The sequence below is a fragment of the Camellia sinensis genome, chromosome 8, assembly GCF_055761805.1.
Source record: "Camellia sinensis isolate YWXY chromosome 8, ASM5576180v1, whole genome shotgun sequence".
In the NCBI taxonomy this organism is placed as follows: Eukaryota; Viridiplantae; Streptophyta; class Magnoliopsida; order Ericales; family Theaceae; genus Camellia; species Camellia sinensis.
Genome location: NC_138968.1, coordinates 78,880,730 through 79,024,908, shown reverse-complemented (window position 1 = coordinate 79,024,908; position 144,179 = coordinate 78,880,730). Strand labels below are relative to the sequence as shown.

The 144,179-nt window shown below is 37.1% G+C and overlaps 5 protein-coding genes, 2 long non-coding RNA genes and 1 pseudogene across 14 annotated transcripts; 4 read left to right on the top strand and 4 right to left on the bottom strand.

Moving 5' to 3' along the window:
* The first annotated feature begins 21,463 nt into the window (after window positions 1-21,463).
* On the top strand, window positions 21,464-33,271 carry LOC114303565 (uncharacterized). The gene is made up of 3 exons (XR_014337882.1): window positions 21,464-21,611; window positions 22,425-22,484; window positions 33,045-33,271. It is a non-coding gene; the product is annotated as an uncharacterized LOC114303565 (long non-coding RNA).
* Window positions 33,272-57,792: 24,521 nt separating this feature from the next.
* On the top strand, window positions 57,793-73,445 carry LOC114303563 (double-stranded RNA-binding protein 2). Of its 3 annotated transcripts, none has more exons than XR_014337875.1 (4): window positions 57,793-59,074; window positions 64,978-65,197; window positions 71,787-72,514; window positions 73,035-73,445. XR_014337875.1 is itself a non-coding variant. In XM_082882880.1 (3 exons), the coding sequence occupies exons 1-3, from the start codon at window positions 58,829-58,831 to the stop codon at window positions 72,422-72,424; spliced, it is 1,104 nt and encodes a 367-aa protein (XP_082739006.1). In that variant the 5' UTR covers window positions 57,793-58,828; the 3' UTR covers window positions 72,425-72,990. The 3 variants fall into 3 exon arrangements, 1 of the variants encoding a protein (XP_082739006.1); XR_014337876.1 differs by lacking the exon at window positions 73,035-73,445 and adding an exon at window positions 72,800-72,990; XM_082882880.1 differs by lacking the exon at window positions 73,035-73,445 and having other exon boundaries at window positions 71,787-72,990.
* LOC145796998 (uncharacterized) lies at window positions 60,276-60,617 on the top strand. The gene is made up of 2 exons (XR_014337878.1): window positions 60,276-60,383; window positions 60,414-60,617. It is a non-coding gene; the product is annotated as an uncharacterized LOC145796998 (long non-coding RNA).
* LOC114319781 (uncharacterized) lies at window positions 67,989-69,690 on the top strand. Its single transcript, XM_082882881.1, has one exon. The coding sequence runs from the start codon at window positions 68,638-68,640 to the stop codon at window positions 69,607-69,609; it is 972 nt and encodes a 323-aa protein (XP_082739007.1). The 5' UTR covers window positions 67,989-68,637; the 3' UTR covers window positions 69,610-69,690.
* Window positions 73,446-90,056: 16,611 nt separating the features above from the next.
* LOC114303560 (T-complex protein 1 subunit theta) lies at window positions 90,057-100,774 on the bottom strand. The gene is made up of 14 exons (XM_082882879.1): window positions 100,451-100,774; window positions 99,487-99,644; window positions 98,200-98,462; window positions 97,955-98,101; window positions 97,704-97,865; window positions 96,027-96,104; window positions 94,897-95,030; window positions 94,082-94,154; window positions 93,918-93,995; window positions 93,697-93,819; window positions 93,410-93,504; window positions 92,228-92,437; window positions 91,671-91,728; window positions 90,057-90,425 (listed from the first exon to the last, which is right to left on the bottom strand). Exons 2-14 carry the CDS (start codon window positions 99,632-99,634, stop codon window positions 90,357-90,359), a joined length of 1,638 nt encoding a protein of 545 aa, XP_082739005.1. The 5' UTR covers window positions 99,635-99,644; window positions 100,451-100,774; the 3' UTR covers window positions 90,057-90,356.
* A 5,171-nt stretch (window positions 100,775-105,945) lies between these two features.
* LOC145797854 (protein FAR-RED IMPAIRED RESPONSE 1 pseudogene) lies at window positions 105,946-107,415 on the bottom strand (annotated as a pseudogene).
* A 4,353-nt stretch (window positions 107,416-111,768) lies between these two features.
* Window positions 111,769-115,853, bottom strand: LOC114308768 (T-complex protein 1 subunit theta-like; the record flags this gene model as incomplete). The annotated part of the gene is made up of 7 exons (XM_082885283.1): window positions 111,769-112,100; window positions 113,362-113,419; window positions 113,922-114,131; window positions 115,116-115,210; window positions 115,402-115,524; window positions 115,623-115,700; window positions 115,785-115,853. Coding segments are annotated over 7 exons (702 nt in total), but the record flags the coding sequence as incomplete, so codon positions are not given.
* LOC114299335 (mRNA-decapping enzyme subunit 2-like) lies at window positions 115,791-123,158 on the bottom strand. 6 transcript variants are annotated; one of them, XR_014337877.1, is made up of 7 exons: window positions 122,909-123,158; window positions 121,753-121,904; window positions 120,955-121,082; window positions 117,706-117,783; window positions 116,578-116,711; window positions 116,109-116,221; window positions 115,791-115,982 (listed from the first exon to the last, which is right to left on the bottom strand). XR_014337877.1 is itself a non-coding variant. In XM_082882885.1 (7 exons), exons 1-7 carry the CDS (start codon window positions 122,986-122,988, stop codon window positions 115,923-115,925), a joined length of 693 nt encoding a protein of 230 aa, XP_082739011.1. In that variant the 5' UTR covers window positions 122,989-123,158; the 3' UTR covers window positions 115,791-115,922. The 6 variants fall into 6 exon arrangements, 5 of the variants coding, with proteins under 5 accessions (XP_082739011.1, XP_082739012.1, XP_082739010.1 ...); XM_082882885.1 differs by having other exon boundaries at window positions 116,109-116,169; XM_082882886.1 differs by lacking the exon at window positions 116,109-116,221 and having other exon boundaries at window positions 115,794-115,982.
* Window positions 123,159-144,179: the final 21,021 nt, after the last annotated feature.

Sequence of the window (144,179 nt, the reverse complement as noted above, 5' to 3'; positions counted from 1 at the left end):
ACAGCATAGTGCATGCTAGGTTGTATCTTAGATCACATTCTGTCATTTTCTCGATTTGCGTGCCCGTGTGCACGCATTTCGAGGCATCTTATTCTTATAGCATTGTGTATGTTAGGATTGTATCTTAGTTGCATTTCATGCATGTCGTGCATATTGCATCGTGTCCGGGATAGGAGTTAGCCCGAGCACGGGAAACGTGATACATTCCGTACTCCGAGTGACGGGATGTGTCTCAATTTCCCAGTCACCGACATACCGGATCATCCATGATGGAGTTAGGTTTTATTGTGTTTCATGTGCATTCATCCTATATTGAATTGTGCATTTCGATTCCTCGGCCATCATGCCTCGGTATGCGTGATTGGTGGCACGAGGATCGAGGCATGCATATATTTGTGAAAATACACTGCTATGCCCCTTTCCTGCTCTCTGTTGCAGCAAAATCAGGAATCAGTAATTTTTCGGGACTTGGCACGCATTTCAAGAATAACTGCTAAACAGAGGCTAATTGGGGCATCCCGGTGGATTTCCGCGCGAGACAACCAGGACATGCATCATCCATCAGAAGCGAGGCAGTCCCTGGCTTGCACGCCAGTTTTATTTACTTTCTTAGTTAATTTGTTAATTAATTAGGAATTTGTATATTATTCGGACTGTAATATTTGGACTGTAATATTCTTTTATTTGGGACTGCATATTTATTTGGACCCTCTGCGCGAGGGCACAACTGTAATAAGTGTGCGTGTGTGTGTTGTATGTCTTCCAACCCCACGTCTTTCTCCCTTTTATTTATCCGCTTATGATGGTTAGATTAGGGCATATTTCAATTAGCATACAGTATGATGGCATGTTTGCATTCATTCATCTGTTTTGCATGCACCGGGCTCGGCGCATCATACTAACTGCATTGTACTTTCAATTCCCAAGTTGAATACATGTTAGCTGTCTCATCTCATATGCCATGCTTAGAATAGCCGAGCCTGCTATAGTTGCATTTTGCATGTGTTGCATAGGCATTTCTGTATACTTAGGATTCATGCATGATTTCTAATGAGTTCCTATTTTGGCTTGGAGTACTCGGTAAGTTTTATGCTTTAGCATCCTTGCATGCGTGTGAGTGAATGCCATGAATAGCATGCTTACTATGAGGCTAATTGCTTATATGATATAACTGCCTGAATGCTTGTGGGTGAAGGTTGGGTTACTTGGATTGGAATAAATCATCAAATGTTTTAAGCCTACCTGCGGGTAGCAAACCATTTTCAAAAAAGCGAACATGAAATATTTTTGTTCCAATTCAGGCGATCCAGTCTATACTTGTATGCTGTGCGCATCACATAGTAACCTAGGCTAATAACCGGAATAAGAACATATAATGTTTTCAAAAATAGATATTATGGTTAGTAGAGGCCGGTCTATGACCGGGCGAGCGGGGGTGCTCACGAAGTGACCTTCCCCAATCGTACCCAAGTTCCCAAGCCGAGGCAACTTTGGTGATGGCGGACACGTGGCCTTTGGCAACGAGTCAGGGTTACCTAAATTTTCCAAAATAAAATATTTAGGTGGTGACTCTGTATCTGGCAAAGCAGTCCATGTTTGGCACTTCTTTCAAAAAAATCTGCTTTCTCAAAAACGATTTGCCGGATTTGGACTCTTTGGTTCAGACTTAGAACTGTGACTACAAAATCGAGTCCGAGCTGTAGCGAGGTCCCTCGCGGGCTTGTTACACCTGCCATCTTTATACATTGTGATAACATAACTATAATTGATTTAGTGAGACAAACTCATACTAAGAAAAAGATAAACAGGCATATTTATGTAAGGTACAAATCTGTGAGGAGCATGCTTAATAAATATATAATCCGATTAGAGTTTGTGAAATCAGAACTCAATATTGCAGATTAGCTGACCAAAGGTCTATCTAGGAGCAGAGTCCTAGATCTGTCAAGGGGGATGGGCTAAAGTCCACCAGGAAGTCATCTAGGGAGGTAACCCATCTTCTGTGATTGGAGATCACATAAAGGAAGTTCAATGGATAAAAACAATCCATATTGTGTAACTTGTATGCAACCCTTTTTAAAGAAAAGAGACGCTTTAAGACTTTTCTACTCATCCCTATGGTAGTAGTGCTATGAATTGTGACAAGTTAGGAAGGTTTAACCCTAAATGAATTATGCAAGGTATATTCCATCACTATACCCTTGAAGGATTCACCTAAGTGGGAATTGTCGTGCGGCCGCGACTTGGAGACTTGGGCTAGTCTCTAGTAACTCCTATAAAAATCAAGATGTAGTGCATGGCCTTTAATAACACTAACTTGTGAACCATAGTCCTATACCAGTACTATGTGTGTGACATGTTGAACTTTGGCTCAAGGGTCTAGTTCAAGATATATTTCGTTATGATCCTTCGGAGGAAAACAGTCAACACAAAGTGTAGTTCAAGTCCGGAGGACTCCTACACCTATTGCCCATATATTTTTGTATTTGTATTTATTTTACTTTGTCTATTTATTTGTTTAGTTGTTTTTTATTTTATTTTATTATTTTAAAGTTTTAAAACTTGAGGAGGGGGTGAATGTTGGAAAATCTGGTTTTAAGTTTCAAAACTTGTAATTGATTAAGAATTTAAAGCCAATTCAATTTCTTACCATTACAAACTTTTTCATATAAAACTCTTTCAATGTATTTTATTATAAATTCTATTATTATCTTTAAAGGCAATAAACGTTTGAAACTTTGAGACCAAATAAAACCTGATTTATTTTCATTAAATATCATTATAATTATTATTCAATTTGAGTGTTAGAGATTCAAGACCTTCACTCGTATTTATACCCAACAATTTTCCACAGCTTAATACAGGAAAAAAATACTCTCACATTTCCCGAAAAATTATGTTCTCATTCAAAAGCCCCCTTCTCTGTTATTTTCTATTTGTGGGCAATTCTGGTTCGAGACGTGGTTCTTATCCTCCTAGTGTATGTGATGATCAGACAAGGAAGGCTGTAAGCATTTACCGAGTTGAATCTTGGAGTTGTTGTCTTCCATTAACACCTTCACATAGGGAGGATCAGTTGCTTTAGGACAGTGATCACACGTCTCTCGGTTTCTCACATACCAGATTTACTATTAAATTTTTTTTTTCTGTTATACTTTATATTTACATGCTTTAGGATTTTTTATTCTATTTTGCAATCTTGCATATTATAGTCTTATATAATTTGTGTACCTTTGGTATTCATTATTTAGTTATTGTGTTAGTTTATAATTATTTAATTGTTGAATATGTTTCTTTATGCTAGGTTTCTATCATCTACAATACTCTAGGAAACTCTAGAAAGTTCCACGAACCTCTAGAGCCTTCAAGTGTCTTCTATGGTATTCTAGTGAGCAATGTCATCAAAGTTTGCAAGGTTGTCACATTCTCCCCTACATAATGCAGCCTTCGTCACATCTTCTTCATGGAAACTGTGGGGACATAATTTTTGAGTGACAACACGTGGCCAAGGTGGCACCGAAGTGTCAGCCGAGGTGCCACATGTCCTGGATATGACGCCGAGGTGATCTCGGCTAGGCCGAGGTTATTTACGAGAATACTGGAATCCGAGATAAGCGGATAAAGGACAAGAGTCCTAAAATGAGAGAAGACTTCAGTTTGGGTAAAGATAAGACTCTTAGAGAGTTTATCCCAATCTTATTGGGAGTCCAAGATTAGCAGTAATCCTAAGTCCACTAGAGCGAGGCTTCTATTGGGACTAGGATTGTATTGGCTATAAAAGGGAGGCGCCCTCATGGGTCTAAGGTACGCAATTTATATTCTGAATAGTGAGTTAAGCATTTTTGCTATCATTGAGAGATAACTGACTTGATCGTCGGAGTGCCCCCGGGTGGACGAACCACGGCCGGAATCTCTTATTTCTGTTGCAGGTCGTTTAGGCTTAATCTATTCTTCCGGTGCTCTCCAGCTAAGTACTAATTTGGTAGTGTGGTCGGAAATTGACACACACAATTTGGTGCTGTCTGTGGAAAAGAAAGGAGAATAGATGGCCAACGACGGACAGAAAGAGAAGATGGGGAACGACACCCCTACTGGGAATGGGAAACCTGTAGACGTTGACATCGAATGAGACAACTGCAGCGAAGAGACTCGTGATCAGAATCACAGAGGAAAGGACGTCGGCCAAGAAGGCGATGTACCAAAGAAAACGGACCAAAGCGGGTATTACAACGAGGACGACCATCAGGTATGGAAGGATAGATGCCTACGGAGGGATGATGAGGTAAAGGAAATGGCAAACAAATTGGCGGACCTACAAACGGTCGTCAATTTCATGATGCAGAACAACATCATGCAGCCACCGTTCCCGTTACAAGATACACCGATTCTAGCAGCCAAGAAAGATGCCCGACAAGATGGGCAGAAAACAGTCCTTACAGTCCCCTAGCACACCAGGAGCGAAAAATACTCTCACCGGCCTTCAAAGGAGGTCAGGCGAGGAGAGTCGAGAAGGGAAGAATCTTAAAGGACACATCGCACCAAGGAAGCAGACCTCAAAGAACATCGGCATGTTCAAAGGCAAAAGTTGTGCTTCGACGCAACTAATGGAGAAAGGTCGAAAAAGGCTCACAACGAAGCTGAGAGTAGTGCACATAAAAGGTTGAAGTCAGGAGATAGCTGAGCTCATGGTTGGACCAAGGAGGACCTAAGGGATTACCTATAGAGGAGACAACAAAATGCTGAGGTAACCTCCCCGGTCAAGCCGAGAACGTCATTCTCGGTAGAATTGGACAAATTCGAAGCCTCAAAGAGGTTTAGCATGCCGAGATTCCAGATCAACGACGGGAAGTCAGACCCCAACTTTCACATCGATTTGTACCTGAACTCGATGGCGTTATACACCGGGAACGAGTCGTTGCTTTGCAAGGTGTTCCCCTCATCCTTTGGAGAAATTGCATCAGACTGGTTTCACAAGTTGCCGAAAGGAACTGTGAAAACCTGGGAAGGCCTGGTCGAGATGTTTGTGGCTAGATTTGTGACAAACAAACTACAGCCGTTAAGGGTAGATGCCCTGATGGCTCTGAAAATTGGCAAGGTCGAAAGCTTGAGAGCCTATGCCAAAAGGTATTATGAGGTTTTCAACCGAATACCCGAATGTAACCAAGAGGTGGCGGTCGTGTCTTTCAAGAACGGCCTAAAAGATGATTGTCCACTACGAAAGTCATTGGCAAAGACATTGCCAAAAAGCATGAAAAAGCTCATGGCCAGAATTGAGAAATATGCCAAAGCCGAGGAAGACACGCCAGGGACTAAGGAGACAAAGCAAGAGGAAGGAAACGGCTCGCCGAATCTCGCCAAAGCGAGGCCGAGGTAATAATGGATCCAACAAGCAAGAGATAGGACTGAGGGCTGTACAGGCAGTCACAATTGTATTCTGAATTCCAATTCACAAAGTCCTGGATAAAATCCGAACCCAGCCCTATTTCAGAGCACCAGCAAGGGTACCAGTAGAGTTTATGGAAAGAAGCTTTGGTAAGCATTGTGCTTTCCACAATGAAGATGGGCATCTGACTCAGGGTTGCAGAGCCCCGAAAGCACACCTGGAAGACCTGGTAAGGCAAGGCCTTTTAAGGGACCTTGTAGGTGAAGCCAGGACAAGGAAAGAGCAGGCAAGACTGCCTTAGGCACCAGCAGCTCCACCTCCCCCAGAACAACAACCGAAGGCAGGCGGACCTCAGGTAATTAATGTAATTCACTCGAAGGTCAACGAAAACGAAATACGGGGGAAGACCTAGAAGGTAAAGCACTTGCAGCATGTGTACCAGGTCTGGGAGAAAAGGCCTTGGGCCGAGGAGTGCCAGGGACCAGTAGTGTCCTTTACTGAAGCCGACCTTGAGATGGTGCAGCATCCACATAACGATGCCTTGGTAGTATCCCTCCAAGTTGAGGAGTGCCAAGTGAAGTGCATCCTAATTGACCAAGGCAACTCTTGTGACATTATGTATGTCAGGTGTTACAAGGAGCTTGGCCTTCACCCGGACGATATGGAGCAGTCCAACAGCCCAATGGTCAGGTTCAATGGAACGCCGACGTGGCCACTAGGGGTAGCAAGCTTGGAGGTGCAGGCTGGCACCACAAAGATAAAAACAGAATTCACCATAATCGATACACTCTCCCCCTACAATGCTATCTTGGGAAAGCCATAGCTACATACAATGGGGGTTGTTCCCTCAACGTTGCATCAGCTATTGTGGTTCCCAACAGAGCACGGGATAGAGGAGGTTAGAGGGGATCAGCTGCAGGCAAAGAATTGCTCCATGGCAGCAATGAAATCCACCTGCAGCTTACGAAAACCAGAAAGGGCAGAGATCGAACACGAGGACGTGGAAGTCCTAGATGACATTGGCAAAGAGCCAGCCGAGAAGAGTGAAGAAGCCCTGAAGAAAATCCTTGTCCAGCAAGGGGATGAGGAACGCTTCTTCCTTCTCTGCTCGGGCTTAGCCGAGGAAGAGGAAAAAGAACTGGAGGCTTTCTTGAGAGCAAACATTAAGGTATTTTCCTGGACGCCTTACGAGATGCCTGGCATTGACCCTGAGGTCACTTGCCATAAACTGAACATAGACAGGTCGGCCAAACTTGTAATCCAACGAGCAAGAAGACCGACGTTGATGCATATTGAGGCAGTGGAAGAAGAAGTAGACAGACTTCTAGAGGCCAAAGCCATTCAAGAGGTAAATTACCCGACATGGCCATCAAATACTGTGGTGGTGAAGAAAAAGAATGGTAAATGGAGGGTCTGCGTGGACTTTACCAGCCTAAACAAGGCTTCTCCCAAAGACAGTTTCCCATTACCCAAGATTGACCAATTGGTGGATGCCACTTCAGGACATGGAAGGATAAGCTTCCTGGATGCCTACAGGGGGTACCATTAGATAGCTATGTACCCTCCAGATGAGGAGAAGACTGCGTTTATCACCCTAAAAGGGCTGTATTGTTACAGAATGATGCCTTTTGGGTTGAAAAATGAAGGAGCAACTTACCAAAGATTGGTAACCAAGATGTTCAGACACCTAATTGGGGAAACTGTGGAGGTATACATCGATGACATGGTCGTGAAGACCAGGGAACCTAAGGACCATCTGGAAGACTTAAAGGCAGTCTCTGACATCCTAAAAACTTATCGGCTCTGACTCAATCCATCAAAGTGTGCATTTGGAGTTGGATTTGGTAAATTCTTGGGATACTTGGTAACCAGAAGGGGCATTGAGGCCAGCCCATATCAAATCAAGGCCATCCTAGAACTAAAAAGCCCAACATCGGCGAAGCAAGTACAGATGTTGACAGGAAGGGCTACATCCCTGAATAGGTTCATAAGCAGAAGTTCTGACAAATGCAAACCCCTCTTCAGCTTAGTAAAGAAGGCCACAGACTTCTTATGGACAGAAGAATGTGAAGTCGCCTTGGCCGACTTAAAGAAGTATTTGACCACGGCTCCAATTCTCTCAAATCCAGAACTTGGGGAGGAGCTATTCATGTACTTAGTAGTTTCAGAACATGCGGTAAACGTAGTGGTAATTTGAGAAGAAAAAGGGGAACATAGGGCTGTTTACTACGTAAGCAAAACCCTGGCTGATGCAGAAACCAGGTATTTACCCTTGGAGAAGTTAACACTGGCTTTAGTAATGGCTTTAAATAAGCTGAACCATTACTTTCAAGCCCACAAAATTGTGGTGCTAACTGGACATCCTTTGAAGTCCCTGTTGCAGCAGGGAGATCTGATAGGCAGAATAGCCAAATGAGCAGTGGCCTTAGGCCAGCATGACCTGGAATACAAACCCAGAACAGCAATCAAAGGCCAAGTTTTGGCCGACTTCGTGGCCGAGTTCACACCAGGAGCCATCGTACATCGAGCTCCGTTGAGCTAAGGTAAATGATGTCCAAGCAAACAATGAGGAGCCCAGCCGAGGGCAACGAAACAAAGGAAGGAAGAAAAATTTAGGCCTTGCAACATTTACGTCGGCGACTCCTTTCGACTGTTTGTAGATGGGAGTTCAAACCGACAAAGAGCAGGGGCAAGAGTAGTATTGTATCTCCAGATGGATAGATACTAGAACAATCCATTCGTTTAGGGTTCAAGGCCTCAAACAATGAAGCAGAGTATGAAGCATTGATTGCAGGGCTAAAACTGGCAGTAGTAGTAGAAGCAGATGAAGTGATAGTCTTCTGCGACTCTCAGCTTATAGTTAACCAGAAAACAGGCGAGTTCGCAGTCCGAGACGAAAGGATGTCGGCCTATGTAAAGGAGGTCGGTAGATTGGTGGCCTTGTTTCAGAATTGCCGACTACAGCAGGTTAGCCGAGATGATAACAGTCAAGCTAATGCCTTGGCCAACCTGGCTAGTGCAATACAACCTGGAAAGGTAAAGACGATAATGGTTAACTACTTGCCCGGTCCAAGCATAGAACCACTGAATACAGAGCGCGAAGCAATGTGTGTGGAGATGGGACCAAGTTAGATAGATGCAATAATAGCATTCCTTAAAGACGGAAAGTTGCTCGATGACCGAAAAGAAGCGCACAAGATCAGACTGAAGTCGGCAAGATTCAATTAGACCCCAGAAGTACACCTCTACAGAATATCATTTACTGGACCCCTTCTGAGGTGTGTGCATCCTGCATAGGTTAAAGATTTTCTGTACTAGATACATGAAGGAATATGTGGAAGCCACGCTGGGGCAGGTCACTTGCCCACAAGACCATTACTCAGGGGTATTGGTGGCCCTATATGCAGAAAGATGCCGAAGCTTATGTGAAGAAGTGCGAGAAGTGCCAAAGGTTTGCACCTTTGATACATCAACCAGCAGCTGACTTGAACCCAGTATCCAGTCCTTGGCCATTTGCCCAACGGGGCATGGATCTTGTCGGAAAACTACCTCAAGCAACTGGACAAAGGAAGTACTTACTAGTGGCAACAGATTATTTCACCAAGTGGGTAGAAGCTGAACCCCTTGCCAAGATTCAAGACATTGATGTGAAAAACTTCATCTGGAAGAACATCATTACCAAGTTTGGGATTCCAAGAGCAATAGTTGCAGACAATGGAACACAATTTGATAGTAAGCTAATCAAAAGCTTCTGTGCAAAGTTCAAAATCAAGAATTACTTTTCGACCCCAAGTTTTCCTCAAAGCAATGGACAAGCAGAAGCGTCCAACAAAGTTATCTTGGATGGGATAAAAAAGAGGCTGCAAGCAACAAAGGGAAAGTGGGTAGATGAATTGCCCAGTGTACTCTGGGCATATTGGACTACGCCGAGAAGATCAACGGGGGAATCCCCGTTTTCCATGGCTTATGGCATAGAAGCAGTCATTCCGCTGGAGGTCGGCATCCCAGGGACCAGAACCCAGGCAGTGGAGAATGGAACTAATGATGTATTTTTAACCCGAGATCTGGATCTTCTAGAAGAAAGAAGGGAGAAAGCAGCAATTCAGCTGGGGGCATACTAGCAGCAACTTGCCAAGGCTTATAATAAGAAGGTGAACCCGTGAGAGTTCCAAGTCGGTGACCACGTCCTGAGAAAGGTCATTGGCAACAAGAAGGATCTTAGAGAAGGCAAGCTTGGCCCAAATTGGAAAGGACCCTATAGAATCATCTCGGTCTTGGGCAACGGGGCATATCGGCTTGAGGATTGCGAAGGCAAAGAGCTACCAAGACCCTGGAATACATGCAATCTGAAATTTTTTTATCATTAGACTTTCTGGTTCTTTGTTATTAGCCGAAGTAATAATAAAGTTTTAGTTTGATTTTTTACACTTGTGACTGATAAGATACTTGACGATGTCTCTAGAACACATGCATAATAAGAACCCAAGTGGAACTTAAGTTCACATTAGGGGGCAGAGAGTTGGGAAACGATTCCTGGAAAGGTAGAATTTACAAACTAAAATTAGTTTAACGCTTGTTGAAATTTAAGTTTACAAGTTGAAGTTAAACCAAGGTCATGTTTAACACTTGTTGAAACTTAAGTTTACAAGTTAAAGTTAAACTGAGGTTATGTTTAACGCTTGTTGAAATTTTAAGTTTACAAGTTGAAGTTAAACTGAGGTCATGTTTAACGCTTGTTAAAACTTAAGTTTACAAGTTGAAGTTAAACCGAGGTTATGTTTAACGCTTGTTGAAATTTTAAGTTTACAAGTTGAAGTTAAACTGAGGTCATGTTTAACGCTTGTTAAAACTTAAGTTTACAAGTTGAAGTTAAACCGAGGTTATGTTTAATGATTGTTAAAATTTTAAGTTTACAAGTTGAAGTTAAACTGAGGTCACGTTTAACGCTTGTTAAAACTTAAGTTTACAAGTTGAAGTTAAATCGAGGTTACGTTTAACGCTTGTTGAAATTTTAAGTTTACAAGTTGAAGTTAAACTGAGGTTATGTTTAACGCTTGTTGAAACTTAAGTTTACAAGTTGAAATTAAACCGAGGTTATGACTAAAAGAAATTTGGTCTAAACACTTGTTGAGATTTTTTAGAAAAATTTACAAGTTAAGACCAAGGTTGAATTAAGAGAAGTACTTATGTACTTGCCAAGGTAAACCATTAGTTTGTATAACTGAGGTATATGACCCCAAGGAAATTGCATAGATAAGGTGTATGCTTGAAAGCATGCAAAATTATTCTAAGTACAGAATCATACAAGAGTCATACAAAGGAAATTGTACTGGCATTCAGAAGAATCAGTTCAAAATGAAGAGGGCACTTTGGCCTACCAAAAGAGTAGTTGTTCAGAAATTACAAAAGTGGCGCTTCGGCCAGATCCAAGCTTACATTGATTCAAAAAGCAAGACAAAGTACTAAGTACAAAGCAAAAAGCCAAGACTATTGGGCATCAGCAGTAAGATGGGGCTCTGAAGATATTTGAGAATTATTCTCGGCGTCCTTTTCAACAGCGAGCTCGGCATCGATCTCTTTGAGAGTCTGGTCGATGCTCTTGTTGGCAATGGGCACGTCCAATGTTGTCTTCTCAAGAGTGTCATTTTTGGGGACCCCACCCTTCTTGTCTTGAGTCAAGTCTAGGACTTGCTCATTTGGAGTAGGGGACTTGGCCCCAGCAGCTTCCTTCGATTTCCTTACCAAAGCTTCCTCCTCAGACTCAGAATCGTCTTCAGATTGGCTTGGAGTAGGGGGGAATGGCAGGGCGAGGACGTCGGCATTCTTGAGGGGGGAGTCCTCGGGGACGTCAAGTTTTTTTAGAGCAGCCATCCAACCAAGGGTGAAACCCTTATTGCATGCCTGCTTCACCTGACTCTTGTAGTCCGCCGTGACATCGGCCACGCCCTCATTGTATGCCTTTTCATCTGCAGCCTTGATCTCGGCCTCTTTTGTGGCCAAGGCATCTTGAAGTTCTTTTTGGGCCTCGGCTATCTTTTCTTCGGCCTCTTTCTTTTGGGCCTCAAGAACCTCGGCAGTGGCCTCGGCAGCATCAGTTTTCTCTTCGGCCTTATCTTTAGCCTTGATGGCTGCCTCGGCCTGATCTGACAAGGTCTTCATCTTTCCCTTGGTCTTTTTGAGGGTCTTCTGCAAACCAGAGACCCCCCTTTATCTTGTCGGCCAACTCCTTCCTCATTTCAAAAGATTGCATTGAGAAGGAGTGGGCGTGCTGGATCGCCTGAAGGAAAATGGACATAGCAGAAGTTATTAGAAAATTCTCTAAGTATAGAAAGAAAAAAAAAAGAAAAATACCAAGTGAAAAGAACTTACTTGAACGGAATGCTGCAGCATCAGAGCAAAATTTTTGTATTCACTCATCTTAGCGTTACGATTAAGATCTTCGGGCAGAAGCAAGGCGGTAGAAAGGGCAACACCGACCTCAATGCCATTGGCGTTATCACCAGCCTTAACTGGCTTGACGTCGATTGTGATTGGCGGGGCCCAGGGAGAATCATGTTTTGATGGCCCCGAGGTGGTTGCAGAGGACGACTTCAGCCTCTTTGATCTAGTAGATTCGGATGGTTGGGCCTCGGCGGGCCTCTTCTCGACAGCAGAAGGGGTCTTCTCACTCTCAGCCAATTTTGAAATTGGCAAGGTGTCCTCAGTATCAACTTGAGTCACCGTTGCCTAGGCTGAGCCTTCTTGAGTCTTTTTGGCTTTTGCTTTGATTGCGGCTGGGTTTGTGCTGGTTGAGCGTTAACTGAGTTAGGGATGTCGGCTAGAAGATCTTCATTGACAGCTTTCTTGCGACCCATCTCGTCGACAATTGCAGTCCTACGGCGGTGTTGGCGTTGAGATGGTGGAATCAGATATGGAGCCGAAGTTGATGGTAGCTCAGCTGGATCAGAGGTTGATCCCTGATCTGGCTGAGATAATGAAGCTGTTGGAAGAGTTGTGGCGGAAGGAGGAGAATTGTTTTTCTTCCTCTTGGGACGTCGAGAAGCACCGACTTATAGGTCGGGATGAAGTTCAGAAGCAAGGGAGCTCTCCGCCTATGAACTAGCAGGTCCAATAGCTCTTTGAGGTCTTTACTGGGACAGAAGGACTTACGAAAGCCCTTGGGTGGTTGTGGAAGAACTGCAAGAAAAACAGACGTCAGAATATATAGAAGGAACAAAGTACTAAAAACTTGAAAAACAGAAATAAATGCAACACTTGGCTCTTACCATTACCCTCTATGAATACTGTTCGGCTAAGAGGGTAGCGATGAAGGTCTTCATCTGGAGCAAACTCCCAGTTGCCCGAGACAATGAAGTAATCGTCTCCGGCTCCCTTGTTGGAGTTTGGGAGGTCGGCAACAAGTTTGTATACAGTGGACCTCGGTTTGAGGTAGTAGACATAGCCTTTTTCTAACTTAAGGCCGCACATAGTATAGTAGTATTGAATATCGGCTAAGGTTACCCTAGCTTTTTCTCAACGTGCTAAGGCAATTATACCATTTATAACTCCGTAAGAGTTGATGGCAAGTTGCATCGGGTTTAATTTGTAATAGTGGAGGACTTCTCAGAAAGGATGTTTAATGGAAGCCTAAGTCCACATTCAATAAAAGCGACGACTGGGAAGGGCATGGAGTCAACAGTGGGCATAATGGAGTCGTCCTCCCCAGCCAACCTCAAATGGATGTCGGTCGGAATGGAAAACTTCTGCCTAAAATACTCTAATTTAGTTGGGGTGTCTACCTTATGCCTCCACATACCCATAAATATTGGCTTGGGGGGAAGGTGGGATTTCAGAAAAGGTGTGTTTTATGAAAGGCTGAAGTGACCTCGGCAAAACTTAGAAGAAGGATGGGGCGAGAAATTCTAAGGATCTAAATGAAGTGTGTTTTAGTTTTTCCTAAAGACAGTAAGTTCTACGACGAATCCCAAACCTAAGTCTAGGCAAACAAAGATTAAAGGCAGGGATCTGGAGAAAACACAAAAAACAGAAACAAGGACAATGATTCAGAGTCAAGAATAGTGATAAACTACCAAAAATAGTGGCAAAAGTGAACAAATGGGTGAATAGTGTGGATTCAAGAAACGAACTGGGCAAAAGCGAAATCATAAAAGAAACGTGCTCAGATACGTGATTCATAATCAAGAACTTGAACAAAATAGCAATGGCGACGAGTAATGAAAGCTTTTTGAAAGAGAAACACAGACTGATAAAGAAGGAATAAGTAACTCACCGAAGAAAAATGAAGCCGGCGGTGAGTTCGCCGAAGTTAGACGACAACAGCAAAACGACAGAGCGGTGAAAGCTTCGCCGGAGGGGAAGACTGGAAGCGATCACAGAGCTTGCGAGCTTGAGACAATGGCGGATTTGAGAAAGTAAAAGAGGGAGAGGGTTTTTTTGTAAAAGTAACGATGAAGAGGTGAGAAGATGAGAAGAGAGGGAAGAAGTTTTGTCAAAAACGCGAAGAGGCGACAAAATGCAATTGATGTGTATCAAACAATGTGTTTGTCAGACGGCGCACGCAAGCGCAAGGCGACTTAATGGCGCGTATCGGACACGGTCCAGTGGGGGAGGAACGCGTAGCAAGAACGGTTGAGTAGTCATGCGTGACAGCTCATACGCGTGTTGAAGCTCTTAGAATTCTCGATTTAACGAAATAGAACCTCGGCTTGGAGGATGATCTCAGCTAAGAAACTTGAACAAACTTGGTTAATGATTTTTAGGCATTGGTGAAAGAAGACTGCAAGTTTTTGGACATGTTGAGCTGACAAGTTATGACTTTGGCAATAAATGTTGAAACGAGCTTAACCGACGTGCAAGATAGAAGAAATGATATAGGTTCCATCACCTCAGTATGCCGAGGTAATAGAACCTAGGGGGCAGTTGTGGGGACATAATTTTTGAGTGACAACACGTGGCTAAGGTGGCACCGAAGTGTCAGCTGAGGTGCCACGTGTCCTGGACGTGACCCCGAGGTGATCTTGGCTAGGCCGAGGTTATTTGCGAGAATACTAGAATTCGGGATAAGCGGATAAGGAACAAGAGTCCTAAAATGAGAGAAGACTTTAGTTTGGGTAAAGATAAGACTCTTAGAGAGTTTATCCCAATCCTATTGGAAGTCCAAGAATAGCAGTAATCCTAAGTCCACTAGAGCGAGGCTTCTATTGGGACTAGGATTGTATTGGCTATAAAAGGGAGGCGCCCCCATGGGTCTAAGGTACGCAATTTATATTCTGAATAGTGAATTAAGCATTTTTGCTATCATTGAGAGATAACTGACTTGATTGTCGGAGTGCCCCCGCGTGGACGAACCACCGTCGAAATCTCTTCTTTCTGTTGTAGGTCGTTCGGGCTTAATCTATTCTGCCGATGCTCTCCAGCTAAGTACTAATTTGGCAGTGTGGTCTGAAATTGACACACACACAAACTATGGATCTTGTCTTCAAATTGCCATAATGCTTCTGTTTGTTCCCAACTAGCCTTGCAATTGGTAGTCACTTCTATCTCACCGTACTCATGATATAGAGAGTAACACTTTCTTCTTATCTCCATATCTGCCATAGTCTACTTTGCCTCCTTGCCAAGTTTTTGTGATACACAGTGGTGCCCTCTTCAACTTGCCTTTACTCATGCCTTCCTCGTGCACTTTCTTGTTCATTAGCAAACTTGTAAGCCGATGGACCACTCCTCGTAAACCCATCACCAAAGTGTGTGAAGTGAGTGATTTTTCAACTTCTCTCCAATCCAATTTGTCTCACCATGGGCGTACCTTGAGCCTACCTCGACAATTCCAACCGTTCATCATGTAGGGCCCACCAAGAAAATTATTCATGTAAAAAATCAAGTTGATTAGACATCAGTCACCACCTGATTGTATCACATTTGTTTGAAAAATAATTAATGACAAGTATGATTTCAAAAATAAAACATGAATATTTTACTTGATGGACCTTATAAGATGGACAATTCGAATCATTGATGTAAGCCCATAGTATATTGGATCGGACCCTTCTACTTCGATAACAAATTGAAAAGAAACTAAAATAACAACAGAAGAAAAATCACCATGATTTTTCTTATTGTAAAATGAATTGGTAGAGTTTAACTATTTTGTGAAATCACCATCATTGTCTACGTGTCTCTCTTGTGGGGTGAAACTACTAATGTTTAATCTTATTTTATTTGTTATGAGACATGTAACAGATCTGAACTCAACCACTTTTCATTGACAATTGTCTCATCCAAATACCCATATTCCATCCCACTGGATCCATCTTGTTCATGCTTACGCATCCTTCAAAGATTGTCACAATAAATTCTTTTAAATCCCTATCATTTGTTCCATTAGATCCATCTCTTTTCTAATATTTTATTTTTAGAGTGTAAATATGTGCATATGTATATGTTTTGAACTAATCTTAATAAGAAATATGAAATTATAGTGCAGATGTTACGGAATTACAACACTACATCACAAGATGAAGGAGTTTCGAGGAAGTATGTGGTGAAACTAGGTCCAATTGGCTTTGCCATTTTTACGTATGTGAAGATGTTGCAAAGCCATTTCATAGATAGCTCTTCAAAAATGAGCTACTATAGAGCATAGTGTTTATTCCTTTGGCCACAACCCACATAGCAATGGAAATTATTTAGCCCTTTACAGTGATATCTGAATGATGACCACTGTTTCCCATTGTGGTTTTGATGATCAGAAATTATAAAGAAGACAAACAATTTAAGACTGAGAAAGAGAAACCAGAAGAAAGGATACGGGTAGCTTCAGTTTTTCAAAAAATAAATTCTTTTGATTGCTTGAAAGCAACCATTGTCAGCGTGGCATTATGGCCATCCAAAAAAAAAAATCATTTTCTCTTAAAATTATTAATAATAATAATAGTTAAAGAATTCAATGCTACTCTATTTGAGACTTTTGAATAAGTACCATAAATATGGTTAAGTCGTAACACTTCGTATTCCTTGGGCTAGTGGGATTGCTCTTGACACTCTTATTGTACTTGGAGCCTCTTTGATTTATTTTAGAATATTGATTGAGGTGATATCATAATTGTGAAGTAGGATTGAACCAAAAACATTAATTCGGATAATTGTCCTATGAGTAGTCTTCACTCTTTTACCTTTTTCTCTTTCCACACTTTGAATCTGGATGTAAGGATAGAGCCATTGAAAAGCTTGTTTCTAGGGATTCGATTTAGACACAAGAACGACCCAAAATGGAATCCGGATGGAGTTATGCCCGTTTGAAATTTAAGTACCTATGTTGGAAGCAAGTCTGCTCAAGCGAACTTTTGACCGCTCCAGCAGTCTGCACGAATTTCAGAGATTTTGAGAGCTTTCTTTCACCACTCAAGCTAAACTTTGATCGCTCGAGTGGTCTATTTGAAATCTGGCACTTTAAAGTCACTTTTTGGCCTACACTCTTCAATTTTTCTTCCCCTCTTCTCTCCCTCTCCTCCATACCTCAAATCCTAGACCTCCAAACCTTGATTTCGTCTATTTTTCACCAAGAATCCGCCATAGATCTTGTATTAAAGATGAAGAACGAGAAAAGATCAACATTTTAACTGATTGGATTTTGATTTCGTGAAGAGTTCTTCTTGAGTCGTGCTCCTTCTCCTCTTCTTGCTTTGAGGGATGAATTTTCTTTGAGTTATATATATATATATATATTTGCAAGTCTATGATTATTTTGATATTGTTTGGAGTGTGTTGAATTAGGATTTGATTTTTATGAGATTAAGTTTTGCTCAAAGAGAAATTTTCTCAAATCTTTTAATTTATGAACCATGAGAATGTTTTGGGGGTTTCATGAGCAAAAAATTTTGTTTAAATGAGGAAGCCCTAATTTTTTGAAAACCCTAGGCTTGAGGAAATTTTGAGGAAAAGTTGTATCGATGAAAAATATGAGTTGCATGATAGTTGGAGTTTCTAATTGCATAAATTTTTTCTTTTGTAAAACCAAAAAAAAAAAACAAAAAAAAAACAAAAACAAAAACAAACAAACAAACAAACAAACATAGATTTTGTGAAATCATGAATTGTTGAGATCTATTTTTGAGAAATGATGAGGAAATTGTTATATTTATTCCTATTGTTGAAATCCCTTGTAAGAGAGAAGTTGATATTGAGAAAATAGTGAATAATATGTTATTGTACTTATCTTGAAAAGATAAAGATTGGAAATGATGATTTTCATGTTCAAATTTATTTGGTTTAAAGAGGAAAGAAATGTATTCGATGATGTGTATTTTTTTTATATCTCTTGGAATATATATATTGTGTAGAAATGTAGAACTTGATCACAATGGAAGAAATGAGAAAGTATTGAGAAATTTTGAGAAAATTCAAGGCATTAATATAGACATATATTGCATTGGTATTTCATTTCATGTTGATTGTTTTTCTTTTGAACTGGCATTGTTGAGATCACTTTTGAAATGAAAATGGTTTTGTGGAACAAATGTTGTAAATAAAAATGGTTTTTGTGGAACAAATGTTGTTGATGAACGATTTTGAGGTAAATATGGTGAGAAGTCCTGTTAGGATGTGTAGTTTGAGAATTAAGTTGGCCTGAGTGTCCTTGATGCAAGGCCAGAAACATGCGCGTGTGGGTGCCTAAGCCCTTCGGTTAGAAGCCGGTTAGGTAGGATTTGGTAGTACTTGATAAGCCTATTTGCAGACACTAGCCCTGGCGATTTGCTTGAGTCGTATTTACCACTCTTTGTTGTTACATGGATATCATTGGATTAATTATATTTTGACGGCCATTGTACACAAGAGTTTCAAAAGAGAAAAATTATCTTTTTGAGCATGGCATGGCATGTGCATCTGTCTCAGGAGACTGTATAAAATATATATATATATACTTTGTTAAGAATTCTCTACTGCGCTTTGTGTTTACTCTTAGTGGATTTTGTTACAGGAAAAACTGTTGTGACCCTGGCAAAGTAGAGTCGTGGAGAATAGTTTTGGGAGCACGAGGCTCTTATCTTTTGTTGTTTTATTTTTGATAAGCCAAGGACTATATGTGTGTGGGTTAGAAAATCACTTACTTGTAATCCAGGAAAGGCCTTAGAAATTTGTAGCCTCTAAGGCAATATCATGGATATAATTGAAGGATGATTTGACTCGATTATGTCAATTGGTTTCATGTTGTAAAATGAAGAAATGTAATGAAACAAGTAGTTAAATTCTATTTAAGTAAAAAATAATCGCATGTGTGCATGTCAGATAACTACACGAGAAGTTATGATTCTGCATGTTTAAAGGATATTGTGATGGAGTAGTATGTCTATTTTTTTTGGGGGGGGGTTACATAAGTACTAAGGGTGTCCGCGGTTCAGTTTGGAACGGTTTGCGGTTCGGTTTGGACCCGCCCACATGTATGCGGTTTGAGGAAAAGTCAACCCGCAACTGCCCGCAATGCGGTTTGCGGTTTGTGCGGATAGGGTTTGCGGTTGTGCGGGCGGTTGCGGGCGGTTTGCGGATTAAACTTTTTTTCAAATTTTTTTTGTTAAACCCTTTTTTTCCCCCTTTTTTTTTTATCAATATTTCTTTTAGACATTTTTCATCCCATTTTCTAAAATGCTTTAACATTAATAACTAATGAATTAAAACTTATAAAAAACTTATAAAATAAAAAACACAACAAAATCAATTCGTAACCCAAACAAATCATTCAAAATCTACCTTCGTCATTAACTTGCATTCAACTCAATTCATAACCTAAACAAATCATTCAAAATCTACATTCAGCATTAACTTGCATTCATCCTACATTTATCATTCCTAACCCAAATTAAAAAATCCTGCATTCATCATTCCTAACCTAAATACAAAAAAAAATAAAAATAAAAAATTCTTCATTAACTTACATTCATCCAAAATGCAAAAAATAAAAAATAAAAAATCATTAACTTACATTTATCCAAAACCAAAATGCAATTAAAAAAAAATTTGTTGCCAAACTTCATTCAATTCAAGGCCATGAAATAAAATAAAAACATTTCTAAAATATCAAACTTCATCACGAATCATCCAATCCAACTTTCAGAGAAGATAGAGTGAGTGAGTTTGATTAGGGTTTTTTTTTTTTTTTTTTTGAACGATCATATTTGAAGAAAAAAAAAAGGGGTTTTTTTGAACGGTCAGATTAAAAAAAAAAAAAAAAAAAAAAAAAAGAGTTTTATGCAGGCGAGTTAGGCGGGTGCGGGTCAAACCCGCAACCCGAAAATTAGATAAAACCCAAACCGCACCCTACCCTAATGTGTTTGCGAAACCGCCCATACATGTGCGATTCGGATCAGGTATGGCGGTTTGGACGGGTCGGATGACCCTATGCCCAGCCCTAATAAGTACTAACATTTAAATTCATCAAAATGAAATTAGTCTCTCAATTACTCCTATAAACATTTCAAATTTTGAAAAAGCTCAAGAGTGAGGAAGGCTTCAATGCCACAAGTGATTTAACTTTCGTTGAAAACACTATTGGGCGAAGATTTTTCGATCTGATCTCTTATTTGAAGAAAGTGAGGAGCATTTTTTTTATATATATATTTGTTGAATTTTATGATGGGCATGAATCTAAAATTCTAATCTCCAAAGTAAATTAATTTATTCGAAGTCAGCTTGTTTGGAATCAACTGTTTTTACATAAATTAACTATAATTTTATTTTGAAATTTATTAATTTTCTGAGCTCGACGCAATAAAATTATATATATAAATAAATTATTCCAGTTCAACTTTATTAATATTCATTTCAGATTGGTATGAAAGATAAACCAATCAAATTTGACTATATTTTTAGAACTTCTTAAATTTTCATATCATGTTTGAAACCAACTACTCACTTGATCCAACTTGAATGCAATCCTAATGCTAGTACCTCATGTAATTTTATTTACACATCATCATTTCTCTTAGTTCACACCATTATCTATATTTTTTTTTAACTTCCATTGTATCCCTCAAGCAAATTACCATTATGAACAAAATCCTAAAATGTAATCTCTCAGTTCACAGCATTACACATCACTAGTCACTGCCAAAACCCCCTCCCTCCTCTGCCACCCCCAACTTAGTTGTTACTTTATCACCCTGCAACCACCAACATTGCAACTTCATCGCTAGCGAGCCACCACCCTCACAGCTCCTGCATTCCTGAGATATATAACCCCTCATAGTTCCATACTTGTTCGACACACAACATGTGACGACCTCGCCATGTATAATATTTGGCATTTAATTAATTCAGGAGATTCAGATTTTACTTAGTCATTATTCTGATTTAATTTGGAAGTTACGAGAATTATTCAGTCTGATTCGTATATGATTTGATCAAGGAATTATTTTGAAATTAGAAATTGAAAGCCTAAATGGCTAAAGAATGTGAAATTGACGACTTGAATTGGTTCAGTTTTGAGTATTAGACCATATGTGAGTTTAATTAAATATTTGATTCAATTTGGTAAAATTAAGATTTGATCAATTGGGTCTGAATTGAAGTTAATTAAGTTATGAGGATTGGGAATTAAGATTATTATGAATTAAATTTATTTATGAAGTGTTCAATTTGAGTATGTAAGTTATTGACGGAGATTTTGAGTTTGATCTGAAATTGAGGGTCTTAAAGATTTGGAAAATCAAAATTGATGATGATAATAAGTTAATTTGATATTTTGAGGCTCTTTGAGAGTTCGATTTAAGATCTGATTCAAATTGATAAATGTAAAAATAATCAGTTAGGCTCTAATGGAAGTCAATTTGACTAATTAAATTATGTGAGATTTGTGATTAGTTATGATTAATTTAATTATGTGCTAATCAAGATTTATTAAGATTAATTGTTGCTTAATTAAATTAATCTTAAACATAAATTGAACTATGGAAAAATCTAGAATTGAGGATGTATGGGGGTGTAGGTGTATCGAGCAATTTTGTGGATGTGCTAAGAATTATATGTGTGTGTATATGTTAAGAGTTAAAGAGTTGAAGTCATTGTTGCTTTGGGGAAAACAACACACACACACACGCACACACACATACACACAGAGCTGCTGGAACAAAAAGAGAAGAAGAGAATTGAGCTCAAAGAAGAACCCAAGAAGGAAAGTATAGAAATGAAGGGAAAATTGAGGAAATCATCAAGGAACTCATCAATTGAATAACTTTAGGTAAGATTTCTCCATCTTTTTCATGTTTTGATCTTGTTTTGCATGGATTCACATGCTAGGACTTTTATTTTGGGTTTTTGTAGAGAAGTTCATGGAATTTTGCAATCTAGGGTTTGAGATTGATGAGCTTATGCATCTATCTTGTGTTTCATCCTTGTATTCATGCCTTTTTCATGATTTTATGAGAGAAATCATGTATCAATCTTGTCTTGTAAGATCAATTGCATGTGTATTTGAAGATTCAAGAAAGTTTCATCATATTTAAAATAGCAAATAAGAAATTTTGAAAATTTGTTTTTCTTTTGAATCTTGAATAAAACTTTCAATTGATGTTATCTAGCATGTTCTTAGAACCTTATGACTCATTTTATAAAAGGAATTTGAAGTTTGTTGATGATTTTTAAAGATGAGTTTTCATGTTAAATTTACGAATCAGAAAACTTGGAGATTGTTTTGAATCTTGAATTATTCTCTCAAATGAATCTATTTTACTTATTTTTGGAGCTTTGGAACTTTATTGAGGTTGGTTAATTTGAGTTTGAGAAGATTATTTTGCAGATGAGTTTTATATTCAAATTTACGAAGCAAAATCATTCAATTAGGCTTGATTCATGGATTAAGTTTTCAATTGATCATGTTTTTCATGTTTTCTTACATATGGGACCCCTCAGGACATCTAGAACTTGCATTTTAGCACTCTAAGAGCATGTTAGCAATGTTTTGAGCTAGGTGTAAGGTTGAAGTTAGGTTTAAGCCATTTGTTGCATCGTTTATGTTCTAAGTCTTAAAGTACATGTTATGTGTGATATGTAGGTCTTGCAACGAGCGTTGAGCCGACTGTTTAGAGGTTTTCACATCTTTTTTTCTTTTAAGGTAGGGATTTCTAGTTCTCTTTCAATACTTTTATTTATGGATAGATTTGTGGTATTTTCCTTATACCAAATTTATCTTTTATGCATTTTATGATAAGTCATGAGATTAGGGGTTTGGGTTTGATGTTCTGGGGTTTACCTTTTTGGGTTGGGTTATGATTTTGGGTGAATGATGAATAGAAAAGTTGGAATAAAAAAAATATTTTAGTGAAAAGCTTCAATTTTTCCAAAACCCTAGTTTGGCTCATAAAGATGGTTAATGATTTTGCATAAATTTAAAGTGGCTTCATAAAGTTGAGGTATTAAATTGCACATATCCATGTTTAATTGAATTTCAAAAATGTTTGAAAAAATCCATGTAACAAAATAGCGAGTGAACTCCTGTTGTTGATATTGGAAGTTGTGCTATGAAATAAGATTGAGTTTGGGGATTTTAAATTTGTGAATTGTATTAATGATATGAGATTTGTGATAAAATGATAAAATGGAGATTTAAGAAATGCATTGAGTTATGCTGAGTTGTGTTGTATTGAGTTGAGTTGTGTTGTAAATGGTACCCACGCGGGGACTCAAGGTGCCTAATTGCCCTGTTTGAGTTTATTGCCAGACGAATGTGGAAAAATATTTTTGGGCTTCCACTGGTCCTGTCGTATAATAGTCGGCAAAAGTGAAAAAATGGATAATTTTGGGTTCTCATGTCCTGCTGTATAATAGTCGGTAAATGTGGGGGATTGTATTAAATGTTTTCGGGTGCCCACGTCCTGTTGTATAATAGTCAGTAAATGTGGGGATTGTATTAAATGTTTTTAGATGCTCACGTCCTGTCGTGTAATAGTCGGTAAATGTTAGGATTGTATAAAATATTTTTGGGTGCCCATTATCTCACGCCATATCAAGCTAGCAAAAGGTGGAAGATGTTGTGAGTTAGGTGCCCACTATCCCACCATATCAAGCCGGCAAAATTTGGAACGTATTGAGAAATGTGTTGAGTCGGAGATAATGTGTATGACTCATAATGAACTTATGAAATTACAATGTGTTGTGTGATTTTGTATAGAGGAGAAATGAATATAGAAATTATTTGAAAAAAATGAAAAATGCAATGGTAATAGGGTAAGGGGTTGATGATGACGAACTAATCGGGTTGTTTTGTGACCATAAGTGAAGATTGTGAGTTTTATTTTGTGAATAATACTAATATCAATTTAAGTTAAGGATTTTGGATTTATGGTAACTGTGGTATAATTGGGTTGGAAGTTTAAGTAAAAAGGAAGAATCTTTTGTGAATTTGTGAAGAATGATTTTATGAGGAGTGGATCCTCTAATCTTATAAATGATGAGTCTTCTTAAAAATCCTAAATTCAAAATTTTGGTCTAAAGTGGGTTTTCAAATAGGTTGAGGATTTATTTCATAAATTGAAAACAAATATTTATTTGGAAAAGGGATTTGAAATCAATTGTAAATATTTGAGAAATTAAATTGGAAGGGGTTTATATCCTTGGTTTAAGTTGAATTACTAGTGATGATAGAAATGTTGATGTCATGTAACAGATAGATAAGTGAAAATCGAGTGTACGACGGTTGTCTTTGAATATAAGGGGAACTTGGACTTTAAGGTTATAGGGTTATAATATTTTTGAATTGTAAAATGGAAATGAAATGTAGAATGTTTTGGAATTGGATTAATAAATTTAAAAGGATGTTGTTTCTTAAGTATACTTGTTTTCAAAGAAGACTTATGATTTTTCTAATCATGAAAGATAATATTTATGGCAGAAAGTTTCCTTAAATGTTCAAATAAATTTTGAGAAAATGATACTTTACTTATAATATTTTGGGCATTGTAGACACGCCCGAACGTCCCGAAAAAAATCCCGTTTTGTTCATTGGGCTCACTACAGCTTGGACTCAATGTCACGGTTCTTAATCTGATCTCGCAAAGTGCAATACGAGATTGATAAATCACCAAAGAGTCCAAATCCGGCAAATCGTTTTGAAAAACTAATTTTTAGAAAGAAGTGCCAAACATGGACTGCTTTGCCAGATACAGAGTTGCCACCTAAATATTTTATTTTTGGGGAATTTAGGAAACCCTGACTCGTGCCTAAGGCCACGTGTCTGTCATCACCAAAGTTGCCTCGGCTCGAAAACTTGGGTACAATTGGGGAAGGTCATGCAATGAGCACCCTCGCTCGCCCGATCAAATATCGGCCTTTACTAAACATGATATCTTGTTTTTGAAAACACATGCGTTCTTATTCCGGTTTATTAGCCTAGAATTACTACGTGATGCACACAGCATACAAATATAGACTGGATCGTCTAAGTTAGAACAAAACATCTCATGTTTGTTTTTTTGAAAGCGGTTTGCTACTCGCAAGTAGGCTAAAATACGGATTTTGCCACCGTCAAGTGAGCTTAGAAAACATGGTGATTTGCCACTCTCAAGTGGGCTTAAAACTCGCAATCGATGAATTGTTCCAATTTAAATAATCCAACCTTCACCCACAGGCATTCAGGCAGGTATATCACATAAGCGGTTAGCCTCATGGCAAGCATGCTATCATGGCAGTCACTCACACACATGCAAGGATGCTAAAGTATAAACACTCATCGAGTACTCCAAGCCAAAACAAAAACTAGTTAGTAATCAATGCATGATCCTAGTTCATGTTAAGATGGCTAATGCAACACATGCAAAATGCAACTAAGATAGGCTCGGCTATTCTAACATGGCATATGAGATGCTACAGATAACATGTATTCAACTTGGAATTGAAATACAATGCAGTTAGTATGATGCGCTGAGCCCGGTGCATGCAAGACAGATGAATGGATGCAAACATGCGAGCATAAGGATGCTAATTGAAACATGCCCTAAGACTAACCATCATAAGCTGGTAAATAAAAGGGAGAAAGACGTGGGGTTGGAAGACATGCATCACACACACGCACACTTATTACAAAATTCGCCCTATCGACGGAGGGTCCGAATAAATAGTACAGAACCAACTAGCTAATCTAAGCTACTCTAATTAAACTAGTTATTGCACAACAAAATGAATAACAACTTACAGCTAAATATTACACAACATAACTAGTTAACAAATCAACTAAATTAGCAATTAAATAAGCATGCAAACTATGTGAAGTAGGCTGCCTCAGCTCTGCCTCAGATGATGAAGGATGCATACATGCTCGAATTGCCTTGCTCGGAAATCCCTCGCGACACCCCGACTTGCCTTTGTTTGCAATTGATCTCAGAAACTTGCACAAAGCTCCAGAGAGATGAGACTCCACCCTGGGAATCTGTGGGAAGGCTGCCGACCAGCTTATAGGCATAGGAGACCAACTACCGACCACCTTTTGTGGTGGAAACCAAAAAAAGTGGTCGGCCTGCCAGTAAATCTGGTCGGCCGACCAGTTTCCTCTCCTGGTTTCTGGTTTTCTGCAACAAAGGGAAAGAGAGGGGCACAGCAAAGTATTTGCAACACATGTGTGCACGACCACTCTCCTCATCATTGCATAAGCTCAAGGGAGTGTAGTCCTCGACCCTCAGGCCACCAGTCAGGCATTTCGATGCATGATGGCCGAGGAGCCGAATTGCACGACTCAATGTGAAATGAATGCACATACAAGCACCTAAAGCCAACAACTCCATCATGGGTAATCAAGAATGTCGGCAACCGGGAATCGAGGCACGTTTCGTCACTTTGAGTACGAGACGTCCTTCGTTTCCCGTGTTTGGACTAACTCCTATCCCAAACACAATGCAACAAGCATGGCATGCACAAATACAACTCTAGCATGTAATCCTAATGCAATGCAACTAAGTGATGCAAACATGTAAAGGATAACATGCAAACATGCAACTAGCATACACAATGCTATGAACTAACAATGGCATACTCAATGCACATGACACTTAGCATACACAATGCACGTAGAAACTAGCATACACAATAAGATAAACTAGGCATGCACAATGCAATGATCAATCATGAGACAACATGGCATACTCAATGCTATGAACTACAATGGCATACTCAATGCTATGAACTACAATGGCATACTCAATGCAAAATGGACTTAAACAAAATGGATGGGCCTCAGCCACACCCAAATCAGTGGCCAATGGGATGAAATGAAGGCACAAAATACAAAGCATGCATGCACAATGCATTGGCCAATATAAGAGGCCCAAGAGTACAACTCTCAAAAGTGCTCAAAGAGTGACAAATGTGCAAGTGTAAAGACACAAAGTGCACTGAAATTAAGTAAGAAATGATGCCAAATCATTCAAACAAAGCAAGTAGAGCATGCACGGGTCCTAAGGCATGAGAGCTATCAAAGAGGACTACACATGAGGCATGCAATACATGGCAAATATGCATGAACTAAGCATGGACAGAGTTGCAATAGGTCATAACAAAGACCAAAATGTGCTAAGATGAGGGCCCAAAGTCCTAGGCATGCAAGCATACACACTAAGGCATGAACTAGGCAACAATGCATAACCATCAAAGACATTCAAAACATGATGAAGTGAGAACATGGCAAGTCTATATGTTCTGAAATGTGATGTTAAGTGATGTCAAATCAAGTACACAACACAAATAAAGCATGCAATGGTGCTCAAAGCTTGAGGCAAACAAGAGCATTTACACTACAGGTATACAAAACATGAAGCATGTGATTAAGGAAACCAAAAATAGTCCTAGTACATGTTAATATGAGACTAAAACATGTATGGATGGAAGCCAAAATGTGCTAGCATGAGGGGCATGAGGCATAATGCATACAAGGCAAATAAGGTGGATTACACTACACCTATTAGGACCAAGCATGGGATGACTCCACCAACAAAAATCAAAGTTATATAATGGCAAAATAACCCCAAATAAGCACTAAAATGATGGCTCGCAAGCAAAGGCATAAATGCATACACAATGGCTCATGTTAAGGCATAAAGGGGGAATCCTCCAACGCATTGATTGAGTGACAAATGCAAGTGTACGGCCATGAAACATGGACTAAAATAATATAACTAATGATGTCAAATCATTGAAATGAGCCAAGTAATGCATGCTAGTGGACCCGATGCACAAAACAAACAAGTTAGGTTGAACCAAAGCTATACAAAGAAAGTCATGGATGACCAAGACAACCAAAATCAGACCTTAAACATGAAAAAAACATGAACAAAGTCTTCTTGAAGTCAAGCCAAAAGCATGCTAAAAAGACATGTGCCAACATGATGCATGTTAGGCTATTTCATGGGATTGCATGGCAAGTGCATGGAGCATGCAAAGGCCAACCAAACCAAACCAAAACAGAATCATGACATAGTAAAACATCACCAAAAACATGCTGAAATGGGAAGAAAATAAGCTAGAATGACATGTCAAGGCATGAAGCATATAAAGCTAGTTTAAGGGATTTACACTACAAGTGTACATGGAAAGCATCTTTCAACCAAGAGGCCTCAAAACAGAGCTAAGGCAGCCCAAAATATGAACAAAATCAATTTGGATCATGGCCAAAATATGCTAGAATAGAGGGCCAAAACAACATGCATTCTAAGCTAGTAAACATGATTTACACTACAAGCATATGAAGCATGTGAGAGGCTACCAAACCAGCCAAAAATAGAGTCATGGCATGCCAAATGATGACCAAAAACCCACTGAAATATGATCAATACATGCAAGAATGACATGTCACTTTGATAAGCCACAAAAGGGATTACTCTACACATGCAAGAGACAAACACAAGGTGACCAAACTAGCCATAGACAGAGTCTAGGCAGGTCCTAAAAGTCACCAAAAAGGGCCTGAACCAAGCCTTGGAAGTATGAAAGTATGTGCTCCTTTGAAAGGCCAAAAATGCAAACAAACAAGGCCAAAAGAGAGAGGGTCTCCCCTCTCTGATTTAGGCCCTCAAAATTGCATGCCAACCACTAAAAATCCGCTGGATTTCAGTGGCTAAAAGGCCAAGCAAAGATCAACAAAAAGGTCTCATGGCATGGCACAAAACAAGGCTAAATAGAGCATGCAAGAGGGTAGATGTCACGACCCGAACCCGCCCCCATGGGTTAAGGACGTAACCGGCCAGTAATCCTAAGATTACCTACGGCTCAGACCAAAACAGACTTAACACATCAGAGTAAAGGGGCCAAACGGGAAGCAAAATTTAAAACTTTGTCCATAGAGCCGTGCTTATATGCACATCATAACATTCCATACCAACTCATGTTAATAACTCACGTCAGAAATGTAGTAGCATAAAATTCTATACAGACAGGATCGTCCAACTAAGTCAACCCATGAAACTATATACAGACATAATCAAAAACTTCGCCACCATGACAAGATATAAATACATAACGGAAGGGCGAAGACGGGTCTCGTGCGTGAGACGCAAGGGCTGACTCTCCAAAAACCTCTGTTGTTCCTCACAGACTTCACTGGGGCTGGGTTTGGACTTCTCCGGGCTCACCTACAAACACATGAATGAGCGTGAGCGATAGCCCAGTGAATAATATCAAATACAGAAATTACGTAAACAATGTAGAACAACAGGTTCCAAACGGCCTTAGGCCCAATTCCTATTTCTACTTAACAGATATATAAGTATACGAAATTCAAATCAAGTGACTGTAGTTCCAACCATTCTGGCCTTTGGCCCACTCAGATTTCCATTCATGTCAAAACGGCCTTCGGCCCATTCATTTATGTCAAAACGGCCTTCGGCCCATTTATTTCTGTCAAAACGGCCTTCGGCCCATTCATTTCTGTCAAAACGGCCTTCGGCCCATTCATTCATGTCAAAACGGCTTTCGGCCTACTCATTCATGTCAAAACGGCTTTCGGCCTACTCATTCATGTCAAAACGGCCTTTGGCCCACTCACATGTGTCAAAACGACCTTTGGTCCATTCATTTACATCAGGACGACCTTTGGTCCATTCATTTATATCAGGACGACCTTTGGTCCATTCATTTACATCAGGACGACCTTTGGTCCATTCATTCACATCAAAACGACCTTTGGTCCATTCATTCACATCAAAACGACCTTTGGTCCAATCATTCATTTCAAAACGACCTTTGGTCCAATCATTCATTTCAAAACGACCTTTGGTCCATTCATTCATCCATATCAGACTTACGTCCACAAACCCAATTAGCAATTCATAAAGCTTAAAAGGGAGTAAAAAATTGGACATTCGCAAGCATTCAGATATTGATATTACTCACAGTGATTGGCTTGTGGATTCGCCCTGGAGCTTGACCCTACACATTCCATGAACACAAAAAGGGTCATTAACAATTCAATCCGTTCCTTAATTCACATATTCCTCTTTTAGGCTTTATTCTTATCTCATTAGCTCATTTACAATGCTTAACATAAGCCTAAGAATGCTTGCAAGTGAAAGAGAACGGAAAACAGAACACAAAATGCAAAAACAGGATTTCAGAAAATAGGGTCCCCGCTCGAGCGTGGACTTCCCCCGCTCGAGCGGACCCTTAGGTCTGCAAAAGTACTGGTTGCCTTCAATTCCAGCTCGAGCGTGAACTCGGCCGCTCGAGCGGACTGCCTGTCTACATAGCTCCCCGCTCGAGCGTCAACTTCCCCGCTCGAGCGGGAACCATGTCTGCAGAAAATGCTGGGAGCTCGATTTCTCCGCTCGAGCGGACATCAAAATTCTGGGTTTTCCAGATTGTGTTCTTGAGCTCCCTTCAACATTCAAACCGTCATTCCATGCTTTTGGTGGCTCCAATTTCACATATACTTGCACTAACATGGTATAAACACCAAAATACATCTTCATGGAGCCCAATTTCATAAATCAAATACATGCATGGCTCAATTTAATTCAAGCTCAATTCTATCATACACATTCATGCATTCCAAAGCTCCTATCTTTAATTATTCAACATGCATGCTAATCTTGACTTCATTTTCATTCCAAATAATGCAAATGGTGCTCATTCTCATGGAGCTCAACAAAAACATGCTTGCATGTAAGATTTAACACCTTTATTTCCATGTTTAACTCAATACATGCTAGATTATACATTTTCATGGCAATTCTATGCATGCATGTGCATATAAACTTCAATTTCATCATACTCAACACCATTCATGTTCTTGATCAGATATCCTCTGCGAATTCACATTATTACATACACAAATTCATGAATTAGGTGTTGATCACTCACCTAGGAGCTTCAATCTTCACAACTATAGTTAATTCTTGAGCTAGCCTTCAAGACTCCAAAGCTTCAAGAGCAAACTTAGATGATTTCCCCCTTTCTCTCTCAATTTCGGGTCTCTCACTCTCTCTAGAGAGTTTAATCAGCCAAAGCCACATAAGGGAAGGAATTGAGGGTGTAGTGCCCTTTTACATCAAACCCCACTATTCCAAAATAATAATAATAAACAATTGGGCACTAAATTATCAATTTAATCAACTTAATCTGACCCGAATCAATTTCTAATTAAATTTCACCGTAGGCTCTAAAAATTATGCCGACCACAATGGCGTAATCAATTTCGGGTTCTGCGGCCGATAAGGCCTCCAATTTAATTTCCGAAGTGGTAAAATCAAACAGATATTCCTACGGTGAACAGATAGAAATTCAAAACCACATATTTTCACATAATGGCATACAAAACCATAACAAACACATAATCACATCTTATTAAGGACCAATTAACATATTACGGGACAGGGGTATTACAGTAGATGACCCTCAATACCAAAAGAACCTTAAACAAACATGAAAAACACTTAAATATGAAGCTTTTTTCAGTTGACAACAAAGCCTAAATATGCATGCAAGTATGGCTAAGAGAATGAGCAAGATAGAGCTTAAAAAGAGGGAAAAGGAGTTATCCTTGAAGCTCAGCAAAACCAGCAACTTTTGGGACCAAAAGCCAACCCTTCAACCTCTGAAAATACCCTCCAAGAACCTCAGATCAATGGTGGAAGTGTGTGGTTATGAGGTGTAGTGCAATAGGTCAAGAACAATGCACACTTTGAGCTAAAATAGAGAGATATAGAGGGAGATATATATTTTTGCCTTAGACAAATTTCTGAGCCTCAGACAAGAGAGGGAGCCTTTTCTCTTATAGAGCAACACGCACCAAGCTTGTTGAAGAAGTTTGAAGCTAGATGCAACGTGTATGGAGGATGCAATCTATGCACTCCAGCTGGCACAGCTGGCATCCACAACACCTATAGAATATGCAGGAAGGCCACCGACCAATTAAAGTGGTCGGCCCACCACTTTTACTGGTCGACCGACCACTTTTCATGAGAAAGTGGTCGGCCAGTCACTTTTTCTGGTCGGCCGGAAAAAAAAGTGGTCTCCAAGAGTAATTGGTGGTCTCCACACTGAAAGAAAGCCAGTGCTGTGGTGAGAGACCAGCAAATGTGGCCCAAAGACTAAGGAGACCAGTTTCCTAACCAGAAAATCGCTGGCAGGGAGAAAAGTAGTCTCCAGGGATAAAAGCTGGTTTCCAAGGATAATTGGTGGTCTCCACACTGAAAGAAAGCCAGTGGTGTGGTGGAAAACCAACAAATGTGGCCCAAAGACCAAGGAGACCAGTTTCCCGACCAGAAAATCGGCTAGCAGGGAGAAAAATGGTCTCCAAGGATAAAAGCTAGTTTCCAGGGGTAATTGGTGGTCTCCACACTAAAAGAAAACTAGTGGTGTGGTGGGAGACCAGCAAATGTGGCCCAAAGACCAAAGAGACCAATTTCCCGACCAGAAAACCGGCTGGCGGGGAGAAAAGTGGTCTCCAAGGAGAAAAAGCGGTCTCCAAGGAGAAAAAGCTGGTTTTCAAGGAGAAAAAGTGGTCTCCCACCCTTGTACCATTTCCCAAACAAGGAAAGCAAGGTTTGTACCCAAGACAAACCAAAACAGATGCAAAACGAGAGTTCGAGAGGCAAGACGCACTATCGGGGGCCTCGAAAACTGGCTGTTAAGCACAAAAAGTGGCCTATGACCACAAAAGTGGTCTCCCGGACCACAGTGTCCCTCTAGACAGAGGAAACAAGATGTGTTCCAAAAAACGTGCCAAACAGAGAATGTTAAGTGGTCCCAAACCGAGGTGCCTGGCCGACGGCTCCGAAAATCGAAAACTAGTCTCCAAACAGGAACAGTGGCCTATGACTACGAAAAGTAGTCTACGACCACTGAGAGATGGTCTACCAGACCTCTCCCTCCCTCCGAGAAGAGAAAACAAGACTTAGTCCGCAGACCGAGTCAAAGTACAAAGAGTCCCGAGGTCCGGAGGTGAGGCTCTCAACCAAGAACTCCGAAACCTCGAAACGAGCACAACATGCGCAATCATCGAGCGCTCAATCGGTGACGTCCGAGTCTTAAAGTCGGTCAAAAATGGGGTGTCTACAGGCATACAAAGCATTACCTTACTATATAGTATAACCCTGCATGCATGATCATTTCTGCCTATGTGTTAGTTATTGTTTTAGAACTATGAGATTCCTACTGAATATTAGTGCTCATCCCACGTTGATTAACTTCACAGGTAACTAAAGATTTCAAATATCGGGACATGAAATTTCTTTCTTGTGCAGTCTTATGATTTTATTTTGAGGTTGTAAAATATACTTGTAGTTCAGAGATCAGTATTTTTTTTTCCTTGTATGTAATATGGATGTAAGCCTCAGGGCATTTATTTTATTTGTATGTAAATGACACTGTTGTGTAAAGAGATGGAACATGTATATTTATTTATTCATTAATTCATCAAAAGATAAATTGTCGTTTGTAAAGGGACTTAATTAATGAATATTTGTACTGTTATTCGAGTAATAAAAAAAGGGGCATTACACAACCCCTCAACTCTTCAGCCTCGCAATGTACCACCTCCTACAACCCCAACTCGTAGCCTGTGCGCACACGAGAAAGAGAAATAAAGATATTAATTCATGAAGTTGAATGTAATAGTGACTGAAAGAGTTGATGGGCTGCGAAGGAAACTGAGAGGGACAACAATAGTAGAATAGGGTGACAAAGATGATGGAGGCAGTGACAGTGGGTGGTGACTAGGGCTAGGGTTAAGATTTGAAATAGGAAATGATGAGAGTCGCTTGGTATTATTTCAAAAATAATTTTGGGAATTAAGAAAAAAAAATTAATAAATTCAAATTGTGAGTGATATGAACCAAGTAAGTGGTGTGTATTAAAACAATTAATGATGTCTGAATAGAATTTTTCCAGTACTTCTTCATTATAGAAGTATAAGAAGACAAAGATACCCCTATGTAAAAGTATATGATATCAAAATTTTGGATATGACATTAACAGCATGAAATTTCAAATTTTAAATGTAATTATTCTTTGAAAAATTGAGTCCGTCTATTTACGTGTGGTTTGACAACATGGTTAGTTTGTTTTTTTTTTTTTAATGCTTACATAATAGAAAATAAGTTTTTGTTTTTATTTTTGTTGTTGTTGTTGTTGTTGTTAAAAAAATAATAAACATGTTTATGTACAAAAGTTTTGAAAATAAACAGAAGCAAAAAATGTTTGGTAAGTTTTTTTTTTTTTTTTTGTTACAGAAAAATCCTCCCACTCTCCTACAAGTCCAAGGCAGCGTCCCTTGAGGAGATCACCAAGGTGTCCTGTTGTCCGTTCCGAGTAAGAGACTATAACCTGGAAGCTTGTCCTGACCTCCCAAGGCAAGCTCCGCTTAAGTCAGGACTCGCACAGCGGGAGAGAATTAAACCCACACCAAGTAGCTGATAAGGCATCCTTGAGGTCAACCTCCTAACCAACTGTGCTACGCCCAGGAAATTGGCTCAGAGGGGAGTTGAACCCAGGACCTAGGCACTCCCCTCTGGGCCAATCTCCTGGGCGTAGCACAGTTGGTTAGGAGGTTAACCTTAAAAATGCCTTATCAACTACTTGGTGTGGGTTTAATTCTCGAGTCCAGATTCTCGGCCGCCCTTCTCGGCGGCCGTCCCAGCAGCCCCCCAAAACGATGTCGTTTTGGGGGTTTTTTTGATTTTTTTTTTTTTTTTTCTTTCTTCTTCCTTGTTCTGCCGAACCAGAGGCGAGGGGAGGGGAGGGGAGGGGAGAGGAAGAAGAGAGAGAGGGGGAGGGGAGGGGAGGGGAGCCGCCGGTGGGCCAGACTGGAGGGGGCCATAATCACCGGGGGAGGAGGAGGAGGAGGCGGAGGCGAGGCGACGATCGGACGACTGGACGACCTGCGACGGCGGAGGCGAGGCGAGGCAAGGCGACGATTGGACGACCTGCGACGGCGACCCTCCCCTCCCCTTCCTCTCTCTCTTCTTCCTCTCCCCTCCCCTCCCTTCTGCTCTGGTTCGGCCAGAACGAAGAAGAAGAAAAGAAAAAAAAAAAAAAAATTCAAAAACCCCCAAAACGACGTCGTTTTGGGGGGCTGCCGGGTAGGGCCGCCGGGTAGGGCGGCCGAGGATCCGGATTCTTAATTCTCAATGTTGGTAAATTGTCAAAGGTGGTGACCTACCATGGGGGTAGACGTCAGAGGTGGCTATTGGAATCGATGTTTGAAATGTCATTGGAAATCATGAGGTGGCCAGAGATTACAAGTGGTGACTGTTTAATCACTACAGCAAGTCGAAGAGTTGTCGAAAGGTGGCTATAACTTATTGGAGCTCACTGAAATGTTCCTTGTGGCCTGTTGGCTATGGTGGAGATGACTAGTGGCAATGGTGAATGACGACCCAGAAAAAAAAAAAAAAAAAAAAAAAAAAAAAAAAAAGTAAAAAATTATTTAAAAAAAATAAAAACACATTTTTTCTTTTTCAAATTTTTTGAAAATATTGAAATCAATTCCAATGTTTTTAAAACAAAAATAACATACTACAAAAATTTTCGTTTATAATTTTAAAAAAGATAAAAGTAAAAACTTTACCAAACAGGGCTTACTGTTGAAATTAACCAGAGCATAAGTAATCATAGATCCAGATCATACATCTTAAATGAAGATATACATGCAATCTATCTTGATATGCAATAGGTAGGCACACAGCATATCATCCCCCATACCTCACTCTCCATTTATTTTTATCAAATCAATAATGCAAAGTAGTAGTAGCAAGTTAATAACCGACCTGACAACGTATTTACTACCCACTTATCTAATGCGGTGAGCTACTACTACTTCCAGTAAAAAGACAATCTTTTGCCATCAAAAACAAAATCAAAACATTTAAAATCATTCATTAGAATTCATTAAACCCCATTACTTTTATATAAATTAAATATCTAAATAACTATTTTCTTTTCTTTTCTTTTCTTTTTTTGGAGGGGTGGGTTAAATAGGCACTTCATAAAATTAATCAAACGAGTATAAGTTTGTCCTCTAATATCTAGTGCCAGTTGATTGAAAACAATAGAAATTGATACCTGCGATATATGGAAATCCTAAATTCATCTTGCTGCCTAGATTAGCCAGCATATCAACACATGCATTTGCCTCCCTATAGCAATGGTTAAACTCTGCAATCCCCACCTTGTCCAGAAGGGACCTGCAATCAAGAATGAGATTTTGAAACTTGGCATTAGTCTTGTTTTTGTCATGAATGAGACCAACTACCATTTTTGCATCCAGTTCAACCATGATGTTCCTAAGGTTTGCTTCAGTTGCCATTATAAGTATCAAACCTATGTGACAGTAGAAACCCATGATCCACTTTCCCTCATGATCTCGAATAAGGCCTCCTCCATTGGCTGGGCCAGTGTTCCCCTTTGAGGCACCATCTGTATAGAGCTTAAAGCAACCTGCCAGCTGATTTCGGTTGGAGATCTAACAGGTGGTTGTATGAATTTGCCCGAGAGAAAAAACCATTCGGAGGCTTTGTTGAGGATGAGAGGAAAAGGATCGGGTTTGGACGACGATTTTTGAGTTAGTTTGAAGATTGAATTATTTCTAGTGAGCCAAAGATTCCAACACGCTAGCCTATGGGGAAGATGATAGCCCAAGGTATACCTGATCTATGAATTAACTTAGAGGTACAATTCATCTTAAACCAAGCGATAAGGTCAATAGACCAGAACTCAGCCGAAGGAGGGATTAGTTTTGGCTACGTTTCTTTTGCGACAGTGCAGCCACGGAGCACATGATTTGTGTCTTCAAAAGTTGAGTGGCAGATATGGCACCCAGGATCAAGAATGCCTCCACAGTGTAATAGGAACTCTCTAGTACTATGTCTATTTTGGATGGCTAGCCAAATAAAGTGTTGGATTCTAGTAGTGGTTAGAGTTTTCCAGATCCAAACCCAGTCAGATAAAAGGGGGTTTGGTTTAGGATCCTGGATGAAATCAAACGCAGATGAAGAATTGAAGGAGTCATACTGACTATTTTTCCAAATGAGGTTGTCGGCTTCTTAGCCAAACGATTGGGGAGAAGTGTGAACAATGGAAGCCTCGATTTGGATTCGGAGTTCGAAAGAGATTTTATGGAACAGCCACATGCCATTAGATCACTACTCAGAAACCTTGGTGTTAATCTCCAATTTGTTTAGCGGTCCCGCAAGAGAGTTTCTCAATGGTCCAGAGTCAAGCCAATTCCCAAACCAAAAAGAGGTACTGAGACCACTCCGGATGAGGGTTTTGGAACATAGGGAAAACAATTTAGAACCTTCGTGAAGACTTCTACAGAAAGGAGAACCACTCAAAGTTTTGCAATAGAAAACATAGTTGTTTTTTTATCACTTTGGACCAGAGGGTGGACCCTTTGTTGAGTTGCCAGTTGAGCTTACACAAAGCGACTTTATTTGTGTGCGAGTTTTGACGAATAGCCAGTCCTCCTAACTTTTTAGGTTTTGTGATCTTGTCCCAAAGCAACAACATGGATTTTTCTTTTTTCAGAATTTGATCCCCAAAGGAAATCACGATTGAGCTTATCAAGGTTGTTGGTAATTGAAATGGGGAGCACATTGCGTTGCTTTGACATACGGAGGGATGGAGCCAGTAACAACTCTAATGAGAGTGGCTCTACCAGCAAGATACAGAAATTTACTCTTCCAACCTGCAAGTTTATTTTGGACTTTATCCATGATGAATTTGAAATCTTGTTTATTGGGTCTACCTTTGGGAATGGAATAGCCTAGATAAGTGCCAAGCTGGTCCGAATGGGGGATGTTAAGGATGTTAGAAAGCTGGGATTTGGTGTCTACACGCAGGTTATCCGAAAAAAGGGGTTTTGATTTCTGGAAATTGATTTGTTAGCCCGAGAGCTGGCAAAACTCTTGGATTGTGTTGATGATGGTCAAGCAATTTTGAATGGAAACTTCTCTGAAGTAGATGAGATCCTCTACGAAGAGGAGGTGAGATAGTGGAAGGCCACTTCTAGAAACTTTGAGGGGTTTCCATTTTTTGAGGACATAAGCTTCAAAGATGGTAAGGGAGAGGTATTTAAGACACAGAATGAATAAATAAGGAGAGAGGGGGTCTCCATGGCGAAGGCCCTGGGATGAGTGGAAGGATTCAGACACACCACCATTGAATAAGATAGCAAAGGTTGGTGTGGTGATGCAAGCCATGATGATATCTATCCAACTTTTCGGGAAGTTGAAGGCGATTAAAACCTTATGTGTGAAATTCCAGTTTAGGCAATCATAGGCTTTATCAAGGTCAATTTTGATGAGCATATTGCCAGACTTTCCTTTCTTTTTTTTGAGATGATGAACCACTTCTTGAACAATGATGACATTGTCCGCGGCTTTACGGCCCGGATGAAGCTGGCTTGAGAAGGGCTAATGAGATCAGGAAGCAAATGTTTGATACAAGAGAAGAGTTTTGGTGAAAATTTTATACATCGTGTTGTGTAAGCTGATAAGTCTGTGCTGAGTGACAAGTTCAGGCCTCGAGACTTTGGGGATAAGACAAATGTAGGTTTTGTTGACTTTCATATCTCTCTAAATTTCTCAATGTGGCTACTCACCCCTTAATTTTGCATGCCCCCTCCTCCTGCCCGTGGGCACTTCTATTTCCTTTATTTTTATTTTGTATATTTCGCAACTTTAGAATTATATTACAAAGCTTATGCCTTTAAAATGTGTTCATTCGGTATGTTAAAGTTCACAATTCGTTGTATTTGTTGATTTGAAACTACCAAAATACTTAAATTAGCTTGTCAATTTTGAGGCCATGTGGGTTAATGGTGGATCATGAAATTATCAACCTATCGATGATAGTTTGATTGAAATTATTTATTCTAAAGTGCTCCTTGCAAAACTAATAGTTATTGGAGATTAGTTTGTGTTTAATTCATTAAATTTTATTTAAAATTTATGGATTAAATAAACAAGTGAATTTAAACGTACATTTAGTTGTTATTTTAAACTTATTTGTTGGAATTCAACTTGATAAGTTTTTTAGAATTGATAACTTTAAAATTGTATATAAAGCCAAACTACTCCAGTTTAAGTCTTGATTAATTCCATCAAATTTTGTTAAATATCAATCAAATAATAAATATGTCAAATTTAGACACATTCTAAAATTTAAGAAGTTTTAAAATTAATGTTAAACAACCCACTACTTGTTTACAACATTAAGTCATTCGCTATGTTTGATGTAAGTTTTAAAGTTGTTTATAACTTCTTTTTTGTTTTAAGAATCTGTATTAAAGTGTAGTTGTTTCTTCTCACTTTAAGAACCAAAAATAGCTTAAATAATATGAGTGTTCTCGAATTAAATTGGTCCAATTTCATAACAAACTATGAATCAAATTGAACCCTACATTTCCTTCCGGAATTAGAATCATAATGGAATCTTTGAGCCTATGTAACTAGACCATAATTGATTAGAATTTGTTCTACAATTCCTAAAATATTACGTGACAAGAAAAATGATGCATAGTGTGTGTGTCAATTTCCGACCACACTGCCAAATTAGTACTTAGCTGGAGAGTACTGGAAGAATAGATAAGTCCCGAACGACCAGCAACAGCAAGAAGAGATTCCGGCGGTAGTTCGTCCACCCGGGGGTACTCCGATGATCAAGTCAGTTATCTCTCAAAGATAACAAAAGTGCTTAACTCACTGTTCAGAATATAAATTGTGTACCTTAGACCCATGGGGGTGCCTCCTTTTTATAGCCAATACAATCCTAATCCCAATAGAAGCCTAGCTCCATTGGACTTAGGTTTATTGCTAATCTTGGACTCCCAATAGGATTGGGATAAACTCTTTAAGAGTTTTATCCTTACCCAAACTGAAGTCCCATTCAATCCAGGACTCTTGTCCTTTATTCGCTTATTCCGGACTCCGATATCTTCGGAGATAACCTCGGCCTAGCCGAGATAATCTCGGCGTCATGACCGAGACACGTGGCACCTCGGCTGACACTTCGACGTCACCTTGGCCACGTGTTGGCACTTAGAAAATATGTCCCTACAACTGCCCCCTAGGTTCTATTACCTCGGCATCCTGAGGTGATGGAACCTATATCATTTCTTCCATTTAGCACGTCGGCTAAGATCACTCCATTCGTTCATTACCGAGGTCATAATACATCGGCTCAATATGACCAAAAACTTACAGTCTGCCTTCACCAATGCCTCAAAATCATTAACCAAGTTTGTTCAAGTTTCTCAACTGAGATCATCCTCCAAGCCGAGGTTTTACTCCGCTAAATCGAGAATTCTAAGAGCTTCAACACGCGTATGAGCTGTCACGCATGACTACTCAACCGTTCTTGTCGCGCGTTTCTCTCTCTCTTTGGGCTATACCTGACACGTGCTACTAAGTCGAATTGCTCTTTCGTGCGTCGTCTGACACATACGCCGTTTTAGGCACATTAATTGCCTTTTTGCCACCGTTTTTGTGTTTCAACAAAACTTCCTTCCTCTCTCTGCCTTTTCACTTTACACCATCGTTTTTGAAGCTTTTTCTCTCTCTAACTTTTTCCCCCAAATCTGTCATTGTCGTTCTCGCGAGGCTTTCGGCAACCAGCTTCGCTCTCCCCCTACAGCGAGGATTTTTGCCGCACTTCTCTGGTTGCTGCCACCGTCTGATCTCGGCGACCCTAATCTTCCCTCGTAAGTCACTGTTCCTTCGTTTCAATTTTTGTTTTTCCTCAAACTGTTACATCTGTATACTACAATTGCAACGTCATTCACATTTGTGATGATTTTGCTATTTGCCCAAACCGTTCTTTAATATACACACAATACTCACATACTTGTTCATTCTGCCACTGTTCTTGGCCTTACGCCCTTGCACACAGTCTGTCACAGTGTTCTTGATGATTCACCACTATTCTTGATTCTGAATCATTGCTCTTGTTTGTGTTTTCTATATTTTCTCCAGATTCTTGCCTTCAATCTCCATTTTGCTTAGACTTAGGTTTAAGATTTGCCATAGAACACACGAATCTTAGGGAAAAACTAAAACAAACTTCACTTTACATCATAAAAAATCTTTACCCCAGCACTTGTTTAGGTTTTTCTGAGGTTTTCTGAGCCTTTACAGAACACTTTATTTCCAAATTATACACGTTCCCCATTGGCCGACTTCATGGGTATATGGAAACATCGGGTAGATACCCCAACCAAGCTGGGATATTTTAGGCAGGAGTTTTCCATCCCCGCCGACGTCCATCTGAGGTTGGCTGGGAAGGATGACTCCATCATGCCCACAACTGATTCTATACCCTTCCTCGTTGTAGCTTTTATTGAGTGTGGACTTAGGCTCCCACTCGACATCCTCTTCCGTGAGATACTCCATTACTATAAATTGAACCTAATGCAGCTCGCCATCAATTCCTACCGAGTCATCAATGGTATAATAGTCTTAGCCAAACAAGAGAATGCTAGGGTTATCTTAGCCGACATTCAATACTGTTACACCATGTGTGGCTTCAAATTAGAGAAAGGCTATATTTACTATCTCAAACTGAGATCCACAGAGTACAAAATTGTTGCCGACCTCCCAGACTCCAACAAGGGAGCCGAGGATGATTACTTCATTATCTCGGGGAACTGGGAGTTCACTCTAGATGAGGACCTCCACCTCTACCCTCTTCCTCGAATAGTTTTTGTAGAGGGTAATGGTAAGAGCCCAGTGTTTATATTTACTTATTTTTAAAGTCTTCAATACTTCGTTTGTTCTAATGTTTGTTTTTCTTGCAGCTCTTCCTCAACCAGTAAAAGACTTCCGCAAGTCCTTTTTCCCCAGCAAGGGCTTGAAGAAATTGTTGGATCTACCCATTCTGAGGCAGAGAGCTCCTTTGCTACTCAACTTCATTCCTACCTATAAGTCGGTTCTTCTCAACGTGCCGAAGAAGAAGAAGAGCCAGTCTCCTCCGTCTGCCACTACTCCTCCCACAACCTCATCATCTTGACCAGATCAGGGGTCAACCTCTGATCCAGCAGAGTAGCCATCTACCTCTGCTCCACAACTGATCCCACCATCTCAACGCTGTCGATGACGTCGAACTGTTTTTACTATTGAGATGGACCGCAAGAAAGCAGTCGCTGAAGACCTCTTAGCCGACATCCCCGACTCAATTGACGCTCAATCAGCACAAACCCAGCCTCAACCAAAGCCAAAGCCAAAACGTCTGAAGAAGGCTCAGCCCAAGGCAATAGTGACTCAGATTGATACTGAGGACACCTTGCCAATTTCAAAGTTGGCTGAGAGTGAAAAGACCCCTTATGTTGCCGAGAAGAGGCCCGCTGAGGCCCAACCATCCGAATCTACTAGATCAAAGAGGCTGAGGTCATCCTCTGCGACCACCTCAGGGCCATTAAAACATGACTCCCCCTGGGCCCCGCCAATCACCATTGACGACAAGCCAGTTAAGGCTGGTGATAGCGCAAACGGCATTGAGGTCGGCGTTGGCCTATCCACCGCCTTGCTTTTGTCCGAAGATCTTAATCGTAACGCTAAGATGAGCGAATATGAAAATTTTGCTCTGATGCTGTAGCATTCTGTTCAAGTAAGTCTTTCGCACTTGGTATTTTTCTATCTCTATTCCTTCATACTCAGAGATTTTTACTAACTTTTGTTCTGTTGATTTTCTTTCAGGCGATCCAGCACGCCCACTACTTCTCAATGCAAGCTTTCGAAATGAGGAAAGAGTTGGCCGACAAAATTAGGGAGGTCTCTGGTCTGCAAAAGACCATCAAAAAGACTGAGGCCAAGATGAAAACTTTATCCGACCGGGCCGCGGCGGCCATTAAAGCAAAAGATGAGGCCGAGGAAAAAGCCGATGCTGCCAAGGCTATCACCAAGGTCCTCACGGCTGAAAAGAAAGATGTCGAGACAAAGATAGCCGAGGCCCAAAAAGAACTACAAGATGCCTTGGCCACAAAATCTGCCGAGATCAAGGCCGCAGATGAAAAGGCATACAATGAGGGAGTGGTCGATGTCACGGTGGACTACAAAAAGCAAATGAAGCAGGCATGCAACAAGGGTTTCACCCTTGGTTGGATGGCTGCCCTCAAAAAGCTTGATGTCCCAGAGGACTCCCCCTTCAAGAATGCTGACGTCCTCCCCCTTCCATTCTCCCCTACTCCAAGCCAATCTGAAGACGATTCTGAGTCTAAGGAGGAAGCTTTGGTGAGGAAATCAAAGGAAGCTGCTGGGGCCAAGTCCCCTACTCCAAATGAGCAAGTCCTAGACTTGACTCAGGACGTGGAGGGCGAGGTCTCCAAAGACACTGTTCCTGAGAAGGCAACATCGGACGTGCCTATTGCCGACAAGAGCCTCGAAAAAACTCTTCAAGAAATCGATGCCGAGGTCGCGGCTGAAAAGGCCGCTGAGATGTCTTCTCAGCAGTCTTCCGATCTCCAGACCCAACCGCCTAAAGACGCCGAAGAGTCTTAGTTTGATGTTTTTCTCTTTTTTCTTTCCTATACCTTGTACTTTTTTCGTTCTTTGAAACAATGTAAGCTTTCTGTCTGGCCGATGTGCCTTCTTAGGAATGTAAATACAACTTCCTCTTTTGGATGCTTGTGTGGTTGTCTTCATTGCATGACTCTATACTTAGAATAATGTGCATGTCTTCAACATACACCTTAGTCTGTGCAATCTTCTCGGGGTGATGTCCCTCGGTAAAAAATAGACGTTTTTATCTTGGCAAGTACATAAGTACTTTTTTTAATACAACCTTGGTCTTTAACTTGTAAATTTTTCTAAAAAATTTCAACAAGTGTTTAGACCAATTTTCTTTTAGTCATAACCTCGGTTTAACTTCAACTTGTAAATTTTTCACAAATTTCAATAAGTGTTAAACATAACCTCGATTTAACTTCAACTTGTAAATTTTTTCACAAATTTCAACAAGTGTTAAACATGACCTCGGTTTAACTTCAACTTGTAAATTTTTCACAAATTTCAACAAGTGTTAAACATAACCTCGGTTTAACTTCAACTTGTAAATTTTTCACAAATTTCAACAAGCGTTAAACTAATTTTAGCTTGTAATTTCTACCTTTCCAGGAACCATTTTCCAACTCCCTGCCCCCTAATGTGAACTTAAGTTCCACTTGGGTTCGCATTATGCATGTATACCAGAAACATCATTATGTATCTTATCAGTTACAAGTGTAAAAAATCAAGCTAAAACTTTATTTATTACTTCGGCTAATAACAAAGAAAAAAAAAGTCTAATGATAGAAAATTTTCAAATTGCAAGTATTCCAGGGCCTTGACAGCTTTTTGCCTTCATTATCTTCAAGCCAATATGCCTCATTGCCCAATATCGAGATGATTCTATAGGGTCTCTCCCAATTCGGGCCAAGCTTGCCCTCTCTAGGATCTTTCTTGTTGCCGACTACCTTTCTCAAGACGAGGTCACTGACTTGAAACTCCCTTGGGTTGACCTTCTTATTATAAGCCCTGGCAAGCTACTGCTGGTATGCCGCCAGCTGAATTGCAGCTTTCTCCTTTCTTTCTTCTAGTAGATCCAGATCTCGAGCCAATAATATATCATTAGTCACATTCTCTACTCCCTGAGTTCTGATCCTTGGGATACCGACTTCTAGTGGGATTACTACTTCTATGCCATAAGCCATGGCAAATGGGGATTCCCCCGTTGATCTTCTCGGCGTAGTCCGATATGCCCAGAGTACACTGGACAATTCATCCACCCACTTTCCCTTTGCTGCTTGCAGCCTCTTCTTTATCATATCCAAGATAACTTTGTTGGACGCTTCTGCTTGTCTATTGCTTTGAGGAAAACTTGGGGTCAAAAAATAATTCTTGATTCTAAATTTTGCACAGAAGCTCTTGATTAGCTTACTGTCAAATTGTATTCCATTGTCTGCAACTATTGCCCTTGGGATCCCAAACCTGATGTTGATGTTCTTCCATATGAAGTTCTTCACATCCACGTCTCGGATCTTGGCAAAGGGTTCAGCTTCTATCCACTTGGTGAAGTAATCTGTTGCTACTAGCAGGTACTTTCTTTGCCCAGTTGCTTGGGCAGTTTTCCAACAAGATCCATGCCCCATTGGGTAAACGGCCAAGGACTGGATACTAGGTTCAGGTCTGCTACTGGTTGGTGTATCAGTGGTGCAAACCTTTGGCACTTTTCACACTTCTTGACAAGGGCTTTTGCATCTTTCTACATGTAGGGCCACCAATACCCTTGGGTAATGGCCCTATGAGCAAGTGATCTACCCCCACTGTGGCTTCCATATACTCCTTCATGTATTTCGTACAAAAAATCTTTAACTTGTGAAGGATGTACACACCTTAAAAGGGGTTTAGTGAAGGATCTTCTGTAGAGATGTCCCTTTGCTGTCAAACTGAATCTTGTCGACTTCAATCTGATCTTATGTGCCTCTTTGTGATTATCTGATAGTTTTCCTTCTTTCAAGAATGCTACTATTGCATCCATCCAACTTGGTCTCATGTCCACACACATTGTTTCACGCTCTGTGGTCAGTGGTTCGATGCTCAGGCCCGACATGTAGTCAACCATTATCGTCCTTGCCTTTCCAGGTTGTATTGCACTAGACAGGTTGGCCAAGGCATCAGCGTAACTGTTATCATCTCGGCTAACCTGCTGTAGTCGGTAATTCTGAAACAAGGCCACCAACCTGCTGACCTTTTTTGCGTAGGCCGACATCCTTTCATCTCGGGCTACAAACTCGTCCGTTGTCTGGTTGACTATAAGTTGGGAGTCACAGAAGACTATCACCTCATCTGCTTCTACTACTACTGCCAGTTTCAATCCTGCAATCAGTGCTTCATACTTTGCTTCATTGTTTGAGGCCTTGAACCTAAATGAATGGATTGTTCTAGTATCTGTCCATCTAGAGATACCAGTACTACTCCTACCCCCGCTCCTTGTCGGTTTGAACTCCCATCAACGAACAGTCGAAAGGCGTCGTCGATGTAAATGCTTCAGGGCCTAAGTTTTTCTTCCTTCCTTTGTTTTGTTGCCCTCAGCTGGGCTTCTCTTTGCTCGCTAGGACATCGTTCACCTCGGCTTAACAGAGCTCGATGTACGATGGATCCTGGCATGAACTCGGCCACGAAGTTGGCCAAAACTTGGCCTTTGATTGCTGTTTTGGGTCTGTATTCCAGGTCATACTGGCCCAAGGCTACAGCCCACCTGGCTATTCTGTCTGTCAGATCTCCCTGCTGCAATAAGGACTTCAAAGGATGTTCAGTTAGCACCACAATTTTGTGGGCTTGAAAGTAATGGTTTAGCTTCTTTGAAGCCATTACTAAGGCCAATGTTAACTTCTCCAAGGGTAGATACCTAGTTTCTGCATCAACTAGGGTTTTGCTTACATAGTAAACATCCATTTGCTCTCCTTTTTCTTCTCGAATTACCACTGCACTTACCGCATGCTTCGAAACTGCTAAGTACAGGAACAGCTCTTCTTTGGGTTCTGGATTTGAGAGAACTGGAGCCATGGTCAAATACTTCTTTAAGTCGGCCAAGGCGACTTTGCACTCTTCTGTCCATAAGAAGTCTGTGGCCTTCTTCACTAAGCTGAAAAAGGGTTTGCATTTGTTAGAACTTCTACTTATGAACCTATTCAGGGCTGCAGCCCTTCTAGTCAACATCTGTACTTGTTTCACCGATGTTGGGCTTTTCAGTTCTAGGATGGCTTTGATCTGATCTGGGCTGGCCTCAATGCCCCTTCTGATTACCAAGTATCCCAAGAATTTACCAGATCCAACTCCAAATGCACATTTCGATGCATTGAGTCGGAGCCGATATGTTTTTAGGATGTCAAAGACTGCCTTTAAGTCTTCCAAATGGTTCTTAGATTCCCTGGTCTTCACGATCATGTCATCGATGTATACCTCCACTGTTCGGCCAATTAGGTGTCTAAACATCTTGGTTACCAATCTTTGGTAAGTTGCTCTTGCATTTTTCAATCCAAAAGGCATCACTCTATAGCAATACAGCCCTTTTGGGGTGATAAACACAGTCTTCTCCTCATCTGGGGGGTGCATGACTATCTGATGGTACTCCCTGTAGGCATCCAGGAAGCTCATCTTTCCATACCCTGAAGTGACATCCACCAATTGGTCAATCTTAGGTAATGGGAAACTGTCTCTGGGACAGGCCCTGTTTAGGCTGGTAAAGTCCACGGAGACCCTCAATTTACCATTCTTTTTCTTCACTACCACGGTATTTGATAGCCATGTCGGGTAATTTACCTCTCGAATGGCTTTGGCCTCCAGAAGTCTATCTACTTCCTCTTCCACTACCTCAACATGCATCAACGTCGGTCTTCTTACCCGTTGGATTACAGGTTTGGCCGACCTGTCTATGTTCAGTTTATGGCAAGTGACCTCGAGGTTAATGCCAGGCATTTCGTAAGGCGTCCAGGCAAACACCTCAATGTTTGCTCTCAAGAAAGCCTCCAGCTCTTTTTCCTCTTCTTCGGCTAAGCCCGAGCCGAGAAAGAAGAAACATTCCTCATCCCTTACTGGACAAGGATTTTCTTCAGGGCTTCTTCACTCTTTTCGGCTGGCTCTTTGCCGACGTCCTCTAGGACCTCCACATCCTCGTCTTCGATTTCTACTGTCTCTGGTTCTCGTATGCTGCAGGTGGTTTTCATTGCTGCCATAGAGCAGTTCTTTGCCTGCAGCTAATTTATTATATGTCCCCACACATAGTTTATTATAATAACAAATAACATAATTGAGAGCCAAAATTGATGTTTGAATTTTGCTAGTCACTTCTACTTTTACATATCACGGTTTGTTCGATCTGTTACGAGAATCTAAAATGGCCAACAGTTTTATCATTTTGAAAATTGATAGTAGAAGAATCGAAACTAATAAAATTGGAGTCGAATCAACGCCTTGGAATTGGAACTGAACCAACAATTTGAACCACGGATTAGTTTATTGGTTCAATCGATTTTTATGAACACCTATTAAATAAGCTAAAAGGAAGAATTAAATCAATTATTGGTTCCATCGGTTTTTATGAAGGCCATGGCTTCTGTCCAGTCTAGGATCGGACTGGACCGTGCTGTTGGGCCCGTGGGGGACCACCACGGGTCCCGTTTTGATAATCTGAACCGTTCAATGTGTAGAACTCGTTGAGTACTATATGCCTATAAAAAATTACGTTGATCGGATATCGATAGCTATGTGAACAAAACAGTTTTTCATCAACCGTTAATTTTTTCACCGTCTATTTTTTTTTATACAAAGCTGATTTGATCACATAGCTATCGATATCCAATCAATGTGATTTTTTACATGCATGTATTACTCGACGAGTTCTACACATTGAACGGTTCAGATTTTCAAAACGGGACCCATGGTAAACCTCTACAAGCCTAACAACATAGTCCAGTCCGATTCCGAACTGAACAGAAGCTGGACCCTTTTATGAATACACTTCTTAATAAGCTATGAAAAAAAAAATGATGATGATCAATTTTTTTACTATCAAATGTTTAACTTGACAAAAAGTGCAACACGTTTGAAAGTCAAAATGAAATAGTTATATTTTGTTTTTGATCAGACCAATGAAAGTAAACTATGATCTTATCACCAGAGCTGTTTACATCATGTATAACACGAAGATACACATCAGTCAACAAAATCAACCACTCATAATTAATAGGGTAAATTACACGGTTATTTTTTAATTTAAAAAAATAAGTTTATGAGAAATTATCATGTAGGTCAAAATAATTATGTGACTATATGTACCCATTTAATAGTGTATTGTTAATTTTGTATTATTTTTTTTTAAAAAATTTTTGGCCCATAAAATCGTTAGACCTTCTATTATTGATTGGACATAGCACCTACGTGAAATTTTTAGAAAATAGGATAATTAGTTGTCGTTTGGTAAAAACTTTTTTAATTAACTTTTTTGAATTGAGACTTTTAATTTGGGTATAAAAAGTTCATTTGGCAAATTTTTTTTAGATTTTTTAAACTTTTATGAGGAAAAAAATAAAATGATTATAATTTAAATGAGACATTTTATCTTATTAACGTATTTAGCATATTTTGTATTTTGTGATTTTTTAGTCTCAACTGAGATAGCCAAACAAAACCTATTCAAGTCTTAAATAAATCAAAATTAATATAGATTGTGTGAAAATATAAAAATAAATAAGGTAAAATATATATTTTCATGTAAAAAATATGATAATATTATTTTTTTATTCATATAACTAACAAATTATTAATAAAAATATAACTAAATGTTATTTAAATTAAAATTTCAAAACTCAATATTATATGTCAAATTTATAAAATTTACTGTATTTTTATTTTAAATTTCAAGATAGAACAGTATAATTTACCCTAATCAAAAAAGTAAACTATTTTTCCATATAATCCACTTTTCAAACTATTTAACAAACTAATCAATTTTTCAATATTGTCTCATAATACTCATTCTCATTTTCATACTTGGCTCAGTTAAAGAAAATTGAACATTGCGAATAGAATCAATATTCATTAATTTAAGAGTTATTCCAATGAAATAGGTAGAGATTGTAGAGAACCCAATTTTCATAATTACTTTTGAAACCCAAACCTTGAGACTATTACAATTAAAACTCTGAATTTTAACTTTATCACAAATTTAGTCCTAGAACTGAAAATGCATGGCGTCTAATACTCTAATGTTAATTACTTAAATCTCTAATTATAGATTAATCACTTTAAACCCTAATTTTTGATTTTCATCATTTTCAATCTGTTATTCATCTTTTAATTCAAAGCAAAGCAACTCAACTGAGTTATTTTTTCTATCACTATTTTAATTAATTCTATACTTAAAATAAATATTTTAATTTGTAAATTTAATCCATACCCTCATACTTTATTAATATTGCACTTTAGCCTTAATTTCATTACTTTATATATGTATATATGTACCATCCATTATTATATCAATTGTTCTCAAAATATCTACTATATATATACATATTTATGTACAAAAAACAAAATAAAAACCCTGGTGAAATGGACCACATAGCCGGTCACCCTTATGAGGATTTTGTAGCGTGCATCTTTGAACAAAAATCATGAAATTATGAAAAAAGTATACCACGTACCCTTAAAACTTGGAAGTTTTTCTTGTACCTATATTATATATCTATCTAGTTTCTTTTCAACCAAGAGAGGTTTATCACCCCTCATTTCATTACATTTCAATTAAGTATAAGTATATTCCATTAAATTTCAACCAAAAGACATTTTGGACCTTTCACCACAATTTTTCTATAAATAGGTCACTTCCCTTAACATTTTTTATGTTGGGAAATTTTCAAAATACGTTTTCAAATTTATAGTTTATTTTTGGGTGTTTTCAAAACCTTCCATATTTTTCTTTGGAAAGCATGAAATAAGCTTGGGGCTTTGTCCCAAATCGGAAAGAGAGGAAAACATGGAGCACTTAATAAAGTGTTACATGAAATATTCCTTCGAATATGGTATTATGGGATGAATGCAAGTGTACATGCACTCATATTGGGTTTTGTGGCGTTTGATGGCGCACTTTGCACTTAGCTCGGCGCCATGAGGGTGCTTTCCTATTTTCATCGGGACAGGTTGGAGCGATGACATGGATCCAACATGGCATGGGCGACATGGAATACAGTCAGCTCTACATGGCAGTGATGTGGCATTCGTTGGCAATTAGTCAACCAACCGATCAAACGGTTGTATGTCTGATCTGGAACGATTTGATCATAGCCGTTGATTGGAGATGCGCACGATCGTACAAATGAGATGGCACCCGATCGTGATCAGATATGATTAGTCAAGGCATCTATTCGGTGTGAGAATGATCTGTACCATAATCGTCGATCCAACAGTCAGATCTGATCAGATGCGATCAAGGGACATAATCATTCGATCAGGTGCATCAAGGCCTATAAATAGGCTATGAAATCAGCCATTTCATTCCATCCAAAAAATTCAAAAGCATTCTTGCAATTCTCTCTCTCTCTCTCTCTCTCCCTCCCTCTTGATTTTGAGTTTTTGATCAAGAGTTTCTTTAAACAATTTCAGTTTTTCTTACTGGTAATCAAGTTTAGCAGATTTGATTATCAGTGTCTTGGTTTTCTTGATTATATCAAGAGTATTCTGATCTACTGTCATTAGTGCAGACGGCGGTAGACTTGATCTTTAGATCAGGCTTCATTGTATCCTAGAGGCGAATTTGTTGTAAACTCTTGCACACATTTTGGTGGGTGCAAATATTGTCTTTAGAAAAGCGACTAAGTAACACGACTTGAAACATCATATTTTTGTTCTACATAGCCAAGTTCATCGCCAAGTTTTGAAGACTCAAAGACCACCAATTGAAGAATTCAAGACGAATTGTTCCAACATTTTACACACTCAAACACATGTGCACACACACACAAAAGTCAGTTGAGATAGAGAGGGAAGCAAAAAGTGAGCTTGGAGGGAGACAAAGAAAAAGAGATGATTTTGTCCAAGCCTTGGCAATCTAGCAAACAAGTAAGCCATAACACAATCCATTCTTTTATTCTTTTCAAATACATGATATTAGAGGCTTAGAGTATTATTTTTAGATTTGTATGCATGGTGTTCTTGTATTTGAATAATAGAAGTTGAGTCTTGATTGCCACCTTGCATGTATATCTCTCTTAATTGAAGCAAACCCACCACTTTCAATCTAAATCTTACATTATTCTTAAAGACACACCTTCAAACTAAAAATTTGAGTTATTAATATATTTTTAGCACGTTTTTATCATAAAAGAAGTAGAAAATTACCCATGGTTGCTCCTTTTTTTTACTACTATTTCTATTTCAAGTTTTGTGCACATATAATCGGTATTTTCAGCCAATTTTCAAAATTTCTAGAAAAATCCTTTTGACCTCATTTTTATATCAAAACCTTCCTTTAAGTGTTAACTTTCTAGTAAAATTGTTTTTCTTAAAAGAGAGTGAGCGGTTTGAGAGAAAGTCAAATTTTTGTAACCGTCGACGAATCTAAACAACACTTGAGTATTTCTTCAATAACTAAAAATCTAGGAAAGCTATCACATTTCTAAAAAATGATCTTGAAACTAGATAAAATTCTCTACAAACCTTAGGAAGGCTGTGTTCAAGAAAAATCTAAAAATGCTACTTTGATGGCGATTTGATAGTGATTTTTAAAGTGAACCGAATTTGGAAATTTATTTTGTTAATGGTTTCATGTTCTTAGTTACTTGATTATGCTCCTTATTGTTTGTTTAAATCTTAGTAGGACATCTACGTATGTTTGTGGCTATATTCCTTTAAATTTATACTATGAAACGCTCATACTTGTGTAGAATTTATTATTTCAATAGCTTGTTCTAATTTTAACTTAAAACATCTATCTCAATAGGAAACTTTATTGAGGTGGTAAATGAGTTTTTGATCACTTGAATAACTTTATAAGATAATACTTGTGTTACATTCAAATTGGTTGTATCGCCCCGATATTTCTATACCATTTTATAGATTACCAATCCGTTACTATTACCCAATTTCATAACACTAATGTGAACAAGGAACAAAAGACAACAATCTTATAAGCCAAAACTCACCACTTTTTCATAGATTCTTCATCAAGTTCATTACATTGATTTACGATACACGGAATTATAAAATATACATCAAATTGCCATAACGGCTTACATCTTTCAAGGCTAAAAGTCTTGATCATAACAAAATAAAATCATATCCTGACAAGTAAGTTCAATAGCTATAAACAAACTACATCAAAATGAGCTTCAGTGCTCCATCTAGAATCCTGTGCTTTTCAACGAATCAGAGACACGTTTTCATCACCTAGAATGTTGGATATCTAGCCTAAAAAAGGGAGTGAGCTTTTACACCCAGTAGGAAATAAACCGAATATATAAATGTTCGATATGCTTATATTCATGCAATGTAATGCCATGCTTAAGACTTTGACTTTGTTTGAAACTCAAATGCTCAATGTATAATTTAAAACTCATGTTTGAACCAACTCTTTAACCTCTAACATAACCAAGGGCTTTTCATTTTGTAATAAAATCCATGTTACACATCTCAATCACTTCTCACATTTACTGACCACCAAGAACGATAGGACAAGTGGACATCTCTTACTTTTGAAAACATCTCCACTGTTAGGTCCCTTAGTGTTACCAATTCCACGAACAAACATAGTATATCGAGTTGTAAAGTTTCTTGGAAATTTGGCTTACTCGTTCGAACAAAGGAAGTCTGGCTCGAGCAAAGAAACTTTGGTCCCAGTAGTTTTCACTGACTGTAAAAATACTGAGAAAGGTTATTGTGTGCTCAAGCAAACCTTTTGGTGGCTCAAGCAAACCTTTTGGTGGCTCAAGCAAAGACACTTAAGGCAATACACACGTATCAGTCTCATCGCTCAAATGACAGTTCCTGTGCTCGAGCGACCATCGCGGCCCTGTTTGCTATAAAGCTGAGTTTCATTCAGGTTTTAGGGTACAACTTCCAGATCATCTTTTTGGAAATTAGGGTTTTTTTTTTTGGAGCATCTTTACTAGTTTCTTTGATGTTTATTTGAGTTTAACTTATGGTTTGATAAGTATACATCAAAGGATTGTTTGATTGTTCAATACAAGAGTGTTCTTCTTCAATGGATTCCGAAGATTCGAGCGTGGAGTCTTTGAAGAAGTTTGAAGCTGCTCGTGGTCGTTGATTCGACATGAATGTTGTGGATTCGACATCAAGCTGATCAATTTTGAGACGAAGGTGTTGGTGAAAGAGACACGGATTATTGAAGACAATTTTACAGAGTTTGGGTAAACTGTTTGGTAAATTTATGTTCTTTTTTTCTTCATAGTGGATTGATTAGTGGCGTTTCACCCGTGATTTTTCTTCACAATTGGAGGTGCTCCAACTATGGTATTTTCCACGTAAAAATCATTTATGTTGATTTATTCTTTATGAAACAACAATCTAAATTACTTTCGTACGTTCTAAATGATTTAGATTATTAATTTTGGTTGTTTGGGAATTGTTGCAATTAAATCTATTACGAATCACGTAATTTTCTATCCACATTTACCGACCACTGAGCACAGAGAGGCAATTGGACACCATTTCATTTTGAAAACATCTCCATATTTATCGGCCATTGAACACGGAGGGGCAATTGGACACCCAACAATCTATTCAACCATATCCCCCACATTTACCGGCGTTTAGCATGGAAGGGCAATTGGGCACCTTAACAATATATCGATAACATTCCCACATTTTCCGGCCTACAAGGACGAAAGGTCAATTGAGCACCTAAACACACGATGCATACCCGAAACATACAAGTACTTTTAAATTACCAGACAATTTGTCCAAAACCATGATAATGCAATGTGATGCATGAATTTACAAATATTCTACTTTACCCAAAACTCAATTTAATTGCACAAGAATCCAATAAGTAAAAACTAATAAAATATTCTATTTTCCATGACTCCAAATCTTTCTCATTACCAACAATAAATCCATGCAAAATATTAATTTTACATCCCTCCAACATTCCCAAATTTTCACACGATTCATATTCCATGAATCCTCAATAATATTATCATAAATCAAAAATTCATCCCACTCACACATATTCAAGGAAAATCAATTGAAATTTCAACATAAAGTACCAATTAGTTCAAACACTCTTTTAAACTAAAAATCTCAAATCTAGGGTTTCAAAAAAATTGAGAGTTTCCCTTATTTCTTTATTAAATCCACAAATCATCAAATATTATTCATCAATATGTCAAAACATTCAAGACATTTCAAAATTTTGAGTAAAAACCTTAGTTTTGTACATTAACAACCTTCCATCAAAGTTTTCTAACTCCTAACAACCCATAATCCCAAAATGTTACAAAATCACACCAAATCATAAATATATGGAGTTAAAAGAATCTCCTACCTCAAGAATAAGAGCAAACAACGAAGACCTAAGCAAGAACTTTGACAAAATCGCAATCCAATCGGTAAAAATCAAGATCTCCACGTAGTCTTCGTCTTTTACAAGAGGTTTAGGCTTGGATCTTGGTGAAAAGTAAGATATTTAGAAAGAGAAAATTAGGGTTTTCAGAGTTAAGGAGAAAGGAGAGGAAGAGAAAAAGAAAAAGTAAAAGAAATTATCTAAAATGCAACTTTTAAGTTGCTAATATTGTGCAGACCGCTCGAGCAAACTTTCCACCTCTCGAGAGGTGAACTCAAGCTCTTAGCATTTTTGTCTGCAGAGCAAAATACTGGATGCACCCTCTTCACCGGTCGAGCAGTAAACCAACCGCTCGAGCTGTCACCCAGGACACAACAAGTCACACAACTCATCTACTAAGGCACTCCTAGCACATTAACCTTATTTCCATATGTAACTATTTAAGTAAATACTTTCATTTAACATCTTACATTTATATTTCATTTACTTAAGTTTACAATGTAAATAAGAAAATACCCCTATTTGGATTCATAGAAAAATACAAAAAAAAAAAAAAAAATCAAAATCCAATTAAATCAAAAAATGATTCTCCCAGTTTTAGTACGAAAATAATTTTCTGACTGAAATTTCTAAGTTTAACGTTGAAGTAAAGTGGTTAATACCTCGTAGAAAAATCTCATAAAATCAAATTAGACTATTTAATATATAAGGAAAAATTACCGCCAAAAATTATTTTCTAAATCACAAATTTTGAAAAATCTAATTTTTACACTTAGAAAATTTTCAAACAAAGTCCAATCTTTGATAGAAAATTTTTTTAATACAACCATCTTTATATGAACAAGAACAAAGGTCGGATCTCGACCCGAACCGTTACAAGTTGGCGAGATGTGTTCTTTATTGAAAGTTAAGTCTTGCACAAATAGTTATTTCGGAACCCTTAATTGGATAGGTTGTATTCGAACCTTAGGTGGTTTTATTGTGATAAGATTAGAGGAGGTCATGAGCAAGACCCTTATTTTTACCATCTCTTTTGATGTCCTCAATTGGTGCTACACGGTATGTAACTGTTGTAGGCATCTAGGGTCAGGTCTACAAAGCAGCAAAAGATTGGGCATACCGAATAATTCAAATCCAATTTTTACAGTTGGGAGGATGAAATCTCTTTAAGAGATTTTTATATTACTAACATCTAACTTTGTAAACCTTTTATTTGTTACTTGAATATCATGCTTCATTACCTATTATAATTGTAATTGTATATTGGACTATGAAAAAAGAACAAGCTGTGTATGCGTTTACTGGGCATTTCAAACTTATGGCGTTTTATGTCAGGTATTGAAGACTATTAGCCAGTCGAAGGCGAGGCTGAAGCATTTGAGGACATATGGCTACCCTAGAAGAATTAGATACTAGTTTTGTTAAGTCCCTTTTGTAACCCTGTTTGGGATTATAAGTGTTAAAACTCTTGATGTAATTAAGACATACCTTTTGTAACTAGTATTTTGCTTGTATATCTATATATATCTTTTGTAACTTATCCTTATATTCTGTCAACTCATGTAGACCTTATATTAATACTTTGTTAGGATCTATCAAAAATGTAGTTTTGTTATCTAAGGAGATTGGATTTAGAAGAGAGATTATTTTGACTCCTCTTATCTTTCTTGGGATACTTGATTTTTGATCAAAAGACTCATTAGTGACGTTTCCTACATTCATAACTTTAGAAAAATCCTATAATTATTTGTTAATATATTCTTTGATATTTTTGATCTTTAGGCGTTGCAGAGATAGTGATTTTATTTCTATCCAAAATCCATTCAAGGAATTAAGGGTGCTCATGAACCCAATCAATCCGCCAAATTCAACCGACCAAACCTAATTCACCCGCTTTTAAACGGTTTTGATAGTATAGGCAAACAGATACGGATGAAGATTTTCTAAATCTGCCTATGTTTAGATAGATGGTGGATGAGAGGCCACCTGACTCAACCCGATTCGCTAACTCCTTTAAGAAAATGATGTTATATTTTTTATGCTTTGTATGTTTAAAAAATGACATTTTATTTAGTAGTAATATTGACTACTTATAAAATATGAAATTTTGGCCTTTATTTTAATTATAAAAAATGAATAATAAAAAAATTTGGACTCAAATAAGACCCAAAATAATAATAAAAAAAAATTGCTCTAAAATATATATTTTTTTTTATTTTAAACATAAAACAATAAAGTCCAAATCGCCAAATCAATTCGCATCCATATGCTAACACGCACAACCCGCTCAATTCCCATCCACTAACTAAAAAGAATAAATACATATTGATTTTTTTTAATTCGCCTAAATATGGACAGATGACGAATGGGAGGTCACCCGACCTCACCCGATTTGCGAGTACCCCTTACAAAAAAAACGCTTAGTTATGGTCATTTTCTCCCACCCCACTCCGCACCCACATTTCCCGCCCAACCCTGATTAAGAAGTAGGACAAGTGTCACGCCCCGAGAATTTCTGTGACGCGAGCAGCAGCATTTGAAGTGCCCAAATGTGCTGGAAGGTTCCGGAAGAAGCAAGAGCGGGCTAGAGTATGCTGGAAGACTCTAGAACGGGATGGAGGGGTCTAAAGTGGCCTGGAAGATTCCAGAAAGTGGAAGAACCTTGGAGTGTCCAGAGGAGTCTGGATGGGTCTGGAACATCCTAGAATATCTTGGAGAAGCCTACCATGTACTAAACTAGTGTAGAGAGTTCTAGAATGTAGTAGGAGGGTAGTTGTTCTAGATAGTTCTATGGAAAGTTCTAGATGAGAGTTTGTAGCCCTTGGATCAAAATGATCCTAGCCGTCCATTAGGGAGGAGGATGGCTATATAAGGGTGAGGGGTCTCATTTGTTAGGCATCGAATGCTGGGGATCTAGGAGAGCTCTAAGAGTGAAACACTTGTGAGTGTAAGTGTGAGTGTGAGAGCCTTGTAAAGCTTTGTACACGACTATACTTGTAAATTCAACTTGTATAGTGAAGGCATTTCTTCCACCTAAACTTTGTGTTCAAGTTAGTGTGGTTGAGTGGGTGAGGCTGACTTAGGTGCAACCAAGAGGGTTGATAGGCATCTAAGGCCGCACGGTTGGCTTAGAAAATCTAAGGCCGTGACACAAGGCAGGTTTTGTTTCCCCTACTCCAATTATGTTTATTAAATATATTTATATATAATATATATATATATATATATAATTTATTTATTTTTCATTGTAATAAAGTTAAAATAATAAAATATTATATTTAATATTTATTTTTATTTATTTATTTTTAATCTTATAAAAAAATTTACATTAAATATAAATTATTTATAATTTTTTTTAATAATTTTATTTTTTAATTTATAAAATTAACTCGACTCCCACTCCGCTTCCAACGCTCCCAACTCATGATACAGGACGAAAATAGATTTCTATAAACTCGTTCCAAAGTCAACTTGTGACCATCCTATATACACTAGTGAAATCCCTTCGGATCAGACCAACTCAGTGAGGTATCATAATCAAGCGGTTACAGACAAATTAATATCAAAATATTATTATCATGAGGGCGACCACTTCCTAACATCTCACCACGAATTCATAAATAAACACTAAACCAAAATGCACTGTACTTTTCTCAGTCGCTGTTCGTTGTTTTCTAAGTTCAGATCTCACCTCTTTCTCTTTCCCTCCACTTTCTCTCTCTACCCCTCTTCTCTCTCTATCTCTCTATATATATATATACAAGCATGTATGTATGAATCAAAGGCATAGAGTTCTCCGATCCACTTCGATGGTATGCATTACAATCCGAGAGCTCGACGGTCCGATTCGAGCTGGTTCGTGGACGATTGAGAGGTATTGAAATTTGGTTTTGAAGTGTTGAGTTTTAGAGAGAGAGAGAGAGCGAGAGAGAGATGTATAAGAATCAGCTGCAAGAGCTGGCTCAAAGGAGCTGCTTCAATTTGCCTTCGTACATGTGCATAAGGGAAGGTCCCGATCACGCGCCGCGCTTCAAGGCGACTGTGAATTTCAACGGCGAGACCTTCGAGAGCCCTAGCTTCTGCACCACTCTCAGGCAGGCCGAGCACTCGGCGGCCGAGGTGGCTCTCAATGCGCTGTCGAGTCGAGGGCTGTCGCATTCGCTCGCCGCCAGGATACTGGTGAGTCAGTGTTTGTGTATGATTTCTTTCTTGATGTTAGGGTTTGCTCTTTGTTCTATTTGAATTTCTGTCGAAATAAGTTAATGCTGTCACTTTTGCCTGCATTAATGGTGATTTGGTAAATCAATGAGTAGTGAATTTGTGTTGAAATTGAAAACACAGGGGGAATTAGCAATGCTAATGTGGACAATGTGCTGGTGAAGTTGTATGTTTTGTGTTCCGGTAATCGAGCGCTTGTTTGAATACCCTATTGCATTAATTTCGGTTAAAAATTAAGTGAATGCTCACTTTTGGCCTGATTTGGTGGTCATTAGGTGAATCAATGAGAAAAGAATTGGAGATACTTTCTTTTTCTTTTGCTTCTTTTTTTCTAAGTGAGAATTAGCACTGCTAGTGTGTGTGTTCGTAATCAAGCAATTGTGATAATAGCCTACTGCAACTGCATGTAAAAAAAGGTTGTTGCCAATCAAATATGTACAAGTATATATGCGTGTAAAAGGTTGTCACCAGGGATGGACCGAGGGGGACTAGTAGTATTTGTTATGAATATTTATAAACTATGTAAAAGAAAATTGTTAGGTTATTCTTATCCAAGCAACAAAGATGCCTTCCAAGGTAAAAACAAATTATTTTAACAATTGAGTGAGACAGTCTTGAATTAGACGGTCTATGCCTTCAAAATTTAGTAATTGAGTTATCAGCACTTCTTGTTCTTGAGAAGAAAGGCACTGATCTAAAAATGAAAATAAATTATTAAGAAGGCAAGGTAAATGATACGGGTCTAGTAATTCGTGAGTGGAAATTTAGAGGCCAGTGTCAAGAAGCAATAAGAATATCTTTAAGTTTTTGTTGGATGGCAACTACCTACCATTGAAGGCCCTTGGAAGTACTGTACTTTTGTAGCACTAACAATTTGACTGGCTTTCATCTATTATACAAGTGGCATTTGCAGAATAACAATTAGTATTTGATTTTTATGCCCTTACAGACTCCATCAGTTGCCCTAATTGCCGCCATGATGTGGCATTTCCAGTTGGATTGTTTGGAGGGTTGAAGAAGTAAAAAATTAACTGAAGTAGTTTATTTGCTATGTTGCACATTCTATTGGAACCCAGAGCAACGATGAGATCAATTCGTCGAGGTAACCTTAACAAGTATAAAAAGGTGGCAGTATTAGTATTGTTGAACTACTGATGAAACCAAGTATTGTTTGCTGTTTTATAGAAAGTAAACATGTAGTTTGTAAAGATAGTTTTTCTTTTCTTTTCTTTTTTTTCCTTTTTTTTTTTATATTTATCAAAAAAAGATAGTTTTTCTTTTTGCATTTTTTACAGGATAGTTTATATAAATTCAGTGTTACTTGACTTGTAAATAGTGTGCTGGTGTGAAAATATAATGATGGATGTAACACAATATAGATGTAATATTATCTTTTGTTGAAAAGAGTGGTGGAGCTCCTCACAAGTATGGCTACAGACACAAGATACAACGATTTTGGAAAAATTAAGATATGGGCACAGCAGGGATATGACCACCCCCCCCCCCCCCCCCCCCCAAAAAAAAAAAAAAAAAAAAAAACACTAGTTTATATATTTTTTAATTGTTGTCTATGTCAATAGAAATTTAGGGCACAAAAATATAAGACACATCGATGTATATGTGGATGTATACTTATTTTCCCATTTTTCCCGCTCTTTGTTTCCATATAGTTTACTTTAACCCCAAATCAAATTGTCTACAATTAAAAAAAAAAAAACTACAAATGTGTCCTAAGGTGTGTCCAAACACAGGACATGTGTGTCTGTGAAGTTTTCCCAGCATGCCTTGCAAAAAGTTGACAGTTAAAAAAATTGACACGCCACGTGGCATGTTTGACTCGTGGACACGAGTGTTTGGTTTGTGTCGGTGTATGATATGTGTCAGATATGGAAATAGCGCCCATTTTGAAATGTCTGTGCTTCCTAGCCTCCTAGAGTATTATATTTTTATATATTGTATTTAAAATCGAGTTTAATGCAACACATACAGCTGGTGTAGCTTTGAAAGGTACAGTTTGGGGATGCTTTTACATCCCATTTGGTTTTCATGATATACTTTCAATGGCATAATTGATGGAGGAATCCATTTTTGCCTGAAACTGTTATTTGGATTACCTTTATGCCTTGGCTAGTGTAACTTTGCTGACTCTAGTTTCATTGGTATAATGTAATGAATGATATTGAAATATAGGTGTAGGTCCATTTTTGTTTGTTTTTGGAAACCTTAGGACCTATGAAGCATGGGTGCTGGTACAGATAGTAGTATGGGTACGTTACGGTTACGTTGATACGGCAAGATCTAAAAAAAAAAGATACAGGTATGGCTAGGGTACGCCAATAAATTTTTTATTTTGTATAATTTATAGTTTCATATTCAACCTACAATCAAAGTTCAATACTAAAACTAAAAGGAGAAATTATGAATCAAAAGAGAAATCATAGTTTAACAATATCAATATCTATGAAGTACCGACACGCCTCCTAAGGTTGCGTATCAGAGTCCGACACATGTCAAACACCGGCACGTCGTTAGACGTGTCCTCTTTTTTTTTTTCTTTTTTTTTTCATGTCAAACTTGTCTGGACACTCCATCGACATGTTTGAGACACACCTGAAGCTTTTTGAAACCCTAGCCTCAAAGAAAGAGAGAGACAGAGAGAGAGAAGAGAGAGAAGTCCTTGAATCGAAACTCCGTAGTCTATGTTCAGAGACATGCTTGAGACGAGATCCATCTGTGACACAGGGATGAGAGAGAGAAAGGGAAGAAAACAAAACAAAGCTTCTACTGTGATGAAACCAATGCTTCTACGGGATCCATTTACGACACAAGGATGAGAAAGAGAGAAGAAAACATCCTGCTGCAATACAAAGAAGGGAGAGAGAGAGAGTGGAGAAGAAAAACAAGAAGACCAAGCTTTCTTTTGTTCCTGCTATAACCAATGTTTCTTTACTTTGTCTTGCAAGAAAAGGGTTAATGCTTATAAAAGCTGCCTGTACCAGCTAATAAAGCTCACCTTTTCACCTATCAGTCAAAAGGTCAGAACAGCTAGCATCCACCAACTAATTAAATGGTCAAAATAACTATTTCAAAATATTTATATTTATATTTATATTTTTTTTGTGTTGATCATTGTGTGCCACGTGAGTGTGGGTGATTTTATAATGTTTAAATTTTTAGTTAATGTTAAATTATATTTTTTTTTTCATAATTTTAAAAATATATTTATATATATGAGGTATATCACAAAAATAAATATTTATATTTTTAACGTGTCCTTAGCGTGTCGTGTCCCTCATTTTTTGAAAATTAACGTGTCGGCGTATTCATGTCGTGTGCGTGTCGTATCATGTGTCCATGTTCGTGCTACATTGACCAATACCAAAGCAAAGTCCATATGCTAATTTAATACCATTAAATAGGAGAAATTACAAAACAAAATTTCATTTCAAAAGCAAGCTAAACAAAATTTGAAAACTTGAAGTTTCAATTTTCATTTCTATTAACTTCATTATTGAATAATACATTTTTCATCTCTGGCATATCAAGTAAAGGATTTGCAATTTCAAGTAAATTAGAACTCTCTAATAAATTAAACATATCTCCACTAATGTTCTATAGTTTGGTGTACCCCCGATGTACCCATTTCGTGCTCATGAAGTACCCACAAAGTACCCAACTGCCAAAGGATGTATAAAGAGTACCTTGTACATATTTCGAGTACCCAGTATGCATGCAGCCCTATCAGTACGAGTACCAATACCCGATAAGTACTCGGAACGAGTACCGCAACATTTTTGGAGTACCCGTGCTTCGTAGCTTAGGACTTTTGTATCCCTTGAGAGTTTCTGTTGTTTCAATTCTCTTGTATATTTTGGGGAATCAAAAGATAGTTAGTTGTCATGCATGCATCTCCATCATATGTCTCTGACAATTACTACTTATAAAGTTTCGGCAGTAATGATGACTGCCATATCTTATTGCTAAACAACTAGGGTTTTCGTCATCTTCCAATGCAGGTGGAGAGAAACAAGGTATTCCACTGATTTGGTCCTCAGATTGATGTACTCATATCAGCAAATCTTGACCTTGAACTAGAAAATAGATTACGGCTGACAAAACAAGCTTGAAGTGGTTTGACATCAAGGATAATTTGTTATAACCTTGTTGAGTGGTTATAATTTTATTTGTTAGTGAAATTATGGTGAATATTGATGTCCTGGTCAGCATTACCACATAAATTAGCAGGGTGCTATTGTTTTGTTCTATGATGATTGTTTACTTTTAACTGAACTTTTCGTTTTCACTTCAAACAATAATTTAAGCTGATGACCAAGTAGTATTTGTTAGTTCAGGTTCTGAAAGTGGTTTTACTAGTCTAAAACCTTTACCTGGCATCTCAGATCTTATTAGTTACATCATATTTGCATATGGTAACATCTTGTCATAATTCAGGTTGACTGTGCTACCCTTTTTCCTTTTTTCCAACTAAATAGGGTGGTTCTTGATTGGACAATTAACAAAATTTTCATTTTCTGGACTTTACCTATATGTCTATATTGGCCAACTAAAATAGCCAGATTAAAATTTTTAAAGGCGAATACATAATGCGAGGTGTTTTACCTCTCATGAGGCAAAGCGTAAGCCTTAACACACTGAGGCTTAAGCATTTCAAATTTCTAGTTTTTATATTTAGAATAAATGAAATATTTTAAAATAGTAAATAAATATTAAAAAAATTAAATATAAAGGTGTAAGTGCTTTTCTCCTTAAGGTGTCAAACATTTCACTGCAGAAAAGGCAGTTTGCTTTGCCCTTATTGAAAGAGAAATTAGCATTCTTAGCTTTCGTGATTGAGCTTCTCACTTTAGTATTCACTTTTTGTTCTCTCTTTATTGGTCATTTCCCTATGGAATATAGTTGCAAAGGTTTTCTTTTTTACTTTTTGTGTTTTATGTTTAAACCATTTACTAAGTTTGACAAGAGTTTAAGTCAAGCTCGTCATATATGTTCTCCTCATATGATTCTGCACAAAAGGCATACAAGGCACATGCCCCAAACTATGATGCATAAGCCTTTGGGAGTATAGCCTAAAAATCAAAGCCTTGATGTGTTTTCCTTTGGCCTTGTCTCGAAGCGAGCCTCAGTAAAGCCTTTTAAAACTTTGAGCCAAACAAGCATTGCTTGTCCAGAATGTACTGTTTTATGTAATTCTATGACATGTTCCATTTTCCTGATACATACTTGCATTGATTATTTGAGCATGATCGTGGTTTTAAAGTTTGACGATGTAGAATACCCATTGTCGAATGACTGGGATTTTGTACGAGCCCAAATTGTTGGTTGGACTAAAGTTTGCCACCATACAGATTATATATAAAGTCAAATCTAAGATATTTTGATAGAGCGAGTGATGTGAACTGGCTATAGTGGTTGCCAATATGTACATACAGACAAATATATCTTTTTATTTTTATTTTTTGGTACATCATAAGAACATCAGGAAGAACTACTAACCTAAGGGAAAGGGGAAATAGTGGCAGGAATACCCACAATAGGCTCGAAACTGAGGCCAGCAACCTGGTGAAAGGATGCCGGGACCACTGGGCCATCCCTTTCACATCTCAAATATATGTATCCTATGTCTCTATTTATGATTCACAAGGCATACCCATTGATTGCCATGTCTATGACTGGATAAATATGTTGTAGCATGATACCATTGTAAGTTTCAGTCAAATTGTTGTCCCTATTATAATTCAATGCCCTATGCTGAGACTTAATTCCCCAATATGTTTAATTTACCATTCTTACAGCTATTCTGCTAGTCATCTGTCTATAGCCTAACTAAATCTTGCAATTGACAGGATGAGACAGGGGTCTACAAGAATCTTCTGCAGGAAGTTTCACAAAGAGTTGAAGCATCTTTGCCAATATACACCACTTTCCGAACAGGCCTTGGACACCTACCTGTCTTCAGTTGTACTGTAGAGTTGGCTGGCGTTAGATTTACTGGTGAACCAGCCAAGAACAAGAAACAAGCAGAAAAGAATGCAGCTATGGCAGCTTGGTCATGTCTAAAACTATGTAAGTCCTCCTTACTTGTATTCTCACTAGTGGGTGTGTACCCACCCGATAGGTGTGCTGTTAAATCTATAAAATATATATTTTAATTTAAAAATATATATGTTGTGTGCTACTGAAGTGGTAAATATGTTATTTTCTTTACCTAAGGTCATGGGTTCAAACCTCATTCGCCTCAATATATAATTTTTTGTTGAAACAACTATTAGAGCGGTATTTTAGGAAAATAAAAAATACCAGACATTTTTATGTCAAACACCATGAGAAGCCCTCACATAGTAGTATAGACTGGCATCGCGTGTGCAACTCAAAAAAAAAAAAAAACATTATAAGAATAATGACAAAGAAAAATGCACATATAGTGTGTGTGCTCAAGTGGTAGGAGAATTCATTATTAAACCCATGGTCATGGATTTGAGGCCCGTCCTCCTCTTCGCATTATTTTTACAAACACTCCAAATATAGTGGTATTTTGAGAAAACCCAAAATATGACACACATTTGTGTCAACACCACTAGCAACCTTCACTTTATAATAGTATAGTATAGTATAGTATAGATAGATAGATAGATAGATAGATAATAAAACCATGGTCATGAGTTCGAGGCTTGTCCTCCTCTTTGCATAATTTTTACAAAAACTCCAAGTATAAGGGTATTTTGGGAAAACCCAAAATATGAGACATATTTATGTCAATACCACCACCAGCCTTAACTTTATAATAGTACAGATAGATAGATAGATAGATAGATAGATAGATGTACATGAAAACATATGCCAAATCCTGATTTTGGATATTATTTATGGAGATGTTATGAAAATATTGGCAAAATGTCTAGAATCCAATTAGATGAATAACAAAGTAACATGTGTTGAAAATAAAGAATCATTCAATAGTTCCAAATTACTTGGGACTATCAGAAATATTTTCCTGGAAATTTTTTATTTTTTACTTTTGCCAAATCCATGAAATATTCAATTATTGGCCCCTCAATTGTTTTTTTTTCATTCACTGGGGTCCTTCCAGTTGTTTTTTTGTTTTTCACTCGCCATAGCCCCTCAAATTCAACCACTCCAGCTTTGCTCCTGCTTGAACAATTCCTGAATTCTCAAATATTTGAAGCTTTTCTTTGTCAATCAATCCATTGCTCATCTAGTTTTATGTATTCTGTAAAAGAAGAAAGATAATAATTTTTGTTAAAACGATGAACTTATTGTGAACTGATTGATCAATGGACGCTAAATCTATGCACATGCATACTATGGTAGTCAAACTTCCTTTGTTAATGAAACATTTTGATGCATACTTGAGTAGGTAAGCTTCCCCTACTGCCTCATGCACGTGCATCCGTGGAAGGAAATAATTAGGGTTTCACAGTGATATGATATGTCATCAACTTGTTTGGATGTGAAATTTCGTGTATGATTGCTATGAATCAATAACCAGAATAAGAGGAAAGTGTGGAGTGAGAGTAAATAAATTGTGTTACATGGACTCTTTTATTTCTCCCACAATATCCCGTGTCCACCGGATATGATATAGGTTAAGGGTGTGGGATATGTGTCCGACACTTATACCCAATTTAGACACTCAAATCCTTTAATTTGTGACAATACATGAAGCAGATGAAACTCACTTTTGTTAGTAAAACAATATTTTTAGCCTCTCACAGTAATTAGATATAAAACTTTTATATTTTTCTTGAATCTTATTTAATTTCTAGTATATTTTTACATAATTTAAAGCATCTTATCCGAGAATATTATATAATGTGCAATATGTATGGGCATATGACGTGTCCCCGTACCTATATCCAATTTTGGATATGTATCCCAAGATTTAAATTTATGGATGTCTGATGCTTGGATCCAAAACCCGCACCCAATACTCGTACCCGAATCCATGTAACATAGAATAAATGTACAATCATACAAATATAAGAAACTCACATAAGCAGGGGCAGAGCCAGGGATCTTCAATCAGGAGGGCCAAAAGAAAGACATGGGCAAAATTCGCACAAGCAAATGGTGGGTCGGGTCGAGTTTAAAAGGATTAAATAATTATTAAATATAAATCAATATAAGGCAATTAGCCCCATCAAAAATTATAGGAGACTAGTCGAAATTTAAACATGCTATTCACTTTTTGAAAGTCTATGGTCCTGTTTGGTGGAATTTATTTGGCTGTTTAGGGCTTCTTCTTTTTTCTTTTTTCTGTTTTTTTCTTAAGAATATATGCCAGAGTACGGTGCAACTTTTGCTTGCAGTTTATGACATAAAAAAATAAAAATAATTTAAATAAATTAAAAAGAGCTCATTATTAGAATGTTGGGGAGGAATGTTTCTAGCTTTGGTTTTTTTGAATTATCAACTTTAAACTTATAAGAAGCTACACCAAACCAAAGAGGCCTTTGTAATTATTTGAATACTATTCAATGGGCTTAAGCTCATAAAGTTTCTTAAGTGACCTATTTATCACCCCAAAAAAAAAAGGTTTCTCAAGTGATCTAATTAAAAAATTATAGAAATTTACATAAGAAATCAATTTTCTCTTGCAGAATTTAAGAAAAAATTTCTCCGCCTTAAAATATGATTTTATGCCAATTAAGTGGACTGTGTTCTATATTAAATTTTTTGAGGATCATATAACATGAGACATTTTGAAGGACAACCTTCATATAAAGTGAGAGTTCCAAATTTTGGGGGGTGCCGGATTGAGTTTGGAGACGCTGTTACATAGAATATGTTAGAATTTACCTACACCTACCACCACCTACTACCACACCTACTACACCTACCACCAATTTACCCTCACCTACTCCTCACCTACTACCCAAATCCTCTTCTATATAATAGGACTCCTTGTAATATCAATAATATAACATTAATATCAACAATCAATAATACAATTCTCTATTTCTCTTTATACATTAAATTTTACATGGTATCAGAGCTATAGGTTAAGCTCTTGGTGCTCTTCGCCTTCTGGCGGGCGGCAACTTTGCCTTAACCGCCCGCCAGACCTCAACCAATTGAAACCTCCAACACATACCTCCTCTCCAATCACCGCCAATAACCACTGCAGCAACTCAAACCACTGCTAGCTTGAATTGACGCCAACTCTTCTCGCAACCAGTGTTTCATTTCGGCCTACTGCAGATACAGATTGCATCTTCGTCAACCAAAGCTTCGTTTGTTTGCTCACTGCCCGCTGCTGCAACTCCGGGTACCGCCACCGTCTCTCTCTCTCTCTCTCTATAGAGAGTTGCAAATTCGAAATTCTGCGATTACTCCGAATCAAAACCAGGTGATACATATTACTTACGATAATTTTCATCAGCAAAAGCTGAAGGAAATAACCCATATGCGACTTACTGTAGCATGAAAAGCGAATTGGCATAAATTTTGTTTGCAACTATCTCTTTGATTTAATTCTTGGGAAAATGTCTAGTGGAGAGGTCAGAAAGGTCTCACGGGAAGACATACAACTGGTGCAAAATCTTATAGAGCGATGCCTACAACTTTACATGAGCCAAAAAGAAGTCGTGGATACTCTCTTGGTTCAGGCAAAAATAGAACCTGATTTTACTGAACTTGTTTGGCAAAAGCTTGAAGATGAAAATCGGGACTTTTTCAAGGCATATTATTTAAGATTGATGGTGAAGGACCAAATAATGCAATTCAACAGGTTACTTCAGAAACAAATTGCGCTGATGGATCAGATGTGCCCACCTGGAGTTGCTTCCATACCTATGTCTAATGGATCTCATGTCCCACCATTGCACCAGAACTCAGCCTACTATGCTCCAGAACATGTCGGACCGCCTCTGAAGGTGGAGAACATGCACCAACCTATCAATTCAAGTTTCCCCAACTCTTTTCCCAATGGTGGGTCATCATCACTAGACCCATGCATGCAAAATGCTGTTGATATGTCTGCTCATGCCAGAAGGATTGATGTTTCACCAAACATTTTTTTGGCTCAGAGCTCAACTGCGGGAATGATACAAGGAATGAATGGGGTGATGATCAAATCAGAAGCTGGTTATGCAGGCAATTCCTCGTACATGTTTGGTAATGAAGGCAATGTCCTTGAATCACGGCCTGCAATTGGGGACACATCTGTTTCATCTTTCCACTTTCAAACCCACAATCCTTTTTTTAATCAACCCACTCCCTCACTTTCTTTAAACCCCTCTTTCCCTCACATGGGCTTGTCCCCTCTCTCTCCTCCGTTTGATTTCAAAATCCATTATTTTTATTTATTTTCTCCAAACCATTTTCCTTATTTCCCCATCTTTCATTTTGATTTCAAATATATTTTTATTATTTCTTTCTTTATTTTTCTTTCACATTATTTTTTTATCTTTTTCAAATTCCATTCATACCATATAGCTTTGCACACCACACCATAATTTATTCATCTCAGGGATCAACCCCGATCACAATTTTACACACACACACACACAAAAAAAAAAAAAAAAAAAAAAAAAAAAAAAAAACAACAACAACAACAACAAACCAAAACACAACACCAAAAGATTTGTTTTCTTTTCTGCAGACGACCACCCACCGACCTCACTTCTTCGCCTATTCCGCCGGTCTTTTCTTCTTACCTCCGTCCTGGGCGGCCCTTGACGGTGTTGCCTCCGTGTTTCCCACTCCACTGGGCACGATCACACCACCCTGCTCCTCCACTACCGCATATGGCGTTCCTCCAAATCGGAACATAACGGTGGCCTTCCGCTTCAGCTCCTTATTTTCCGCCTTTAGCACACTTATCTCTGCTCGCGCATCCTTATACATGCGCTGGAGTAGAGCCAATTGGCCGTTTAAATGCTGCACCTCATTTGTCCTACTCTGCAGCCGGTGCGACAAGTTTGTGACTGCCGTCATCGTCTCCACACAGGACTTCAAAGTATACTGATTGGCTTCAATGTCAGTTTGCACTGCCATTTTTTGCTCCACAGACCGCATAGGAAAGTTCAACGGAGCAAACCCTGGGGCGCTTGGTTGAGGTTCACTGGCCCCCGCACCAGTTATCTCTCTTGTTGACTCGTTAAGGTCTGGAAAGAGAGTGAGCAGACCACGGGAAGACGAAGCCATTTTCTGGACAACAGAGTGTTACAGAGTGTCTCTCTCAGAAATCTCTCTCAGAAAACAGAGTGTTACAGAGTATCTCTCTCAAAAATCTCTATCAGACAACAGAGTGTTACAGAGTATCTCTCTCAGAAATCTCTCTCAGAAAACAGAGTGTTACAGAGTATCTCTCTCAGAAATCTCTCTCAGAAAACGAAGAGTTTTTCAGAGTTTTTCTAGCAGGTTTTTGTCTCTGCTTCCAAGCCTCAGCCTCCGCTTCGGTTTATAAAGACCATGACAAAGAGGCCGACACGCGTTCTGTCGATCACGTGCATCGCCGCGTGTCTGGCGCACCTTTTGATAGCACGCCTTTTTATGGATTGGGCACGCCTTTTGATGGCACGCCTTTTGAAAACATGGGCACGCTTTTTGATGGCACGCCTTTTGAAAAATTGGGCACACCTTTTGAGGGTGCGACTTTACAAGGGTCCGACAAGACTCTGTAAACTATCCCGACATTGATTCCGGTTAGTTTCTACAACGGTCCGACATGATCCCGTAAACTGTCTTCTACAACGGTCCGACATGACCCCATAAACTGTCTTCTACATCGGTCTGACACCGCCATCCAGTGTCCTCTACACCGTTATGACACCACCATACAGTGTCCTCTACAACGTTATGACACCCCCATACAGTGTCCTCTACAACGTTATGACACCCCCATACAGTGTCCTCTACAACGTTATGACACCACCATTCAGTGTCTTCACCAATGGTCTGACACGACCATACAGTGTCCCCTATCCTTTTTTATTTTTATGTATTTTCTTGTTTTGTAACTCTCTCCAAACTCAAGTTGGTTAGTTTCTATCCTCCTTGAGTTTGCGGGGGGCTGTTAGAATTTACCTACACCTACCACCACCTACTACCACACCTACTACACCTACCACCAATTTACCTTCACCTACTCCTCACCTACTACCCAAATCCTCTTCTATATAATAGGACTCCTTGTAATATCAATAATATAACATTAATATCAACAATCAATAATACAATTCTCTATTTCTCTTTATACATTAAATTTTGCAGAATACACAAATTTTTTGGAAGATTGCATGTATATAACATTGGAATTTATCAATAATTCCCCCCTCCGTCCCTGGTTCCAAGGTGGGGACCTTTTTTCCTTCCATTTTCGTGACGATACAGACTCATTGGTTCACAAGCTAGTTTTTTTTATTTTTACCTGTAAGTTTCCCTTGCACCATACAAAATTAAACTCAATTTCATTTATAAGCTCAAATAAATCATGAAGTGTCTATTTTTATCTTACGTTGACTTTGATCTATTCCCTTTTCTGGTTGTGCACAACCCAAATGTCAATGTAGAGAACTGTCCAACATCATTGTATTTGCGCAGATGTAACTTAAACACATGGTTCTGTGATTAACTTTTGAAAGTGTCATTTCTTTTATGGAACTAACATGCTTCTTTTATGTCTGTCCAGTAGCGCAAAAATCCGAGGGCTCATCAGAAAAGGTGAATAATGATGAGCAAGAGCACGTCACTGTAGCACGTGCTCTGCAGAGTTTTCTTAGGAAGGCAAAGATGTGTAATGTATCATTCCCAATTAAAATTCCAATTCAGAATCCAAGACCGTTGACCACACAGCCATCTCCTATGAGATCATCGAAGATCCTTCCTTTAATATGCTCCAAGACTGTTCCTCAGAGTAGACCCGTTATGACACCTGTAAGCAACAGCCCGATGTTCCCAAAGACAGGTTCACAAAGCAGACCTGTAACCGCTGATGCCCCCTTACCGTCTCCTGAAAGCCCTAGGGTCCGACCTCAGAAGTTCCCTGCAACTGGAGCAGAACCCTATATTCCTGTCCGGCATTTTAGGGGGCACTATGGCATTGCACCGCCAGTGACGATAAGAAACGCAATACCTGTTTTCTCTGCACCGCCACTGCCTCCTCCACTGAGCCAGTCCCCACAATTGAGGCTTCCACCGTCATGTATTGCCCCACCTGTCTGCATAAGGCAGGCAGTGCCAGTTTTGGCTGCTCCAGCTTGTGTTGAGGAGCAACCTATCTCTATCGTTCCTCCAACCCCAGTATCCGGCTCTTCCGCACAGATATAGAAGAGGAAGAGTGCAGTGCAGGACAACCGGCCGGAATCTGTGGTGATACAAGGCTTGCAAGGGCTAAAGATTTGATAGCAAGCACACGAGGTATTGAATTGCAAGAAAGGTTATTTAGGTTATGTTTGAAATATGGATTTAAGTAGTGATTTAGAAATTGAAAGAAAAAGGAAAAGGAAAATGTGCAAGAAATGGAGAAAAAATTTAGCTTATATTTCATTCACATTTTCTTCACATTTTCTTTTTTCTTTCTAGAACTCTACCCAAATTCATGATTCAAATACAACTTTTAAGGTTTTTTTATTTATTTTATTATTATTACATATTATGAGTTATATGAGAGTTTAGTTTTCTTCTTGAATTTCCTTTTGCTAGGAAGATGGAACTAATATAGCCTAAATGTGATTGATCTGGGGAAATCTTGTCTGGCTTGATGTTGGGCGGGTTCTCTGGGAAGAGTACCAACTAAATTTGAACCCCATTATACATAATAATAATAATAATAATAATAATAATAATGATGATAATAGTACAGATGTTAAAATGAATGAATGAGTTATAAACTATTATTGTTGCTTTCTGGATGGCTCCTGTTTGTTTTCTCTTGTAGTGAACGAGGAGGAAAATGCTATATTGACCTCAATGTTCCGAAAGACAGCCTTCTCTATATATACTATGACTCCACTTTCAAACTGAATTCCATACTAGAAAGGGGGCTCTTAGGGCAGATTTCAGTTTTTTAAATCGATGAATGCTTAGCCAGTCTAGGGTTGTGGTGGCGCATGCCCATCATCCAAAACAATACAATATGATGGAGGTGCTATTTGGCGTTGCATAAATGTGCGGATCATAGTTTATTTTAATTTGGGAGCCTGTATCATATTAGAGCTATTTGATGTAGTTTATTTGAGTTGTTTATAACTTTTTATTATTGGAGTCTCTATGTTAGACTATTTAATGTAGTTTGTACGTATAACTTATCGAACAGAAATTGCATAAATAAGCTGATTTTTAAAAGCTATGTAAGGGGATACTTTTAACTTATATTTTTGAATTATCAATTTTTAATTTGCAATAAGCTGAATCAAATAGCACTATTGTTTGGTTCAATTTCTGTTTACAGTTTGTTAGGCAGAAATAATTGAAAAAAAAAATAAATAATTAATTATCTAAAAGCTGATGAAAGGGTGTTTTTTATTTTTGTTTTAATTATTAATTTTTTACTTAAAACCAAACAAGTCCAGTGCTGTACGAGGCTCCAAGTTTGGGGCATGCATATGGGCAACCTAATTTTTGAATCGTAAAGGGCGTTTTAATCTAAAGATACCATCTAACTTATCTGGCAAAGTAGGCCTGTAAAATGAGTCTATTTGAATTAAGCTCATGTATAATTTATTAAAAATTTGTTTGAAATTCTCTTGATATATCTATTAACAAGTTAAAACTTGAAAACATATTGAAACATTTATCTTTTCGAGTCCAACTTGAACTCAACTTAACAAGCTCATGCACTCTGGGATTATTAATAATTAAGAAAAATAATATACATGTCTATTTTTTAAACTCATTTTCTAAACCCAATAATATATAAGTGAGATAATTGATTGATAATTGAAAAAGATAGGCGAGAGTTGTCTTACATATTCTAATTGATTATCACATTATTAGGTTTAGAAAGCAAAGTCCCATAACCTATTGATTATCCATTGGAAGAGCACCGTTTGGGGAGGGGGAGGGGCCGTCGGCGGCCAGTCACCTCCTCCTCTTTCCTCCTTCCCCTGGTTTGTCTTTGCTTGCTGTAAATAGGTTATGGGTGCTTGTCTTCCCACTTCTCTCCCTATATGGGAGGTTTTCTTCCCCTCTTGGTGGATGTTTTTGTTGGGCTTCCCTCTCCCCCTCCCGCCAAAGCTAGATCTACCTTTTTCCCCCATCCGCCGCCTCACGCCGGAGCCGATTTCAACATCGCGCCACCAGATCTGCTCGAATCTGGACCACCTCCATAGATCTGGCCTTGTTTGGGTTTGAGGTCAAGCTTGATCTTGTTTTTGCTTTGTTTTTTTTTTTTGGTTTTGTTTGTTTTTTGGAATCTTTTGCTGCTAGATTGGAGCCTACACTCTTTGTGGTTGCTATCTATGATTTTTCCAGACATGCTCTAATGCCGATTTGATTGGCTCAGCTTCACAGTATGAGCACGAGCACTGATGTGCGTCTGGGTAATTTTCATAGTTTTCACCTTTGTGCTTATTGTAATATTTTCACTTTGTTTAGTGTTTGCTTTTGGTGGTTGGACTTGTAAATGCCATTTGGCTATCCTTAATGGAAATTTCCTCTGATCAAAAAAAAAGTTTAGCTAGTAAACTTGTTTGAGATCAATTCCAAATGTGTTGTTCATTTCAAAACTCATTTAAGTTCTTCAAACGAAGAAGGTTGAGAAGTCAAATACTTGGCTCAACTCGCCTACAAAGCTAAGCTCATGATACCTGTGCATTTGCAACCTCAAATGCGCTAAACATGGTTCAGACCTTTGGGCCTCAAGATTCAACAGGAACAAGCTCGCAATGCAACAGGTTGGACAGAAAAATCTCCTACTGATCATCAATCTTCAGCAATGGATCCAATCGGTTCACCAAAAGTTATTATTACAGATGGTCTACTCATCCAGTATTTGTACTGGCACTTCTCAGAAGGAAGCTAAAATTGAGGCCAAAATCCACTCTAAAAACACATCTCAACATAATTACATCTACAAAAGCAACCAATAAGGGTGGCTAAAACGGATCATTCTCTCTCGCGACGTGATTTAAATTAAATCAATTTTTTTAAGTGCATTAGTTAAGTTGACAAATTCAGTGAAGTGATTTAAGTATTTGCCACTGGAGTTTCTGTACAGAATATATACATATAATCCCAAACCTGGTAATCTGATTCTGACCCACAAAATAACTAGTACAGCTACCAACGGTAACATGAAGAACAGGCCATAAATGCTGTTGAGAAGAATACTGCACCACAGCAACAACCAAATATCAAATTAAAATTCAGCATCACAAGGAGAAGGAAGTTTCCATTCCTCGGAATATCACAATGGTATCAAACCGGAAATCTCTGAAGCTTTTTCCTGGGCCCGTGTCAGAGAAATGGGCATCTACTACTACAGGTTTAGTTAGTTGAGTCTCAGTTATCATTGAGCTGCTCCCTGTGGAATTGTTCGTCGCTTTCCATACACTAATTCCTACACAAAATCCTCAGAAAAACAGATCAAAGGCGGGAATAGCACCAATGATTTCAACAAAAAGTAAAGCAATTTCTCATTATGCCAGGAATGCAAACACACAAATGTAAAAATCAAGATTGCCGACTTGGGTGCCTAACTCTAAAATTTTGCAACCGTTTTACCATTCTGACTCTTTTAAATTCCTCACCACATTTTCCTTCATGCTCCTTTCGGCTACTGAGAAAACATTGGGAACATGAAAATTTATAACACATGAAGGGTGGAACATCTGTGGTGAAGTTCAAAAGGTTTTAAGATGGGTGATAGTAACAATCATTCTATCTTGAGCTACAACATAGGCCAGTTAGGCCAATCCAAGCCTAGATTGGGTTGAACGGCCTGCTCACAATCTTACACAACCCACCTTGGGTTGGATTTGGAATTGTTCAAATCAAAGCTCAAGCTATGTCAACTTAGCTAGAGCTTAAATCGGGCTAATAATTGCTCATATGAAGAAGGAATATGACCTCTGTTGCAACTGTCACACGTTTGTTTTCTGCCTTCCAAAGAAAATTTGAAAACCTTTGGTCACTGTTTGGTTCGCCAACAGAAAGAAAATATAAACGCTAGCAGGTAAAAAAATCATAAATTTTTCGATTTTACTGCCTTTTTCTTAAATTGCACAGTTTTACACAGAAACCTAAAATTTTCAGTTTTAGTTAAGCAATGGAGAAAATGCTAACGAGATCATTTTTTGGTTTTACTTCACCTTCCTTTTCCCCTACCATTTTTGCGAACCACACATAACCTTAAGATCACAAAATAAGTAGATATAATTCTCGCAAGTGCCACGACACTCTGAAATTAATCAATATGGCATACAATGAAAAGCATTTGAAACTACGGTTAGAAATTCTAGTCTTGAGCATGGTTGTTAGAATCATGCAATTCACGATTTGATAAGAGTTTCAATCAAAACTATTCAAATCATATTGTTGAATCAGCAGTTGAGTGAATAGTGCGATTCAATTTGTGATTCACTTTTGATTCATTGCAATTCACAACTATTCACTGCGATTCAGTTCTATTTTTGTTTTTCTTTGTATAAGACATAAAACGACGTCATTTTCATCTCTATCAAAACACCAAAAATATATATAGATATATATAATTAACTAATAATATTGATATATGTTATTTCATAAGTACATACATAAATACAATTTAATTATATTGATATCTACTTTATTTTAAGGGATAATCCTTGATAAATCCACATTTTCACCCATATAAGTCATTGAGGACAAGGGTGGTTTTGTTGGGGACATAAGGGCATTTGTTGATGAAAAATCCATGTACTACGGTTTTAAGAAATTTAGTTCCATAAATACTATCTATCTGTACAAATTTTTATTTTTAATTTTTTGAACCTATCTATCTAAATTATTTTAACCTATCTGTGTTGGTTTTTTTTTTTTTTTTATCTGTCCAAATTGAATCTATTTGTCCTAGTTTTTTTACTTATCTATACAAATTGAATCTATATGCCCTAGATTTTTTGGCTATTTGTCTTACTAATTTTTCCTGAATCCGTCCAAATTGAATCTATCTGTCGAAATTAAAGAAACTGAGCTTGAATCTATCTCTCCAAATTAAACAAATTGAATCTGTCCAAATTGATTGTTGTCCTCTCTCCTCTGATCATCCTTGCATCGCTCTCCTTCCAAATCTACACTCAGAGCCCCCTCTCCATGCCCCTCCCACCGCCTTTCCCCAAGGGCTTTCACCACCGCCACAACTCTGTTGTAGACGGCGGCAACACCACCGAAAACTAGTGGCCCCAGCAGAAAGATCACTGACGAGTTCACCGGTGCCGACTCCATCAAGAAGGTTTGCCAGGTCATCGGAGAAGGCAAACAAAGAAGAATAATGAGCCGAAAATGAACTCAAGTAAATTGGAGATCACAAAAAATGGTGAGAGAATTTCAAAGCGATTGTTTTAGTGGCCAAAGCTACAACTGACATTGAGGAAGAGCGAAAACAAGATAAAGAGAGAGTTGGGGAATGAGAAAGATTTGAAGGGGTTTGAGACATTATAGAATCAAGGGTTTTGGTTGTTGATGATGGGTGGTTGTTGTTGCAAATGGATTCATAACTGAAACTGAGTTTGCTTGAAAATTTGATGGGTTTGATTTGGAATTGGAAGCAAGTTCACTGCTTTTCTTTTCTGATCTGAAATTGAGACTTGTTTGTGATGATTGCATTTACATACAAGAACGTGGGTTTGTTTTGGAGGTAGCGCAGCATTTGGGAGAGAACATGGTAAGGACCATAGCTATCGACGACGGTACTGAAGGGACTATCCTTATGGAACCAAACAGAAGGCGCGTGGATCTATGCCCTTAAAAGCCTATAAAATGGACCTATGGTGTGGGTATCCTTATTTTAAACACCGTGGATGCATTTCTTAGGGGACTTTTTTCAAACTAAGCCCTTGTTGCATGGTATTTTTCAAATTAGGTCAAACTAAGCTAAAAGCGTTATTACAAATCGTGTTTTTATCGTTAGGAGGCTAAAATTTGATGAATAGTGAAATCGCTATTCAAAATCGCGATTTTAATTAAGAAAGCGCTGTTTCAAATCGCATTTTTAACATAAAAAAATTTTGTGAAAAAAACGCTATTTAAATTCGCGCTTTCATTGTATATATAATTTTTTTTATTTTTATTTTAGAAAACGCAAATTCAAATCGCGTTTCTACTGTTGAGCCACAAACCAAAGCCAACCCACACTCTGACACACACACATCAATGGAGGCACCCACAACACTCAAGCATCATTGAAATAATATAATTTTTATATATAATAATAATTTATAATAATTAATTATATAATTTTTATAATTTTCGTAAATATAAATTATTTTTAGGTTATGAATGGTTTGATTTATAATACGTATGCAAGGATAAAAAATTTTATAATCAAAAATAATTTTTACAATTTTTATAATCAAAAATAATTTATAATACGTATGTATTATTTAAATCTTTACATTTTTTATTTAAAATTTTTTACAATAAATACATCTTCACATTTTATAATACGTATGTATTATTAAAAAATAATTTATAAAAATTTATAATTAATACGTATGTAAATAATTTAATACGTATTTTCACATTTACATTTACAGTAAACCCATCTTCACATTTACATACGTATGGTTTAAGGGTAAATTTTTTGATAAATGACTTAAATGATAAATCAAACCATCCATAACTTAAATTTTTTTACCCTTACATACGTATGGTTTAAATAATTTATAAAAATTATTGTCATACGTATGTAAAAATCGATTATAAAAATTACAAAAATTATTTATCAATACTAAAATTTTTTACTTTTTAGATAGAAATAACTAAGGTGCATCTAAAAAAGTAAAAAAAAAATGTTTAAAAAAAAACGAAAATCAAAAAACTCAGTTTTCAAATAAGTAAATCCAAAAAACTCAAACCAAATATACTGAATACTTTTTAAACAATTATGTTGACATTTTGAAAAAAAATTTATTTTATAGAAAAAAAATTTAGTTAACCAAACAATTGTTTTACTTTTTTTTGATAAAAAAATTATATAATAAATATATAAAGTATAGAGAGTGAAAAAAAAAACAATAGGAGTTGGCGTGGATTGAACCCGCGCCTATACCAAGCCATACGTATGGTTTAAAAATTGCAATTTATAAATAATTTTTGATAATAATTTTTAAATAATTTATAATCAATTTATAAATAATTTTTGCAATTTTTATAATTGATTTTTACATACGTATGACAATAATTTTTATAAATTATTTAAACCATACGTATGTAAGGGTAAAAAAATTTAGGTTATGGATGGTTTGATTTATTATTTAAGTCATTTATCAAAAAATTTACCCTTAAACCATACGTATGTAAATGTGAAGATGAGTTTACTGTAAATGTAAATGTGAAGATACGTATTAAATTATTTACATACGTATTAATTATAAATTTTTATAAATTATTTTTTAATAATACATACGTATTATAAAATGTGAAGATGGGTTTACTGTAAAAAATTTTAAATAAAAAATGTAAAGATTTAAATACATACGTATTATAAATTATTACAACAAATTTTATAATACATACGTATTATAAATTATTTTTGATTATAAAAATTGTAAAAATTATTTTTGATTATAAAATTCTTTATCTTTACATACGTATTATAAATCAAACTACTCATAACCTAAAAATGATTTATATTTACGAAAATTATAAAAATTATATAATTGATTATTATAAATTATTATTATATATAAAAATTATATTATTTCAATGATGCTTGAGTGTTGTGGGTGCCCCCATTGGTGTGTGTGTGTGTCAGAGTGGGTTGGCTCAACAGTAGAAACGCGATTTGAATTCGCGTTTTCTAAAAAAAAAAAAAAAAAATTATATACACAGTGAAAGCGCGATTTTAAATAGCGTTTTTTTCACAAAAATTTTTTATATTAAAAGCGCGATTTGAAACAGCGCTTTCTTAATTAAAATCGCGATTTTGAATAGCGATTTCACTATTCATCAAATTTTAACCTCCTAACAGTAAAAGCGCGATTTGTAATAGCTCTTTAGCTTAGTTTGGGAATTCCATCAAAAGGTGACCTAGTTTGGGAAATACCATGCAAAAAGGGCTTAGTTTGGGAAAAGCCTTCATTTCTTAGAGCATCTTTAACGGTGAATTAAACCTGGCATCAGATTTAAATTTTGGTAAAAAAGTCATTTTTTGAAGCTCCAATAGTTTCAGCAAATTGGTATTAAAATGAGAATTCACCAAAAAATTCATCAAAGTGAGAACAGGGTACAGATTTCACTCATTTACTGTGCGTGACCGTTGGAGGAGACCAACTGGTCAACCGACCAGTCAATTGACCGGCCAGTTGACCAACTGGTCGATTGGTTCCGTTTCAAATAGGTAGATTCAAACCGGTCAAAAATGTTTAAATAAGTATAAAAAATAATAATAATAATAATAATTTTACCTTACCGGCCGACCTTCCCTTTTTGATGCACGATTGGAGGAAGAAATATCAAATTGAGAAAATTAGCTTTTTTTTATTTTAATTTGGTGAAAATTTTGATACATCGTTGGAGATGGTCTTAGGAGGGGAGAAAAAATAAAGTACAAACTGAACGACTGACCTAACCAGACCAAATTGACCAAATTGATCAGTTACTTCATTAGCTTCAGTCAGTCCAGTTTTGATATGAAAAAAATTCACTTTTCGGTTCGGTTGCAGATTTCAGAATTTTATACCGAGATGAACCGAACCGACCAAATTAAAATGCACAATAATCTTTTACCCTTTCCTGCACCCAATTAAAACTATAATAACCCTAATATAAACACTTCTCCTTTACACTCACAGTTTCTCTCACAGCAGCATCAAAACCAGAGGACTATCTCTATTCTGAACTCCTCTAGGTTGGAAGAAGACTCCGATGACGATATTGGAAGAAGATGGCGAGATTGGAGTTGGCAAAGGTCATCCCTTCAGACTTCAGTAGATGAACCTTGCAGCAGGTCTCCCTCTCTCATATGTATATACATGTATATATACATGTGTACAAAAATCAGACTCACTTTTATTTTTATCTTGATTATAAATATACATATATAAAGTAATATATTATATTTATATAAAATGGATGTTACAAATCACAATTTGATACAATTCACGATTCAATAAAACAATTCACAATTTGATAACAATTGTCTTATATTATCTAAGAATTTTTAAAATTAGATAAATGTGTTACTTCAATTTATTTTTAAACAATTACTAGTGCAGAATATGAAAGAATTACATGAGTAATTTTATGGACCCAAAAAGTTGCCCCGAAATTTTACCACATCAGCATATTGACTGCTTACTATGAAAAGAAACAAAATACATCCAAGTTAAATAATAATGAAAAGAGCTCACACGCTGATGTGGCTATTTTCTAATAAAAGCCCGGATAATTTTTTGAGCACGGTAGAATTACTTCGTATACAAAAAATTATGTTAAGCAAAAATTTCATTTTCACCAAACACAATTTCACTCATGTGACACTGCGTCAAATGAGCTATTATGTAGGTCAAACCCGTTTCAAAATATAAATTCCTTGTTTGAAGAAAAATACCCTTTGATTTTAGTTTCTTAATATCACGAGTCCCATTTAGACAAGGGTAATTATTATTTTATCTTTTTAGGATTGGACCTAGATTCTTCATCTAGGCTGCCTGCGTGTCCAATGTTATGGTATCAAGCCAAAAGTAGTTCAAAGTTCAATTTTTTGGTTGGATTTTACTTACTTGTGTTGTTGTGACTGTACCCAATAGAATGGGTTGTCGACGTATTCAAGTTGACAAGTCTAGAGTGGAATCGAGAACAAGTTCAAACTGGAATCAAGACGGTTGCAGTTCTTATTTTCAAATTAAATTTGAAATTTTTTTGATTTTGTGACTGCACTCAATGGAATGGGTTGGCTACACATACAAGTTCGGTAAAAAAAAAATCCAGACTAAAATCAATTCAACCATAGTTCATGCTTAAATTTTAATTTATTTTTATCTAGGCTAATTTTATAGCCTTCAAAAACCACTGTTATAAAGCTTAGCGTGACTCCTTCGACCATATTGCATTGAGAAATTAAAATGAAGTTAATAATCAATTCATACGTTGGTATGACTCAGGAACTTGCCATTTATTTGTGGGGCAATGCTAGAGACCTCTAATTTAAAGGCTCTAAACACACCTCTAATGAGGTGGAAAAGGTAAAAAAAAAAAAAAAAAAAAAAAAAACCAAGACACAGCACTGATGTGGCAGTGGATGGGACTCACTGCCACATCACTAGTGGTACCTCTAATTAGAGGTCCTAAGCATTTTTCTTATTTGTGAAGAGAAATTTGCAAATTTAGTACAGTCAAAAAGGCATCCAGACTTTTGTTTAACATTTTATCTAAAGCCCAAACAAAATGCTTTATTTCATAACTTGCAAAATTTTATTAAGTTGTCTAAGGCTTTTCCTAAGCTTCGGACTTTCATAACGATAGCCTAAAATAGTTGGTAAAATTTAAAATTGTGTATTTCCAGTATCGTTTTTTATGTGCAGGATTTTTAGGTCTCTTGGAAAACCAAGCATGTGCATTATCCTTGGACTATTTTTTTTGAGGAACTTGCCATGGAAGTGAATTTTTTAGGCCATAGGGTGGGCTATTTTTTATACCATGAAAGGGAAAGTAAGCATTTTTTGGGTCACTAGATAGGAAAATACTGACATATATGCTTGCACAAAAATATATTTACCAGCATACATGTATTTTTTGACGAAGTATACTTACTAACATATATACTATGCCTCTTTTGTTCGTTCCTTTCTTTTAGCTTCATTTCTTTTTATTTCTGTTACCTCTCTCTATATATATATTTTTTCTAAATATTCTTTTCCTATCAAAATCAATGGAGATAAAGCTTTAGTAGTAAATTTTAAATTAAGCATTAAACTAAATTAAAGATTGCCAATGTATTGTTAGTCTTTTATCATTGAATTCCAAGTTATTTTATTCAAAACTTGTAATGTATTTCATGTGCCTAAGCGATATGCACATGTTGCCCAAGTGCTTAAAGCATGTTGTCTAAAATATTTTAAAAAATAGTAGAACATGTTTGGAGGTGTTTCTGGCAAAGGTCGAGAAGTTTCCCATGAGTGTCGTGTTGTGTCGGTGTCCGGCACGACATGCCACCTTCTTATAAACTTTTAATTCAAGCAAACCTCACACTTTAAAAGCTTTAGCTATTTCAAAATGATTCCATCAATAACCCAACTGTCTTTCATCCTAGCTTCGAAATTACAAGCTTATCATAACCTTAGACCACCATTAAACCATTTGCAGGTAGCATAATTCTAGTTTTTTTATTGATTCCCTACGAAGTTTGGAATCAAAGCTCATGTGAATATGCTTCACCTAGAACACAAAGGCATCAGCCAAGCTCAAGTCCAAATTATGATAACGGTTTCTACCCAAACACAACTCTTCCCTCAAAAAATTAAATTCAAAATTGTCCACATGCCACGTAGCTCCTCTTGGGTATGGTTCAACCGCCAAACACAGCCTAAATTCTATCACAAGATAAACTGAAGTAGTTGCTATAGTGAAAAATAAGAAAACAGAAAAACTACCAGTTTCTTTGCTTTCATTTTTTATGTACTCTTATAGCATTAACTAGTAACTGAGACATCTAGAATAATTAGGAAACAGAAAGTGTCAGCATTTCCATTTAAGAGAAAAGGAAATGACAAACCTTTCAAAGGCAAATCAGATTTTGGAGCTACTGGGGGCTTATGTGCTAAAATCCAAGCTTTCAAAGATCTGCAAGAAGACATTGGCTATTATACAAACTGACCAAGAAAGAAAAACCTGTGCAGATACTTTATAGACGCAAGTGCCAAGACACTTACACCAACCATATAGAGCTTGAGGCCAGTGGTCCCAAGAGATATCACATCCTCGTTTGCAGGTTGAATCTCATCAAGCCGCTGCCACGCAATTTCCTGCAAACAGCATACAAGAAGGCACATTTCCGTTATTATAAAGTTTCTCTATTTAAACCTGCTTCATCATCTTTTGACTGGACAAAACATTCAACCAACCATTCAGCTATTACAGTCAGCTTATTCTTCTCCTTCATTGTCATCCATTAAGGAGAAAGAAACCCAAACTGTTAGTTACACATATCGAATGTTTATGTGTATATATTTAGATCTCTCTATCTATAGAAAATATACAGGGGACTTTTTAATTCTTTTACTTTAGAAGCAAATTATTAATAGTAGAACTACAAACAAGAAACAAACAAGATAAGGACTCAGTTCAATGACCCTAGACATACAACAGAAGTGATCTTTTTCACAATCTGGACAGTTTTAGATGGGGAGAGGCAACATACACTGATCTCTTTTTTGGTAAGTGGGGCAAAGGCGGTATCGTCTTTCACACCAGCAATTATGTAGAGCCGCACCCTCTGCTGTCCAAATATCATCTCAATATAGTCATCTTTGTTTAGGAATTTTGAAACATCAAAACCTATTTCCTCAAGGACCTACGTCAAAAGAAAGAAGTTAGAATGCAGCATCAGAATCTAAATTTGTAAATGCATTTTTTTTAGTCGGTTTTTTTTTCATTAGGAAATTATGGTTGGGCTTTGGTTCTTAAGTGCAGTTAAGTACTCATTTCAGTTTGAAAATGGATTTTAAGATTTAATTTAAAACAGAAATTGAAAATTCAAATGATGAAAGGTGAATGGTAGTGTTCCAAATGAGATGTAAAAAATGAGATAGCAGTGAACTGGAGGTGAAGGAAAAACAATGTTGGTGGCAGAAGACAGTTAGTGTGGCATATTGAAGCAGTTATTTGGTGGTAATAGTGATGGAAAAATGATGGTGATGGTGCTGCTGGAGGTAGTGGTTGAGCGGGCAATGGCAGTACTAGGGATGTCAAGAAATGCATGATGCTGGTCATGGTGGGAATGTTGGCAGTGGTGATGGCAACATTGATGGGGGTGAGGGCGGTGGTAAGTAAATTGTAAAAATTGTGACAGCCATGGCAGCATGAGTGTTGGTGGCAGTGCCTATGGTTACAATCATTCTAGTGGCAATGACACCTTTCTTTCTTCTTCTTTTTTCCATTACTAAACAGCAGTCCAATTGTCAATCGAAGAATCGGTGAGTTAAATCTATTCACTGGGATTTATGTATCGTCATTATATCTAGAATACAATTCTCAGATTTATGATGGAATTCCAAATCAAAACCAAAAGCAATGGTACTAAAAGGCCCCAAATGCAATTCCACCCCCAACTACTTGATCAAAGAGAAGCCTACAATGCATTGACTAGGTCATTGCAAGCCTCGATAAGGAACATTATTGTAATTTTGTAACCAACTTACATGAAATGCAAACTCACCATTCCAACTTCAAGCGGTAGAAAAGTTAAGACACCTTCGGAATGGCTTTCTTTGCAGGGGCAAAAGGGAATGGTTTAACTATTGCTTGGTAAGTAGAAGAGCACAATTTTAAAAGTATCTAAAAGGAGGTCCAGACTCTGAAGATTTTATCAAGGGTTCAGGGGGGGAAAAAGTTCTGGAGATTCATTTCTTAGTAATAGAGAAGATCAAGTAACAGTGGAGAGTAAAAAGAAGCCAGATAGCTAGTGAGAAAGAATCATCATGGCATGTCAAGTTGAATTTCAATGAGGAGACTGTTAGCTCAGCTCAAGATTGTAGATCCGAGAAGAGCAATGTGAGCAATCCAAAGCAGGCATACAGTCGTTTCCAATGAGTGGAACTATCAGTTTCATTTTGTTATTAGAGATGGAGACCCTTTCATGGGGATTCAAATAGATCAGTCAGCACTCAGCACCCACCCAAAAAAGAAGCCTTAATTGAAGAATATTTATTCAAGGTTCAAGAAAGGTGCTCTAGTTTCAAGGGTATACTGACAGCTATTTTGTTTGATTAATGGTATGCATCCCATGGACAACCTATTAGGTAAGCTTGATGCACTGCAGAAATGATGAATCAGCAAATCAAGCATATTACCCTTTCATCTCTTCCACGGGCCTTTAGGAAACATGGAGGATTTCAAAACCGGCATCAGCAACAGCACATTACATATATAAATAATAATTAAAAAGAAAATTATGCCCTCTCTGACATTTTGTTCAATTTTATATTAATGGAATAAGTTTCTACATCGATTAATTAATTAAGTTGAACTCTTTCTGTTTCTGGCCTAAAGCTAAAGAATAAAGAATGTCAAGAGAAAAGAAAGGAAAAAAAGTTCTCCTGTTTGGAATCACGTCACCAATTCAGGTCTTGTAAAAACTAGTGTTCAATACGAATTGCTAATTACTGTAACTATGAGAACAACTAAGAATTCCATAAGAAACAAGAATATTTACTTCTCTAACGGCACATGCGTGGTCTTCCTCATCTTTGTTCTTTTTCCCACGGGGAAAACTCCAGCTTGTTCCCTTCCATCCTTTCACTAGCAAGCACTGCAGATTACACAAATTTAGCATATAGGTAACAAGTTAAAACAGTTGCAGATTGAAAATGAAAACACATACAACATATTGAATAACATTTTCATGACATATAGTTTAAGTTTTACAATGGAATTAACATAACACTTCTAATGATGTTAATACCCAACAAAAATGCCACCTACAACATTTTGAATTGAATAACCTTCATCTAATAACTTGATAAGACTACTCCCCTACTAGAAGAGACATCCTTATTCCATCATAAATAACAGATAATGATTCACATATGTTAACAATAATTATGAACCAACACTAGATTAGCAAATTGCTTAACAAGGATACTTTACTAAACAACTCTCTTTTTTAATTTGTATATAGGAACATAAACATGCATGCAATCATACATCAAAATTTTTGTATTAAAATTTTTAAAGATGGGAAACTGTTGTTAGATGCTTATTAACTGTTAGTATTGTAGTACATGGTCATAAATAAACCAAAAAATTGGGAGGGGAGGTGTTGGGTTTTGAATCCAAATGTGATCTTGACTAAGGGTAGGGTTTGCCAACATAATTCAACATAAAAGAGAAACTTCAAGTAAAGAGCACTTAATTTTAACAATGTCCAGACTTCAGCAATTAGAAAATCCCAAATAACCACATAAAATAAGTTGTTTACAAAGCTCTTACTGAAATATGTCTCCCTCAATTATGAATCTTGTTTAAAGATCGAAGATTTATCTTCTTTGGCCAGCAGCACGTGTTCACTACGGCCATGGGTTGGAAATATTTGGATATTTTATAAATTTCAAGTAATTCTCATTTATGTTACATAGACTCTTCCAAATAAATCAAATATTCGTGTCGGATACCCTATGTTACATGGATACTGGTACGAGTGTCAAGTGCGGGTGTGTATCTAAGTGTCAAACCTTCATAAATTTAAATCTTAGGATCTTGGGATACGTATCCAAAATTGGATATAGGTACAAGAATGCATCACATACACATATTTTATATTATATAATATTCTCGGATGAGATGTTGATAATTATGTAGAATTATATAAAATTTAGTTATTTACATTTATGTCCATGTGCATATATTTAATTATTTTAAACTTTATGTCGCAATATATGTAATACAAAATAATAAATATTTTTTATAAAAATTATGTTTATTCTCAAATACATTTATAAAATTTGGTATAATCACAATATCATAATGTGCAAACCATTAAAACTAATATTAACATTTATATTATTATGTTAGCATTATCAATTTAATAATTGAATTGGTGTATGAATTGTGAATTTTGATTTTGTGTTCATGAGATGATAGGTGATTTCAGTGTAAATGGAAAAGAGGAATGTCTAAGTGTAAATAACATCATTTTTATAATACATCAATTAAAAAGGTACAATCTAGCAATGGTCTCTTATGTCCCAATAAATAGTATAAATAAATAAACAATTTTTTCATCTCTTCACTCCCCTCCCCTCGTTTTGATTTTCACCAGGATCAAATTCAAACAGCCAACACCAACTCCAGTGATAGCAAACCAAATTTGTATCCTATCCCCTCTCCGACCCTCGCCACCTTCTTCTTAATCTCCGTTGCCGACATAAATTTTCTCTCTCTGTCTTCCCATTCAACGTTGGCTCGAGAAGCCCTGGTAAGTCCAACCCAAAGGGCATGTTTGATTGGGTGGATTAGAGCATGGGATTGGGATTATTAATCCGTGAGCTCAATTATCCTATGTTTGTTTTAAAATTTTGGTTTAGGATTATTAATCCAATGGATAATTAATCCAACAAATTTGTAGGATTATTATATTAATCCAATTGGATAGTGAATACTACACTAATTTAATAGGGCTATTAATACTTCACTATTAGTCTTGTGAATCAAATATGACCAAAAAATATTGAAATTATATCAAACGCATTTATGACAGTTGTGGGTTTGCATTATTTGGTTGGTACTATAATGAAAAATATGGGGGCAGAGCAGTTTAATGGCAGTGATTTCTTAAACCAAGCATGACCCATTAAGGTTTCGATGCTCGTTCCCCCTGAACTTGATTGAACTGGGGGTTTGGATCAAGCATTTTACAGAATATGAACTTTGCTTGATTTTATACCCACCGAGGCACCAAAATTTGCAGCAGCAGATTTCTGGTGCATAGTTGTAAATTTGGAGTCATCGAAATTGAGGAGGTTGCCAGTGGAAAAAGGGAAGAGGATGACCCCACTAGACCAGGCATTGGCCTTGGGCTTCAACCTGCTGAGAATCATAACAGATGGATGATGGGGTGAAACAATGAAACGTGTTTTTTTTTTTTTTTTTTTTTTTTTATCTTTTTCCCTTCTATTCAAGATAATAGTGAATAAGTAACAAAATATCCAAACAAAAAAATTTATGAATGTGGACTGAATTATCCTAAGCAAGTAAAAGTTGATGTCACACCAAGCAGCAACAATGTTGACATATTGTTGAAAAATGTACAGTGGTATCATTCAGAATTCATAGATAACTCCCAATTGGATCAAATAATATAGGACCACCATAGTAATCTCCTCATCCAATCAGCATTGAATCATTCGCATCCCTAGATGAGCCCCATCATATAATTATAATACAACTCTCTCACATAATGGCTATTCAAGGTGAGTGGAAAATATAGAGGTGAAACCATACAACATAAAAGAGAAAGAGGAGGGGGAAAAATGGAGGGGTCAACAATTGGAGTACAAGTGTGGCTGCAAAGCTAGAAATAGATTGTGGGTGGCGATGGTGATGGCTGTGGCGGAGACAGCCCATTGGAGGAGAAAACGAGTGTAAAAAGAGAGGAGAGGTCGGTGGCTGGTATTGGGTGACGGCCAGTTTGGATAGGGGCTAGCAGATGTGCTTGTGGACTGAGAATTTCGCCAAAGAACAAAATTGTAGAGAAAGCAATCATACCAGTAATACTAGTGCTTCAGTAAAATGGGTGAGTAATGTGTGATGGCTAGTGGGTATTGGTTGATGCTGTTAGGCCAATGCTTATCAAGTCATCAAGAAAATGCCTATGAAAAAGATTAAATACATGCATGTTTTCTTTTTCCCCATACTATTTGGTTCAATGTTACTTGGGCTCTTAGTCAACATCTGTGAAGTTGACACCTGAAAATTATGCGTTGAAACAGTGCTAATAGTTAGAGCACACAAATTAGTTGTTACAATTTCTATTTTGAAGAGAGAAATTCACCCACTGGCTGGGGAAAAAAAAAATTGAAAAGATAAAATCTGCCCCCGACAGTAATTGGAAATCAGGCTCTAAGATTTCAACTGAACAATTTAAATGCTAATGCCAAGTGGTATTCCTGGAATCAGTTTTAAGTTCACAGCACTAACACAAGAAAAATTAAGATCACCCCATAAACAAACTTCAATTTTTTTTTTTTCAAAAAAATAAAATACAAGTAAATTATACAAGGAACACCATCTACGCCATTTTAAAACAAAAATTTCTTAGACCGAGTCTTTGGCATGCAAAAAGAACAAAAACATTGCCCAAGCATGGTCATTACAGTCACTTGCCCCGAGCTCATACAAAACCTTAGTCCTCATCCATCCCCGCAGCAGGCTGCTCCCTCCTTGGTCCACCAGCTGGTTTTGCCATTATAATCTGCAGTATATACAAGTCAAGGGATGATTTAATTAAAGAAATGACACCGGGTGGACTGCATCGGTTGACATTACACTTCCAAAAGAAAAAAACTAAATATTGCAAAAACAATAAGCTCCAATAAATAGACTGAAAATCACTGGACAAATCATTTCCGTATTTGGTGACAGCTCTAAGTGGCCTTTTGGTTTTGGTCTGTCAAACCAAATTCCCCTCCCCACCAGAACAAACAAAATAAAAAAAGTTTGGGAAACAACAGTTCTGCTTTTTAACCCGAGCATCAAATCCACATTTCAACCAATTTCCACTCAACACTCTAGTGGATCACACGGGTAAATCTGTGATGGCACTGGCATCACACGCTAATGGAGATTTTACCACAATGCCCAAAATCATTTTCAGCAGTTGATTTGAGTTTTTCAAATATTGTTCTGACTGATGTGTCTTTCAGTGTGACACACCTAATTAAATTTTGGGGAAAATACAATTCAGTGTAAAAAACCAAAAATAATTACAAACACATGGGGCTGCAACTTTTTCTGTGCAACAAAACCACAGCAAGAGGTGCACCCCCCATCTTTTGGTAAATATTTCCCCATTTCCCACTGTTGTAATTTCCGCTTAAATTTTTGTCATCTCCTGTCATGCATATTCATTAACTACATGTTTTAAAGTTCATTATTTTCTCTTTAGCTCTCTTACTTGGTTTCCCCTCCCAAAAGCCAAAATATACATTACAGCCGTTTTTGCCAAAATGTACCCCTTGATTTATGTATTATTGGACAAATTTTACAAGTGTCTACAACATTCTCAAGTTTAAATTCCCTGTATTTTTCTCTATATTTTGCGCACTCCAATCCTATAGTCTTTGATGATACATGTTCATTGAACTCGTTGTCCATCACAAAATAAAAATATTTCTTCCCACTAGGGATCGGTACTTCACCTATTGTTCATTCAAGAGAATTCATTCTCTACACCAATTCAGCATTATATTAATGACCTATTACTGCATTGTGATTTGAACAAGTTTGTTCAAGGAGCCTCTGAATTCTTTAGTTCTTTGATTTGTTCCTTTTTATGGCCCAAATAAATCCCATCACATCTTGATTTATGAACTTTACCCCTCAAAATGAAATCATTAAGAAGGATGAATTGAACAGCCAGATATGAGGGATTCAATAGTCAATTCAAAGGTGGTATCTCAGAAGAAATAAACCATGAAACCAGTAGTTAATGGCTTACCTGATCTACACGCAGCACAGTGCAAGCAGCATCTGCAGCATATTTGAGAGCAAAAACCCTGTAAACAGCAAAATAGTTTGCATCACATAAAATGAGTCGAATTTTAGCAGGGCATGCATACCAATCCCTCATCTAAGTAACAGTGAATCCGTAATTGTATTTTCAGAACTACTCAGGCAGGGTATATTAGTGTTAAAGGCCAGCACAAGTCCAACCTTGCCTCAGCTTCAAAACACTTTGGACAAATACTTCAGGTACACACAATATGATCAAAAAAGAAAAGGTTGGATCATAATAACCAAGTTAATATCTGTAAATTACTTCAGTATGAAAATTTAAAAACAATACGCAGACAAATATACTAGTTAAAAGTCCCCCCAAGTTCATAACCAATATACACCAAAAACATGATACATATACTATATATAAGCAAACAAAGATTTTTATACCATATATACCATGCTATATTTTGACAACAGCAAGCTTTTTACCATACCATTGCAGAAGCTCTTAGAAGGAAAGAATAAATGGCTTTAAGACAGTGAGAAGTAGCTTACTTGGTGACATGCAGGTCCCAAATATTCATGGGCGAGACATCCTTGCATACACCTTCCTCCAAGTTAATGCCTACCTTGCTGTTTCCAGATGCGTGTTCAGCATACAAAGAAGATATTATTTCCATTGCGTTCAGGCCAGCATTCTCAGCCAGGGTTTTAGGTACCATCTCAAAGCTCTCAGCAAATTTTGCAATAGCATATTGATCCAATCTGCAAACAAAGAGTGTCAAATCCTATCACCGAGCTAGTGGAAACACTACACACAGTGAATCTTTATGCAAAAGAAGAAAAACTACATATTTAGCCAGTTCACAATCATTAGTTTAGAAGAAGAAATATCCAATGCACAGGTAATAATAAAACGTACAGTTTTGAAATATAGCCATCAGCTGAGATAAGCACCAATCAACAAATCAGAAAGGTAACATCTATTTTGCACAGACATCTTAGACATGGTTATCAAAATCGCAATCTAGATCGTAGGATCGTAAGATCCTAAATTGCCAAAACGATCTAAATCGTTGTAGAATCGGTGTTATAGCAGGATCGCAAGTAGGATAGTGTGGGATAGTGTGGGATCGTGTAGGATCATAGGTAGGATTGTAAGTAAGATGCTGAGTTTTTGAGTTTTCACCTTTTAATACTCATCACCCTTGTTTGCATTTTGTATCTTACTTTTAATAGAAAGCAGAATCTTAAGCACGAGACCCTCTCACCAATCCTACATAGGATCCGGATTTAAACAACCATGATCTTAGAATGTGTAAAATAATTGTCTCAAATGATAAATGGGGGTGGAAATGACACTAACATGTGCTGAATAAGCCTGCTGTAAGATGAGTAACAACTAAGAAGAAGCACAATTTTGACAAACATGATCAAAACAGAATTCAAGCTTCTTCTCTGGAACCTCCCCAAGATACTGTCATCATCTGCCATAATGTTACACAGATCTCCAAAAACAGAGATGTAGCATGTTGGACATGCTAAAAAGATATATAGACAATTCACCCAACCTTGAAGTACAAGAGAACATTAAATTAGGCACTCCCATGAGCATCACAAACATTCTCGCCCATGCATCACAATATATACATCATAAAATATATCTCAACATGGCATATCTCGTAATATACCATGCATCATATCTATCTTTCTATGGAGAGAGAGGAAACTATGTACCCTGTTTCCTTAAAAGAAAACTCCTTCAATCTTCTAGCTAACTCAATTTCAGTAGCTGCAGCTCCAGGTACCATACGGCTGTCCCTGCACATTGCCTGGCACAAAGATGCATAAAGCCACGTTCAGATTAGCTCCTTAAGGTTCAGGAGAAACTGATGCAACACTTTTTTTTTAAACATCAATATGCAACACTTTTTATGAAGTGAAGAATAGACTCAAACAAAAATGACAGGTAAAAGATGACCTACCTAAAATAAGTATCATAGATGTGTTATAGACAAAATTACCTTGTATGTATTCACACCATCATCAACTGCTCTTTCAAGGTCATCCAATATACTATCGGTACTTCCTCGTAGGACCACAGTGCATACAGAGTTTCCACCTTCTTCATTTCTCACAATGGTGACCTATTATTATTAGATATAAAGATCATGTTGGGGGAGAAGATGAAGAAACAAAAGGAAAAAGCCCAACAAAATTAAAACCAAAAGCAGCTTGATCATACCCTAACACCACCAATTTCCTCCACTGACACAGAATCAACGTACCCCAAATCATCTGGATTTGGTGGGCCAAGCTTCAACTGTTTCCAAAATTTAATAAGAACATGAGAAAGACGTCAAATAACTTTTTGCACCAAATGAAATGCAAATGCGCTAGTATGCTTACAAGAGCAACAGCACCAGTTGTACGGCAAAATCGTCGCAGTTCAAATTTGGAGCTGACTTTTAAGACCATAAGCCTGTGAATAAATTTGTTGTGAATTAGATTAGTAAAGCAGGCTTAAGAGAACCTCCGGAAAAGCATATGTAAGGTGGTAGCACTACATCATAGAAATTTCCTGTATAGAACTTGGCTTCAAATTGGATGGGGAATGACAACACTGCATCATCCATGCCAATCAGAATAAAATCAACAGAAAAAGAAAAGGGAAGGAAATAAAATAAAATAATGACAAATAAAAAAGATGTAGATGATATTGTCTAATGGACATGGATACACAAACGCTTACCAAAAATATTATACATACACAGACAGGAATACAAGAGAGGATGTGAGAATGATAGCTGATCTCCGTAAATGCATCACTAGAGGCTTATTTAAGGGACATTATTCACTTCACCAACTACGAAAGTGGAAGAAAAAAATATTGAGTTATAATTGCAACAGTTCATTAAAAATCAGTTGCTGCTTCAGAAGGAAAAGAATATTGTATGTCTCCGAATATACACATATCCTTACAGTGTTGCCTTAACTATGATTCTAATATGTTGCATATAAGCAGTGAGAATCATACACATGTAATAAGGACCGTTCCAACTGGCAAAATAATTGTGTAACATGAAGCATTAATCATCTTTCAAAACTATTCACACCACAATTGTTGGTAAACACTTTTGGCCACAGGTTCAATAGAAACATGATAGCAAATGAAATGACAAAAGAAAAAAAAAAAAATTGGGGAGACAATGGAGAGACTATACTTGTAACGCTCACAGAAATGCAGTGCCATCTCTCCAACTGCTGCTCCACTAACAATAACCTTGGCACCTGAGTCTGCAACTGCTTTGATGAGTTCCTCAACTTTGGCTTCTTCAGTTTTTGCATAATTCTCTAGCTGGAGGATTCCAAAATGACGAAGAGGAAGATCGCCAGGAAAATTTAGTATCAAATAATGAAAGAAGCTATACAAACAATATCTGACTACAAGTATATCCATCAACTATTACAAAAAAGCTATAGAAAAATATCTGAATCCAAGCATGCATTGACAATCCAAAGAACAGTTAACGAAGAATTACGTAAAAGCTGGTGCATCCAACAAGAGAACCAAGATATAATGTACATCACAACATATAGTCCTTCACCAGAGGCAAATAGGAAAAGAAGGAAACTAAGAAGATGCCATCTCAATAAATCATCTCATGAGACATCATCTCTGTCAGCAATATGCACCAATGAAAAAATTAGCAATCATTAACATCTACCCATTCTCAGAGCTAGTTGGATCCTATATTTCTTGAGGAATTTACACGCAAGGCAAATTCGTTACTCAACTAACACTGAGTGGAAAACTTATGCAGAAATTCTTTCAATTTTGAATGGCAGCAACTCATTCCAAACCAAAACAAACAAACAATCAAATACTATCGAAAGCCAGGACCTTTGGGGAAACTGAAAAAATATATTAAAAGCATTCTCAACTCAATGCACAAATACCCTATCCAGACTCACAACCAATAAGTTAACTAAAAAACACATGTTGCAATCAAAAGAGTGAGTCCAATAAGCTAAGCAGGCAGTCAAACTCCAAGTTATCAACTAACTATCACTCGCAAGATGATAAGCCGTTTGTCAACACTTACAGTTTTTTCATTTATTAGCTTTGAATAAGTAGTAAACAAGTCAATTATGTATCGAGACAATTTTGCACATTATAAGAAAAGAAGCATTTTGAGGTTCACACACAACACCCCCACCCCCGCCCCCACCAAAAGTAAAAAGAATTAGGCTTGATTATCTAAGGAAGACATCAGAAATAGTAAAGTACAGAAAGCACATGGTAGAATGTAGACAGGAGATCAACCCAACAATTTCTTCATCGAGAATGTACCTGCTCAGCACTATGAATAAGGACTGTTCCTTTTGTTTCAGTTGCAGATGTATCAACACCACCAACAAACACGGCAACCTACAAAATTATGAATAAAAAATGAAGTTCAGGAACTTGATGCACAATGAATTTCCACTTCAAAGCAATATACCCATGCCTCTTTAGCCTATACATATAAAGTCGTCATTCACATAATTTGCTCATACGGCCAAAGAATTGTGTTGACAGTCTATAAAACCCATTTCACAACGAGTTTTTTAAGATGCAAGCACAAAAATACAATTACAACCTACCATCAATTGCAATTACATGATCAAAATGATCATAGAATATTATTGATATCAGTTAGTCCACTAAAAGTTGATGAGTGTAATCTATAAATAATGATCATAGAATATTATTGATATCAGTTAGTCCACTAAAAGTTGATGAGTGTAATCTATCTCGCGTCAGGTAGATATAAACTTCTAAGCAACATTTAAAATGTGGAAAAACAAGGGAAATAGAGAAGGGCAAGGACCCATGAGTTTGTACGCAGCCACAAGTCAGAAATTGCCTAATTTAAACATCTTGTGGTGACTTGCAGAATAATATGCCCACCAAAGAATTATGCAAATACTGCAAGCAAGAAGTTGAGCTACACAAGGCTACATAGAAACCCCATAATATGTTACAATGGTTTAACCCTCAAGATCATAATCGTTAAAAGATGCCATTCTTATTTTTGTTCCCGGTCCTAGTTCAGGTTTGAATAGTACGCTTTGGAGACCCACATCTGGGCCTTTTATCTAATCGAGTAGCAAGAGAACTTCAAGAAACATGTAATACAATGGTATGCTTCCACAAAGGCTGTAAATTGATCAACCCAATTTAATTTGATATCACATTTAATCTAACCAAGTAGATTTACGTATTTTTATACACACATGCACACTTTAGACTTTTATGTTAAATTTTGTTGCAATTAATTGATCTTCTATTGATTTATATTTCGGACCTTCTAGAACAAAATAACCTTGAACTATAGAATGAAAACCGAACCAAACTAATTTCTACAGTTTGGTTCTGGGTCAGTTGCATAGCTTCAACAGTCTGGTTTTGGTTCCAAGTTTTCTCGAACTATAGGGATCGGTTTGGTGCCAAATCCACTTTGAAATAATACCAATTCAGTCCATGAACACACCTAAATTCTTTCCCATGACGGAATCACAATGATTTAATTTATCAAACAAAAAGTGCCAATAACAATTCATTCTACATGTAAAACATTGGAGTTTGATAATGCTTCAAATTAGTTCCTTACTAGAGAAATTCCACAAACCCATTCCACCATATATATCATTTACGCTCCATATCAATAATAAAAACAGTAGCATCCAAATAAAGGTTAATAATAGCAAGTAAAAGTTTAAACTTATTTATGAATAGCAGTCAGAGAATGACAAGTACTAAACTAAGTTCCCTATCCTATTCCAAACATCAAACAAAAAGAAAATTGAAATTTTCCTCTAGGGAAAAAATAAAAGTAAAAAAACTAGAGAACTGGAAGAAATTCAAGATAAGATCATAGGTGGAAAAAAAATTGCAATATATCCTATGGTTCAACATCAGTGCGTGAGAGAAAAATGTCGGTGAAAACTGGAAAGACTTTAAGAAAATGGATAGATTGGAGCCTACCTTGGCTTTTTCTACTCGCTTTATGGACCCAACAGCATCATTCTTCAAAACCATACCTCGAACAATAGTGCAATTATGCAAACCTCCACCCAAAAGCTTTGCAACCCGGACATTATCCACATTAAAGTTTGCAGGGTTCTTGGGGCATACTTGTATGCAAGCCTATATTGCAGCCATATACTGGTAGTTAGAATCTAATATACCTGATGCTATTGCTAAAAACAACAACGGCAAAGGTAGGGAAGATTCACCTCAGCAATAAGAGGACATAAAATATCCTCCAGCCCAAATTGCTTGCTAGCAACAGCAGCTTTCATTCGTTTAATAACTTCATCCTTGTTCCTTACATCCATCTTTTCAGAACCTTTTTCAACCAATTCATCCAAGATTTCAACAGTCTGCAAGCATGGTAAGAGATAATGAGATAGAACAATTACTTGTACTTTTTGTACATAAGAAATACCAGTGATTCCGGACACAGTAAGATTGGCAAAACCTTATTAATTGCTTTCGTGTAGCCTATGATTATCTCACTTGGGTGCAATCCCATCCTTATGAGCTCCTCAGCATTTTGAAGGAGCTCCCCAGCAAACGAAACTGTCAAATTAGCTCCATCTCCTACCTCCTCCTGTTGAGCCTTGCCCGCCAAAACCAAAATCTTGGCTGCGGGATGCTGAACCTCAAGTTCATTCACAATAGTGGCAGCATCATTTGTAATGAAAAGCTTGTCCAAATGATTGATAACCATCTTGTTCATACCTGAATATATTAATGCATTCACAACAAAAAGAGAATGATGGAATATTCCAGAAATTCACTAAGTGAAAAATTAAGACTTCAACTGCTTCTACAATAGCAAAAACCACAGGCGTTGAAATACTAGTTATGCAAAGCAAGTCGTTAATCTTTAATTGAAGTAAGTATTGCATAAGGATTCCCCCCCCCCCCCCGGGGGGTCCTCCCCTTCCTACAGGCTTTGTTTCAATTAAGGATTTAACCCAAAAAATAAAATATAGAAGAAAACTTAGATATTTCATTCACCTTCCCTTCTCCTTTTATATTCCCTCTACAAATCCCTACCCTTCTCTCCCCCCCCCCCCCCCCCCCCCGGGTCCTCTTCCTACAGGCCATGTTTCGATTAAGGATTTAACCCCAAAAATAAAATATAGAAGAAAACTTAGATATTTCATTCACCTTCCCTTTTCCTTTTATATTCCCTCTACAAATCCCTGCCCAAACCCTTGGTTCAAACACAGGGTAATAGCATTTGATGGTTAGAGTGTTGTAGAATGTTCTCCCCCTTCAAATTATTCAATCAAGCAATTCAAGTTTTAATTCCTCGCAAAACTTAAGTGGTAATTGTTTCCACACACCAACGTTTAAGTAATATAGTACATAAAGGGACCAACAAACTCTCTGGAAATTCAAAATGATGTCTATTTTATGTTAAATTGAATGACAATTAACTCAAATCCAGTACTTGAACGAATATTTTTTAATATTTAGATGACAAAATTTTGAAATATGTAAATCATAAACAAGCAAATCTACTTATCTACACATTTCAGAAAACAAGTAGCCTCTTTACATATCCGTTTTCATTAACACACACACATATATATACACCTTGTTTTTGTGGCACTGATTATCAGTTAGATACTCAAAAGTTTGCATACATGCAAGTGAATGTACATATCTTGTCAAAGTAAAAGGCATGGAGAAAATTATGAGAGTATGCAGAGATCTAAAAGAGGGAAGAGAGAAACAAAGGGAATAGAAGTACCATTGGGACCGAGAGAAGTTCTAGTGATGGTAGAGAGCTGCTTGCAAGCATCAATGTTCTTGAGCACAGCTTCATCCAGTCCAGATAGATGCTTGTGCCCTTCTTTAAGCATTGACTGAATCCCATACGATGGCATTCCATACACCATTTTCTTCCAACTACGAAAAACACACAGAGAGAGAAACCCTAGCAAATGAGCTCTGTAGTGTGGTGTACTCTACTCTGATCGAAAAAGGGAGGGAAACCTAAACAAAACCCTAGAACTTCACTACTCTGCCTGCGTCTTGTATTGAATGACAGACAACTAGGGGTGCAACTAGGGCGGGCTTGGTAGGGTTGGAGGTTTGCCCAAGTCCAGCACGAATTGTGTTTGGCAGCGCCCAAGCCCAGACCAAGCTTCATAATTTGAACTCAGTTTAGTCCGAATTGCCCAACAACTTCTCAATTTTTCCATACAACAAGCAGTGTTTCATTATATACATAAGTACATTCAACAGAGTTCTAATTCAATACAACTCTGTTTTAATTAAACCAAAGACAAGAAATGCAATCCCAGATTATATATATATATATATTTTTAATGTGAATCAATATAATTATTATATACATCACAGTTGCATTGCAATTTGCAACTGCATAGAAGGAAACATTGCAACAATGGTTATTTTGTGGAAAACTCAGAATTTCCGTTAGACCCGAGAACACGAACCATGTGCAAGAACAAAACAATGTTGCGTATGGCACTTCAGCACAAAATTTCACTAACCCAAACAAATATATAAACAAAATTTCACTAACCCAAACAAATATATACACAAAATTTCACCAACATAAACATATTTAGCAAATCTATTAAGAAAAATTTTAAATTCATAGATCCACCGGCTTTGAGTGGTAATCGAACAAACGAGTGACCAAAAATAGACAAATTGATGCACAAATACAAACACACAGAAGGATCTACCAGTTTTGTGTGGCGTCGAAGCTTATCGAAAGGATGGCGTCGTTGTTGGTGGCTGCACTTCGTCGTTGTTGGTATCTCCCCCGTTCTTCAACTCTCGTGAAGAAATAAAATGAGAGTCTGAGAGAGAGGGAAGGAAGAATAGGTGAGGTAGGGTTTTCTTTTAATTTTAATCTAATTGTCCAAGCGGCTTTTAATCTAATGGTCCAAGCGGCAAAGACCAGCAAAAACAAAAAAACAAAAAATTAAAGGCAAGCTATTAAAATTTAGGAAAAATTATTCGAAACTCCTATTTTTTGAGAGTTGTAGTTTATCAAATCTCATTTTAAAATTAATAGTCGTCCAAGTCTTATTTTTTTAGTAATATGATTCGAAGGATCCCATTATGTAATTATGAAATAATTTTTCTGACTAATGTGCCCTTTTTTTATGGTTGAAACATATGGGTCATAAATAACGTGGACACGCCTACATTCACTACTAAATTCAAAAAAAGTTATAGTAAGTTTTTCCCAAACGTTACATACACTCACATTATAAGAAATAGGGCTGAGCAAGGAATCCGTGAAATCCGTAATCCGATCCAGTCCAGTCCAATCCGATAGGTTTGGATTGGTTTTTTGAATCCGTGGTTCGGTTCCGGATTGAATAATTAAAAATCCGTAGTTCACGGATTGGTTCCGGATTGAATCCCACAGTTCCGGATTGGAACCGATCCGGACCGTATACAAATAGTCTATATTTTTATTATACATCCTCTCCCATAGTATCTTTTCTTATTCTATGTAAAATCTAAACTCAAACCTAAAATCGTATAATATCTTCTTTTATTACTTTTGTTTGTTAGTTTTAAGTTTTAATTTGCAATGGTCTAAATACTTATGGTGAAACCAGTTTTCTTATGGTTGTTTAAATTCTAGAACAGTATGTCGTTATTATAGAAAAACATGTTGCTATTATGGAACTAATATAGCGCTATGTTTATATTTTTATGAAATTCAAGTGTTATATATATATTTTTGTTATTTAATTATGTGAATCCGTGGTCCTAAACCGATCCAATCCGTATTTAAATGGATTGGTTCGGATTGGTTCCATGATTTAAACGGATTGGATTGGTTCCAATTTTTTAGGAACCGTAAATAACGGATTGGTCCTGGTTTTATCCCAATCCGGTCCAATCCGGACCATGCTCACCCATAATAAGAAAGCTATATTAAGTTTTTTCCAAACGTTACAAACACTCACACTATAAATGTGTTTTTCTCAAACGTTACATACACCCACATCTTAAAAAAACTATATTAAGCTTTTCCTAAACATTACATACACCCACATCATAAATGTGTTTTTCCCAAACGTTACATACACCCACATCATAAAAAAGCTATAGTAAACTTTTCCAAACGTTACATACACTCACATCATAAAATGTGCTTTTCCCAAATGTTACATACATCAACATCATAAAAAAGCTATAATAAGCTTTTCTCAAACATTACATACACCAACATCATAAATGTTTTCACAAACGTTACATATACCCACAAACGTTTGAAAGTTATAGTAAGCTTTTCCCAAACGTTACATACACCCACATCATAAATGTTTCAAAAATGCTTCCCACCCCCAGTTACCCCGACCCCCAGTCACCCCCAGTGACGTGGCACTCACGTGATAATCACGTGACTGTGACTCTGTAAGACCAAACAAACAGGTTCGCATTTCATTTGAAATTTCCCCCCCTCCCCCCTCAAACAACGGTGACAGCTACTTACCCCCCCACTCCGACCTCCCACTCCGATGCCGGCGACCACTCCTTCCCTTCACTCCGACACCGACAGCTCGTTCCCTCCCTTCACTCGCGAATCTCTCTGTCTCTCCTTCCCTTCACTTCAACTGTATGTATATCTGCGTATATATATATATATATATATCTATCTATTTCCTGTTCGATGAAATGTGGAATCTCTCTGTCTCTCCTTCCTTTTACTTCAACTGTATGTATATCTGCGTATATATATATATATATATCTATCTATCTATCTATTTCCTGTTCGATGAATTGTGGCATTTGGGAAATTTGTGAAATTTCATTTATTATCTGTGAATTTTCTATCTATTATGTGTGAAATTTCCTTTTGATTTGGGAATTGTGGCATTTTCATTTACGAATTGTGGGCTTTTCAGTTGGAGTCTTACATTGCCTTAAACGTGTTCGATGAAATTCCCCAACGAAATGTTTAATCAAGTGGTTCAATTTCTCCAGTGCATAATTTATTCATTAAATCAATTTCAGGATTCATCTTGATTATACAGAAATTTCTGTGCATAATTGGTTTAATTGGTTAAATTTCTATGCACCAGAAGATGGTTTAATGCAGAAGAATGCTATGTATGCATTTTCAGCCTATTACTTTTTGGTCCTGTAACAAATTATATAAGCCTATTTATACATATATACATACATACAGATTACTCTAGACTAATGCAGAAGAATTTGAAGTTACATGACATTGAATTCAAGCTTAGGGCTCTCTGTATGCTCAAACCCAAACATCAACAATCCAAACCCACACATTATATTAGTGTATTTATACATATAAACGTACATAGCACATATACAAACATACATACATAGCAGAGGAATCAGATTACTTTTTGGACTAGTTTAGAGGAATTTGAAGTTTGACATTGAATTCAAACTTGGGGCTCTATATCTGATCAAACCCAAGAATCTGCAACCCAAACCCATAAATTGCAGGTCTTATATATATATATACATAAATTCATAGATGATACATATACATACATATGAGAGAAATCAGAGTACTAAAACCCAAAAATGTGTAACCCAAAAATCTAAAACCCAAAAATCCAAACAAGAGTATTAGGCATTGAATTCAAGCTAAAACCCAAAATCTGCAACCCAAACCCACAAATTACATGTCTTTTATATATACATAAATTCATACATGATACATATAGTCACATACATATCAGAGAAATCAGAGTAATTTGGGGCAAATTTAGATGAAGTTGAAGATAAATTAAGAGAAGAAGAGTATTAATTATACCTCCTGTATCAGCATTAATTTGGGGCAAATTTCAAAACAAGGGAGGAATAAGACAAGTAGCATTAGTCTAAAAGCAAACTTGTACTTAACACACATATATCAGCATCAGTAACCTCTAGAAATGAAGAGTGGGAATCCATCTAAGAGACCAAACCTAGGATTGATCATTATGGAATGACTTGATGGCAATCTCTGTAGACTGTTACCTGATTTGCAGTGGTCTAAACCACAAGCTTCTTTAGTTCTTTGTCCACACGAAGCCACTGTCATATATAAGAATGTTAATAAAAAATTGAACCTGGTCATCCATAGCCTTGTAAAGCTGCACCTTCAGCATTCATCTTCTGTATACAGAAATTTCCTCCCTTTATGTATTATTTTTAATTGCTAAATTATAAGATCATTTGAATATATATATTTCAAATTTATGTTTTAATTGCTATTCATCTTCTATTTTTAATTGAATATATAAGATCATTTGAATATATAAGATCATTCATCTTCAGCATTCATCTTCTATTTTTAATTGCTATTTGTCCCTCTTTGCAGATGTCAACTTCAAGTGTCAGTGGCAGTAGCTCAGGTTGGTTGACATACGTGAACAGAATTTGTCGTACATGTAACAAAAAGGCCACCATCAAAATATCACAAACCGAGCAAAACAAGAACAAGTTATTCTACTATTGTAATGTTTGTGGTTTTATCGGATGGTGTTTACCTACGAATCCAGAATATGGAGGTCATCAAATTCAAACAGACGAAGTCCCAACTGTTGGCGAACAAGTTATGACCGAACGACTTCAAGCTATGACCGAACAACAAATACAGCTGACGGAACAACTTCGAATTTAGATCGCAAAGATGCAAAAGTTGATATATATGTTGCCCATGTTGTTTGTAATTGGTGCCTTTAAACTTATGAATATGTAATAAGTAGAAGTAGATGTCTCCTTGAACTTGTTGAAGTAGACTTAATACTTTTTGTGATGTTTTGGAGGAAGTCATCTTTTGTTGTGTATTGAAACCTACTTATTGTACCTCTTTTGTTGTTAGTGGAATGGAAAATGGCTTGTTCAAATTTGTACACTTTCTTCAATACTCATTGAATGGACATTGTTAAATATAGGAAACTGTTGAATACAAGGTAACTATTGTTGAATACAAGTAAACTATTGAACATGGTAAATTGAACATGCTAAATAAACATTGTATATTAAATAACAAAGTTTGAAACTCATAATAGTAGACTACATAATATCCAATCTTCTCAACATCAAAGTTTGAAACTCATGATAATAGACTACATAATTTCCAATCTCAAAAACAAACAGTTGGAATACATAGAAACTAGTCAAACAAGTCTGTAATATCCAAGTTTCCCGATGCAGAACCATAAATCTGAGTTGGAGCACTCATCAAACTTCCCTGTGTGCCATTTATGAAGTCCGATGGAGTAAGAGATGTGCCTCCAATACCATGGGCCACCTATGACAATTCATTGCAAAAAGTATATGTTAGAACAATACAAAGATGCAAAAGTACATGAAGTACTCTTTCGAACACGTACCGGTACATACATACTATTTTTTGTGCCAACCATAAAAGGATAATACGGTGTTTGAGCTTGAGCTTGAGGTTCAAATCAGAGCAACTTAGCAGCCTGCATGTTTTGAAGAATAATTACATATTGAAATGTATGAATTGCTTTTACATACTTCAATATACTTTGTCAACAAAAACATTTGAATACACAATTTACCTTTGCTTTTGTTTGTTTTTTTGCTGTTGCCTTGAACCGATTAACAATTTGATCTACTTTGGCAACCTTCCGTTTCGTAACTGGACGACCTCTTCGCCTAGCAACCAAAGGACTAATCACTTTCCTACTAGTACCTCATTGTATAGAACCGGTGGGAATCGGACTTCTTGTTGAACATGGTAAATTACTCCCATAACCGGATTCTTCCTTCATGACTCTCTCCTTGATTTCATCCAACCCACGCTCTACAATTCTAGTTTTGCCTTCAGAGTTACCAGCAAGTTGTACAATGGCAATCAATTTTTTGTTCATCCTCTCATAGGTACTTGCATTGAAATCATTCCCAAAGCCGGTATATGTGGTTTTGATGCTTGCGTATTCTCTATCCACATCTTTTCTCCACCAGGGCAAAATGTATTTACTTGGCACCTCATTTATGCATCTTCTGACAAGCACAGCGAGTGAGTGAGCGCACATAATGCCTCTAAACTCAAACAACCGACATATGCATTGACTTCACATTCAGTTGAATTAAAATAGACAACAAAGTCCACATGCTTTATCTTCTCAGAAACTACCATCGCTTCTTGGACATTATACGTACAAATTGATCCCTCCTCTTTCACAATCACCGCCTGACAGTAAACTAATCTCTTCATCTCTCATTGAACTTCTTTGAATTTCGCATTGGTGTAGGCTTGCTGAAATTGCTTCTCAAACCCGTATATAGTTTGGCAATCAAACAATTTGTGTCGAGACTTGAAGTCTGCTTTCTTCTCTTTCTCTACCTTATTTTTCAAGGCATTGTCATATTGTTCAACGAATTGCTTCAATGTAGTTTTTGGATTTACATATCCATCAAAAAACGCATTCATACTTTCACTTTGTTGTGTAGTTGACGTGCCAGCCCAAAAAATGTCTTTAACATAAACAGGTACCCATCGATTCCGCTCATCATATAGTACCCCCAACCACTCATTATCATAAAGATTGAATGTTGCAAGCATCTCTTCCCATTTACTCTCAAATTCAGCTCTTGTCAAACAGTCATAAACTGCATTTTGCATAGTCAACTTTATGGCTTCATATTGAGCATATCCTTTCAACTTCTCTGGAATTTTCTTCATGATATGCCATAAGTACCACTGATGTCGAGCTTGTGGAAATATAATTTCTATAGCATTTTGCATAGCTCTACACTGATAAGTTATGATAGCTTTTGGCGGATGATTTGACATGCAACTTAACCATGACTTGAATAGCCAAACAAATGTGTTAGTGTCTTCACTAGACAACAATCCACAACCAAGCAAAATGGACTGACCACGGTGATTAACTCCGACAAATGGAGCAAATGGCATGTCATATTTGTTCGTCAAATAAGTTGTGTCAAATGAAACGACATCTCCAAATGCTTCATAAGTCGCCCGACTCCTTGCATCAGCCCAAAACAAGTTTCTAATGCGAAACTCCTCATCAATATCAATCACATAAAAGAATCTCTTACTATGTGCTTGCATCCTCATAAAATAACTTTGAAGTGATTCGGCATCACCTTCTCCAAGCCTCAACCTTCTAGCTCTCTCAATGTAATTTCTTGCGTCTCGCTCGTCAAATGTCAATGACTCGTATCCCCCTACTTCGACAACCATTGAATGAAAGTTCTTAGACACCCCAATCCCTGCTTCATCATTAATTTCTAATCTTCTCTTCACAGGAGTAAGAATTTTCTTATTCATTGCAAAATGACGTGAGTCGGTGGGAATCAAATCATGATTATGCTCAAGGTTAACTGTGGTTAGTTTATATCTCCCATCCTTTTGTACACTACCTCGTACCCTTGCTGTGCAACCAATTTTTGTGGACAAACATGGCTTCAGAGGGTTGAGTTCTGATGTCTTTCTTCTCTGCCCCGCTCGAGAACATTCAATTGCAAAGTTTAGCAATTGCCCATCATCTCCAAAATGTTGTGCTCTATGAGCTATAGCAAATCCGACATGCTTAGCATATTTGCCATAAAATGTGTACACCTCTTCCCTTGAGCTAAAACACATACCCTTTTTAGGTTCTTCAACTTGTTCGCCCTCATTTATTAAAGGATTCTCACCTTCAACATTTGAATCAACCTCCATTTCTCCACTTTGCGTACTGAAATAACAATTAAACAAATATCATTACAGATTATGGAACTAAACTTCATATTTCAGATTTTATATAAACTGTTTACAGATTATGGAACTACACAGTTTACAGATTATGGAAATTATATGAAGTTTGCTACCAAGCTTACAGATTACAGATTATGAAGTTTGCTACCACAGTTGATCACAATTACTCATAAAAATTAACTAAATTGTATTTGGTTAAAATGGTGCTATGGTTGCAAATAAAATGTTGAGGGATACAATTTCACGCATATTCTAGTTGAGCATAATGCCCAGATTATCTTTTTGCTACCAAGCATGCCTTTCTTGGCTGGAGGCCCACGGACTGTAGCCAAACAGAGTACCGGAGTTGGAACTCAGTGACGATTACCACCTAGAGCCAACTCACTAATGGTGATGTTTCACTATGTCAATCTAGTGTAGCCAAGTTAGTCAGATCAGTTAACAGATTTGTCCACAGTTAACAGATTTACCTAAAAAACATAACTCTTGTCCAAAATGACAGATTGATTATAGTTTACAGATTATATTTCATATTTCAGAATTAGCATATAACTGAAAGATTAGCATATGAAATTGATTTTTTACCTCATAAACCAGATTGATGGACAGAAACAGAGCAGAGCAAAACCAGACAGACCAAAATTACAAGAATTCTGAGGATAGATGAGAGCTAGTAATCTGATATGGTGGAGGAGGAGGAAATTTCACATTCTTCTGAAGAAATGAGTTAACATCTGAGACCCACTTCCACAACCCATACGGAGAACTTCAATCATTCTGGAGAAAGACTAGCCACTGGTTTTTGCAAAAATTCCCGGCGAGCTATGGTGGAGGAGGAGGATGGCGGCGAGAGGTGAGGATAGGCGAGGGAAGACAGATAAGGATAGACGAGGATGACGGCGAGAGTTAGGACATACGAGGGAAGACGAGGGAAGCCAGAAATTCCCACTTTTTTCCCTTTTTTTTTTTTTTTTTTTCCAGCTGTGTTTACACATCAGCTGCCACCTCATCACCACGTCACTGGGTGTATGTAGCGGGATTGTAAATGTTTTCCCAAACGTTACATACACCCACAAACGTTACATACACATACATCATAAAAAAGCTATAGTAAGCTTTTCCCAAACGTTACATACACCCACATCATAAATGTGGTTTTCCCAAACGTTACATACACCTACATCATAAAAAAACTATAGTAAGTTTTTCCCAAACGTTACGTACATCCACATCATTCAAACATAATATCACCAAACCCAAAACAGTAAGTTCATGGGCAAGACTGTCTGCCCCCAAATAATGGGACCTTTGGGTGTACAAAATTAAATATGGGACTGATTAGATTACAATCTCACCTTTTAGGATTTATGGTTCAATTCCCCTTATTTATACATATATTATATAATTTATATAACGGGTTCAGGTTGCTCGAGTTAGCTACTAATTCTATCTAGGCCCGGCCCAAATTATAATTCGGGCATCAAAAATTTATCCAAACCGTTCAGATTACAAGATATTGTTGCCTAAGCCTTAAAAAAACCCGGGTTGAACACGGATTGCTCGGATTGAGTCCGCCGAAGTTGCACTCCTACAAACACCTGGTAACAATTTTTTTTTTAAGAATAAATTTATAAAGGTTTGCTTCAAGTACATATTGTCCTCTGTAATTTGTAAAATTACAAATACCTCTTGTTATGATTTTTTATTTAATAAAATTAATTAAAAAAATGAATTCCATAATTATTCTCATATACAATAATAAAATTACCTAAATTATTAATTGAAATATATTTCTAACATTATTAAAAATAATTAATTGACTTTATGATGTATTAATAAAAATAGGCAATTTTTTATGCATTTAAAAATGTAATTCGTATTTTAATCAAATTTTAGAGGTGTATTTATAATTTATCCTTTTTAAAAAACATACTCTATATAATAATAAGTAGCACGTTACTAACAATTTAATTTTTAATTAATATGTCATAAATTTAATTAAATTATTTATGTGTATGCAATGTATAAATTATAATTTTAATCGTATTGTGCTATACAAATATAATTTAAATAAATATACATAATAATAAAATTTAGTCATTTCCTTTCCTATGTATCTAAATATAATAATAAAATTTAGTTATTTACATTTATGTCTATGTGCATATATTTAATTATTTTAAACTTTATGTCGCAATATATGTAATACAAAATAATAATATTTTTTAATGAAAATTATGTTTATTCTCAAATGCATTTATAAAAATTGGTAATCACAATAGCATAAAGTGCAGACCATTAAGACTAATATTAACATTTATATTATTATGTTAGCAATATCAATTTAATACTTGAATTGTTGTATGAATTGTGAATTGTGATTTTTCGTTCATGAGATGATAGGTGAGTTTAAGACACCAAGAACATCCGTAATAATACCAGTGTAAATGGAAAAGAGGAATGCCTAAGTGTAAATAACATCATTTTTATAATACATCAATTAAAAAGGTATAATCTAGCAATGGTCTCTTATGTCCCAATAAATAGCATAAATAAATAAAAACAAATTTCATCTTTTCACTCCCTCTACCGTCGTTTCAATTTTCACCAGGATGAGACTCAAACAGCCAACACCAACTCCAGTAACAGCAAACCAAATTTGTATCACATCCCCTCTAACCCCGCCACCTTCTTCTGAATCTCCATTGCCGACATAAATCTTCTCTCTTTGTCTTCCCATTCAACGTTGGCTCGAGAAGCCCCGGTACGTCCAATCCAAAAGGTATTGAAATTATATCAAACGCATTTATGACAGTTGTGGGTTTGCATTATTTGGTTGGTACTATAATGAAAAATATGGGGGCAGAGCAGTTTAATGGCAGTGATTTCTTAAACCAAGCATGACCCATTAAGGTCTCGATGCTCGTTCCCCCTGAACTTGATTGAACTGGGGGTTTGGATCAAGCATTTGACGATTATGAACTTTGCTTGACTTTATACCCATCGAGGGACCAAAATTCGCAGCAGCAGATTTCTGGTGCATAGTTGCAAATTTGGAGTCATCGTGGAAAAAGGGAAGAGGATGACCCCACTAGACCAGGCATTGGCCTTGGGCCTCAACCTGCTGAGAATCATAACAAATGGATGATGGGGTGAAACAATGAATCCTTTTTTTTTTTGAAGTATCTTTTTCCCTTCTATTAAAGATAATAGTGAATAAGTTAGTAATAAAATATCCAAACAAAAAAATTTATGAATGTGGACTGAATTATCCTAACCAAGTAAAAGTTGATGTCAAACCAAGCAGCAACAATGTTGGCATATTGTTGAAAAATGTATAGTGGTACCATTCAAAATTCATTGATAACTCCCAATTGGATCAAATAATACAGTACCAGCATGGTAATCTCCTCAACCATTGAATCATTGGCATCCCTAGACAAGCCCCATCATATAATTATAATACAACACTCTCACATAAAGGCTATTGAAGGAGAGTGAAAAATATAGAGGTGAAACCATACAACATAAAAGGGAAGAGGGGTGATTTAGAGCACTAAATTTGAAGCTCTAAAAACACCACTAATGAGGTGACAATGTATAGAAAAATAAAATAAAACAAAACAAAGGCCAAACTATCACATCAGTGATGGGGTCCACATGATGCCACATCATTAGTGGTGCTAAATTAGTGGTATGAAGTATTTTTCAAAAGAGAAAGAGGAGGGGAAAAAAATGGAGGGGTGAACAATTGGAGTACAAGTGTGGTTGCAAAGCTAGAAGTAGATTGTGGGTGGTGATGGTGATGGCTGTGGTGGAGATAGCCCACTGGAGGAGAAAAAGAGTGTAAAAAGAGAAAAGAGAGGTCGGTGGCTGGTATTGGGTGAAGGCCAGTTTGTATAGGGGCTAGCAGATGTGCTTGTGGACTGAGAATTTCGCCAAAGAACAAAATTGTAGAGATAGCAATCATAACAGTAATACCAGTACATCAGTAAAATGGGTGAGTAATGTGTGATGGCTAGTGGGTATTGGTTGATGCTGTTAGGCCAATGCTTATCAATTGATCAAGAAAATGCCTATGAAAAAGATTAAATACATGCATGTTTTCTTCCCCATGCTATTTGGTTCAATGTTACTTGGGCTCTTAGTCAACATCTGTGAAGTTGATACCTGAAAATTATGCGTTGAAACAGTGCTAATAGTTAGAGCACGCAAACAATACTAATAGTTAGTTGTTACAATTTCTATTTTGAAGAGAGAAATTCACCCACTGGCTGGGAAAAAAAAAATTGAAAAGATAAAATCTGCCCCCGACAGTAATTGGAAATCAGGCTCTAAGATTTCGACTGAACAATTTAAATGCTAATGCCAAGTGGTATCCCTGGTATCAGTTTTAAGTTCACAGCACCAACTTTAAATTATTTTTTCAAAAAAAGAAAATACAAGTAAATTATACAAGAAGGAACACCATCTACGCCATTTTAAAACAAAAATTTCTTAGGCCGAGTCTTTGGCATGCAAAAAGAACAAAAACGCAAGCATGGTCATTATAGTCACTTGCCCCTATCTCATACAAAACCTTAGTCCTCATCCATCCCCGCAGCAGGCTGCTCCCTCCTTGGTCCACCGGCGGGTTTTGCCATTATAATCTGCAGTATATACATGTCAAGGGATGATTTAATAAAAGAAATGACACCAGGTGGACTGCATGGGTTGACATTACACTTCCAAAAGAAAAAAACTAAATATTGCAAAAACAATAAGCTCCAATAAATAGACTGAAAATCACTGGACAAATCATTTCCGTATTTGGTGACAGCTCTAAGTAGCCTTTTGATTTTGGTCTGTCAAACCAAATTCCCCTCCCCACCAGAATAAACAAAATAAAAAAAGTTTTGGAAACAACAGTTCTGCTTTTTAACCCGAGCATCAAATCCACATTTCAACCAATTTCCACTCAACACTCTCGTGGATCACACGGGTAAATCTGTGATGGCACTGGCATCACACGCTAATGGAGATTTTACCACAATGCCCAAAATCATTTTCAGCAGTTGATTTGAGTTTTTCAAATATTGTTCCGACTGATGTGTCTCAGTGTGACACACCTAATTAAATTTTGGGGAAAATACAATTCAGTGTAAAAAACCAAAAATAATTGCAAACACATGGGGCTGCAACTTTTTCTGTGCAACAAAACCACAGCAAGAGGTGCACCCCCCATCTTTTGGTAAATATTTCCCCATTTCCCACTGTCTTGTAATTTCCGCTTAAATTTTTGTCATCTCCTGTCATGCATATTCATTAACTACATGTTTTAAAGTTCATTATTCATTTCTCTTTAGTTCTCTTACTTGGTTTCCCCTCCCAAAAGCCAAAATATACGTAACAGCTGTTTTGGTCAAAATGTACCCCTTGATTTATGTATTATTGGACAAATTTTACAAGTGTCTACAACATTCTCAAGTTTAAATTCCTTGTATTTTTCTCTATATTTTGCGCACTCCAATCCTATAGTCTTTGATGATACATGTTCATTGAACTCGTTGTCCATCACAAAATAAATATTTCTTCCCACTAGGGATCAGTACTTCACCTATTGTTCATTCAAGAGAATTCATTCTCTACACCAATTCAGTATTATATTAATGACCTATTACTGCATTGTGATTTGAACAAGTTTGTTCAAGGAGCCTCTGAATTCTTTAGTTCTTTGATTTGAACAAGTTTGATTTGTTCCTTTTTATGGCCCAAATAAGTCCCATCACATCTTGATTTATAAACTTTAGCCGTCAAAATGAAATCATTAAGAAGGATGAATTGAACAGCCAGATATGAGGGATTCCATAGTCAATTCAAAGGTGGTATCTCAGAAGAAATAAACCATGAAACCAGTAGTTAATGGCTTACCTGATCTACACGCAGCACAGTGCAAGCAGCATCTGCAGCATATTTGAGAGCAAAAAACCTGCAAACAGCAAAATAGTTTGCATCACATAAAATGAGTCAAAGTTTTAGCAGGGCATGCATACCAATCCCTCATCTAAGTAACAGTGAATCCATAATTGTATTTTCAGAACAACTCAGGCAGGGTATATATTAGTGTTAAAGGCCAGCACAAGTCCAACCTTGCCTCAGCTTCAAAACACTATGTACAAATACTTCAGGTACACACAATATGATCAAAAAAGAAAAGGTTGGATCACAATAACCAAGTTAATATCTGTAAATTACTTTAGTATGAAAATTTAAAAACAAAAAGCGGACAAATATACTAGTTAAAAGTCCCCCCAAGTTCATAACCAATATACACCAAAAACATGATACATATACTATATATAAGCAAACAAAGATTTTTATACCATATATACCATGCTATATTTTGACAACAGCAAGCTTTTTACCATACCATTGCAGAAGCTCTTAGAAGGAAAGAATAAATGGCTTTAAGACAGTGAGAAGTAGCTTACTTGGTGACATGCAGGTCCCAAACATTCATGGGAGAGACACCCTTGCATACACCTTCCTCCAAGTCAATGCCTACCTTGCTGTTTCCAGATGCATGTTCAGCATACAAAGAAGATATTATTTCCATTGCGTTCAGGCCAGCATTCTCAGCCAGGGTTTTAGGTACCATCTCAAAGCCCTCAGCAAATTTTGCAATCGCATATTGATCCAATCTGCAAAGAAAGAGTGTCAAATCCCATCACCGAGCTAGTGGAAACACTAAACACAGTGAATCTTTATGCAAAAGAAGAAAAACTACATATTTAGCCAGTTCACAATCATTAGTTTAGAAGAAGAAATATCCAATGCACATGTAATAATAAAACGTACGGTTTTGAAATATAGCCATCAGCTGAGATAAGCACCAATCAACAAATCAGAAAGGTAACATCTATTTTGCACAGACATATTAGACATGGTTATCAAAATCGCAATCTAGATCGTAGGATCATAAGATCCTAAATTGCCAAAACGATCTAAATCATTGTAGAATCGGTGTTATAGCAGGATCGCAAGTAGGATAGTGTGAGATCGTGTAGGATCATAGGTAGGATTGTAAGTAAGATGCTGAGTTTTTGAGTTTTCACCTTCTAATATTCATCATCCTTGTTTGCATTTTTATCTTACTTTTAATAGAAAGCGGAATCTTACACACAAGACCCTCTCACCAATCCTACATAGGATCCGGATTTAAACAACCATGATCTTAGAATGTGTAAAATAATTGTCTCAAATGATAAATGGGGGTGGAAATGACACTAATATGTGCTGAATAAGCCTGCTGTAAGATGAGTAACAACCTGCTGTAAGATGAGTAACAACTTAGAAGAAGCACAATTTTGACAAACATGATCAAAACAGAATTCAAGCTTCTTCTGTGGAACCTCCCCAAGATACTGTCATCAACTGCCATAATGTTACACAGATCTCCAAAAACAGAGATGTAGCATGTTGGACATGCTAAAAAGATACATAGACAATTCACCCAACCCTGAAGTACAGGAGAACATTAAATTAGGCACTCCCATGAGCATCACAAACATTCTCGCCCATGCATTACAATATATACGTCATAAAATATATCTCAACAAGGCAGATCTCATAATATACCCATGCATCATATCTATCTATCTATGGAGAGAGAGGAATCTATGTACCCTGTTTCCTTAAAAGAAAACTCCTTCAGTCTTCTAGCTAACTCAATTTCAGTAGCTGCAGCTCTAGGTACCATACGGCTGTCCCTGCACATTGCCTGGCACAAAGATGCATAAAGCCACATTCAGATTAGCTCCTTAAGGTTCAGTAGAAACTGATGCAACACTTTTATTTTAAACATCAATATGCAACACTTTTTATGAAGTGAAGAATAGATTCAAACAAAAATGACAGGTAAAAGGTACCTACCCAAAATAAGTATCATAGATGTGTTATAGACAAAATTACCTTGTATGTATTCACACCATCATCAACTGCTCTTTCAAGGTCATCCAATATACTATCGGTACTTCCTCGTAGGACCACAGTGCATACAGAGTTTCCACCTTCTTCATTTCTCACAATGGTGACCTATTATTATTAGATATAAAGATCATGTTGGGGGAGAAGATGAAGAAACAAAAGGAAAAAGCCCAACAAAATTAAAACCAAAGGCAGCTTGATCATACCCTAACACCGCCAATTTCCTCCACTGACACAGAATCAATGTACCCCAAATCATCTGGATTTGGTGGGCCAAGCTTCAACTGTTTCCAAAATTTAATAAGAACATGAGAAAGGTCAAATAAATTTTTACACCAAATGAAATGCAAATGCGCTAGTATGCTTACAAGAGCAACAGCACCAGTTGTACAGCAAAATCGTCGAAGTTCAAATTTGGAGCTGATTTTTAGACCATAAGCCTATGAATTAGATTAGTAAAGCAGGCTTAAGAGAACCTCCAGAAAAGCATATGTAAGGTGGTAGCACTACATAATAGAAATTTCCTGTATAGAACTTGGCTTCAAATTGGACGGGGAATGACAAGACTGCATCATGCATACCAATCAGAATAAAATCAACATAAAAAGTAAAGGAAATAAAATAAAATAATGACAAATAAAAAAGATGTAGATGATATTGTCTAATGGACATGGATACACAGACTCGCTTACCAAAAATATTATGCATACACAGAGAGGAATCAAGAGAGGATGTGAGAATGATAGCTGATCTCTGTAAATGCATCACTAGAGGCTTATTTAAGGAACATTATTCACTTCGCCAACTACGAAAGTGGAAGAAAAAATATTGAGTTACAATTGCAACAGTTCATTAAAAATCAGTTGCTGCTTCAGAAGGAAAAGAATCTTGTATGTCTCTGAATATACACATATCCTTACAGTGTTGCCTTAGCTATGATTCTAATATGTTGCATATAAGCAGTGAGAATCATACACATGTAATAAGGACCATTCCAACTGGCAAAATAATTGTGTAACATGAAGCATTAACCATCTTTCAAAACTATTCAAACCACAATTGTTGGTAAACACTTTTGGCCACAGGTTCAATAGAAACATGATAGCAAATGAAATGACAAAAGAAAAAAAAAAAGTTGGGGAGACAATGGAGAGACTAAACTTGTAACGCTCACAGAAATGCAGTGCCATCTCTCCAACTGCTGCTCCACTAACAATAACCTTGGCACCTGAGTCTGCAACTGCTTTGATGAGCTCCTCAACTTTGGCTTCTTCATTTTTTGCATAATTCTCTAGCTGGAGGATTCCAAAATGACAAGAGGAAGATTGCCAGGAAAATTTAGTATCAAATAATGAAAGAAGCTATACAAACAATATTTGACTACAAGTATATCCATCAACTATTACAAAAAAGCTATAGAAAAATATCTGAATTCAAGTATGCATTGACAATCCAAAGAACAGTTAACGAAGAATTACGTAAAAGCTGGTGCATCCAACAAGAGAACCAAGATATAATGTACATCACAACATATAGTCCTTCACCAGAGGCAAATAGGAAAAGAAGGAAACTGAGAAGATGCCATCTCAATAAATCATCTCATGAGACGTCATCACTGTCAGCAGTATGCACCAATGAAAAAATTAGCAATCATTAACATCTATCCATTCTCAGAGCTAGTTGGATCCTATATTTCTTGAGGAATTTACACACAAGGCAAATTAGTTACTCAACTAACACTGAGTGGAAAACCTATGCACAAATTCTTTCAATTTTGAATGAGAACAACTCATTCCAAACCAAAACAAACAAACAATCAAATACTATCGAAAGCCAGGACCTTTGGGGAAACTGAAAAAATATATATATTAAAAGCATTCTCAACTCAATGCACAAATACCCTATCCAGACTCACAACCAATATGTTAACTAAAAAACACATGCTGCAATCAAAAGAGTGAATCCAATACGCTAAGCAGGCAATCAAACTCCAAGTTATCAACTAAACTATCACTTGCAAGATGATAAGCTGTTTGTCAACGCTCACAGTTTTTTCAATTATTAGCTTTGAATAAGTAGTAAACAAGTCAATTATGTATCGAGACAATTTTGCACATTATAAGAAAAGAAGCATTTTGAGGTTCACACACAACACCCCCACCCCCACCAAAAGTAAAAAGAATTAGGCATGATTATCTAAGGAAGACATCAAAAATATTAAAGTACAGAAAGCACATAGTAGAATGTAGACAGGGGATCAACCCAACAATTTCATCATCAAGAATGTACCTGCTCAGCACCATGAATAAGGACTGTTCCTGTTGTTTCAGTTGCAGATGTATCAACACCACCAACAAACACGACAACCTACAAAATTATGAATAAAAAATGAAGCTCAGGAACTTGATGCACAATGAATCTCCACTTCAAAGCAATATACTATGCATCTTTGGCCTATACATATAAAGTCGTCGTTCACATAATTTGCTCGTACGGACAAAGAATTGTGTTGATAGTCTATAGAACCCATTTCACAACGAGCTTTTTAAGATGCAAGCACAAAAATACAACTACAACCTACCTTCAACTACAATTACAAGATCAAAACAATCATAGAATATTATTCTTATTATTTTTTTCATAAATAATGATCATAGAATATTATTGATATCAGTTAGTCCACTAAAAGTCGATGAGTGTAATCTATCTTGCGTCAGGTAGATATAAACTTTTAAGCAACATTTAAAATGTGGAAAAACAAGGGAAAGAGAGAAGGGCAAGGACCCATGAGTCTGTATGTTGCCACAAGTCAGAAACCAAAGACAAGAAATGCATTCCCAGATTTTACATATATATATATATATATATATTTTTAATGTGAATCAATATAATAATTATATACATCACAGTTGCATTGCAATTTGCAACTGCATAGAAGGAAACATTGCAACAATGGTAATTTTGTGGAAAACTCAGAATTTCCGTTAGACCCGAGAACACGAACCATATGCAAGAACAAAACAATGTTGAGTATGGCACTTCAGCACAAAATTTCACTAACCCAAACAAATACATACACAAAATTTCACCAACATAAACATATTTAGCAAATCTATTAAGAAAAAATTTTAACCTCATAGATCCACTGATTTTTAGTGGTAATCAAACAACAAGTGACCAAAAATAGACAAATTGAAGCACAAATACAAACACAGAGAGGGATCTACCAGTTTTGTGTGTCGTCGAAGCTCATCGAAAGGGTGGCGTCGTTGTTGGTGGCTGCACTTCGTCGTTGTTGGTATCTTCGCTGTTCTTCAACTCTCATGAAGAAATGAAATGAAAGTCTGAGAAAGAGGGAAGAAAGAATAGATAAGGTAAGGTTTTGTTTTTAGTTTTAATATAATGGTCCAAATAAAAGATGCTAATCCAAGGGCCAAAGACCAGCAAAAAAAAAAAACAAAAAATTAAGGGCTAGCTATTAAATTTATACATATATTATATAATTTATATAATATATTAAATACAATTTGGGTTCGGGTTGCTTGGGTTAGTCACTGATTCCACCCAGGCCTGGAAAAATCCAGCCAAGCTCGTCCAGATTACATGATATTGTTGCCCAAGCCCTAAAAAAATTCGGGCTGGGCATGGGTTGCTCGGGTTGAGCCCGCCCGAGTTGCACCCTTACCATTATCATATGCACATCTTGTTGTATAAATACTATAAATATCTTTTTAACACTGTAAATTATATATAATACCATTGTATCTCACATACTTTATTAAAAATATCAAAATATGACACTTTTTTGCCTTTGCCAAGTCCGAGTACCCTTGGATTTATGGTTTGATGAATCTGACCTCTAGATACATACCTGCACCCGTACCCGAGTCCATGTACCATAGATTCTCATCATAAGCATAACCTACTAATCACAAATGATTTCAACTACAATATTTTTAGTTATATCATCATGCTCTATTCAGTTGATGTGAAAGTGAATGTGATGAGAGTAAAAGAGTAAATAAAAATAAGAAATAGTAGGAAATAGGAGAAAGTGGGAAAATGTAAAGAAATACATTACTATGCTTTGTGTTAGAATATGTCCCATATCACCTGGAGTTGCCCTATCTGCACTGGTTATAAGGCTCTAGTTTTTCTCTCCTTGATACCTGGATTTTAAGGAGAAGTGTAGGCTAGACTTTCAATTGGGCATCAAAGTTCGGTTGGGCCTCTGATTGGTGTGCCATTTGTCCCGTTACTATATATTATGGACCAGGAGGGTGTGTTGGAATGTGTCCCGCATTGCCTAGAGTTATCCCATCTGTGCTGATTATAACGCTCTAGTTTTCCTCTCCTTAATGCCTGGGTTTTAAGGAGAACTGTGGGTTAGACTTTTCGATTCTTTGTACTTGTGCTTATTTGGTTGCTATGAAGCACGGGTACATGTACGAGTACTGGTACTGGTATGATACGGGTATATCAATACGATAAAATCTAAAAAAAGTAGGGTACGGGTATGGGTACAAGTTAGTACGCTTGTAAAAAATATTTATTTTTAATTTAGAGTAATGCAAAAATTAATTAAATAGTTTAATTTGTTAAGATCCAACATATAATTAACATTTAATGCCAAAAGTAAAGGTACAGATCAAAATTAAATGTCAATCTATTAAATAACTTACAAACCATAGTTTAATTTTAAAATCATGTCAAGCATAAAACTAAAAATAAAAAAGAAGTCTGGTGAAAGAAGTTTTATCTCTGTAATAGAAGAAAATATTGTCTTAACTGAGGTACGGTACGGTACGGTACGGCTTGGATATATACTTAGTACGTCTGGGTACGTCAAAAATTAAGAAAAAAAATTTGAGTATGTGTTTCGTGTATCCGGTATGTATGTAAAAATACCATACGAGGTACCATACACCGGTAAGTACCCGGTACGGGTACGACATATTTTTTGAAGTGCCCATGCTTCATAGTTTGATTGTACCCAATAGTTTTATTTCATGTTTCTCTTCATTTGTGGCAGATATATGAGAAAAGTTTTAAGTGATTTTCTTTCTCATTTTCATTGTGTTTCTCATCTAAATTAGAACCAAGCAAGAGAAAAGATGAGCAAATTAAAATTTTCCACTCTTCTCATCATCTCTCATCTACCAAACATAGCATCGAATTCCAATTTTCAATTAGTGAAATTAATTATCTTCCAATTTCAAATTCCATTGATGGTCTTGAAGTTTGAATCTCCACCATGCATGAGCATTCAAGCTTTGATCTTTTTTGGATAATCAAAGCTCACAAAACCCTACGAGAGATAAATTGGTATTCTTCAATTTAGCTCTTCTACAACAATAATATCCATCAACAACATTGATGAAGGTTATGAGTGAAACAAGAATATGAATGCATTATTTGGTAAAGTGCATACCCTAAAAGAGAACTATGTTGTACCATTTTTTCATCATCATTAATAAATAAAGAAATAAAAACTGTGCATTGCATTACCAGTACAACTTTCATTCAATAACACCTTACCCATTCATAAGAGTCGTCTAAAATGATGGCCCCAGTCACAGGAACTCGAACCTTGTATGAATTGAAGTCCTTAAAAATGTCATCTATATGGGCAACATAAGGTCTCAAAACATCACAACTGTTAAACACTACAATAAATTAAGGACCACAAGAATCACCGGAGAAAAAGGTACAAATGAAAAGGAGAAAGAAAAAAAAAAGAAAAAAGTATGCTTAACAATTATAACTGCCCCGTTTGGGGACTTACCTTTTTAGCCAAAAAGTCAAAAAGTTACATTTTTAGCCAAAAAGCCAACAACTCATACAAAAAAGTCAAAGATTCTCTTTTCTCTCTACTTTTTGCACATCTTTTCGTAATTAGCCAAAAAGTCATCCCAAACATATAAGTTTATTTTATCTACTTTTTTAGCCAAATAGCCAAAAAGTTACTAAATTAGCCTGTTCCCAAACGAGGTCTAAGTTTACTGAAAAACTAAGAAAACTTAGCAAATAGAGAACCAGCAATATTAGTCTTCTCTGATGTACTGGACTCGTGTGGTTGGTATCCTCAATGTGTAAATAAATACCATCAAAAAGACGGATTACATAAACAAAATAAAAGTAGAATGCATGTGCTAGTCGGGAGTGTTTGTGAATGTTATTGCTTTTATTCCCCCAACAGATAAACAGAAGTGCGTCAAGAGGGAAGACTTGTAAAAAAAACTTCCAAACCAGGGGTTCAATGCAATAAGGAGGCCATCAAATTATGTGTATGATGGTTATTCAAGATGCAATTGAAACAGAAATTGCAGAGGATACTTAAAGAAGTAAACTCCTTCAGAGTGAATGATTTCAGTGACGGATTTTTTTCCACTGAATTGTCCTCATAGAACCAATGTGCATACTCCACAAGAAATAAAATCCTCTCGAACGATTGTTGATCTTCTTTCGGTACATTCAAAACAAACCAACTACAATGAAAATAACAACAAACAAAAGGTCAAAAAGAATTAGAATAAGAAAACCATAAGTTGGGTTTAAATGATAAAAAATAGTAGCATCCAAAGCATGAAATTGTAGTAGGTAAAAGTGAACAGGATCTCTAGTTCTATATATTTTATGAAATGACATCACAAATGAAGAGCACAATCAATTCTTGATCCAGCGCTAGAGTACAACCAGAGATGTAGCGTTCATTTATCAACCATGAAGATGTTAATGGTAAAGAGTTATTAGCTAACTTCCCAGCAAATGAATTTAGAACAGTTTGATACTGTGAACCTAATTTCTCAAATAGATTTTTATTTTATTTTTTAAATTTTTTACTAGAAGATGGTTCCTGCACAACTTTACTAAACCTAAAAATAGTTAAAATAACTTGATGTTTTCTGTATTCTTAAATATTCCTATTTCCATTTCCGCTTTTCCGTGCTTTCATATTCAAAAACAACAAAAAGTTTAAAAAACTCATGGTTTTGTATCTTTTCACTTTTTGTACACAAAATTGTTTTGGAATTTTGAGATCAACATTTTGATGTTTCATAAAAAGTAAGTTGTTCCACACAAAAGAGAAGAAGAAAAAAAACCGAAAACGATTCGCGGAAACTAGTCTATGTTCCGAAAAATGAAAACAGAAAGCAAAAACGAGAATCCTCACACATATAATCACAATAACTTGAAATCATGCTTTAAATTGAAGAAGTATTCATGATTTTTTTTTTCTTCCCATTATTTCCTCTAAAAACAACCAAACAGAGCTCATCTGCGTACTTCATAATACAAATTCCCAACTCAAATCAAGACACTATTTTTTTTTTTTTTTGATACATACACAATACACGTGTATATGTGAAAATGGAGACAAAAAGTATCAAATACAAGACCTAAACCCTAGTAATTAAACGCAATACAGTTTATGAAATAGATTAACGCATTATGTATAGGAATGAGAGAGATTAAACAGCAGATTAGGAACCTGCAGAGATCGTCGAGGAGTTCTTGGGGTGGGAGGCCGTTCTTCAACGTGGAACTGGACGACCGATGGAGACCTGACATTTTGGTTTCAATGTTTGTCTTGAAACCTAACAAATGCTAAAGAACAAAACCTTAATCATGGTGGAGATGTATAAACATTGTGCCAGTCCTGTTGAGTCATGAAGAAGGAGCTCCCACGAAGAGAAGCAAAAAGTCGAGGAAATGGGAGAATTTCATAATGGGATTTAGGCCTTCCTCCCTTTCAGCGCCAAAAAAAAAAAAAAAAAAAAAAAAAAAAAAAAAAAAGAAGAAGAAGAAGAAGAAGAAGGAGGAGGAGAAGAAGTCAAAAAAAAATTAATAACTGATATTAAAAAGTCAAAGGTTCTCTTTTCTTTTTACTTTTTGCACATCTTTTGGTAAAAAGTTAAAAAATCATCCTAAACATACTAGTTTTTTTTAGCTCGTATTTTAATCAAATAACTAAAAAGTTACTAATTTAGCCTGTTTCCCAAATGAGGCCTTAGAGCATTTCCAATGCAATACTCTCACTAAGAGGATGGAAATAATATTGTTTATTCACAAAGTAAATATAGAGGATGTTACTATTCATTCAAACTCCAATCACAAACTTTCATTTTCTTCATTCAAACTCTATTCAAAAAGTAATTTTTATTCATTAATAAATATTTAATTTTAAAATTTTTGTAAAATATATTTAATATTATACTCATTTTAAAGGTATGATTTTATACTTTTTAATGGTGTCAATTTTATAAAAATTAAATTTATAAATTAAAAGTTATTTGTAATATAATAACAAATTTATAAATAAATAGTATTTTGGAGGATCCTCCATTTTTTCATTCTCCTTTCAAATATGGAGAATGAACTCATTCTCCTCCCAAATGGAGATGAATTTGAAGGGTGGGTTGGAGGAGCAAATCCTCCATATTTGAAGATACGAAAGATGGGTTGGAGATGCTCTTAGGTCTGGTTTGGCAACAGGGTTTTTTTAAGTAATTTTTTAGTTTTTTTTGTTAAAATGCGATGTAAAAAAAATTAGTATGTTTGGGGATGATTTTTTGACTTTTTACGAAAAGATATGCAAAAAATAGAGAAAAAAAAGAGATCTTTGACTTTTTAGTATGAGTTGTTGACTTTTTGATTTTTTTAGTAATTTTTTAACTTTTTAACTAAAATGAGCCTTGCCAAACGAGACCTTATGACAAATTTTGAAAAAATAATAATAATTACATTTAATATCCTTATATTTTTATTAAAATTTTATTTTAATTTCTTACCATTTGTATTAATAATTACATTTAATACCCTTATATTTTTATCAAAATTTTATTTTAATAATTTTTTATTTTAATTGTGATAACCAATTTCTTACAATTTATATTAAGTTGTTCCATCACATTTTCTTGCATCCATCTAATATTAACGAAGGCTAAGTTATTTGGTGGTTTTAAAATGGGGGATTTTGTGATAGCCCTCTCACTATCCGATTTGCCTTTAAAAAGGACAAGAATTATATAAGTACTTTCAAAACCCCTAATATTTTAAAACTTGTTTCTTTTATTATATTACCCTCATATCTATCAGCTCTCCTATTAAGCCATCTTCACTATATATTTCAGAGTAAAATTTTACTCTGTATAAAAGTAAAATTTTATTCTGTATAAAAGTAAAATTTTACATTATGAAACTAAAAGTAAAATTTTACTCTGTATGAAAGTAAAATTTTACTCTGAATAAGAGTAAAATGTTGCACTCTGAAACTAAAAGTAAAATTTTTACTCTAAAAAACTAGTAAAATGTTAGACTCTACACAAAAGTAAAGTTTTACTCTGTATAAAAGAAAATTTTTACTCTGAAAAATGAGTAAAATGTTAGACTCTACACAAAAGTAAAATTTTACTCTGTATAAAAGTAAAATTTTACTCTAGTTCTGTCAAATGAAAAAAACAGAGCAATAGAACCAGAGTAAAATTTTACTCTGGTTCTGTCAAATGAAATTAGATAAAAAACAACAAAAATAAAAAAAAAACAAACAAAAAAAAAAACAAATTAAACAACAAATCAACATATCTAATTGAGAAAAAAAACTTCAAAAAAAACAAATAAACAAAAACAAAACAAATTAATCAACAAATCCACATATCTAATTGAAACGAAAAACTTTTAAAACTCGATCAACAATCACACATCTCAATGAAAAAGAATACACGTGTTCAACAACACTCATACACACAAATATATATATATATATATACATATATTCTACTGTTCCTCATCCACATTCTTCCCAACCTCCTGTTCAACTTCTTTCAATCTCGAAGCTTCAGCCTTCGCATTCAACATCGCCAGCATCTCATCAACAACCTCATCATGTTTCTTCTCCGCTTCCAATTGAGCCATCTCCACCGCACTCCAAATCTCCATCTGCTCTGAAACCCTAGCTTTCGAATCTCCAACGACATCCTTATTCAATTTCAACATACTCAAAACCACATCGTTGCTGATTATGAAGATGAAGAGAGGACCTTCTGCTGAATCTTGGAAGACGCGACTATGGCGGCGGCTTGTCGACGACCTTCTGCTGAAGCTTGGAAGATGCAACTATGGTGATTATGATACAGTTGATGACGAAGCTGATTATGGCCAAGTTTGGCATAACCTAAATAATACAAAAAGTCAAAAAGTCACTATCCTATTTAAGTCACATCATCTTATTTAAATCACATCACCTCTCTAACACATCACATCAAACCCAACCCATATAAGCCAATAAGTCAAAAAGTGCACTTTTTTAGAACACCCCAAACCAACCCTATATATGTAAAAGTTGAGGGTATAATAGTCCTATAAAATATTTAAATAATAAATTTTGTCCTTTATGCAAGACTTTATAATTATGAGGGGGTTTTAAAAAGTATAATTTTTTTCTTAATCCTTTTAACAATGAAAAGAAGGTAAAAGAGATTTATAGCTAAATTTCCCTTTAAAATATTGTTTCATATTATTCGTTAAAAGGCAAATGTCTAATTGTCAGTCCTGTTGTTTTAACTAATAAAAACCAAATAACACCACATCAAAATGCTCCAGGAGTAAAAAATAATTTTCAGAGGCAGGGGCTAGGCTCCAGCAGTTTTGGGCCGCACTCATTCTACAGAATACTCTATTTAGGTGGTGTTTGGGAAGGATTTTTGGGGCTAAATTAGTTATGTAAGGACAAAAAAGTTGATTTTAACCACATGGCGACAAAAACGGAGACAATCACTTGGCACCAACAATTGTGAAGGTAAATTTACAAAATTACCCCCACATGAGAGAGGGGCATCACCTCAGCGTTTTCCAGACAAAAGCTTCACATCACTTCCCAAAAAACACCTATTCCTAGAAAAATACACAGGACGTTGAAAAAAAAAAAAAATTAAAAACATTTTTTTGATTTTTGTTAAAATATTTTATAAAAATAAATTCAAACTCTATTTATAAAAATATTTTTAAATATTTTAATTTTTTTGTTATGTATTTGATTATGATTTAAGTGTAGAATTGTGAAAGTAGTATGAGTTTCGAATTATGTGTTTGGTTATGAGTTTTAAAAATAATTTACTAATTGAGTTTTATTTTATATGGTTGGTTACGATTTGAGTGTAGAGTTGTTTTTAAATTTAAAATATTAACATTTCAAATTATTTTAAAATTTTAAACATTTAAATTATTTAAATTTTTTTGTTAAAATAATTTTTTGAATATTTAAATTATTTAAATTTTTACTATTTAAATTTGTTGAATATTTATTTTAATTTTTTGCTTATTAAATTTTTTAGATTATTTACATTATTTAAATATTTAAAATAAAATTAAAATTAAAATTAAAATTAAAATTAAAATTAAAATTAAATATTTAAAATTAAATTAAAATTAAATTGAATTATTTAAAATAAGCAGGACAATAAAATAAAACCTCACTTTTTATCATTTCACAGAAAATGAAAAAAAATTAAAATAACAATAAAATAAAAAATACATGAAAAAACCATTTGCAAAAAAAAAAAACTTAAAATACATAAATTATTTTAAAAAAATACGCCTCATTCAAAAATATTTAAAAATATTTAAAAAATTATAAAACGTAAATTCAAAAAAAAAAAGAACGACAAAAATAAGCCTCATCCAAAAAGAAAAAAAAATAGAAATTACCATTTGCCATGTAATTTATAAATAAATAAAACATATGAAAACCTATTTTTGAAATAAAACACATCAAAAATATATAAAAAAAAAAACATAAAAACATAAATTATCATTCGCCACGTAATTTACAAATAAATGAAACACATAAATAAAAAAAATGTTATTGTATACCAATAAAAATAAATAAGGCAAAAAACATAAATTAAAAAATAAGAACTAATTAATGTATAAAAAAATAAAAATGACTAAAACATAAATTTTAAAAAAAATAAAAAAATAAAGAAAAATACGGCAAATCCAAACCCAAAATAAAAAAATAAAAATTTTACCAAAATACATCAAAATAAAACCCAAAATAAAAAAATAAAAAAATTTAAGCAAAATACGCCAAATCCAAACCCAAAATCAAAAAAAAAAAAAGAAAGTTAGCAAAAAAAGCCAAATCCAAACAGAAAATAAGAAAAAAAAAAAAAAAGAAACAACAACAACAACAAGGGCACTTTGGTAAATGAACAGGAAGACACCTCACCAAAAAATCAAAAAGTCAAAAAAGTCAAAAAGCCAAAAAAGTCAAAAAGTCCTTCCCAAACCAGGCTTTTTAGCCCCAGGCTAAAATAGCCAAAAAAGTCAAAAAGCCAAGCCACTTCCCAAACGGAGGCTTAGTTAGGTTTCGTTTGGAAAGTTAAGTTTAGGATTTTTTTTTGATTATTTTAGTCACAAAAAATAAAATAGGTCTTTAAGTCCAATAAAATAAAATATTATAGTCAATCCATAATCATTACATTTTTTCTCTTACAAAAAAGTTAAAACCTCTTCCCAAACGAGACTTTTTAACCTCAGGTTAAAATAACCAAAAAAATCAAAAAGTCGACCCACTTCTCAAATGAACTCTCTAAAATGAGTTAAAATGAAATGGAATAATCATTCTTTAGGTTTTCATATAAATTAATCATTCCATTGAAATGATAAATCATAATTTCATTTGTAATATATTTTATTAGTCAATCAAATATAAAAATAAATATTTTGATAAATAACCATTGCATTTTATTTCATTTCGTTTTATTCTAATCAACTAACACTACCTAATTCATCTGGGTGGCTCTATAAAGTATTCAATGCCGATAGTGCAAATATTATAACTAATTATTTACATAATTAATAATAAATAATTTATACTTATAAAAAATAATGATATACAATATAAAACATACATGTCCTCAATATAAAAAAAATGCACTCAAAAGTCCCATTTTAAAAAAATATGTATCTGAAAGTTTTATAAATTTATTGCTAACTATTAAATCTTATTGAATTTAAAAAAGTACATCGTGAGATCCATTTATGTCTTGGAGATTCTAAATGTGAATTGTCTTATTAAATTTTTGTCAAATGTGTCATTCTTCTTAAAATGTGACAATGTGATATCATTCTAATGTATGTAATACTGTCTTATTAAACTTTTCCAAATATGAAATGAGACATTTGTATACTATTATCTTATTAAACTTTTGTCAAATATATCTGTGGGTGTTAATTTCTAACATCACAACCAACCAGATCTCCCTGCTGAGATCTAGGGAACTTAATTAGAGAGTACACGAAAGAATAAATTAAGCCTAACATCTGCACACAAGAAGACAAGCAATGCCACGGTAACTCGTCCACCCGATAACACTTCGACGATCAAGTCAGTCAATAATCTCACAAGATCACAGCTCAAGTAAATAGCTCGTAATGAATAACATATCTTAGACCAACGAGGTGTTTTATTTTTATAGCCAACAGTGTCCTCGTCCCCTAAAAGTCTTACTTCATAGGACTCAAGGATAACACTTATCTTGAACTCTCATCTACATAAGAATGATCTCTCTTAAGAGTCTCTTCTCCATCCAAACAGAGTACATTATCCCATATAGGACTCTTACCCTTTATCCGATTTATCCTAGATTCCAATATTACCGAATCATATCTCGGCAATACCACTAACAAACCTCGGCGATATGGTTCGTCCACGTGACACCTCGGCTACGTGGACTACCCAAAAAAATATGTACTCACAATATCATTCTTAAAATATGACAATAGGATATCACTCTAATGTGTGTACTATTATTTTATTATGTTTTCAAATATGTGTATATTTCATTTGGAAGATATAATGTGAGATAAGATTTATGGTTCATAAAATCATTTATGGAACCAAATGGTTCATAATTTATAGATATATGATTTATTAGTAAATATCAAGTACGAGCACAAAATAATATTCACTCGTATAATCATGTTGATCAAGCTTGTGCTCCTCTAAACATCGTCGTATCACCTAAGAACACAAACGTGAGCTAGCTGGCGGGTATGTGCTAGAAACCCCTACGATGCCTAAGTCAGCAAAAAGACTCAAGAGGCAAAAGCTCTATGAATTCAGGAATATGAATTGCAATACCTAAATGAGAGTTTGGTTTGAGTTTTTGTAGATTCCACATGGTATAATCCTAATAGGACTCCAACTTTCCTTATTAAAGTCCTTCTAGAAATCACATTCCTAAAGGATAATACTTATCCTTTAACACTCTTCTCACTGCAAGCCAAGTGAGATGGCACAACTCTTTGCTCAGCTTTCCGCCGCGCGACGGAACTACATTTACTTTGTCCGCCACTAGCTTAGTCGTGCAACACGCACGGCGCGCCACCATACTGACATTGTTCGACTTTCCTCGTAGCTCGATCAAACATTCACTACTTGTTCTCTTTGATCACCTTCACCGTAGCTCGGTCAAAGTGTTGACCGTACTTAGAAAGTAGCTAGGTCCGAGAACATATGATCAATTACTAGTTCGGTCAACCATCTTGACCATTCTAGCCTCTGTTCGGCCCAAAATCGTGATATTTGAACCTATAGCTCGGCCCACTATATGGCCAAACTCTCAAAGACAATTCCAACTAGCTCAGCCCAATTTGGCTACATAAATTACCCTCTCAATTGCCTCTTAATTCCATCTGCCACGCATGATTGGGATTATTTTCCTCAACCGAGCAAAAATACTCAATCTTGCCAACCTATAAGAGTTGTTTGATCGTACAGCTTGCCTAGTCCCAAGAAGTCTCATCAATCGTACAACACGTTCACCGACCACTCTGGCACGATATCCTTTATGGGACACGTGGTTTACCCCTATTATGCATGTATCACTGTAACAACCCCGATCCGTAATAAAGTACTAATCCGTAATTAAGGATGTTAATTAAGTGGGTAAAATAAATTATGTGTTTATTATGTATTTTGCATGATCTTTGGCTTTCTATATGTTAATTGTAGAAATATCTGTCTAGAATTCTGCTTTAATATGAAAATTGAAAGCCTTATCGGCATCCAAAATCGGAATTGGTTACATGAATATGTTATTCGGAATTTTTAGAACCATATGGCAAATTTTATTAAAAATTGATTCAGTCTGATTAATTAAGTTTCGTTTGGCAAGCCTTATGTCCTAATTAATGTATTATATCATCACAACTATATATATGTGAGTTATAAGCTCATTTTGAGCTCAAGACCCTTCATTCTTTTAGTGGAAAAATCTGGTGAGACTTTCTAGAGGGAGAGTGAGTTCACTTTAGTGAGAGAAAGCTAAGAATTTGAAAAAAGCTTGATTCTTGAAGATTAAGAAGAGAAGCTCTAAGATTTGCAAGAATTTGGCTTATTCAAGACTCTAGCAAGACTTAATTATGAGTTTAAGCCATCAAATAGATCAATTCAAGAGGAATTTGTAATTATGTACAATAATTGAACTAAAGATGATGAAATTAGAGTTAATTCATACATGCATGCTTAGTTTAATTTAATTTCATCATTTTGAACATGAATCATATCATCTTTGTTGAATTTCAAAGAATTTGGAAGAAAAGTCCACACGCATGCATGAATATATAAAGTTTTACCATGTTGAGTTGAGCTTGAGCATTCAAGGTGTTATTGTGAATTGATTGGTACATGCATGTTTGAATTATCATGTTTTGAACCTTGATTTCATGTTTTGAAAAGGAATTTCTTATATGCATGGAGCCTATGAGCTCAATTTGCTAATTTTATGAGTTTTTGAAGAAAAGAGCTTGAAAGGTTTTACATACATGTTTTGCTTCTTAAGTTTCAAGATGAATTGTGAGCTATTGGCAAACTCTTGGGCCATGATTTTATGAAATAATTCTTAATTCATCATATTTTGCAAGTTTACAATGCTATCTCAAGTTTTGGGCCCAAGAGATGTGTTTTGGAGAGTTGCATTCGAGTTTTGAGCTTGGAAGTGCAATCTGGAAACCCCAGATTTTGCTTCCCCGCTCGAGCGACGGATTCTCCGCTCAAGTGACCACTCTGTGATCTTACACTTCCGCTCAAGCGACCAGAAGTACGCTCGAGTGTGAAATGCAAGCTCCCAGAAGTTTCATGTCTTTGTAGACCGCTCGAGCGAAGGAAGCTGCGCTGGAGCGACCATTTACATTTTGCATATCTGCTCGAGCGAGGAAAGCTACGCACGAGCGAGGACCCTGTTTTCAAAAATTTGGCTAAGTGTTTTCCAATGCATTTTGGCATCCTCATTGCATCTTAGGCATTCATAAGCCTTAGTTTAGCCATAGTAATGAGGATATGAATTAGAAACACACTAAGAAAGGAATGTACTAAGTTAAGAAATTACAAGTGTGTATTTTGAGCAATGTGATAAGAAAGAACAAGAATCAATGTAAAGAAAGCTAGGCCGTGATGGCCATATGAATGTGTAATGATATGATATGTTTGTGTTATGTATTTTTGTGTTTGTAGGTCAACGTCCAAATATTGATTGACCGTTTACGGGAGGCCACTGTGAGTAACGTTATTGTAAAGATATGTTCATGTGAACTATGTTCCAAATGTGATTTGATAAGTTATGATTTCTGAAATGATGATTATTTACGTGAACGAATGTCCTATGTTTGAAATCTATTATGGCATCCATAGATAGTCCCAAGTCATGGGGGACGACATGTTAATGCTTGTCCATGACATATATGTGATTGCGAGATCTCGTTACCCACTTCATTATGGTGATATGTGTTTAATTGGTATCCGGAACCGATTACTCTAGTTGAAAGACAATATGTGATGTGTTCTATGGGATGTACCATTATCATTATGTTCAGATATGAGAATAATTATGTTATGATCTGTTTATGAATACGATATGTTCAGAATTCGTTCACTAACCTCTTTACCTTAATGTTATTCACTGGGCTATAGCTCACTGCTTGTATATATATGTATAGGTGAGCATTCTGGAGATCAAACTTAAAGGCTTTGTCTAGATCTGTGTTCTGTTGTCAGCCAACCGATGTGCCTCACGTGGAGGTTCTTGACTGTGTCGCATGTTAAACCCCGATTGTTCATCTACATAAGACTTTGTTGTTTTGTTGGTTGTACTTAAGATGTTATTACGTGTGTGGGTATAATGTATGAATGACTTTTGGATATATATATATAAATTTTTAAATATTCCGTTCATATAAATCAGCACAGCTCATTGGACAATTATATTTACGTATTTGCTTCCGCTAGCCCCTTATTTTTGTTTATCTGTTCAGAGGCCTTTAGTAATTCAAGGATTACTAGCTGGTTACGACGCTAAACCTATAGGGGCGGGTTTGGGTCGTGACAATCACTGTCACAGCCGTCACGCACTTTCTTCTAGAATTTGAATCATCGTGCCCTTTCCCATCCGGTATATATATAAACAATACATATGCCATTTAACCTCCACTATTCATCTTCCAAACTTTGAACCCTAAAACCAGATCTTCATCATTTCAAATTCCTCAATTTCTGTCTCAGATCGAAGTACATTCATTGCAATAGCGAGCTCAATATCACATAAAGATGCATCTCTACTGATTGGAATTTAACCCAACTCTCAAATCTGTAAGTTTTTCAAACTCTTCAACGATTCTCCATTGATATTCATAATGTTCTTCATGTTTTTGGCATCTCCATACCGTTAAACCACTATCCATGTCTATGAATAGCATTTTAGTACTTAAAACCACTAGAATTTAGATAAAATGGGTTTTAGAACTAGGCCTGGATCTCTGATAACCCTTAAAATTCCATATGCTGAAATGAACACCAAGCAATTGGGACCAAAACTAGACAAAAATTGTAATTTTGATCCAAAATCACACTTGAACCGAGCAAACTATGAGTTCATTGTACCACTGGATAGCTAACCAAGCTAAATTGTGGCATAACCGGTCTAAAAACATTGCTTGTCACTTGAACTAAGCTAAAACCATACCTCCGACTGGAACCAGGCTAAAACCTTGCCTTTTATTACCACCAAGCTAAAACCTTGCTCATTCCATATCCGAGCTAAAACCTTGCTCAAACCTTGAACTGAGCTAACATCATGCTCATATATGAGGCCGAACTAACACACCCAGCTCAACGATCGAGCTAAAACAACACTTGCTCACTCTTCCGATCGAGCCACCTATTAAGAGCCTTATTACTCTATACTTAATTTGCACCACTGTTTTAGCTCGATCAACTCTTGAGCATAACACAACTCATTTTCGACCATGCAGACTAAACTAGGATTTGACAGGCACACCATCACAAATACCCCTTAGGGACACCATTCGGTCAAGAAAACACCTACCAATTTACAGTCGCACTGTGAAGCCGATCAAACTTGCTAAATTATAAGCTTAAACTCTACACCCATGGTCAAGTATCACTTCATGGTGAGCTTATCTAGTGCCATAGCCAAATTTCGCAAAGACTATAGCATTTCAGACAATGTGCACTTAGAATTGGCCAAACAGGACACACTACCCTGGGACCGAGAAGGGTTTTGCCCTTTCACCGTGATATCTATAGTGGAGGGCGGACTACGTTTCCTGGTCTAGCCTTTAGTGTGCGAATTCCTTAGGTAGACCAGACTTTGCCCAACACAACTCTCCATAAACACCTACCGAATATTAAATAGCATAGCCGAGCTAAACCATTGATTAGGCCTCAATTTAGGCCTGGCTGAGCTATTCCACCAAAATACCCTTGGCTAGACAGATGATGGCAGATGTTATTATTTGAAAGTAAAAAGAAGTCGCGAAAAGATCGTCAAAAGAATGACGGACAAAGACTTGCATGACAATGACTTCATGTAGGTCTTTGGCAACTATGAACTAGTACCAGGCTGGTATATAAACCATACAAAAGGATCAGTTGGTATAACTAGCATGGTATTCTTTCCTTATACACAGAATTTATATGGATTTCATCGAGCTAACACTTGTTTTTTCCTTGACAAATCTGAATGCGCTCAAGAAGACCTATGCCTATGCAAACTAGGATGCTTTTTCCACATCGTGTTGAGATATAAATAGAAAGATTGGACCGACCTACTTAACTTCAAGCCGACCTACCGATATAGCACCAAACAAAAGAGCAAGGTCACAGACTTTCTCCTAGAGCCGTCACCTAAACCTGATCCTATCTTGCTTGAAATCAACCTTATTTCATTGACCAAAGAAGCAGACATGGCTAAAAGAAGGGCACTCAGGGAATGGATCAGCGAGCAAACCTCTATAGCGCCTACTGATGTTCAGACCGAACCACCTCCTGTCGAGCAAAGAAGGGGGACAGTTGTTACCCTACTAATAGCCAGGGCTTCTTCATCTCAGCCTAGCAAAAGGGCCCAAATTGCACCCACTGAGCAGCATCTAGTGGACAAAGAACAACCCGAGCAGCAAATTGCTAAGCTATTCGATTTGGAAACGCCTTTAGGGGGAAGCCAAACTAAACAGGCTAACCCATCCACCCCCCCGGTGTGTGCACTGGCCTTGACCTACAAGGGCCGAGATGTGACCACATCTGATTCAGTCTGCGTTGACAAGGACTTTCTTTTGGCCTTTAATCTAGCCAAGAGTCTCTGCCTTCCTACCGAGAAGGAGAGGCATGAGCAGCTAACCGAGCTGAAGGCTATCAGGTTAACTACCAAGTAGCTAGTTCTAGTGAGTGATAACTCTTTAATTGTTCTCTTTTCTTCTTAACTATTTGCTCAGTCTTTCTGACGTCAACTGTGTTTTGCAAGTCGTGCTGAAAAATTAAGTGGCACATCAACGCGTGCTGGACTTAAGGAAGGCTACCAAAGCGGCCATTGCTAATAGCAACACCAAGAATGCCGTGCTAAAAGAACTAAGAGCAAAGTTGGCAGAGATAAGCACTAAGCGTGACCTGTTGGCTGAACAAGTTCGCACGGTTGATGAAGACAGATAGAAGGCCTTGGTTGAAAAGAAAATACGTATTTGCACGAGCTAAAGAAACTCAAAGACACCAAAGGCGCCCAAATCAAGGCGCTAGAGAAAACGATGGAGGACACCGAGGACCTAGGTTATGCAGAAGGTGAGCAAGCCTATCTTTAACAATGCGAGGCCACCAAGGATATCTTATTTAAGTACGGTTAGAAGGCAGCGGCAGAAAAACTCAGCCAATTCTCTAATTCTAAGGTCTTCCTAAATCCACCTCCATATTTTATCCCAAGTTATATGGCGGTGTATGCCAGCACCATGCAACAAAGACTACTAGAGGTGGAGGATAGTCTGGCGACCAATACTACTCTAGTCTTGACATCTACTAACCTAATGCTATAGCTGATTCCTCAGCTCAACCAAAAATCGCCAGCCAAACTCAACCGAGCTTCACCATCGAAGAAGATGTCACTGATCTAATCGTTGAAGATGGTACGTACTGGTGCCGTGCTGACTCTAGGTGAAGTCGGCGCCTCAACCGAACTGGATGATCTTGTGATATGATCGAGATATGACTTGCATCTATTTCTGCTTTTGCTTCTTTTTCTTCTTTTCCTTTCCTTTTGCCATGTAACCAGGCTACTAGCCTTCCTTGTTAAATCAATTTTTACATCAATAAACATTCTATAACTTTTTGCATGCCCAATGTGTTTTGATATTTTATTTAAGTTGTGGAGAAGTGGTTTGAAAATACTCTTCTGATCCTAGGGGGCGCTCGTGATCCTCAGCTAGTCACCTGAAAAGGAATAAACACTCCGGTCGGGGGTGCCGGAATTATCACTCCGACGGGCAAGTCAGTCTCTACTCTCTGAATTACTTGTATTTTAAGTTAAGCGTAATGGTTCTCACATACCTCTTTTTGGCTGACGTTCTTCTATTTATATCTTTTCTTTCTTGGGCCTCGGGATTGGGCCCACTTTCAATTCATCATTCGACTTCTTTTGTAGCAAACCGCTTTTCACTCGGCCCCTTCCTCAACCGGCTATTTGGCCGAATAGGGTAAGATTTGAACATGCGAGATGGGGCCGAGTGCTATATATGTATATATATCGACTCTCCAAGTTCAACTCTTCAGTCTCTTTACGACTCCCAATATTCGGCCCCCACAATTGCCCCCCAAGCACTCCACTAACGACAGTTGGCTGGAGTGTTTCGTTTCACACTCGAAAAGTCATAGCCGAAATTCAGCGGCTGACCTCATTCCAACACAGATGTCTGAGCACACGCTTCTCGGTTATCATTTCAACTTCCCGCCCCTTCGTACACTTCTATTTATTGTGATTTAAAATTTCAACGTCTTTTCAAATACATACACATTTTTAGGTGCTCGTCGCTAGACTGCCTTCCGAATTACCGCTGCAACTTCCTTTCCTTCACTATCCTCTTCATCTCTTGTAAGTCTCTTTCTCTGCTTTGAATCCTTTTTCCTAGTTTGTTTTTGGTTTAGCATATTCCTATAGACTGAAAGAAATGGCAAAATATTTGAAAGATCTCCTCTCCTCGGATTGAATTTCTGGCTTCCGACACCATTTTTCTATTCCTGATGACGTTCGTCTGTCAGTGACAGACGACACCCTCAATATGGAGAGGGCTGATGAGACCACGATCGTCTTCCCTCTCCTATCAATCGCAGAGGGTGGAGTTCATTTCCCCCTTCACCCATTCCTTAGGGCTGTGCTTTGCCATTGGGGTCTAATCCCTTCCCAACCTAATGTCAACTTTTTTAGAATCTTAATGGGGATTATAGAGCTAAATTGTCGCCTTAGGATTAACCTTGGCATTCCTACTATTCGGCATTGTTATGCCTTGGCCAAGTCTTCTGGTCGTCACGGACGTTATTTCCTTAGGGCCAAGGACACCGACCATCAATTAGTGACTATGCTTTCCAGTTCTGGAAAGCAAGTCGATGATGTTATGGTCGTTGTCCAAGGTAACTGGGAATTCGGCGAAGCCGAGGATCGCCTCGATCCTATTCCTAGACAGAGGGGCGAACCCGGTGGCCGTATAGCTTCTTATGTTTATTTTTTGTTATATTTATAAAGCTTCATTTTTGAGACCTCATGGTTTTGCTTGTGCAGGAAATGATTTGAAGAAAGTCCTGACTTCAACCGACGACGCCGTTCTTTCTGAAATCAAAGTTGCGCTCAAGTATTTCGGTTGTCCGAGTCTTCAGAAACAGGGGAGGGCGGCCCACGTTCTGCTTCGCTACGAGCCGACATATACGACCTTTTCGGCGGCAGAAAACATCTTAATTCCGAAGGGTGAAGAGTTTCTTACTGCTCTTATTTTGACCGACTTCAAAAACTTGCGGCAAGTTGGTTTCAAGGGGTCCGATTCGAAGCGGGCGGAAGTAGCTAAGATCGCCAAGTCAGATCAGTTCAAAGCGGAAGTAGAGAAGGCTTTGAAGTTGGCCTTTGAGGAAGTCGGCCTCAATTCAGCCGACCCTCTGCCTACGTCGGGCCGAGGGAACCTTCCATTTGATGACGTTTTTAACAGTTTAGAGGACCTTCCCAGCGCATACCCCGAAGACATGGCTGGGTTAAACCTCACATAACTTGCCAAAAAGAAAAACGCGGAGAGGATGGCCGCTCAGCGAAGAGCAGAGGCCATTCGATCTAAGGTGCCACCTGCCGTCGAATCTCAGCCCTCCCTGCCTGTTGCCGAATCTTAGCCCTCCTTGCCTGTTATTGAGGAGGAACCAGCAAAAAACTGAAGTGCCGAGTCCGAGGTTGTTGTGCAGGCCGATCAAGAGCCTATGCAAAGGGCAGAGAAGTGTCCTGCCGAGGTCGAGGCCGGCTTAGAAGAAAATCGTGCAAACAAACGTCCTCATTTAGAGGAATCGGATGTGATTGTGGCTTTTGTCATTCATCCGAAGATAAAAAACACGCCGATCTCCTCTGATGCTTCGGCAATTAAAGACCCAGTCATCGCACTTAGTATGGCTGCATTCGTCTCATTGCCAGCTGACAAGACGACTTTTTGGGCGGAGCCGGATCTGCTGGCAATAGCATTAGCCGCTCAATCGGCTCTCCTAGTATATACCTTGACCTTGTCTTTCCCTTTTATGCAAATATTGTTTTGGTTTTAATTTCTTGTTTTGCAGACGGTCGGGAGAATAACCGAGATAGGCCATCGTCAGCATGACGTCGTCGAACGACTCAGACGTTTACAATCGGAGGTAGAGGGCCAGAGGGGTAGGGCTGATTTCGAAGTGGCGAGGACAAAAATGAAAACCGCGAGGGCCAAGGGCGAGATGGAGAGGGCACGATATGCGGACCAGCTAAGATTGGCCGCTGAGAAGAGGGCAGATGCGAGCGAAGATACACTCAAGTTAGCCCAAGGGCGATATCCAAACTGGAGGCCGAATTGGAAGAATTGAAGAATGCAAAGAAAGAAGTCGACTCCAAGGCTTCCAAAGCATACAAGGCCAGGCAAAGTGCCGCTCTAGACAATTATGTGGAAGAAGTCCCCAAATTTGAAAATCGGGGATTCAAACACAGCTGGCTTAAAGCCCTTACTGCTGTTGATGTGACATTGGCTGTGCTGATTCCATACGAGCAAGTGGATGTTGAGCCGCTGGAGTCTGACTCCGAGAATTAATTAGGGCAACCCTTTTTGTTACAGCTTTTTGTTTTAGTAGTTTTTATGTATTGCTACAGTTTAAGTTTTTGTTAGGTATTTTCATGCGAACTTGTAGCTTTTGTTTAATAGTTTTCACATGTAAAATGGCTACAGTTTGTGCCCAATTTACTAATGAAAATTTTCCGTGTACTTTGCTATTATTTGTACTTAATTTTGCTATTGATGAATGGTATGAATGGTATTGTTTTTTGCTATTTTGGACAAAACATTCATGTATACTTGTCGATTAGATAACTAGGCAATTTAATTTATCCTCGTTGAATAGTCGATCAGATTACTAAATTTGCCCTTGCCCAGCCAATGCATGAACTCCAAAAAGCCGAATACTAATGGTTCATGGGGTGGCTGTGGCATAGATCGATCGGTATCGGGCTTAGATGCTTGGCCGATCAGATTAATAAATCTGCCTTTGCCCCAGCCAATGCATAAACTCCAAAAAGCCGAATACTAACGGTTCATGGGGTGGCTGTGGCACAGATCGTTCGGCATCGGGCTTAGATGTTTGGCTAATCAGATTAATAAATCAGCCATTGCCCCAGCCAATGCATGAACTCCAGAAAGCCGAATACTAATAGTTTATGGGGTGGCTGTGACACAGATGGATTGGCATTGGGCTTAGATGTTTGGCCGATCAGATTAATAAATCTGCCCTTATCCCAACCAATGCATGAACTCCAGAAAGTCGAATACTAATGGTTTATGGAATGGCTGTGGCACACAATGATCGGCATCGGGCTTAGATGCTTGGCCGGTCAGATTAATAAATCTACCTTTGCCCCGGCCAATGCATGAACTCCAAAAAGCCGAATATAATTAGTTCATGGAGTGGCTGCGGTATAAATTGATCGGCACTACGCCCAGGCAACTAGTTTACCATCGTCGAATGGCCGATCAGATACGCCCAGGCAACTAGTTTACCATCGTCGAATAGCCGATCAAATTAATAAATCTGTCCTTGCCCCAGCCAATTTATGAACTTTAAGAGCCGAATATAATTAGTTCATGGAGTGGCTACGGCATAAATTGATCAGCACTGGGCTTTTGGAGTTTAGCATTAATGAAGTCGCCTCGGGGGCGCTGCATACACTGGGAATAAATGGGGTGGACTCTTCGCGCCAGTGATTGCATTTATTGTGATCAGACTCAATTTAAACCAGTTTGTTGCGTAAGGTTAGACAAGTGCGAATGTCAAATAGACTGTTCTTCAACAGCAGAGGAGAAGGGCCAACATTGGCTGAGCTTGACACTGTAATGAATTGCAGCAGCGAGCCTACACGTACGGGAGGTAGGACGTCCAAGGAACGGGAAAAACGTCAGCCCCCAAGCCGTCGAAGCAGATCACTCCGTAAGGAGAAATAGTAACAGGGAAGCTCCCCACGACCGCGAGCGAGAAGTGAGGCCGACGCGACGCCATGACCGTTGAGTTTTGTGGTTTTTGTGGGGAATAAATCGATGACGGAGGCGGACTCCGTTGTCAACGACCCAGGTGTAGCAATCAAGTTTGCTCGACAGATTTTTCCACCGAAAGTCCAACAGTCGATGGTCGGTTGACAGGATTTCGAAATATTTCGAGAGAGCATCCACGGAGCAGTGAGAGGGCTGTACACCGCCTATGAAGTCGGCATGCGTCTGCACACTGCTACGCGGGAGATAGAAAAGAAGGACGAATGAATTCAAAATTTGGAGGCTCGCGTGGAGAAGGTCAAGCGTGAGCTTAGGGAGCTTAGGAAGGCTCAAACCACCGAGCCGCGTGCGACAGGTCAATCTAACCCGGTCGTGGAGGAGAGGGTAACCCAACGGCTATTAAGTCATGGGGTTGCCGATCGTGATACGGCAAGCATGTTTTTCGTAGAAAATGCAAGGACCATGGGTTATGAAAAAGGTTTCCACGTGTAGACGTCCCCGAACGCCCCGGGAGGATGGGTCCCATTCTATTCATATTGGGCTCACTACAGTTTGGACTCTCGAATTGTCATGGTTCTTAATCTGAACCAAAGAGTCCAAATCCGGCAAATCGTTTTGAGAAAAACAGATTTTTTAGAAAAGAAGTGCCAAACATGGACTGCTTTGCCAGATACAGAGTCGCCACCTAAATATTTTTTAATGGGGGAATTTAGGAAACCCTAACTCGTTTGCCTAAGGCCACGTGTCCGTCATCACCAAAGTTGCCTCGGCTCGGGAACTTGGGTACGATTGGGAAAGGTCAGCAATGAGCACCCCCTCTCGCCCAATCCAAAGATCAGCCTCTACTAACCATGATATCTTGTTTTGAAAACATTATGCATTCTTATACCGGTTATTAGCCTAGAATTACTATGTGATGCGTACAACAAAACAAATATAGACTAAATTGCCTAAGTCGGAACAAAGCATCGCATTTCCGTTTGTTTGGAAAATGGTTTGAATTTTGTTACTCGCGAGTAGACTAAAATACGGATTTCGATGAATTATCCCAATTCAAACAACCCAACCTTCACCCACAGGAATTCATGCAGTTATATCACATAAGTATATAGCCACATGGTAAGCATGCTATCATGTTAACATTCACACTCATGCGAGATGCTAAAGCATAAAAATACTTACAATGTACTCCGAGCCAAGACAAGAACACGTTAGCAATCAATGCATGATCCAAGTCCATGTTAAGTGGCTAATGCAACGCATACAGAATGCAATCTAGAATAGGCTCGGCTAATCTAAGAATGACATGTGAAAATGCACAGATAGCATGTATTCAAGTTAGATTTGAAATACTTTATGCAGTTAGCATAATGCGCCGAGCCTGGTGCATGCAAGACTAATGAATGATGCACGCATGCATAGCATAAGGTATGCTAAAGTAAACATATCCTAATAATAACCATCAAAAGCAGGTAAGTAAAAGGGAGAAAGAAGTGGGGGTTGGAAGACATGCACACACGCACCCACACTTATTACAAATTTGCCCTCGCTCGGAGGGACCGAAAGAATAATATAAATTAATTAACCTACAAGCTAATTAAATATTTCAGACCAATTAATTAATTAACAAATTAACTAATCTAATGAAAGCAGTAAACAGCCTCGGGAAGAGGGCCCAATGCAATGCGCGCTCGGCTCCGCTCGGAAAGCCATTGCCATGCGCAAGTTGCCTCTGCTTTGACTGTTATCCTTCTCTGAAGACTGCACAAATCTCAGGGTTGCTTCCCTGAATGCTGTGGAACACCACCGGCTGAGGGAATTGGTCATCGGCCATAGAGAATGGTCACCGGCCACAAATTAATCCATTGGCCACTTATTGATGGCCGGTCGGCACTTCATATGGCCGGCCGGCCAAATATTCTTGCAGAATCTGTTTTTGACAGCAGCAGAGGGCAAAACATAGCATGGCAATGCATTTCAAGCAATACCAATCACACCCCTTATCATATTCATGACTCAAAGGGATATGATTCTCGATTCTCGGACCACCAATTGCGCATTTCCATGCATGATGGCCCAAGGAACCAAGTATGCATTTTGATATGGAATGCAATGCACATAATTAAGCAAAGGGGGCTCAACCTCTATCATACTCAACTCAAGAGGTGAAGCATGCATGCCAATGCAATGTATCCTAGGTATGGAGGCTAGTATGCAACATGGCAATGCAATGTGTAATGTAGGTTAGGCACACAACCTAAGTAAAGAAGCATGTAAGGCATGAAGCAATGCAACCTACAAGTATGCAAGACACAATATGGATGTTCAAGCATGCAAGCAAGCATGTGACTTCATTCAATCATGCAACAACACACTAGTATGCAACAACACACAAGGTGAGCATGTAACAACATGCAAAGGGGTGGAGTTAAACTAATTTAGGCAGCCCTCAAACAAGCCTAAAATAGTGGCCAATGCTCTGGAAATGAGGGCCTACACACACACACACATGTACATGTTGATGGGCCAACACTTCAGCATCAAACAAGCAACCTTTAAGCATACTTAAAAGAGCCTAAACATGGACAATTAGCATGCAATGTAAACTCTGGAAATCATGTTAATAATGGTGCCAAACCAATTTAAACAAGACAAACATGGCATGCAATTGGTCAAAGTATTTGAGGCAAGTCAAGGAGACTTAAACCACGGCTAAGTCAACCAAACCTCACAAGGCCAAGAGGACTTAAAACAGGTTCAAGGCAGACTTAGACAATGCTAAGGGAACACCTAGATGGCATCTAAGTGGCTTAAACATGCAAGCATACAAAGAAGCACATTCATGGAGCATGAGGCAACAACTTTCTAAAGCAACAAAGGAGTATCAAATGTAAGTATGCAAGCATGTTATAAGGACTGAAATATCATGGTAAGTGGTTCCAAACCACTGAAATAATGCAAGTAATGCATGCTACACACTCACACACCTAAGGCTAACAAGCCAAAATACAAGGTGGTTATACTAGGCATGCTATGGTCGACCAAAATGACCAAGAATAGAACTTAAGCATGCTAAAACAAACACAAAAGCTTTACAAAGCTTGGCCAAAGTCATGCTAAAACAAGGATCAAAACCTAAGGCATGTTAAGGCGAAAACATGGCATTACAAGACATGTATGCAAAGCATGCAAGGTATGTCTAAACCAACTTAACACAATGCTATATCATGGCAATATAAGCACAAAAATTAGTTAAGGCATGATCAACATGAACTTAAACTAGGTGCTCCCTCAAGAGGCAAAAATGGCCCTTTTCAAGGACAACAAGGAGAGGGGGTGGCCCTCTCCTTCTTAGGACCTCAAGGCACCATCGTCACCACTGAAATCCCTCAAGATTTCAGTGGTGAGGAGGCCCAAACACAATGGTCCCGGAGCTCACCAAAATGGCACAAAAAAAGGGTCAAATAAGCCCTAAGAGGGGTCAAACAACCTCAAGGATCAAAACACCCTTAACCAACTATTTAGAGTAGACAAAAACAAGACTTTTATATGTTATACACTGAGTCTAAAAATAGTTGCAAGGTAGTCGAAAAAGCTATGCAAAAATGGGGTAAAAAAAAAAGCAAGAATGTTACCCTTGAAGACCCTCTTCACAAATGGTGGACCAGTTGCTTCTTTGA

Excerpts from the sequence above, each read along its gene's own strand:
- LOC114299335 (XM_082882883.1), bottom strand. The coding sequence starts at position 122,988 with ATGTCAGGTCTCCATCGGTCGTCCAGTTCCACGTTGAAGAACGGCCTC. Across the intron at positions 121,905-122,908 it reads CTCCTCGACGATCTCTGCAG|TTGGTTTGTTTTGAATGTAC; the intron begins GTTCCTAATCTG and ends TTTTCATTGTAG. Across the intron at positions 116,712-117,705 it reads TTATTCATGGTGCTGAGCAG|CTAGAGAATTATGCAAAAAA; the intron begins GTACATTCTTGA and ends GGAATCCTCCAG.
- LOC114303563 (XM_082882880.1), top strand. The coding sequence starts at position 58,829 with ATGTATAAGAATCAGCTGCAAGAGCTGGCTCAAAGGAGCTGCTTCAAT. Across the intron at positions 59,075-64,977 it reads CGCTCGCCGCCAGGATACTG|GATGAGACAGGGGTCTACAA; the intron begins GTGAGTCAGTGT and ends TGCAATTGACAG. Across the intron at positions 65,198-71,786 it reads TTGGTCATGTCTAAAACTAT|TAGCGCAAAAATCCGAGGGC; the intron begins GTAAGTCCTCCT and ends ATGTCTGTCCAG.
- LOC114319781 (XM_082882881.1), top strand. The coding sequence starts at position 68,638 with ATGTCTAGTGGAGAGGTCAGAAAGGTCTCACGGGAAGACATACAACTG.
- LOC114303560 (XM_082882879.1), bottom strand. The coding sequence starts at position 99,634 with ATGGTGTATGGAATGCCATCGTATGGGATTCAGTCAATGCTTAAAGAA. Across the intron at positions 92,438-93,409 it reads TTTTCTTTTAAGGAAACAGG|ATTGGATCAATATGCTATTG; the intron begins GTACATAGTTTC and ends CTTTGTTTGCAG. Across the intron at positions 91,729-92,227 it reads TGGGACCTGCATGTCACCAA|GGTTTTTGCTCTCAAATATG; the intron begins GTAAGCTACTTC and ends TGCTGTTTACAG.